Raw genomic sequence first — 120094 nt, 5'->3', positions numbered from 1 at the left:
CTCTTATAATATTTGTTGTGATTTATTTATTTTTAATCTGTATGGAATCTGTCTGGTGTTTTGGTACGGTCGAGGTAGGGGATCTAACTTTTTTCCCTTGCATAAAGATCCAGTTACTTTAAAATCTTTTATTGAATGGTTCATTCTTTCTTCATGGATCCAAAATACTATTTTTATCTGGACTCTATTCTATCAACCTGGTTTTCTTTTCCTGTATCAGTATCACGCTACATACTTAACTGCAGTTGCTCTGTAAGAACGTATTTTAACGTCTGCTCTGTGATCTTCTTTTTCATCCATTTTGTAGCTATGCTTGCACATTTTCTCTACCAAATGTCAGCTGGCCAGTTTTTGTTTAAAAAACTGTCTTGGGATTTGAATGGGATTGCCTCGAATTTGTAGGTTAATTTGAAGGGAACTGACATCTTTACACTATTCCAGGAAAATAGTGTCTCAGATCACGTATTTGTTTCTTCTTAATGTCCTTCAGAAGAGCTTTAGTGTTTTCATCTCATAGGTCTTACCCATTCTTTGCTAAGTTTATTCCTAGGTACTTTATGCCTTTTTATTGATAATTGTAAATGGGATAATTCTTCCGTTTTTTGATTAATTGTTTATGGAACATAGGAAAGTCATTGAGGTTTACATGTTGATCTCTTGATTTTATATATATCTAGCCATCTTGCTGAATTCTCATGTTTCTTCCAATAAAATTTTAGTTGATTCTCTTGGGCCTTTTAGTTTGTCTGTAATTTCGTATGCAAATACGTCTTAGTTCTTCCTTTCCACGACTCCATTTTTTCCCAGTGCATCAGTTAGGACCCCCTCAACACCAATGAATAGCAGCAGTGATAACAGACATCCTACTCTTGTCCTTGATTTTAAAACAGTGCTGCTGTTTAGGTTTCTGGTAGACACTTTTCTTTTCCTCCTCCCAAGAATTTTTATTAGGAATTACCTGTTGAATGTTATCTGAGGCAGTCAGTAAAATGTATTACCAGCTGCACGCGAGTTAGGTGTTATTGAAGAGTCAAAGGACTATTCAACAAATTCCTGTCCTAGGAAAAGTTATCATCTCACTGGGTAGATAAGACCTAAAATGCAAAGGAATGAATAAAGATGTGGAGGGAGTGGTTATTGTGATGGGTAACTGTGATCATGTTTTCTTCCAAAACAGATTTATTCTCATAGAACAGCAGCCAAGGAAGGTAAAGAAGGAAGCTCAAGGTAAATATTAGTCTGGCAATCGTTAAAGTAGAATTTTAGAACTAGATTTTCAAACTCATCTATTTCAATCCCCTTGTCTTACAGCCAGGAAATCACCAAAGGCAGAAAGAATACATATTTGGCCTAATGCTTTGCCTGGATCCAGCAAAGTTAGCTGCCCAGCCAAACCCGAGTTAGAATGGGACTGGCACAGAGCACCTGCTCACTAGACCTTTAAAGAAAGATCGTGGGGGGATGGGGGTGGAAATGTTCAGACCCGTTCCCGCTGGCGGTGGGCATCAGGCCTGGCCACAGACCTTCTCAGAGGCTCTGGAGAAGGGATAGGGAGGGCCAAAAGTCGTGGGGTGAAGGCGCTAGTCTTCAAGCATGATGGAGGGTAGAATACATGAGTCCCCCCCGTAAAGTAGGGGGAAAACTTCCTTCTTCCTCCTTCTGGTTTTCGAGGCCCCGCTCTCCATTCCCTTTATCCAGACCCAATAGAATTTGAACTGGGAGAGACCTTAGATAATCATTTATCTCTTCCTTTTATAATAATGAGATGGAGAAGGAGAAAAGGAAGATGTCTTGCCGGACGGTTGTATCACTAGTACCACTAGAACCAGAAAGAAGATGGTTCCTTTCCAGTTGGGCACGTCTCTGACTACACTGTTCTTGGGCTGTGAACTGCATTTTATGTCACAACTCAGTGCACACATACCGTATAGACATAAGTACCTTCTAAAACAAACTTACCATACACTCTGATTCTTTCTGTTCTGTTTTTTTTAAGTTTATTATTTATTTGGGGGGGAGGGTGGAGCAGAGAGAGAGACAGAGAGAGAGAGAGAGAGAGAGAGAGAATCCCAAGCAGGTTCTACACTACCAGCACAGAGCCAGACACAGGGCTCAATGTCACAATCTGTGAGATCATCACTTGAGGCAAAATCGAGACTTGGGCTGCTCACCTGACTGAGCCACCCAGGTACCCCCTATTCCGTTTGTATTCAAAAAGAGTATTTTGTGTTTTAGCGCTAGCCGTGTGTTTTCAGGTGATTTCACGACTCACTCACTCATCTGCCTGCAGTGTGAAAGTCAGTGAGCTAGATAACTGCTGGTTGGACTCAGGCATTCACTCGGTGCGATTCATCTTGTAAGGTAAAGCAGCTAGGAAAATAGAAACACCTCCCCACCCGCCAGCAAATGATGCCTGTGAGGCTAAGCCTGGCGGGGACTGATGTAAAATGCTTCTGGAGAGAGTTAGGTGCTTCTGCCGTGTGGTCACCCAGTTTGTTGACTGCACAAGGGCACTTGGCCAAGGGCCAGAAGGTGAGCAGGGTGAAAATCCTGCCTATACTTCATGTCAAGTTACATACAAAGGTCTCCCAGGGACACTGTGGGGCCATTATGGACAGACACAGGAAAATTCTGAAAGCCCAGCATGTATGGAATTATTTCTGAGATCCCAGGTCTGTGTTGATTTTGCTTGCTAATAAGACTGGAGAAATACATTGTGAGAGGCATGGAAAATGGTACGAATCACTAATTGTCTGTGTGTGTGTTTCCTTCCAGGGGCTTCTTTGGATCTCTGCTGCGTAAGAGATGCTCAGAGGAAAGTGACAATCAGGTAAATCTGAGGAGGATAAAGTACCGTGGCTGGAGAAGGCAGGGGAAACAGACCTAACGTTGTCCTTTCTGGTTTCTAGAAGGGCTTTTTCTGGAGAAGGAGGCCACTTTGGCTTAGGGACATGTACAGACCTCTCAATGCCACACGCAAGAAAAACATGGCACAGAAGCTACACGACAAGGATTCTTCTGATGAAGATGAGATTTTCAACATGGAACTAGGGTACGTGATTGGGGACGATTTTCTCTAAAATGAGGAAATTATGAAGAGTTGAATTGTTCCTTTCGAGAGTCAAAGCCTTGGCATTCTCCTCCTTTTCCCAGGGAGGCTGGCAAAGCCACAGCAGAGAAGACTCGGACCACAGATTCCACTACTGAAGAGCTGGGTGACGAGAGTGAGACAGCATGTGAGATTGTCACAGAGTGAACGCCGTCCTGCCTCAGGCCACCTACAAAGTTTACTTTCCGATACTGGCTTCTCAGCATTGCTTGTCAAATACTTGTTTTTCTCATATTAAAATGTATAAATCCATAACCAATTCTAGCCACGTGGTAAGGAATTAAAACGTAAACGGTTAAATATTTATCTACAGACAACAGGGGCCACAGGCGAGAGAAGCAGGACTGAAGCCAGAGTCCCTCGTGATAGCCAGTATTTCCACAAGACACAGTATGGGCAAAGTAGGGTGAACGGGGCGTCTTTCCGTCATTTCCCTGATACGGTCAGTCTCTGGAAACTGGAAAACGTATCTTCAAGGGGCTTAGACTATTAAGTTAATTAACAGCCTATTCTGGTGCTCTCTCCCCTGGCTCACCAAATACCAGTTATTCACAACGCGCTTGACCCCCTGCCCATAGAGGATCATCTCTCTCTGGCCCCTCTGTGAGGTCTTTGGGGTTGCCAGAATATTTGGATCGCTGAGCCGACCTCCACTGTAGGGCTGAGGCCTGTCTTTCTTCCCAAGAGCTCAAACTCAGACACAAAATGTGTAGTTGGAAGTAGGGTGTTCCTCAACCTTACAAGCTAGTAGATAATTCCCATTGGGTTTTTTTGTTTGTTTTCTTTAAAAAAAAAAAAAAAAAAAAAGTCCCCACCCTCAGAGAGCTAGCAGGGAGATGCTGGAGGGTTAGAGTAAAGAATGTGTGAGAGCAGTAATTACCCAGGACTGCCCTGCTCAGGCCTTTATTTCAGAAAACTTATTGGTGGGGGCACTTACTGTTCACCTGTACCCCACTAGCCTCTGCTGACCCCACTGAGGGTCGGATGCGTGCGGCTGGGCTCTCTCCAGTTCAGCCCAGCACCACACCTACCACTGCTTTCCTACCCAGCTCAGATCAGGGCTGCACGATTCCAAGAGATAATGCAGCACAACGTGCAGAAGACGCAAACATCCCTCCACTTCTGCAGAGGAGGGCGTTAACCAGTCACATTTAGGATGTTGGGAGGAGTCGGGGTGCCTGGGTGGCTCAGTCCAGTGAGCATCCGACTTTGGCTCAGGTCATGACCTCATGGTGTGGGAGTTTGAGCCCTGCATTGGGCTCTCTGCTGTCAGCACAGAGCCCACTTCAGATCCTCTGTCTCCCTTTCTCTCTGTCCCTCCCCCCAGCTCACACACTGTCTCTCAAAAATAGATAAACATTAAAAATAATGAAGTCATCTATGCTTTCTGAGTACATGAATGACAGGTTTTAGAAAAAGGACGTCAGAGTCAAAATACAGTAGTGAATAAAAGAAATCCTGAATTAACAAGGTTTGATAATCTCTTTTCTTAATGTCTGTTTATTTTGAAAGAGAGCAAGGGGGGAGGGGCAGAGAGAGAGGGAGAGAAAGAGTCCCAAGCGGGCTCCGTGCTCAGTGTGGAACCCGATGCGAGGGACTCGATCTTACGACCGTGAGATCACAGCCTGAGCTGAAGTCAAGAGTCGGATGCTTAACCGACTGAGCCGCCCAGGTGCCCCTGACAGTCTCTTTAAATGCCCCCAAATAAATGCTGGTGGCTTAGCGATAGGTGATGGAATATGGCACCAACCGCTGGCCACCAACAGAGTCCCCCGAGGGGACAGTAGGACTGGGGCACAGCCCAGCAGGTTTGGCAGGGTTGGTAGGAACGGTTCCAAGCGGGGTGATTGGCCCATCAGTGCCTCTTCGGCTTTATTAGTTTGCTGCTGCTGGGCAAGGACACCTGTTCTCCTGGTGCCTGCTCCCGTGCCCCCAGCGTTTTAGTGAGAATGGCCACCGAGTGTCTGTCTCTGTGTGGTGACTTCAGTGAGCCAACAAATAAGTGTGTTGAAAGCACAAGACTAGAGAGTAACAGTAATCGGAAGCGGCAGCAGCACCTAGTTTACTATTTGCTTACTTGGTGTCAAGGCCTGGGTTGGGCGTTTTGCAGTCTTAATTTAGCCCAACAGTCCGTGAAAACATACTTTATTATCCCCATCTGGCAGATAAGGGGACAGGGCTTAAAGGATGTAGGTACCCTGTTCAGGTGCCCAAGGCTGCAAATCCAAAACTGCCAGGTAGGGGTTTAATCCAGGCCTGTTAACTCCAAACCCTGCTGACAGTTATACTGCCCTGCTGCAGGGTGCAGGGGTACAGAGACGTCTAAGCCATGGTTACCATCAAAGAATCAATAATTATAACGATGAGGATGGTGGCAGCTACTGTTTGTTGAGCACCTGCTTTGAGCCAGGCGCAGTACTAGGCCCTTTAGTCACTCTTAGGTCACAAGGGCAGAAACTCCTCATGCCAGCTCAAACTCCTTAATGAGCTGGGTGGAGCGGGGGCCGGTGGTGACTTTTTGAAGAAGAGAGGTGGACACAGAGACAGAGCTGACGAGAAACCAAGAAGACCCATCTGTGCATAGTTGGGCTTCCCGAAGTGTGGGCCGGGATTCCAGGCAACTCCATTCTCCTATTTTGGAATATTTCCATTAGCTCAAATGTGGTTCATAAAGTGAAGCTTAGAAAATGTTGTTTCTATAACACGACCTCAAATTTGCACAATACTTATCAGTCTCGAATGCTACCTTGCCGTATTTCTTTTAATTTTTTTAATGTTTATTTTTGAGAGAAAGGGAGAGAGAGAGACAGAGCATGCGGGCAGAGAGAGAGGGAGACACAGAATATGAAGCAGGCTCCAGGCTCTGAGCTGTCAGCACAGAGCCCAATGCGGGGCCCGAAGCCATGAATGGTGAGACCATGACCTGAGCCAAAGTCAGACGCTCAACCAACTGAGCCACCCAGGCGCCCCATTCCTCAAAAGTTTTGAGGCAAAATTTCGGGAATAGCTTGGGCACTTCTGCCCCTGGGTCTTTTGTGAGATTCTCAAGATACCAGAGGGCTGCAGTCATCTGAAGGCTCGACTGAGTCGGAAGGGTCCACTTCCAAGGTGGTTCACTCACTTAACATGGCTGTCAAAGGGGTTGGAGGGAGGCCTCAGATCCCTGCCATATGAGCCTGCCCACATGCTGTTTGACTGAATGTCCTCACAGCATGATGGCTGGGTACCTCCAGAGTGAGTGATCTGAGACAGAAATGACAGAAGGTATCCTTCCTATGACCTCACCTCAGACGGCACAGAGCAGCATTTAGCAGGGACTTAGTCACTAAATCCAGTTCACATTCAAGGGGTGGGAATTTAGACCCCACCTTTTAAAGAGAGAGGAGTCGGGGTGCCTGGGTGGCTCAGTCGGTTAAGCGCCTGGCTTCAACTCAGGTCACGATCTCGCGGTCCATGAGTTCAAGCCCTGCATCGGGCTCTGGGCTGATGGCTCAGAGCCTGGAGCCTGCTTCGGATTCTGTGTTTCCCTCTCTCTGCCCCTCCCCCGTTCATGCTCTCTGTCTCAAAAATAAATAAACGTTAAAAAAAAATAGAGAAGAGTCAAAGAATTTGTGAACATATTTTATTCTATTTTTTTATTTTTTCCAGCACTCATTCAGTAGATCTTTATTTCTTTTCAATATATGAAATTTATTGTCAAATTGGTTTCCATACAACACCCAGTGCTCATCCCAAAGGTGCCCTCCTCGATACCCATCCCCCACCCTCCCCTCCCTCCCACCCCCCATCAACCCTCAGTTTTGTGAACATATTTTAAAACTACCATAGCCAGGAAAACAAACCATTCTAGATATTGCAAACACACACACACACACAAAGGTCATACAAGCAATTGGTGCTCACCACTGGTGGGGCTCGCGGTGGTGAAGGTCAGGGCCAGGGGGGAATCGCACCACTAGCTCTCAGGTTACTTTACCACAGTTGCTCTCCATAGATTCAAAGCTGCTGCTGCCACTCAGTCAGGAAACTTCGGGAAGCCACTGCCGGGGTCACTACAGCCCCATGGCCCCAAGCCTGACTGGTGGGGAGTATGGACTCCAACATTCGGCCCGCATGTCTGCTGCTACAGAGGAGAAAAGCATGGCTTCCACCTCCTTCCACCTCCGCCTTCCAAATTTCACACAGGTACGCTTTATTGGCACAATTCTGCTGTCGAGGGAATCTGTGAACGATGGTTCGTGGGTTTCCAGGACCTGCAAAGAAGGGGCTAGAAATGAGTGTCAAGAGCCAACCAACATCATCCAGCAAACCCCTCCTGATGGGTGGGTGTTCAAAGGCTTTGTGAAAGGGGGGTGGTGTCCACGTGGAGTAACCTGGTGGTCGCGTTTCTAAGTCGGAAACCCTGAAAGGTGTCATTCTAGCTGGGCAGCAGGTGAGGCGCTGGATGCTGACGACATACACTCATCCCCAGAGGTGACTGGAGAAGCGCCTGGAGTTGATTCTTAGTTTCATCTCTGGAACGTTCTCACTGGAATTAAAGCTGGATGGACTATTGGCAATGCAGTATCTGAGAAAACATAGCCCCCATTCAAAAGGGCTGCCAGAGAAAAGATCTCCACAGGGAAACATGATTTCTCAAAATACAGCCTTTGGACCTCTATACGCAAACATCCCTGGGATGCTTACTTAAAAAGCTGATCCTGAAAATAATTTAATTTCAAAGGCTGTTGGGGCACCTGGGTGGTTCAGTCCAGCGTTGGCTGGACTCAGCAGCCAATCCTTTAGACAGCCGGGAGTTTTGCAGGCAGGCACTTTAAGGGAGGCTAGGGTCCTACTAGGGATGCGGCCACGAGCTGCCAGCAACCACGTCCGTGTTTGTTCAAGTCTTCACAGGCCAAGCAAGGTCGAATCAAGAAGAGGGCTCGGAGGAGCCTGGCGAGCATTTGGAGAAAGAATCTGTCACCCTCCGAACCCACATGCCCACCCCTCCTGAGCCCATCCCCCAAACAGAGGGACCACTTTGACAGGCCTTTTTATGCTCACCAAACGACTGAAGTAGGACAAGGCGGACGGGGAGGTGGGGGAAGCAGAGGTTCTCCGGCTTCTTCAGGGCTGGAGGTCGGCAGGGATTTGGGGGTGGGAGACGAAGGGCAGAGCAGATTGAGGATGACCAGGAGGCTCAACTGGATTCTTAACCTGGGAGTCCCGGCTGGTCATGCTGGCCGGCTCCTGCCCCCACGGAGGTCAGGGCCTCTCAGTCCTGAGGACCACCAGGCACGACCAGCTCTGGCTCCTGTGGTCCTGGTGGGGGTATGTTGTTGAGACCTGGGGGATGGCGTGGAGCACCAGCTGGGGGGCGGGAGCACACTCATTCAAGAAGAAGAAAAGTCCCGAGGCCCAGAGCAGAGGCAGGAATGGTGCTTAGGCTGCGTGTGTTTCCAGGGCAGCGGCAGAGAGCGGTCTGGCGCCACACTGTGGAGGAAATGAAGATTTCAACGGTACAAAGGCCTCGTCTGGATGAGGGCTACACCCCAGGGTGGTAGAGCAGGAAAACAGAAGGAGCCTGGCTCCCTGACATAAGAGCCACCGAACCAGCCCCAGATCCAGTACTTAACCGGATTATCATATGAGAGATCAAGAAGCTGCTTCTTAAAAAAATTTCTTTTCAATGTTTACTTATTTTTGAGAGACAGAGACAGAGCATGAGCAGGGGAGGGGCAGAGAGAGAGGGAGACACAGAACGTGAAGCAGGCTCCAGGCTCTGAGCCGTCCGCACACATCCCGACGTGGGGCTCGAACCCATGAACGGCAAGATCGTGACCTGAGCCAAAGTCAGACACCTGACCGACTGAGCCACCCGGGTGCCCCCAAGAAGCTGTTTTTTAATTTAACCCACTGTTGGGGCGCCTGGATGGCTCAGTCGGTTAGGTGTTCGACTTCGGCTCAGGTCAGGATCTCACCGTTCGTGGGTTCAAGCCCCACATCGGGCTCTGTGCGGACGGCTCGGAGCCTGGAGCCCGCTTCAGACTCTGTGTCTCCCTCTGCCCTTCCCCCACTCAATCTCTGTCTCTGTCTCAAAAATAAATAAACATTTAAAAACAAAAAGAATTAAAGGGCGCCTGGGTGGCTCAGTCGGTTAAGCATCCAACTTCAGCTCAGGTCACGATCTCGGGGGTTCGTGAGTTTGAGTCCCACATCGGGTTCTGTGCTGTCAGCCTGTCAGCGCAGAGCCCGCTTTGGATCCTCTGCCCCACTCTCTCTGCCCCTCCCCCGCTTGCACTCTCCCCCCCGCCCCCCGAAAAAAAGGATTAAAAAAAAAGAATTAAAAAAAATCACTTAACCACTGTTGTGTTGGGTCTCTACTGCAGCAGCTGAACCTGTACGTAACCTGATAACGGAGGGAATCCATGTATCTGTTATCTTTTGCCACAACAGTGCTAACTAATAGACCATCCTCAAAACTCAGAGGAGGCTGGGAAACCGATTCTCACAGGTTGGCCGTTACCGCTGTACTTTAATGCCCTGCTGGCTGGATCGGCGCTGCTTCTCACGGCTGGTCTTTTCTCCCTGTGTTGCTGCCGGGACCCAGGCTGAAGAGGCAGCGGCTACCCAAGAGAAGCGTAAGAGAGCAAGCAAAAGAGCCATCGGGCCTCTTCGAGCCTAAGCACGGAACCAGCCCCAAGCCCCAAGCCAGGGGATGGGAAAGTACACTGTGGCCACGAGGAGACACAGCAGGAGCGGGGATGCGGGGAGGGCCCATAATTCTCTCTCCCAGAATGTGACAGAGTCCTGGGTCAGAGGCTACAACACGGTGGCCCTGCTCTTCTAGGCGTCACCTACGAATGGCGCAGAGTGAAAGACAGCGTCCGTCCATGTGAAGACTCAACCGCAGTTCTCTATCAGGTCAGGAGCCCTGACAAGACAAGAATCACATCTCCTTCCTCTTCCCAACGCCTAGGGCCAGGCCCTGCCCTCAGGGCTGACTCAGGGAGATTACTGGGTGAATCTGAGACCATTTCTTCACTCTCTGCGTCGGATTCCTTATGTGATACAGACTGACCTCCTAAAGGTCAGCACACAGTGCTAGGGGTTTGCCCGCAAAGCTGCAAAGGGACTGTGCCATTGGGAACTGAGATGTGTACCTAGGTCTGTCTACACCGCATCCTGGATCCACTGCCTGCCAGAGGGACCTCCAGAAGAAAGGACTTCTACAAGTTAAATATCGCAGACTTCACACTCCAAAGGAGAACCGTTTGAAGAGAGCCATGGTTAACCCTGACGAATGCCACCATCACCACAGAATTCCAGGCACCGGGCATGTGGGTAGAAAGCATATTTTAGGGCAGTGACTCATGGTAAGTCGTTTCCTCCAGTCCCTAAAACGGGCTATTCAATGTCAAGCTGTCTCAGGCTCAGGCTGATAACAGGGCAGCCATAGGGGACCCAGTGGGAGCTGCGTTGTCACGGTCCAAGTCTGTACGCACCGCTTGTATAACCTGCCCAAGTTCACAAAGACAGGATATCAGTCGCCGCTCTTTATGCTCCCAGTGAAAGAAATCCAACTAAAATATGCTTAAGCCAAAAATGTCATACGGTGTATCGGCTCACATAACCGGGAAGCCTAAGATCTTCAAGCTGGCCGCATCTAGCGCTCAAACGTCATTCTCTCCCCAACTATCCCTCAGTTGTGCTTTCCTCCATGACGGCTTCAGGCCACAGGATGGATGCCCCAAGACTGCAAAGATAGTCCTTAGTAACTCCAACTCTCCACTGAGGTTGAGCAAGCCTCATAAAGGAAAGCCAGTCTTCAAAAAGCCTCTGATTGGTCTGCTTGGACCCTGTATCTGGCAGGAGGAGACCCTGATTGGCCAGCCATGGTCACGTGCACCTGCAAGGTGGGCCTTAAACCAGTACTTAAGTCTCTGCTAGGGCACAGGAACTGAATAGAAAGTCAAGAGAGGGGGTTGTCTCACGGCAAGTTGAGGGGGCGAGGTGACAAATGGAAGACCAGACATTGAAGCTAGATTGAACTAACCCTAAGCCTAAACTTTGAACAGGCTTTCACACGTTCATAGATGCTATTGTGAGTAAAACACAAATTCACTTAAGAGCAGGAGTGCCTTCATAGTAACTTTTGGTCTTTCTGTATTTTTTGTCCCAATTAATAGATATCGAAAGGATCCCTACGATCACGAGCAGGTCCGAAGGCCATTCTATTTTTTAATATTAGAAAGGGATTCTTAACTGCAGATTAAGAGAGAGAGTAAAGAAAGCAAGAAGAGAAGGGAGCCAGGAAAACCCCAGCCCAGGAAGCAGCGAAGGAAGCTTCCAGGACAGCAGCGTATGACAGGTCAAGGAGGTAGCCGAGGGAAACGGCACTAACTGTCATGCCAGAGCACTGGAGCGGAGTGGAGGAGTGATCGTGGCGGGCAGCACAGGAAGAGAAGGAGAAGAAATTAAACCCCGGGGGGTCAGGGGACAGAAACGAGTGCCATCGGACTACATGAGCAAGCTCTGCGGTGAACAATGCTTACCTAGTCACAATTCTGCAACCACTATCAATCATGGGGCAAGAGTGACAAAAGTAAACCCCAAGAATGGAATGGGTGGGGGTGTTAAAGACCTAACTCCTTGCCTGTGTTGCTAGGAAGTCCACAGATAGTGTCTAAAATGGATGAATCAGAGCACCTGGGTGGCTCAGTCGGTTGAGCGTCTGACGTCAGCTCAGGTCACGATTTCACGGTTCGTGGGTTCGAGCCCCGCATCGGACTTTGTGTTGACAGCGCAGAGCCTGCTTGGGATTCTCTCTCTCCTTCTCTCTCTTTCAAAAAAAAAAAAAAAAAAATTAAAAAAATCTTTTAAATGGAAGAATTAAGAGCTAGAAACACAAGATAGGTGGAGATAAGCACCAGAAGATCCAGCGAGAGGTAAGGAGGACCGAGGACTGGCGAGCTGGCCCAGGAGGGTGGGGATGGTCGAGGCAAGAAGCTGCTGCGGGTCATTCTGTTTCCTCACCATTTCATTTCGTACTATTTGAACTGTAAACTATGTGTGATAACATTTGGGAGGCTTAAAGAGTCCATTCTTTTGTCAACGGCACCTCAAAGCTGTATTTGTGTCCAACTTTATTGAGATAGAATTGACACATAATATTTACGAACCCTTTAAATCCGTTTTTTCAAAGAGAGTGGGAAGAACCAGCTTCCTGCAACAGAAGCCATGAGAACATTACCTATTCCGGTTTCAAAAGAAATGGTGGCATTAGTTCTGCTTAGATGATTTCGGTCAGAGACCAAATAAGGATACATCTGGGGTTCAAACAAGAGAGGCTCTCACTCCAGTGCTCAAAGACCAGTTAGAAAACGGAGATCTGACTGGACTGGGTAGGTACGAATTAGCCAAAACTGTAACAATAATAATAATAATAATAATAATACTATAGCTAGTTATCCTCAAGTGCTTACTTCAGACCAGAAACCGTCCTGAGGATATTATCTTATTTAATCCTCATGGCAACTGATATTTTCCCCAATTTACAGATGAGGAACTGAGGCTCAGATAGTTTGGGGAACTTCCCGGAAGTCACACACTCTGGCCCCTCTGCCTGAGGCGGAGGGGCCTCAGCGTGTTGTGATTTACTTCTCTTTTCTAACCACCAATCAAACTTAGAAGTTTCTATCTCTGGTGCCATCTCGAGGGGCCTATGAAAACCACTGACTGTGGCAGTGGTCTCAGGCCCACACTTGCTGGGTTGTGCTGGGCCCTGCGCTGTCTTAGGGAAGGCCTAGAAAACAGTATGGGGTAGAGCCGGTATTCAAACCTAAGCATTCCCGGCTCCAAAGCCCACTTGCTCGGCCACTGAATTATGCTAGTTCTCCAGCTAGAATCAGAGCTGGGTGAGGATCCCACCTGTAGTAATTATGAGTTGTATGGCCTTGGGCCCCCAAGTTCCTTAACCTCTCTTAAGCCTGTTTTATCATCTATGCCCTGGGGATAACAATGGTGCTTACCTTCAGGGTGGTTGCTAAGGATAAATCAAAATTCCTATCTGGCAAATAGGAGCCTCTATTTTCCACACCTGTTAAATGCCTTGCCCTTCAGCTCCTAGGTTAAGGAGAGATTCTCACATTTTCTCACCCTTTAGATCCACGGGTGGTAGGGCAAGAGACAGAAAAGGTTTGGGTCAAGGCTAAATTCTTGGACCTCATCCCAGAGTGACTCTCCAGGGCAGGGGCAGGGTTCAGGAATCTACACCTTAGACCCCCGAGAAATTCAGATGCCTGCAGTCCTCCTGCCTGGCTTTGAATGACTATGCGTAGTGCTTGAAATCTGACAGACCAGTGCCTTTGTGAGCGTCTGAGCCCTTCCTGCACTGGCCTCCAGCTGTGTCTGTGCCTCCTCCCTTTCCCCATTGCCCAATCTGTCTTTATCTCCCCCTTCCATTCTAAGCCCCCTCCCCTTACTCTGGCCTTACTTCCTAGCTTCCTCTCCACCTCTCCGTGCACCCTCCCCTGAGCTCAGTCTGCATTCCTACCCACCAGCCGTTTCTCTACCAGTCTCTTCGCCGGCATTGCCCTTTCCTGTGTCCACCCGGAAGGCTCAGATAAAAGTTGCTTCCGCCAGGATAACCTTCAAGGCCTCTTCTCTGTGGGCACCATGGCACTTTGCACGTACCTTTATTATTGCTCAAATAACAAGGTAATGGGAGATTTTTTTTTCCGGCCTCAGATTACCTGGTGGACTCGTGGCCCATGAATGGTGGAAATGTGCGCCAGAGTAAGATGGAGAGAGGAAGACAAGCCCGTAGACTTTGCAGAGGGGCCGAGAGGCCTGAGAAGTAAGAGAAGACCAGGAGACAGGGGCTCCTGAAAAGATAGATAAGAGATTACCATGCGGGGTTCCCACAGCTTTTGCAGACAGCGGCTGCGCAAAAATTCATTGGAAGAACTGAGGAATGTTGCTGGCTCCATCTGGGGGAGGGCATGCTTGTATCAAGACACTGATGCTCTTGATGTGCTATAATTATAACCAGAAACACTATCCTTTTGCCCAGGAAACTGGATTTCCCAGTAAATTCCTTACTTTCCAAGTTGTTTAACGCTAAGATAATGCTTTGCTTCTGTGTCCTTATTTATTTATCTTTAACGTTTATTTACTTTGGAGAGGGAGAGCACAAGCGAGGGAGGGGCAGAGAGAGAGAGAGAGAGAGAGAGAGAGAGAGAGAGAATCCCAAGCAGGCTCTGCACGGTCAGCGCAGAGCCCAATGCAGGGCTGGAACTCACAACTGTGAGATTGTGACCTGAGCCGAAGTCAGACACTTAACCGACCGAGCCACCCAGGCATCCCTCCGTGTCCTTATTTCTAACTTTCTGTTCAACTGTTAACCATACTAAATGTACTCAGATTCATCTAGTCTAAAATCGAGGAGAGGTGGTTCTCGCTCCTAGAGACAGAATTATTGAAGAGGCAGCCCGCACACACTCAGGTGCCACATCTCCAACAGCTGGTTTTATAAATGGAAACAGGCACTGGGACCCCTTCTTCTCCCCTTCCCAGAAAGGCTGATGGAGAGCCTGGCCCAGATCAGTGGAGCTTTCTTCCAAGAACTGTCCCGTTCCCAGACCAGCCCTGTAGACACCCCCAAAGTCCCCCTGGACCTGCAGGTAGCAGTACCTCTCCACCCCAGTACTCACCCCACACTCAGGCCCTAAGATCCCATTTGACCTGAGCCTGCAGGTATGAAGTGTCCAAAGCACAAGACATCTGTCCCCACCCCCACCAACACACACTCTTGACCTTTTGTTCTGAGTCCATGTGAAAGAGAAATGTCAACTCTACCAAGTAAAGGAAACAAACAACTTGCTGGCTAGATGAGAATAACCAGAACCTTAAGCTTCATGCCTGGGGGCTGACGGGTACCTAAAGGTGCTCCCTTGGTGATAGGGGTGATCAAAACCTGTATGCTTTTCCTGAGAACCACCAGGCGGGAAGCACCACCTGCACTGATGCCCTCAGGGAGGCAAAACTAGGGTAGACGTTATTGTTCCGATTTTACAAGTGGGAACCTTCCGGGCAGGAGGCCAACAGACAGCCTCGGTAGACAGCACGGTAGATAGTGCTGTGCCCAGGCAAGGTCGTGAACCCAGAAGGCGGCCGGGATCTAGTGAGACGCAGACACTGCTGGGGGCGGGCAGTAGGACACGTTCCGCCCGACACTGGTGGGCTAGCCTGGTGGCCTCGCCTCTTCGTGCGCATCTCGGGTCGCAGAGTCCCCAGCCTCCCAGATCACTCACCTGCTCTGGGGCTGGTAACTTGGGCTTTCCTGAGCGCTGGCCCCGCCCCGAGGCTCCGCCGGCCCTGCGATTGGCTCCGCGGTCCGGGGGCGGGGCCGGACGCCGAACCAACGTGATGGCGTCAGGCGCCGCGAGCGCCCTTTCCTGTTGTCCCTGGCCGGGAGGCCGCAGCGCCTGGTCGGAGGCTTAGGGGCTGCAGTGGCCAGGAGTGCCCCGCGCCCCCTCCCCGCTCCCTCTGGTGAGTTAGGGGTCAGAGGGCGAGGAGGGTGAGAAGGGGACGGCGGGGCCGAGACGAGAACGGGCGATGGGTCACCAGCCCTGTCCGTGATCGCAAACCCTTGGTTGCTTTGAAACTGTCCTGCTTCAGAGCCTTTTCCCTTCCCGGCCTGAGCCCCGCACCCTACCCCACTCGGACCCGAGCCTTCAGCCCAAACAGCCAGTGCTGACCGACCCGTCCCCTTCCTCTTCTCCACCCGTGACCCGAGCCCAGCCCTTACCCTCACCCCTTCACCACTGGTCTTGCGTAAGTGCAGCCACACTCGACCCCACGGTAGCCCACTTCCAACCCCTAGGACAGCCACTTCCCTCCGCCTCCCTCTAACGCATCTCCTTCTCACCCCTCAACCCCTTTGGCAATCCCAGTGCTCCACGCAAACCTCCTCGAGCCCCCCCTCCCCCTCCCCGTCTTTCTGGCTTACCCCCTTTCAGGCTCAGCTTTCTTATCCCAGCCCCCCTGCTCAGCCCCCCAAGGTCTGCTCAGCCAAAACACCCACCTCCCCCCACTCATTTAATACCTACCACTACAGTAGATGCCCTATTGCGCTTACCGCCCTCTTCTTGATAACTCTGATCTCAGCCCTATCTCAAGTCTTGTATGTATCTTCTTGTCCTCACCCACTCAACCCCTAACTTCCAAGCCCACCGCATACTTTCTTTCCATCCCCAGCCAGCCTGAGGACACTTCATTCCTGAGTCTTTGCTAAACCACCCCCCAACTCTTGCTGCCCTAGTTCCCACCACCCCTACCCAATCTTGTTAGATTGACGTCTTCCTATCCCCATTTCAACTCTTCATCCCAGCTCTGTGCCCACTCTTCCCTTGATGTGGTCCCCATTTGATCTGAGAACCTAGTGCAGTCCCCTGCCAACCCCACCTGCTTTCTCAGAGCCAGGCACTTGCCGAACACCTCAATTGAGGCAGGGCCTCAGATGGTAAGTAAGTGTGGAGGAGTAGAGATCCTTCTCCCGTGGGTCAAGTGCTTTTCCTGGATGTCAGGCCCCCTGTACCTGTCCTTAAGGATTGTATTCCTGGCATCCATATTATATTACTCGCGTTGGCTGCTGGAATGATAGGTATCATCCAAATACCTGGAAGGTGAGGGAGCTACTCATTCAGCTGGGGCAGTGGAAGCTTATCACTTCCTTTTGGGTGACGATCTGGAGAAACTCAAGCGGTTCCACTGTGTGGGGTTGGCTGTGGTCACAGAATCATGTCCATGTGCATTGCCCTGCCGCTCAGAAAGGACCCTCACCCAGTGCTCCTCCTGGCCAGAACTGGTTGTAGATTAGTCCCGCTACCGAATGTGCCAGAGGTGACGTTACATGTTGTGAAGAGTAGAGATGAGTGGATCCTGGGGACGCCGAGGCCTCCGTGGAGGCTGTTGAATTGCTTCCTCTTTTTGCAGGTGCTGGGTCATTGAGTTTTGACCATTTTGATTACCCATGAACACAGAGAGTCAAGTTATCTCAGAGTAGCTAGACATTCTTGAGGCACCCAGGCTCCATGGTTAACATTTATAATCTCCTGGGATTTGGGGGTGCACATCCCCTCTAAGTTCTGGTGACCAAACTCCAAAGGATTGGCCATTTGACAGCCATTGTAAAGGACCCCAAAGAAGACCCCTTGTCTTTGCTTGCATTTATAGTCTCACGCCTTTGAGAATCGGATGTCCTTTTACCTTCAATATCCCCTTCCGTTAAGGTGTGATCTCTGAAGGGTTTCAGCCTGTTGGCAGCTTGGTGTAATGGAAGGAGTTCCGCAGTGACCCCACCACTGAGAAGTTGTATACCTCAACTTCTTACAGTCTGAAACGGTCTGAGCCTTTTTATTTTACTCATCTGTTCATTCAGCAAGTATTTTGTGAGCACCACTGTGTGCCGTGCACTGTTTGAAGCATTAGAAAGACAATGGTGAATGAGTCAGGCAAAGGTCCTGCTTTCATTCACTCAGAGTTTGGTCCTTGCCAGAATCTTAAGGGATCTGGGACAAGAATATGGGAGAGATGGGTGTTGTTGGATGGAAGGAGGGAGGGAGGAAAGAAAGATACCCAGTGTTCCTAGACCTCACATTTCTGGCCTCACCCACTAGCCTTTGGACTGGGAATCACGAGCTAGAAGTTGCTTGCCCTCCAGCTGATATTCAGTTGCTTTGTCGCCCTACCCACCCCCCCCCACACCCATCCCACCCCCCACAGGGCTCTTGTCTAGAAATCCAACTTTCTTCAGGTAGAAGGAGGTGCTGTTTACTCAGCACTCACATGTCTGAAGTATCAGCTGTCTTTCTGAATCAGAAGATAACTTTGTCATTTGTTTCCAGCTGAAAACCCTGACTCATCACCTGGTACAGCAGCTGGAGGGCTTAAACACCGGCCTGTTGTCGTGCATAGCCAGGTGCAGGATCGGAGTCAGGCCGTAGAGACGAGGCTGTCGCGGATGGCGGGGAAGTCTCTAAGAAGAAGAGGTTGCTGTTTACTGATGAACGGAGTGTTTCGAAAGTGGTGAAGCCAGGTTATCCATTTCTTCTTTTAATGTAAGTCTCATCTGAGTCCTTCTCCTCTTTTCGTTCTTCCTTAGTCTCTGGAGGAAGTGAAATTGGATGTTTATAGAAGGCCAGGCAGTATCACGAAGAGAATCAACCCCAACGATTCCTTCCTGTGTGTTGGAACATTTGAGGAGGGACAGCTCGGAAACCTGGCTGCCATGGAAAGGACCTGTGGTCAGCTAGTTGGGGCCACAGATCTGATGGGCAAGATTGTTTCTTGTCAGTGTTAGGCCTTCTTTGATAAGGTGGAGCTTCTGAAGAGTCTGTGAATAATAAGTTTGCCTGAAACTCTTTGAACCAAGGACCTGGGACAGTATGAACTGACGAAAGGCACAGAGCTTGGAGTGAGAAAATTCTGTCCCTCACCTGAGGCATGTTTCTACTGAGCCTCAGTTTTCTCTTCTGTGAATGAGGGATACTCATCCTTCTCTCACAGGATTGTTTTAAGAATTAAATGAGGATAGAGAATGAGATCCTGTGCCAGAGTGAACCAATACAGAGGGGCAGAGGTAGACGAAGGGTGACTTAAGAGTTTCCTAAAGGCACACGGCACTCACCTTTTCTGCTCCACTGTATCAGGGATGTTTGAACTCTCTACTTGCTCTCTTTCTTCTGGGTCTCCTGAAGACCCACCCCTCTTTCGTTTGCTTCTTGGTGTCAGTGAAGACAGCTCTGAAGATAGAAAGTGAAACCAGTCCCATAGCATGGTAGATGGGGGTCTGGCTCACCCAAGGAGCCTGCTGGAGTGCTGACCTAGCAGTCAGGAGACCCAGAGCCCAGAGATCTCACATCGTAGATGGTCGTGGTCCTGCCTCTGAGCCATTTCCTGCCTTCCTGAGGCGTTCTAGAACCGACAGGCCTATGTAGGGAGCTTTGGCTTCCTGCAAGGAAAGATGTGCCCGGAACTTTGGCCTGACCCCCACGTCTCAGTTCTGTTTTGTGAATTGTCAAGTGGCAATTCTTCTAGGTTTCTCTGCACTGTTGTCCTTTTGTGACGTTCCTGACACTGTTTTAGGTCACAGTTGTCTCTTGTCTGGCCCTGCTCTGACCTCAGTGTCAGTTTACTTTGTTTTTTCAGCAGACCCTGACTTGGCCAGAGCACCCACTTAATGATAAGCCTCCCTCCCTCCAGTGAATATTATATTCAGTGAATTAGTTGATGAGGCCTCAATGGTCTTCCTCTTCAGATTGCTGAGGCCCAAGCCTTGAGGCCGGCTGAGGGAAGGGCAGTTTTAGGGCTTGAGGCTCTGTCTAGAAGGGCAGGCCCCCGGAATTGCCAGAGGGGATTGGATGCCAGGGTCTCAAAGCCAGCGAGCCTGAACGTGGCCTGCAGGGCTGCGTAGGGTAGCCTTGAAGAAACCCAGCCTCTAGGATCAGGCACGGTTTCAGGACCGACTCTATAGTATGTCCCCTTCTCCCGGTGCCCTGGTGGCCAGAGCATGGAGCTGGTCTCCAGCGAAGGGTCCTGAGGATTCCCAGTGGGTAGGAGCTGGGAAAGTGGTGGAGGGAGAGACAGTCTGATGGGCTGTGGCCAGGGGCTAGTGTTCCTCCTGTCAGTCTGTTGTGCGCTGACCAGAGCTGGTTTCGTGGGGGCCGTCCTCCACACACCTATCTGCCTTTGCATGTCCTTACTTAGGAAGGTCGGCGCTGGGTCCTGTTCACCCTCTGCCGGATCCAGAGGCCAGGGCTTGAATCAGAGCGTCTTTCATCATTTAGGGCCACCCTGCCGTTCTCCATGCCTCACTGTTCGCCTGTAAACCTTTCCTGCCAGACTCAACCCTGATGCTCCCTTGCATCCCGCCACCTGGGCCCCCAGCTGGAGAGCCCTCCTCCCAAGACTTCCCTGCCCCCTCCCCAGCCACCCCTTAGCCCTAGCTCACACCCGCCTCTTCCAGAAGGGTGGATGTCATCCTGGCCGAAGGTGGTAGAGCCCGCCACTGATCAGCCCTGGGATCTTGGGAAGTTCCCTGACCTGGGTCAGCTTTGATTTATCTGGATAATAAAAGAGCTCGCCTAGGGTGGTTACAAGGAATGAATGAAGCAATGTGTGTAAACAGTACAAAATCCATTCATCATGCCTCCATTTGATAACTTCTTTGGGCCATAGGTTTTTGAGAACAGAGACAGCGATGACCTATTTTTTGGTGTCCCTCCATGCTCGGCAGCGTGGTCACTAGAGATCTGTTTAGATGGGAATGTGCCTGCCCAATCCTGGTCCGTCCAAGTGGCTGGGGCGGTCCAGGCGAGCCAACAGCCACCCCCCGAGGCTCAGGTTGAGGCCCCCCCCCCCCACCTAAGCCACCCCCGGGGGGGTGGGGGGGAAGCCAGTGCCCTGAGGGATTTACCTGTGTACTGACTTCAGGTAGTTGAGCGGACTCATTCAGACAGTGGCCTTTGCCTATAAGGCTTGGCCACATCCAACCGGGGTAATAGATACCATTTATCCTTAGTACCGTCAGGCCCTGTGCTGGGCGTTTTCCACATTCATAACCTCCATTTGAGACGTCTGCCGTGGTGCCCCACCTAGCATGCCTAAGTGGTTAGTGGCAAATCGAGATTCGAACCCGTGTTGTTTCCCTTTAGGCGTGTCCCTGTGCTGCTCCAGCTGGACCCTCGTGCCTGGAGGGGAAGCAGCTATGTAGCAAGAGGCCCTCCCTTTGGAAACTTCCTTCAGTTGTGCTTGTCCCTGCCGAGCTGGCAGACATCGGGCTGGCACAGGAGTCAGAGGCTCCAAATGTGAATTGTGAGCCCCTGCTTCCTGGTCCACGTGGGCTCTTGGCACCTCCAGCGGCAGCATCCCCCTCGCACCCTTAGTTCTGTATCCAAATCAGCCCCTCATTCCCTGCTTTTTTGTGCCAGCGTTTGGTGTGGCATACAGAGGCCTCTCCATGCCCTGATTAGGGTGGACCCACCCGTGGCACATAGGATTCCCCACCTCCTGAGATCCGAGCCCTCAGATTTCTTCTCTTCCCTTGTTTCCTTCCTTAAAATCCACTCTTGGCTTTTACTTTTGAATTCAGAGGCCTTTGCATTGCAGTTTGAGGAAGATGGGCTGACCCTCTGCCTGCTGGGGGGAGGGGGAGAATTGGCTGGGGGTGGTGAGCTGGAACCTGCTCATCTGGCCGCCGCCGTCTGTCTCTGCAGGTGTCATGTGATTCTCCGAGGGAGCTGCAGTGTGAGCGGAAATGCTCTCGGTGGTGGAGAATGGACTGGATCCCCGGGCTGCCATCCCGGTAGGCAGTCGGAGAGGCTCAAGGGTGGGGAAGGGGGCACGGGACAGCCATGTCATTGGTTTTCCTCACTTTGAAATGAATGAGTACTGTTTGGAAAGCGAGGCTTCGGGCTGAGAAAGAGTTATAGCAGAAGCAGGCTCTGAGGAGATCCTGCCCTTTCTAGAACATCTTATTGGTGATAGAATGGGAATTGATAAAAAACAACGGATTTTAATAGGGGCTGCCTGAAGACCAAGGATTTCTCAAAGGAAGTCATACATATGGGGCGCCTGGGTGGCTTACACGGTTAAGCGTCATGATCGTAAGCGGCTCATGGTCTTGCAGTTTGTGAGGTCAAGCCCTGCATTGGGCTCTCTGCTGTCAGAGCAGAGCCTGCTTTGGATCCTCGGTCCGCTCTGTCTCTGCCCCCTCCCCCACAGGCACATACATGTATGCACATTCTCTCTCTCTCTCTCTCTCAAAAATAAGTAAACATTAAAAGAAGGGGCAGCTGGGTGGCTCAGTCGGTTGAGCATCCGACTTCGGCTCAGGTCATGATCTCACGGCTCATGGGCTGGAGCCCCGCATCGGGCTCTGTGCTGCCAGCTCAGTGCCTGGAGGCTGCTTCATATTCTGGGTCTCCCTCTCTCTCTCTGCCCTCTCCCTCCCATGCTGTCTCTCTCTGTCTCTCAAAAATAAATAAACATTAAAAAAAAAAGAAAAAAAAAAGAAGGCATTAGGGTGGCCTGGGTGCCTCAGACGGTTGAGCGTCCATTTGGCTCAGATCATGATCTCACGATTTGGGAGTTTGCTGCTGTCACTCCCTAGCCCACTTTGAATCCTCTGTCCTCCTCTCTCTCTCTCTCTCTCTCTCTCTCTCTCTCCAGTCAAATAAGCAAACAATAAAAGAAGTATATGACCCATAAGTCATATGAAAAGATGTCTAACATCAAAAGACTGCATACTGTATGACTTCATTTACACAAAATGTCCAGAATTGGCAAATCCATAAAGACAGAAAGTAGATTAGTAGTTGCTAGGGGTTGAGGGAGAGGGGACTAGAGAGGAGTGACTGCTCATGGGCACAGTGTTCCTTTTTGAGACAATGAAAATGTCCTAAAATTAGGTAGTGGCTGTAGTTTCACTATTCTGTGAACATACCAAAAATCACTGAACTGTATAGTTTAAATGAGTGAATTTTAGGCAATGTAAATTGTGTCTCATTAAAGCTGTTATAAAGAAAAAAAAAAAAAAAAACAGGGGCTCCTGGGTGGCTCAGTTGATGGAGCGTCCGACTTCGGCTCAGGTCATGATCTCACGGTCCGTGAGTTCGAGCCCCGCGTCGGGCCCTGTGCTGACCGCTCAGAGCCTGGAGCCTGTTTCAGATTCTGTGTCTCCCTCTCTCTCTGACCCTCCCCCGTTCATGCTCTGTCTCTCTCTGTCTCAAAAATACATAAACATTAAAAAAAAAAAATTTTTTTTTTTAAAAAAAAAAGAACATTCGACTTTTCAAAGAACATTAACATGAACTGTTTGGGCTAAGATAAAAATAAAACAGTAAAATATTTATCCATAATCCTATCAGCTAACAGTTCAAACCAGGTTTTCTGTATTCCCTCCCAATCCTTTTCCAAAACACATAGGTAATTTTGACATGCTTATACTATGACAGAACTGTCTTTATCTTTCCAAAGGATTTTACATATATGTATTTTATAATTGATTTATGTAACAGACCTTAACGGAATACTTACATGTGTCAGGAACCAAGCCAAGTGTTGAGGATGCAAGAATGAAAAAAAAAAGCAAGTCCTGCCCTCAGAGTAATCCCCCCGCCCCCCAACTCCTGTGCTGTAGGTCAGGAAGTATTCGTTCCGTTTAACAGATGAGGAAATTAAGCTCAGTGAGGTTAAGTGAAATGTCTGTAGTGACCCAGCTGTTGACCAACAGAGCTGAGACTAACATCTGCCTCTGACTGCCAGGTCAAGGATCTTTCCTTTTTTCTTTCTTTCTTTTTAAAGTTTATTTATTTATTTTAGGGGCGCCTGGGTGGCTCAGTCAGTTAAGCGTCCTATTTCAGCTCAGGTCATGATCTCACGGCTCGTGGGTTTGAGCCCTGCATCAGGCTCTGTGCTGACAGCTCAGAGCCTGGAGCCTGCTTCGGATTCTGTGTCTTCCTCTCTCTCTGCCCCTCCCCCCTCCTCATACTTTGTCTGTCTGTCTCTCTCTCTCTCTCTCTCTCTCTCTCTCAAAAATAAACATTAAAAAGATATTTTTAAATAAATAACGTTTATTTTATTTATTTTGAAAGGGAGAGTGAGCATGAGCAGAGGAGGGGCAGAGAGAGGGAGAGAGAGAGAGAGAGAGAGAGAGAGAGAGAGAATCTCAAGCAGGCTCCACACTGTCAGCACAGAGCCAGATACGGAGCTCAAACTCAAAAACCGTGAGATCATGACCTGAGCTGAAATCAAGAGTCAGATGCTTAACTGACTGAGCCGCCCAGGTGCCCCTAGGATCTTTTTTTTTTTTTGAATTTTTTTTTTTCAACGTTTTTTATTTATTTTTGGGACAGAGAGAGACAGAGCATGAACGGGGGAGGGGCAGAGAGAGAGACACAGAATCGGAAACAGGCTCCAGGCTCCGAGGCATCAGCCCAGAGCCCGACGCGGGGCTCGAACTCACAGACCGCGAGATCGTGACCTGGCTGAAGTCGGATGCTTAACCGACTGCGCCACCCAGGCGCCCCCCTACGATCTTTCTTAATGTGGACCATGCTCCTGTTTTCTTGGTGTTTTTATGGTTCTAAAGTGGCACTTGTTGCCTCTTCATGGAATCGTAGACCCCTAAACAAGGTGGAAAGCTTCACCCCTGCCCTAGATGGATCACCCAGGCTCCCACACCTGTAACTATGATGGAGCCGGTATTTAAACACAAGATTTCTATGGCTATCAAATCACTGAAGTTCGGTTTAAAAAGCAAAACAAAAGAAAAATATACAAATATCTTTGCAAAAAAATAACTATCTCTGGGTGGTATAAGTACGTAATTTTCCTTTTCTCCTCTATGCTTTGTCTCTGTTTTCTTTCTTTTTTTAAAATTTTTTCCAACGTTTATTTATTTTTGAGAGAAAGAGAGAGCGTGCGTGCGTGTGCAAGTGGGAGAGGGGCAGAGAGAGAGGGAGGCACAGAATCCAAAGCAGGCTCCAGGCTCTGAGCTGGCAGCACAGAGCCCGACGTGGGGCTCGAACCCATGAACCGTGAGATCACGACCTGAGCCGAAGTCGGACGCTCAACCGACTGAGCCACCCAGGCGCCCATCTTTGTTTTCTATGATTAGCTTGTGCTAGTTTTGCTGTATACACACCCACAGGTAGACGTGAGCACGTGTGTGGGTGTGCGTGTATTTGGTGATAAGCACTTACCTTCCAGGGGTCACCGCAGGATCTTCTAAAGGCCTGTGTTATGTCTGACACCGACTAGGTCATCAAGAAGAAGCTAGTGGGATCTGTGAAGGCGTTGCAGAAGCAGTACGTGTCCTCGGACACAGTGGTCACTAGCGAAGACGGAGATGCCAACACCATGTGCAGTGCCCTGGAGGCCGTATTTATCCACGGCCTGCATGCCAAGCACATCCGAGCCGAGGCCGGAGGGAAAAGGAAGAAGAGCGCCCACCAGAAGCCTCTGCCTCAGCCTGTCTTCTGGCCCCTCCTGAAAGCTGTCACCCACAAGTGAGATCAGCAGGGGAGGCTTTGCTTTGGGGAGGAGCTTCAGTGTGGGTGACCCTGGGCTCTCCCTCTACAGCTATATGGGAAAGCAGCAGAGATGCTCTGTGTTCTAGAATGGAGATGGGTGAGATAGGGGTTATTGTTAGACCAAGCCTCAAGAGCCCCTCAGCGCACAGGCAATGGCCTGGGGCTGCTCAGGCCCCTGGCTGGTCGCCTTTAGCAGGAGCCGCCTTTTTGCCACACCGTGGCAAAGTTGGGTAGTTGGAACAGAGAATGTGTGGCCTGCAAAGCCTAAAATCTTTACTAAGTGGCCCTTAACAGAAGAGGTTTGCTGACCCTGCCTTGGAATGTTTGAACATCTCTATGCTAAGTATTATATCCTAACAGGCTATGGCATTTTTTAAAGACGTGGAATCCAGATCATCTGAATATCCACCCTGGGACGTTTGCCTCTGCGTCCCTGGCCCTAACTGCCTGGGCTTTGGAGCAAGCAGCTGCTGGCACGTTGCCTCTAAGGGCTATTAAATGCCACCTTCAGCCTGAAGGTGCCTTGTCAGTCTGTATCTTCCTTTTCATGCTGACTGCCACCGCCCTATCTCAGGTTCTTACCTCACTCCTAGGTGGCAGTGGCTTTCTGATTGTCCCCCTTATCTCATTGTGTCTGTCCTTAGGTCAGGCAGCTGGTCAACATTTATTGAGCTTAAGCTAACCCGAGCTCATTCCCTGAGCCCTGTGGAGCACGCACTCCTATGGGCGAGACGTGCTCAGGGCACTGTGATGGTCAGAGGAAGGGCATTTACATCAGACCAAGGGTTCGGGAACTGAGTTGGGTACATGATCTTATCCCGAGCAGCCCACCCAGAAGTCTGCGCGACTGCGGTCAAGTCATTTCCCGGTGTAAAAACTCTCAGGCTCCCCAGTGCTAGCCTGGAGTCCCATTCACTTCGTTGGGGCCCCGGAATCTGTATCCTGACCAGGTTCCCAGGTGATTCTGACGCACAGCCAGGTGTGGGGACCCTTGCCCCACCTTGCCTCACCGGTTGGATGCTCAAGACCCTGCATCACCTGACTTTGCAACCCAATCAGCCACTCCTCCTCCTCCCCGTGCTGTAACGGGAGTGCTCACCACTCCTGTTACACAGCTGCTGCTTCCCTACCCTTGGTGCCTTTTCTCTGTCAGTCCTTGGTGCCTGAGGTTCCCCTTCCATCTTTGCGGCTTGAAATCGCTCAAGGCCCAGCTCAATGCCTTGCCTGTGCCTAATCCCTATGCCTAATCCCGCAATGCCTTGCCTAAGGCATTGTCCTTACTGCAACCTGGAAGTGATTGCCTTCCCCCCACCCCAGCTCTACTGACAACAGGGTTCACTTCCGTGTGCCCTTGAAAGGTAGTAACCTGGACTGAGGGCAGGACCATGTCTGTATCCTGTATCTTCACAGCTCCAAAGACCTGGCACTTAGGGGCTCATCACATGTATGCCGGATGAGCAGGTGATGTCAAGGGCGCCTGGGGAGTTGAAACTAAAATGGCAATTATCCTGCATGACAGTAACCTTGAAAAAGTGGGGAGTTGTAGCTAAATATTTCTCAATTCCCTGTAGAACACTGCTATCTGAGATATTTTCCCAAGCCTGTATATACTTGCAGTCGTTATTACTGGCTCCTGCTCACCAGTGGATAAAATGATCCTCTGTGATCTGAACTCACTTCTTGAAACAAGCCTGTCCTCTCCACCCCCAGGCACATCGTCTCGGAATTGGAGCACCTGATCTTTGTCAGCACGGACGTGGGCCGCTGCCGGGCCTGGCTGAGGCTGGCCCTCAATGACGGCCTGATGGAGTGCTACCTGAAGCTGCTCCTCCAGGAGCCCGCCCGCCTGTGCGAGTACTATCAGCCCACAGCCCTGCTTCGAGACGCCGAGGAGGGCGAGTTCCTCCTCAGCTTCCTGCAGGGACTGACGTCCTTATCCTTCGAGCTCTCCTACAAGTCCGCCATCTTAAACGAGTGGACGCTCACCCCGCTGGCTCTCTCTGGGCTTTGCCCGCTCTCTGAGCTCGACCCCCTCACCACCTCTGGGACAGAACTACAGCGGAAAGAGTCTCTGGATTCAATTTCCCATTCCTCAGGCTCGGAGGACATCGAAGTCCAGCACTCAGGCCATAAGATCCGACGGAACCGGAAGCTCACGGCCTCCTCCCTCAGCCTGGACACCGCCGGTTCATCCCAGCTGTCTTGCAGCCTAAACTCTGATAGCTGCCTACTCCAAGAGAATGGCTCCAAGAGTCCAGACCGTTCCGAGGAGCCCATGTCCTACGACTCCGACCTGGGGACAGCAAATGCCGATGATTCAGACCCGTCTCTGCAAGAGTGAGTGTCCTTCCCCCACTCCTCTCCTCCCCCTGCCTTCCTTCCTTCTCCTCTTCCTCTTTCTCTCCCTCCCTATAGCATGTGATTGCCTGTCACTGAGCATTGACCTCTCTAAGGGCATAAAGGAAAAGGGGATCGTGGCTCTTCCTCAGGGACTGGAGTTGCCGGGACTTGTAACTGGAGGCAACATGGGGCAGCGAGGAGAATGGATTCAGGGAGGGCTCAGAGCTGAATCAGGCTCCAGCTCTGCCCCTGGCTGATCTTCGACCAGTTACCTAATTTCTCTGAGGCTTCGTGTAAAATATTATTGCCTCTAGGGCGGAAACCAACGGTTCGGAGTTAGATATACAACTTCCAAAAGACGCAGTGAAGCCCAGCGCGTCTGGGTGCTCCGCTGCGACCTCCCAGAAGGCCTCTGAAGGACACAGACCCTGAATGAGGCCTGGAGGAGGTGGTGCACAAAAGGGGCCAAGCGAGTGAGTGGAGGAAGAGCACAGGGAGCAATGAACTTGACTAGAGAAGGGACGCTGGGCAGAGCTGTCTCTTTAAAAGAACTTTTTTCTATTTGAGTATTGTTGACACACGGTGTTATATTAGTCTCAGGTGTACAAGGTAGTGAGTCACCATCTCTCTATGTTGTACCATGCTCACCCCAGCAGAGCCTTCTTCGTTCAGGCCCTTTTTAAACACTCATTTTTTAATAGATTTATTTTTATGGTAAGAAAAAAAAGTCTACCTACAGTGAAACGTCTTCTCCACCTTTGTAACCATAATTATTAATTCCTTACATCTTTCTTTTTCTTTTCTTTAAAGTTTATTTATTTATTTTTGAGAGAGAGAATGAGCAGGGGAGGGGCAGTGAGAAAGGGGGACAGAGGATCTGAAGCAGATTCTGTGCTGACAGCAGAGAGCCCAACGTGGGGCTCGAACTCACGAACCGTGAGATCATGAGCTAGGCTGAAGTCAGACATTTAACTGACCGAGCCACCCAGGCACCCCCTTTACATGTCTTTTTCTGATGTTTCTAAATGCATCTAACAGATAGGAATAGATAGACTTTTTAAATGTCTATTTCTTATCTCTGCCCCATCCCCACAAAGCTATTATAAATATACTGTTTGATACCTTGTCTTAGAAGAGATCAGAATTTTTGTTTTGGAGCTTCGTATCAGTTTCTTCAGTTTTTTTTTTCCCCCCTGTGGCATGTGTTTCCATTGTATGAATGTACCTTAGTTTATTTGACCAGCCCTGTATTTACTGGACACTGGAGTTCACTCTTTCTATAAATAACCGTGTGTATGTGATCTTTGAATTCTATGCAACTATCTCTGTTCAGTAAAGTCCCAGAAACAGAATTGCTGAGGCAAAGGATAAATGAATCTACAATTTTCATAGATAATCGCCTGTTTACACTCTGTCAGGAATGTACCTGTGCCCCCTCGGCCTTGTAGGCAGAAGGTATTATCAAACTTTTGGATATTTGCTCATCTAATAGGTAGAACGTGATCAACTTTTTTTTCAAGTTTATTTACTTGTTTTGAGAGAGAGAGAGAGAGAGACAGCAAGTGAGCATGAGTGGGGGAAGGGCAGAGAGAGAGGCGTGGGGAGAGAGAAAGAATCCCAAGCAGGCCCCTCGCTGTCAGTGCAGAGCGTGATGCAGAGCTTGATCCCAGGAACTGTGAGATCATGACCCGAGCTAAAATCAAGAGTCGGACGCTTAACTGACTGAGCCACCCAGGCGCCCCGAAAATGGTAAATTTTTGTTAAGTGCTTCCTTCAACCAGACCCATGTTCCCTCAGCCAGTGTCTAGGATCTTCTTTTCTACTCCTGTGTGCCCCTACCTTCTTGGTTCATTCAAGGCTTTACAGGTTTCCCAGCTGCTGTGGGAAGAACACCAGATTGGGTGCCGGTACGGACTGGCTTGTAGCAGGATCCAGCCTCAAGCCCTGTTCTACCAGTCACAAGTCCAGTAACGGCAGGCCAAGCGTTGGCTCTGTGAGGTTGTTTCTTCATCTGTAAAGTGGAGGCTCCCTCATAGAGCTGGCTGAGAATCAGATCAGATGCCTGGGGGCGAATTACGGCTGAAGCAGCTTCTGAGCAACAGAGCACATTAGCTAGAACTTTCAAACATCAAACAAGAATTTAGGTAGAACATCCTGGAAGGGAGCAATCCCCGCTCTATCGGCTGGGCCGATGGCGTGACTTAAGTTCATTCACCTGTCTGAACCCTTCCTTGTGTCTCCTCCTCCCACAGGCCAGCCCGCCGGCCCTCTGTTTGTCATGTGCCCTGCTTTTATCTTTCGCGAGTCTTGTGATTGGAAAATTCCAGCTTAAGGCCGTTGAATCAGTGACCGTCCACCCTCTGTGGGAAGCGTCATCCTGGGCATTGTGGGAGAAGTCAAGGGAAGAGGGTCAGGATGTACAGACCAGTGCGGGGCAGTGGTGTGCGGAGCCAGCAAACACAGAGCGCACAGATGCACAAACACACATCCAGCACCATCACTCTGAGTGCCGGGCTTGAAGTTATCTTCGCACATCCACACACACCAGCTCTTAGAGGGTGTGTCTGAGGGTGAAGAGTCACATCAGCAGTTAAGAGTTCACTTATTTTTGTCATATTACGTAAATAGTTGTTTTCGTGGATTTTTTAAAGTTTATTTATTTTGAGAGAGAGAGAGAGAACAGGCGTTCTATCAAAATAAATGTTAAAAAAAGTTTTTTAAAATCATCTACAAGTTAAACATAAAGTACAAAAGATGTAACATTCCAATGAAATGTATTAACTTAATGTTTTCTGGAAACCAAACTGCAGTTTGCTTTGTGAATAGAGGATTGATGGCCTGAATAGCTTCTTTTGTGTCGGTTGGGTCTGAATTACACTGATCGCTGAGAAGCGCAGCTAGGGGCCGGTGGTTAGGAGTGTGGGCTCAGGAGCCAGACTGCTGGAGTCTTCCATTAACCAGCTTTGCGACCCCGGGCAAGTTACGCAACCTTTCTGATCTTGATGTCCTCGTCTGCAAAATGGGGATAAGAATGCTAGGACGTGAGTTAAGGTATGCAAAGCGCTTAGAGCAGTGCCAATCACAGGGTGAGTGCTCCATAGGTGGTGTCATTATCATTTTATTACTGGGGGTCCCCGTGATGTCAGTTCTCGCGCTACTTGTCTGTGTATACACAGCTGCAGATCTGTGCTTGATGATATTTGTCAGAGGTCGTTATCATGAGGCCTTCTCTTGGGGGAAATGATTCTTTGCACATGCAGCCCCCTCCTGTACTTTCATGAGCACCCCTGACCGCCAGGTGGTGCCGTGGACCCCAACACGCTAGTCCACGTGCTCAGGAAAAGCGCAGGCTCAGAATCGCTTGGCGGGGGGCACTTTATGGGGTGGTCATGCCGATTCTCCAGCCCATGCTTTTATTCCACACCTACGCCTCTGTGTACGCACAATATACGTATGTATATAATACGTATATGTTTTCAGACTGTCTTCTAAATGAAAGCACAAACTGCTAGAATTTTTGAACAGGCAGTTTTTGAAAAACGCTGCCCTGAGCTGGACAGAAGTGGAAGGACCGGAGCGTTTCAGCCCTATGTTGCGTTTTCTTCAAAAGTTTTGAAAATTCTCTTTCTTTCACTTTTCCTTCAAAACCTCATCTCTCGCACTTTTTCCCACTTGATGTGCATGTCTCTTATTCTCTCTGGGTCCTGCCGACCAGCTCTGATCCTGGTGAGACTCTTGTGAACTTGATTTCATCTTGACCGTGGTGTTGATTTGGTGGAAACTCTAATTTATCACACAAGCTTCTTGCTGTCGGGTGGTGTTTCTTTATTCCCACACCCAGTCCACTCCATCATTAAAATGTGTCTTACAGATGAGGGTTCATTTATAATTGGTAACCATTTCGGTAATGCTGGTGAATATTTCCGTAATTCTCTTTCCTTACATTTTTATAGCCATGTGTGTAGAGGCTAAGCAGTCTTACCAGTGACGATAAGAACAACCAGTGACAAACTGAGGTTAATGTTTATTGAGTACTTACTTTGTGCCAGACACTCTATAAGCATTTTACCTATATGATCTCATTCAGCCTTGAACACAGTCATAGGCGGGTGCTGTTACCATGCCGGTTATACGGGTAAAGGAATGAAGTCCGTGAACTTTAGGAACCTATTGTGGGGCCACAGCAGTGTGCCAACCAAAGCCAACCAAGAGCCCGGCTCTTAGTCACTGTACCACCTCTTGGGACTCCATGAAGAGCTGGAACCTCACAGGGGACATTTGTCAAAAGTCTGCCTCCCTAGTTCATTTCAGAAAGGGGCTCCGTTCTGTCACAGCGGTTTGGACACATGCAGTTGGTTTTTGGTTTTTGACTTTTTAAATGTTTTTTATTGTTTATTTCTTTTTGAGAGAGAGACAGAGCGCGGACAGGGGAGGGGCAGAGAGAGAGGGAGACACAGAACCCGAAGCAGGCTCCAGGCTCTGAGCTGTCAGCACGGAGCCCGACGCAGGGTTTGAACTCACGAACCATGAGTTCATGGCCTGAGCTGAAGTCGGACGCTTGACTGACTGAGCCACCCAGGCGCCCCTGCAGTCGCTTTTTAAATGTCCCTCCTTCTCTAGCTGCGGAAACTACCCCTCTGTTTCCAGAACCTATTAGCGCCTCAGTGCCTGACACTGCAAACCACACTCTTGGGTTCTCATCGGTCTGTTTTTAGAGTGGGGCCGAGAGCAAGAATCAGCACCCGCCTGCCCCCCACCCCCCGTGACTGTTCGGACAACACAGTGACACCTTCCACCTACTTGTTTGTTGAGATAGAATTCACATACCATAAAAGTCACCATTTTGAAGTGTCCAATTCAGTGGCCTTTAGGTATATTCACAAGGTTGTACCATATCACTATGATGTCATTCGAGAACACTTCCATCACCCTTTAAGGAAACCCCTTACCCACTAGCTATGGATTTACCTATTCTGGACATTTAATACCAATGGAATCATACACTATGTGGCTTTTTGTGACCTCCTTCCTTCACTTAGTAGGTTTTCAAGGTTCATCCGTGTTGTAGCATGGGTCATGGCTGAATAATATTCCATTGTGTGAATACACCACAATTTGTTTTATCTTTTCAGTTAGTGGACATTCGTTCTATTCCTACTTTTTGGCTACTATGAATAATATTGCTGTGAACACTCATGTACAGGTTTTTGTGCAGACATTGTCTTTTAATTCTCTTGGGTATATACCCATGAGTTGGATTGCTGACTCATATGGTAACTCTATGTTTAACTTTTAAGGAACTACCAAACTGTTCTCCACAGAGGCTGCACCATTTCACATTTCCGCCAGCAGCATGTAGGAGTTCCATTTTCTCTACACCTTTGCCAACACTTGTTATTCTCTGTCTTTTTAATTTTTTTAAATTTTTTAATGTTTATTATTTTAGAGAGAGACAGAGAGAGAGAGACAGAGCATGAGTTGGGGAGAGGCAGAAAGAGAGGGAGACACAGAATCTGAAGCAGTCTCCAGGCTCCGAGCTGTCGGCACAGAGCCCGACACGGGGCTCGAACCCACAAACCGTGAGATCATGACCTGAGCCGAAGTCGGATGCTTAACTGATTGAACCACCCAGGTGCCCCTCTGTCTTTTTTGTTATAGGCATCTTGGTAGGCATAAAGTAGTATCTTATTATGGTTTTGATTTGTATTTCACTACCGTCTAATGATATTGAGCATCTTTTCATGTACTTTTCCTTTGTATACCTTTAGAGAAATGTCTCTGTAAACCTTTGCCCATTTTTCAGTCAGGTTATTTGTTCTAATATTATTGAATTGTAAGAGCTCTCTATATTCTGGATACTAGACCCTTATCAGATATATGATAATACTTGGATATAAGATATGCAGATTTTTTTCCTGTTCTATGGGTTGTCTTTTTACTTTCTTGATAGTATCCTTTTGAAGCACAAAAGCTTTTAGTGTTGATAAAGTCCAGCGTACCTATTTTTTATTGTTTACTTATTTGTTGGCTGTCATATAAGAAACCATTGCCTGATCCGAAGATTTATACCTGTTTCCTTCTAAGAGTTTTATAGTTTTAGCTCTTACTTTTAGGTCTTTGATCCATTTTGAGTTCATTTTTTATATGGTGTGAGGTAGGGGTCCAACTTTCTTCTTTTGCATGGGACTGTTCGCTTATCCCAGCACCATTTGTTGAACAGACTATTCTTTCCCCACTGAAATGTCTTGGGCTGTAAATCAGTTGCCCATAAATGTATGGGTTGTTCGCCAATGTTTGACTAGCATGTCTTGAAATGTTGTTTGGGGTTATGATGTAGATAAGAGCACACAGCTCAGCCAGAAGACATTAAGGTAAAAACTTGAGTTCTAAAATCCTTATGGAAATGAGCCCACATTAAGGGGAGTTTGGCATGTCTTCTGACTCAGTCTAAACCATTAGGGCAGATATGGGCAATCTCTTGGGCCCCGGATAGCTTTGTTGTTGTATGAATCTGTATTCGCCCGTGACATACTCTATTGGTTCATAAACAAAGGAGGAGACAGCCAATAGTTCTAGTTCAGAAACAGAATGTGGATTCTCAGAAGCCTCAGGAGAAGGGGAGCAGCCACTAGCCAGTGCACGTTTTAGAAGGCCCAGAGTAGTTTTCATGTGCGTGCGTGTGCGTGTGTACATAAAGACAGTAACACTGGCTCCCCGTAGTCCCTGAAGCACCACTGAAGGGCAAGAAGAGCCAGTACCATTGGAAGAGTGAGCAGGTGCACACCCCATGTATACTTGCGTGCACACTCCTGCACCCCGTGTACACTGATCTCCGGCAGCAGGTCCTGGGAACAGGAGGCATCTGGGACCCCACATACGGCCCAGCTCTGGTGGACCAGCGCTTGCACCGGAGATCCCGGGCCCCGCAATTCCCTTGGCCGCCCACTCTACCTCAGTCCCAGCTGGGGAGAAACTTTGTGAGGAGTGTCAGAGGAAGGCTTGTGTGTAAGCAGAGGAGCACGGTGGGTGGATGACGAGGATGTTTTGTTTTTGAAATCCCCAGACAGCAGTTTTGCCTTCTTACCGCTGTCCCAATAGCCTTGGGCATTCTAGCTGACAGCTTGTCACACAGGTTTCTCTGTTTAAAAACTTCTAGGGTATTGTCGGAATTCAGCAAAGCCCAGGTAAACTCTGTGCCAACCAACGGACTGAGCGGACTGAGTGGAGAAATGGAGATTCCCACAGGGCGGGCCTCACTCCCCCTCCCCGGCCTGGAGGCCAGCGTCCCTTTTGATGTGCCCGCAGAGCCCCTCCCGCCCCAAGCATCCTCTGGGACTCAAGATGGGGACCGCAAGCAGGAGCCGCCTCCCCAGGCACCTGGCACCCTGGGCTTGCTGCAGTTGGGCACTGCCAAAGCTGTCCCCTCGGTGAGCATTTTAGACCAGAGGCCTTCCAGTCCCGTGAGAGAGGCGGCGGCCAGAGCAGTCAGCCCGGGGAGTGGCCAGCAGAAGTCTCTGGAGGATGACGGAGCTGCACGGAGCCTTGGGGTGTCCTCACCCACCAGCCCGGTGAGTGATACAAGCTTTTCGGGGAGAGGTCTTGGGGAAATGTCTCAGCTGGTGCAGGGTCTCCCCAGCTAGCCACCCCGAGTGGTCTCTGCCTTGTCTCCATTAGCCCCTCATATCTGTCACGGTGGACGTGAGCCAGGCACAGTGCCAGTCCCTTCCCATGGGTCTCTCTTGTCCTCTCACATTGACCCCGTAGAGAAGATAATTCTCATCTGATCATAGACCCTGCGCATAACCACTGCCACTTATCAGCTCAAGGCCTCGGGCAAGGCACTTTGCCTCACTGAGCCTTGGTTTCCTCCTCAGCTCTTGTTATTATTAAATTCAGATTTTCTCAAATACCAGACTTTGAGAATACTCATCTTGCAGTATGAGCCAGATTCGAACTGCACCATCCAATATGGTAACCACTAGCCACACGTGGCTGTTGAATGAGCGTGTAAAATGTGGTTAGTCCAAACTGAGATGAGCTATGTAAAATAAACACTGGATCTTGAAGGCTTAGTCTGAAAAAAAAAAGAAGGTGAAATATCTCAATCATTTCTCGATTACGTGTTACAATGAAAATATTGTTGATATTGGGTTAAATATAAAAGTTAATTACACATGTTTCTTTTTACATTTTAAAAACGTGGCTAGTAGAACATTGAAAATGATACATGTGGCTGGAATTCTATTTCTGTTGGGCAGTGCAGCTCTAGAATGGGCCAGTCTCCTTTGTTGATAACCCCGAGGGAAGCCAGCCCTGGGAATCTCCTGCACAGAGCCATGGGTCAGAGGCTTGAGAACTATCGGCCCAGTGAAGCGGTTGTCAAAGCTGTAGACCTGAGCTCTTTGCCATTTCACATTTGTTCTTGAGTCATGAATAGCCAGGGTAGGAAGTTGTATGCACGTGTGCACGTGGACATACAGAACCCCAGGTTTATCCCAGCTGCTGTCTGGGGTCACGTTAGGATATAGTCTGGCTTTTTCAGCTCCATCCGTGCGTATCTCTCATCCGGTAGCTTCCAGATCCTGTAACTCAGGATGGGGCCAAGGCCGTGAAATAGACTAGGACACGCGCGCATGCGCTTGCACACACACACACACACACACACACACACACACACACACACGCTTTTAAATAGCTTTATTGAGATATAACTCATATACCATACAATTCACCTAATTAAAGTGTATAATTCCATTTTTTTTTTCGTATATTCACAAGGTTGTGCAGCCATCACTACAATCGAATTTGAAAATATTTTCATCCCCCATAAAAGAAATCCCTTGGGACGCCTGGGTGGCTCAGTCGTTTGAGTGTCTGACTTCAGCTCAGGTCATGATCTGTGGTTCACAAGTTCGAGCCCCATGTCAGGCTCTGTGCTGACAGCTCAGAGCCTGGAGCATGCTTCAGACTCCCTCTCTCTCTGCTCCTCCCCTGCTGATGCTTTGTCTCTATCTCTCTCTCAAAAAATAAATAAAAACATTTAAAAAAGAAAAGAAAAGAAATCCCTTACCATTAGCAGTGACGCCCCATCCTCCTCCTCCGGCCTCACTCCTCTCATCCCCTGGCAACCACTTATTTCCTTTGTCTATAGATTTGCTATTCTGGACATTTCACATAAATGGAATCATGTAATATGCAGCCTTTGGTGACTGGCTTCTTCCAATTAACATACTGTTTTCGGGATTCGTCGTTTTCGGAGCCTGATCTGTGCTTCAGGGAGTAATAATTCATTGTAGATTCCTTTGTATGAATCCGTCACATTTTATTTTGTCCTTCATCCGTTGATAGACTTTTGTTTTATTCCCCCATTTTTTTGGCTAATATAAATAACACAGCAGTGAACATTCATGTACAAGTTTTTGTGTGGGTATATTTTTGATTGCCTTGGATGTATACCCAGCAGCAAGATCTCTGGGTCACATGGTAACTCTATATTTAACCTTCTGAGGAACTACCAAACTGTTTTCCAAAGCAGCGGCCCCATTTTATATTCCCACCAGCAATGTATTCCATCCTCACCAACAGTCCTTACTGTCTTTTTAAAAATTGTCATTATAGCTAGCCAAGGGCACGAGCAGTATCTACTTATGGTTTTGATTTGCGTTTCTTTAATGACTAATGATGTCAAGCATCATCTTTTTTGTGTGACTTTTGGCCACTTGTAGATCTACTTTGGAGAAATGTCTTTTCAGAACCTTGGCCCATTTTCATTTTATTTTGTTTATTTTTCACTTATTTATTTTGTGGGAGTGCGTGCCTGAGTAGGGGAGGGGCAGAGAGAGAAGGAGAGAGAGTCCCAAGCAGGCTCCTTGCCGCTAGCACAGAGCCCGATGCAGGGCTTGAACTCACAAAACGTGAGGTCACAACCTGAGCCAAAACCAAAAGTCAGATGCTTAACCCACTGAGCTACCCAGGCACCCCTTGGCCCATTTTAAAATGGGATTATTTGTCTTTTTATTATTGAATTATAATAGTTCTTTATATATTCTGGATTGTATACCCTTATTAAATACATAATTAGCAACTATTTCCTCCCATCCTGTGAGTTGTCGTTTCACTTTCTTGGTGGTAACATTTACAGCATAAATGTTTTCAATGTTGATAGAGTCCAATCCTATTTTTTTCTTTTGCCATTTGTGCTTTTGGTGTCCTGTCTATACCCATTTCCTAGCCCAAGGTCACAAAGATTTATGTGTCCTTCTAAAAATTTTATAGTTTTAGCTCTTACATTGAGATCTATGATCCATTTTGAGTTGACTTTTGTATATGGTATGAGGATGAGGTCCAGCTCGATTCTTTTGCATATTGATGTACAGTGGTACCAGCACCATTTGTTCAAAAGACTATTATTTCCGGGCACCTGGGTGGCTCAGTCGGTTAAGCGTCCGACTTCAGCTCAGGTCGTGATCTGTGGTTCATGAGTTCGAGCCCCGCGTCGGGCTCTGTGCTGACAGCTCGGAGCCTGGAGCCTGCTTCCGATTCTTGTGTCTCCCTTTCTGTCTGCCCCTCCCCTGCGCGCACTCTCTCTCTCTCTCTCTCTCAAAAATAAAGATTTTTAAAAATTTACCAGAAAAAAACACTATTATTTCCCCCTTTAGAACGTTTTCGAGGAATGCTGTAAAGTGATCGTTAGTACACATCTCAGTGAGTAATTATATACGATGTACCTTCTATGACCACCCTCCAGATGGAAACATAGAACATTTCCAGCCCACCAGAAGGCTCTCTCATGCCTTGTCCCATTGTTCCCCTCTAAAGGAAGCCTCTATTCTGACTTCTAGCACCGTAGATTAATTTTTCCTATTGTTCAACTTCATTCGTATGAAAGGAACTGTACAACGTATACCCTTTTGCTTCTTTCACTGAGCATTATGTCTGTGTGGTTCACTTGTGCATATAGCATGAGGCTATAGTTTGTTCTTTTCCATTGTTCTGTAGCATTCCATTGTAAGAATATATCACAGTGCATCTATCCATTCTCCTGCTAACAGACATTTGGGTTGTTTCCAGGTTTGGGCTATTATGATGAAAGCTGATGTGAACATTCTTACATTTGTATTTCGGTGAACCCCTCTGCACTCTTTTCTGGGGGTATATATCTAGGAGCGGAATTGCCCAGTCATTGGGAAGGCATATGTTTACCTTTAGTGCCTACTGCCAAGCAGTTTTCTAACAGTGTTTGCACTGACTTGTACTCACATTAGCAATATGTGAGCATTTTCATTGCTCTTTATCCTAGCCAGTGGGGTCATAAGTCTTTTTCATTTCAGCCACTCTAATAGGTGTGTAGTGGGACCTCACTGTGGTTTTAATTTGCATTTCCCTGATGACTAACGGTCTTGATACCTTTTCGTTTGCTTATTGGCTTTTGGAAGTCTCTAAGTCATTGCTTCATTCTTAAATTGAGTTGTGTGTATTTCCTGATTCATTGGTAGAGGCTCTTTACATATTATGGATATGTCTTTTATTAGAGAAAAAAATATGTCGCATATACATATAGCAAACGTTTCTTCAAGTCTATGGCTTGCCTGTTTTTTTAACGTTTATTTATTTATTTTGAGAGAGAGTGTGTATGCTCATGCGCGTGCAGAAAAAGAGGGAGAGAGGAATGCCTGGGTGGCTCAGTCGGCTAAGCTCAGGTCATGATCTCGCGGTTCACGAGTTCGAGCCCTGCGTCGGGCTCTGTGCTGACAGCTTGGAGCCTGGAGCCTGCTTTGGATTCTGTGTCTCCATCTCTCTCTCTCTGCCCCTTGCCCACTTGCACTCTGTCTCTCTCTCTCTCTCTCTCTCTCAAAAATAAATAAACATTAAAAAACAAAAAGAGAGGGAAAAAGAGAGAATCCCAAGCAGTCTCCACACTGTCAGTGCAAAGCCTGACTTGGGGCTTGAACTCACAAACTGTGAGATCATGACCTGAGCCAAAATCAAGAGTTGGATGCTTAACTGATTGAGCCACCCAGGTGCCCCTATGGCTTGTGTTTTAAATCTCTTAATGGTATTTTTCGTGGAGCGGAAATTCTTGGTTTTAATGCTCTTCAATTTATTGGCCTCTCTGTTTGTGGTTTATGTATTTTGTGTCTATTTTTAAGATCTCTACCCAAAGCTGTGAAGACCCCTGTATTTTCATCTAGAAGCTTTGTTGTTTTACCTTTTGCAATTAGATTTATGATCCACTTGGGATTGAGTTTTGTGTATGGTGTGAGGTAAGAGTCAAAAGTCACGTTTTGTCCATACAGATAGCGGACTGACTAGCACCACTGACTGAATGTGACTGTATAAGCCATGTAGCTGTATAAGTGAGGGTCACAGTCTCCATTTTTTACTATCCTGAAGAGTCTTCAGGGCCCAGAATGTCAGAGGACTCTGAAGGTTTTGAGCCGACAGCTGTCAACACCCTGAAGGGTAAAGAAGAACGACTCCACAGCCCCCGGCTTGAGCTGGAAGCAGGGGGCTACCCCTAGGGTCTGGGGCTGCACGCCCTAGCAGGATGCCACAGAGTGGCGTTGACCAAGCTGAGTTCACTCCCGTCCAAGACCTGACTCATGTTGTGTCTCAGCTCCGACATCCTGTCTTGCCAGGGTCCCAGAGCTGATGGGACAGGGCAGCTTAACTTGTCACCCAAGCTCCTCGGCTCACCGGGCGTTGCTCCTCTGGCCTCCGGCAGCTTCTGCCACCGCAGGCTCCTTTCAGCCCCAGGCTTTTCCATTTGCCATTCCATCTGCCCGGACCCTTTCCCAGCTCGCCCCTTTTCCTCACCCTTGTCTCCGCCTTCCCCCAGCACCCTGTCCCAAAAGCATAGTCCCCAGTGACTCCCTTTCCCATTTGCCTGCTTCACTTGAATTCCTGCCTCTGGACTCGAATATCGGCTCCGTGATACGGAAGAGCATGTCTGTTCCCTTCTGTAACAGCTGGGTGAGTGCAGGCGTACCTGGGTGAGTGCAGGCGTAATTAATGGTTCTCGAACTCTCAGAGACTCTCGAGATGCCAGCGTGGGAGTTTACGCTGAGAAGTAGGCCGCCAAGTGCATGGGCTGGGCTGGTGGGTCTGACCGGGGCAGGCTCTGCCTCCCCGCAGGCCTCAGGGGACTCAGGTTGCTGAGAGCCCACAGGACCCACTCATCCCTCCACTAAGTAGATAGTCGCTGGGCACTCCAGTGCAGCCCACCTGGTGGACCCCCGGCTCCACCCCGTGTGTCACCCCTGTGAGTCTCATTTTCCTGTGCTTCTGTCACTTAGTCACTGCCATTTATTTGACACTTTGTTGGCGTGGGGTGGGGGGGGTGGGGTGGGTAGAGGGTTCTGACTGTCAAGTCGTATAACCATGAGAGCCATTCGGTCTTTCTTTAAAAAAGAAACAAAAAACATTATTTTAAATTCATTCACCGCAGAGGCCCTGCTCTGGGCCAAGCACCATACTGGGTACGGTGATGGAACAGGACGGACAAGGGCCCTGCTCCTTGGGGACAGACACTGGATCAGGCAAGTCATTACCCACATCATAATTACACTGGTGACAAATGCCAGGAAGGAAAGGGGCCGGGAGTGGGGGAGCTAAGGGGACTTCTATTTGTGGACTCCGGGAGGCTGTGAACGGATTTCTCAGTTGCACTCCAGAGGACAGTCTGGATTCTAAGACTTCATCCAGTGAAAGTGGCATTCCTCTGTCTCGGGCCCCTCGTGGCAGGTGCTGCCATGGCTTAGACCCGTGGTCTGTGGCGGTTTCCTCCACTGTTAAAGCGGCAGGGAACTGGCCAGTTGTGGGGGCTTGAATGAGCAGAAGGTAGGAAGGTAGGTGGTAGGAAGGGGGAGGGGGAACAGTGGGGTTCTCCCCCCCCTCACACCCCGCTTTGTGACCGGGGGCCCTGGCTGGGGCACAGCTACAGAGCTCCATCCAGGCCTGTGTGCAGAAGCTGCACGGACCCAGTGTTCCCACTGGTTTTGTCTGTTGTCTAAGAGAACAAAAGATTTTTCCTGGAGTGTCATTTCCTGGGGGCTGACCTGTGGCCGCTGGACCGTGTCTGAACATTTCCCGGTAGTCTCCCTCGCCTCCTCGGAGAGAGAAGCCCTCACCAGTGAACATATATCACCTCACAATTCACATTTGTCTCCTTCCTTCCAGTCCCCTTGCCCCAGCCTTGTTATTTTATGCCAAAGACGTTTGATACTTGAGAATTATTCCCTCATCTGTGATAACTCTGTGCCAGGCAGAAAGAAGAGCGGCCATTGCATACAGCTTGGTAGGTGCCGGGTGGGGTGGGCAAAGAATGCCGTGGGAGCCCCGAGGAGTCCCTGACCCAGCTAGGCAGCGGGAGGAGTGTAGGCTGGGGAATAGTCAGGAAAGCTTCCCAGAGGAGGTGATGGACGGCCCCTGAGCTGAGTCTTAAGGAATAGTGAGCTGGGAGGCCGCAGGACTTCCCAGGTGTGTGCGCCAGGCTCTGTGGGTCTCCTGCCCATTTTCCTGGGGGAGCTCCCCTGGGTCTCTATGGCCCAGGCAGGCTTTGTTCAGAATCTTGTGTTGCAAATGCTTCCCAAGTAGCCACCCTGATTGACACATTGTCCTGTCACTGACTGAAGGAAGCACCTGCTAATTCTGAGGGTTTTCAGAGGGAGCCCTGGAGCCCAGCTCTGAGGCCCCGATACTCCTGACTCAGAGTTCTCCACTCTTGGCTTAAGGTGCCATAAAGCATCTGAATAGATTAAACTGTCCAAACCAATCCCTCTAGGGCAGCCTCAGCCTTACTCCCCTTCCGCGTCTACGGGAGCAGAGAGGGCAGTCTCATTTAGGGGGTGGAAATAGCAACTTCAGGGTGAGGTTGGTGACACTTAACAAAATAGCTGGGCTGGACCCACCTCTCGTGTGAGTCACTTCCTCTGTGTAGACAGCCACTTAGGGCAGTCCAGCCAGCTTTCTTCTTGCCTCTGCTCATCCATGCTTAGGCACAGAAAGGCAGGGAGCGCTTGAAATGGGGGAGGCGGGAAGCTAAAATCCCTTCCCACAATTCTCTGACCCCAAACCCACCCCACTTGTCCCACTGGTGAGCAGCTTCAGTCTCAGCAACAGAAGGGGTCCTGGGTCCTGCTCACCCATGCCTCCCTCATCTCAAACCCTATAAGCAGGGCTGACAAACTGTAGTCCTTCAATAACTGGTGCTGGGATGATGGGATGTCCACCTGCGACAAAATAAAGGTAGACCCCTTCCTCACACCATACACAAGAATTAACTCAAAATCATTGGGAGACTTAGGGGAGCCTGGGTGGGGTGGCTCAGTCGGTGAAGCCTCCGACTTCGGTTCAGATCATGGTTCGTGAATTCAAGCCCCACGTCGGGCTCTGTGCTGACGGCTCAGAGCCCGGAGCCTGCTTCGGATTCTGTGTCTCCCTCTCTCTCTCTCTCTGCCCCCCCCACTCGCTCGCTGTCTCTCTCAAAAATAAATAAACATTAAAAAAATTTTTTTAATAGGCAAAGAATTCGAATAGACATTTCTCCAAAGAAGATCTACTGATGTCCACTGAGCACATGAAAAGATGCTTGGTGTCATTGTCCTTAGACACTGGGGAAATTGCACACCTAAACCACAAGACGGTACTTCACACACGTGAGGATGGCTATAATCAAACAGATAATAAAAACGTCGGAAAGGATGTGGAGAAATTGGAATCCCCATATGTGGTGGGAAAGTAAAATGGTGTAGTCACTTAGGGAAAGAGTTTGGAAATTCCTCAGAAAGTTAGGCATAGTTACCGAATGGCCCATCAGTTGCACTCATAGACGTGTACCCAAGGGAACGGAAAACATACATCCACACAGAAATGGTTACGTGAATGTTCATGGCAGCATTATTCATAATTGCCCCAAAGCAGAAACAACCCAGATGCCCATCAGCTGATGAGCGGACAGACCAAATATGCTACATCCATACCTTGGAATACTAGTTAGTAATAAATACTGATGCCTGCTACAACATGGATGGACCTAGAAAACCTGATGTTCAGAGAGAAGGCAGACACAAAGACCACATTTATAAGATTCCTTTTATATTGGGGCACCTTGGTGGCTCAGTTTAGCGTTCAACTCTTGATTTTGGCTCCGGTCGTGATCCCAGGTTCGTGAGATTGAGCCCCACGTCAGGCTCCACACTGAGTGTCGAGCCTGCTTAGGATTCTGTCTCTCTCTTTCTCTGCCTGTCTGTCCCCCTCCCCTGCTCATGCTGTCTCCCCCACACACACCCCGAAATAAATAAATATACATACAAATGAATAAAAAGACAAACCATAAATGAAGATTCTGTTTATGTAAACAGAATGGACAGATCTCTAGAAACAGAAAGTACATTAGTGGTGGCCTAGAACTGGAGCGGTTGAGGGGAAATGGGAACTGACCGCTCCCGAGCACGGGGTTTCTTTCTGGAGGAATGAAAATGTCCTGAACTTCGTGGTGCTGGTTGCACAACTCCGTGAATACACTGAAACTATTCAGTCGTGTGCTCTAAATGGGTTCCTTTGATGATCGGTGAATTGTGTCTCCATCAAGATGTCTGTAAAACAAAACAAACACACAAAAACCTTCAAACACCACCTATGTCTTCCCTCCCTTCCCACTAGAAGAGCAGGAGCTGGATTTCAGAGGATGACTTCTACCGGCCTCCCCAGGAGCCGCCCGCAGAGAGCCCTTCAGAACCCTCCGTGGCTTCTTCCGGAGGGACTCCGGAGTCCCAGTCTGGGGTCCTCCGGCATTTTTCTCAGGGGCCAAGGAAAAGCCACTCCACGGGGGCCTTAGACCAAGCCTGCGTGCCTTCCCCAGGAGGCCGGCCAAGCAGGGCAGCGGCGGCCCAGGAGCACCAGAACTTCAGGGTGGTGCACCGCAGGCAGATGGGTAGGTGACCGCAGGGTTCCAGTGACCTTGCCGCGGGGACAGTGCCTTTCGGAGAGCAGTGCCAGAGCCCTCTTTTCCATTACCGGTTGGGTAGTGTGTTCTCACGAGCAAAACCTCTTCCCAAAATGTAATCAGGAACACCCTTGCTGACTAATTCAGGGAAGCATTTCAGGAAAAGTGCTATATTTTCTCATAAGAGCTCCACAGTATCATGCCCCCAAACCTGTTTCATATATTGAAATACTGAAACTTTCCCCCCGAAGTCATGTGATTATGCACGACTCTGGGTTCTGCCTGTAGCTCAGAGCAAACCCTGCCTCCGGAAGGCATTTCAGTGCCCCTTCCCGAGACCTCTGTCTTCGATGGTTTGTTTAACAGCTCTGGTGGGGGTGTATCAGCTCTGCCATCTGTTAGCTGTCCTCTGTACACTGTTTACAATGAGGCCAGCTCGAGTTCCACACCCTGTGCAATTCTAAAAAGCATTCGGTAACCATAACCGAATTTCTCTACAACCCCCACAAACAGAAAAGTCTGCCCTGGAGCCGGTCTCTTTCTCACTTCATTTTCTGTTTGCCGTGACCCAGCAGACGATTCCGGCCAGGTGCCTAGCTTAGGAGAGCCCTGGTCTCCACACTGGCTTCTTTTAGATTTTTCTTGTAGTCCATATAACCATGCCAGAGAAAGTGTGCCTCATGCCTAGGCCGTCAGGTTCCCTGAAGGGTAGGCAGACCCTATACAATTATTTGAAATCTCCAAGGCTAGTTCAGGCTGCGGGAGAGAGAACTGTGTGTCCTTTGGACCCCCCAGTTGCTGACAGAGCCCTAGGAAACAGGGAGCATAGAGGGGTGTGTGGTGTCCAGGCACACGCTCATTCAGCGGGTATTTATTAAGTATCTGTGCTGTGCCAGGCTGTTCTGGGTGCTGGGGACACAGCAGGAAGCAAAGCAACGTCCCTGTCTTCACAGACTTCTTATATCCTAGTGCAAGAGGCAGGGAAGAAGGGAATTAACAAGTAAATGTATTGTATGGACTGGTGATAATAATTGCTATGGAGAACTTGGGGAGTGCCACGGGGGGGGAGCATACTATTTCATATGGGTGGCCAAGGAAGCCCTCACAGATAAGGTGACATTTGAGGAGATGTGCAGGGAGAGAGGCAGGAAGGCAAGGGCCGACCTGTGTGGCTCAAGCAGGGGAACAGATGCAAAGATCCTGCCATGGGCACGTGCCCAGGAAACCAAGGAGATGGGAAGGGGGTGGTTAGAGATGAGGGCGGAGTGACGGAGGGCCTCGCGGGCCACAGAAGGGACGTTAGCTTTCCCTCCGAGGGAGATGGCAGTCATTACAGGGTTTGGGGCAAAGGGACGTGATCTGACTTCCTTTAAATGGGGAGTCATCCTGTCTCGTATGTTGAAGGACCTCAGGGGAGAGAGACCAGTCAGGCTCTTGCCATAAGCCAGGCCAGGGGTGACAGCCGTCGGAGCCCGTGTGGTAGTGGTCGAGGTGGTGAGAAGCAGAGGGTTCTGGATGTGCCAGCAGGATTCGCTGATGGGCTGCGTGTGTATGTGTGTGACAGAAAGGAAAGGTTTTTAGCCCAAGCAGCTCGAAGGATGCAGTTTGCCATTTATGAGATGAGGGATGTTGGGAGGAAAGCTGGTTTGCAGTGGGAGGGGCAGGAATTGATTTTCGGGCATGTCAATTTTGAGATGCCTATTAGATATCAGCCGTACATGGCGCAGGCGGAGATCTGAACCTGAAGTTCAAGGGCGAGGTTCAGGCTGGAGATAAACGCTGGGGAGTTGTTGGCATAAAGCCCTGAGCGTAGGCACGATCAGGTAGGAGGCGGGTGTCAATGGAGAAGGGGACCCAGGACTGAGCTCTGGGGTGCTCCAATGTTGACATGTCAGGGAGAGGCGGAGGAGTGAGCCCGGGGGACAGAAGAGTGGCCCGTCGTGGCAGAGGAGTACCCAGAGTGGCACCTCAGCAGCCGTGTGAGGGAAGTGTCTCATGAGGGAAGGAGGGTCTCAGCTGTGTCCTGAGATACTGATGGGTCAGGCCAGATGGGCACCAAGGATTAGCCTTGGGATTTGGTGACAAGGAGGGCATGGGGCTTCCCAAGTGCCGTTTCAGTGGAAGGAGGGGACAAAAACCTGACTGGAGCAGATTCAAGATGGAACGGGAGCAGGGGAACCAGAGACAGTTGTGACACCTCCTCGAGGTTTTCTGTAAAGGGGACAGAGGAACAGGGTGGTAATTAGAGATGTGAGTGCCATCAAGAAAGCTATTTTTAAAGATGGCAGAAATAACAGTGTGTTTGTGTGCTGGTGGGAACGAGCCAGGAGGGAAGGGAGAAAGCAGTGACACGGTGGGGGGGGCGGGGGGGGGGGCTGCTGGAGAGACGTCCCTGTCCTTGAGTGGGCGGTGGGGAGGGGTCCCCTGTGCAGACGGGGGAGTTGGCCTCAGACTGAGCCGGAAGTTCATCCCCGGTGACAAGGGGGAAGTCTGAGTGTGGGTACAGATGCTATAGTGAGGGCTCTGTGGAGGTAATTTTTTTTAGTCCTTTTTTTTTTTTCTCAGTAAAATTCAGGAACAAGGTCAACAGCTGAGGGTGCGGATGGGATGAAGGCACTCCTAAAGCGTTCTTGCGGCAGCCCCTGTCCCCACCCGCTGCAGGGCCTCGGGAGGTAGAGGCTTGGCCCCGCCGTCTAAAGTGCCTCTTTCTGCCCCCAGGGCTGTCCAACCCATTCCGGGGTCTCATGAAGCTGGGCACCGTGGAGCGGCGGGGGGCAATGGGCATCTGGAAGGAACTCTTCTGCGAGCTCTCCCCTCTGGAGTTCCGCCTCTACCTGAACACCGAGGAACGCACCTGCGTGGAGAACTGCTCCCTGCTGCGCTGCGAGGCCGTGGGGCCAGCCCACGGCGACGGCCGCTTCGAGCTGGTCTTCTCTGGCAGGAAGCTGGCCCTGCGGGCCTCCTCCCAGGACGAAGCCGAGGACTGGCTGGACCGGGTGCGGGAGGCCCTACAGAAGTGCCGGCCCCAGCAGGAGGATGAGTGGGTGACCATCCAGTACCCGGAGCAGCCCGAGGACCCCCCAGACGCCCCCCAGGGTGGCCTCCCCTCCCACCCGGACCCACCCACTGAGCCCGAGACTCTCCAGGGCACGCAGTTCTGTTGGTCCTCTGCCCAAGTTCCCGAGCCAGACGCTATTAAAGAATCCCTTCTGTACCTGTACACGGACAGGACCTGGATGCCCTATATTTTTTCCCTATCCTTGGAGTCTCTGAAATGCTTCCGAGTGAGAAACAACGAGAAAATGTTAAGTGACAGCCACGGAGTTGAGACCATCCGAGATATCCTGCCAGACACGAGCCTCGGGGGCCCATCCTTCTTCAAAATCATCACGGCCAAGGCCGTCCTGAAGCTGCAGGCCGGGAATGCTGAGGAGGCCGCCCTGTGGAGGGATCTGGTACGCAAGGTCCTGGCGTCCTACTTGGAGACGGCCGAGGAGGCGGTGACACTGGGCGGGAGTCTGGACGAAAACTGTCAGGAGGTGCTGAAGTTCGCCACGCGGGAGAACGGCTTCCTGCTGCGGTACCTCGTGGCCATCCCCACGGAGAAAGGCCTCGACTCCCAGGGCTGCTTCTGTGCAGGTGCCCCCTTGCTGTCCCGCCACCCCCAGCCTGCCCGCCTCACTCTGCCTCGGGTGGGGCTCCCGATTTAGGCTCTCTGCCCTTTCCTGGCTCTCCACGAGCGCCCCCATGCCACCCCGGGGATGTTGCAGCAGACGTAGCCTCTGCTCCTCCCCAGCACCCACCGAGGCCAGCAGCCCTGCCGAGGGTTGGGACCTGTGGGTGCACAGCTCTGCCGGGTGCTGCTCTCTCTGCTCAGGGAGCTCCATCCAGGGAGCTGTGCTCTCCGCCCCCTTCATTATTATATCACCCTATCATTGGATTCTTTTGGAGCAGGGGCACGGCACCCTTCCAGATACTTCTGCATGCTTTCGCAAGTGCACACAGTCTTTTTCACTTAACAAAAATGGGCCCATCCTACTGAATGCTGTGCAATAGAACATTCTCCGGTGGTGAAAATATCCTAGATCTGTGCTGTCTAATATGGTAACTACAAGCCACCTGTGGCCCCTGAGTACTTCAAATGTGGCTAGTGTGACTAAGGAACCAAATTTTCAGTTTAACTTAAAGGTATTTAAATTGAAATGGGCGCCTGTGGCTTGTGGCCACCGTACGGGCCAGCACAGCTGTATATATTGTTCTGCAACTTGGTTTTGTTCTACCGAGGAGTGTATTGTGGATATTATTCTACGTCAGTCCATCTGCCGTATCATTACTGTCCTCAAGTCCGATTCTTCTGTGTGGGACCACCGGGCCAGCTGCTTTATTTGGATTATTTAATTTAGTCCTAACAATAACCTGTCCTGTGGTGGAGCCAGATGAGGACCTTGACGGTCCTAGAGCCTCGCTCTGGCCGTGTCCCCGCAGGGCCTCTCCACCCCATTGCTTTTCAAGGCTGTGAGATATTCCATGGCTCCCGTTCCATTTTTAGCTCTTCTCCCGGACCCAGACCCCTGTTTCCATCACCTTCGGTTCTCCAGGGGGCTGTGAGGATCTTGCCCTGCCGCAGGGTGCCCTAGCAGGAGACGCGGTGCAGGTGGTTTGAGGACCATCCTGTTGGCTGGAGCCTGTGGGACCGGAGGGGAGAGTCTGCTTCGGGCATCCGGAAGGAAGTGGTCTGCGGTTTTCTTCCTGCAGAAGACATTTTCAAGTCCCTGCTCGCTCCCTCCTCACACCCGCCAACCCCTAACACTCACGCTCTGCACTTTCCGCCTGTGGGTGTTGGGCTCGGGGAGGAGGCCAGGCCCCCCAGGGCTGGTGAGGAGGGTCCCCCAGTGGGTGTGAATGCTGGCAGGGGGCGGCTCTCACTGTGCCTCTCACCTGCCAGCCCTCAGGCCAAGACTGAATCTGGGGGCTTGGGCTTCCTTCCTGCTGCAGGCGTGGCTTTGTGGCCGGGTGGATGCCCACCGCCGGCATCTGGCTGTATTGCATGGTTCACGGGGCACTTTCAAAGCCTCATCTCATTTAAACTTGGTCATCACCCCCACAGGAGAGCAAGGAGCAGCTGAATTTTATAGATACTGAAATGGAACCTCGTAAAACCTCGGCGAAGGTTAGGATGAGGCAGCTATTAGGCAGAAGAGCCAGCCCTTCTAGTCCCAAGGCCAGAGGGCCTCTTTCCCCTGGCCCTGTGGGAGGCAGGCATGTGCTCAGGATCTGAGCCCCACTCTGACTCTCACTGCCCGCCGCTGTGGAGGGACCTCCAGCAGAGGAGCTGAAGCCGGACCCTGCACCACTGTCTTGAGATGTCCGGCCTCTCTGACTCCAAGCTGGCCCAGGCAGCGTCCAGACGGTCCTGCCTCCGGTTGGCCTCCCCACCTACTCTCTGCCTGTCGGCCGGCCCCATGTCCCCAGCTCCTACCCTGCTTGCTGAGGCGCTGACTTGGTTGCTTCCGTTTCTGGGCCCCAGTGGAGGGGTGGGCCTACGGGAGGTTGGCATTGGTGAGCAAGCAGTGGGAACATTGAACACAGGCAGCTAGGTAGAAGAGGATGTGGGCTCTAACACCAACCCAACCCAAATCCGATTACCGGCTCTGCCACTTAATCGTCCTGTGACTGGGCAGGTCTCCTGACCTCTCTGTGCACCGACTGCTTCGGCTGCAAAATGACAGCAATAATTGTTAACAGTGTTTTGTCGTAAAGACTAAGTAATGGGGTTGTTTCTCAGCGGTGGGCATGTGAGTGACGGTTGTTTGATCTTTGTGTCCTCCTTTTATGTCTGCCCCTTCCTTAAATAGCAGGTCCTTCTGCCTAGGAGCTTCTGCGTTGTCCCCAGACTCTGGCCCCGCCACTGCTCACTCTCCTGCCGTCCCTCTCCCCAGGCTGCTCCCGGCAGATTGGCTTCTCGTTTGTACGACCCAAGCTTTGTGCCTTCTCTGGCCTCTATTACTGCGACATCTGCCACCAAGACGATGCCTCGGTGATTCCGGCCAGGATCATCCACAACTGGGACCTCACCAAGCGCCCGGTAAGCCTTGGGCCCAACCAGTCGTGGCCACACAGGGCTGAGGAGTGACAAAGGAATGGTCGCTCCCCTTTGTTGCTGCTCTTTGTGTGGAGGAGTTTGGCTCTAGGGAATTTAGGGTCACTGGTTCAGGCCCCATGATGGTGGGAGGGCCAACCAAGAAAAAACTGTGCTGCTGGTCTGTAGCCCGTGTGCAGAACTCTGTCAGTGCCTGCCTCGTTCCTCAGGTGGAGGCCTGAGGGTGGTTCTCTGCAGCTCCCATGGCCACGGACAAAAGTGTTTAAGGCACCAGCAACTAGAGAGAGAGAAAGAGAGGGAGAGGAAGAATAGATAAGGAAAGATAGTTAGGATAGATTATATTTCTAGATGGATGGGGGATGGGTGGGTAGATAGTTGTGAATAGATAGATGGGTGGATGGGTTGGTGGGCTGGCCAACTGGCTGTACTTCCCCTTGGGGCAGTCAGCCTTTTCTGTATATTTGTTTACATACATTTGTAAAGTCGGGATCATTCTGGACTCATACTGATTTATAGCAGGCTCTGTCCACTTGGTACCATTTAGTATGATTTAGTCTTGAGTACTTTTTTATGTTCACCAAATGCTTTTGAATAAGATGTATTCTAAGATCTTTCTTTTCCTCTTCTCCACCTGAGCTTACCCACTTACCTAGCTATGTTACCATTAGCAAATTATTTAACTTCAGTTTCCTCATCTATAAAGAAGGATTAATAAGTATCTGCCTCAGAGGACATTACAGGAGATGGCACCCGCCAGTCTCTTAGAGCCTCACATCAGTGCCCTTTCTTTCTCCTGAGGCCTGCCACACCTTCAGCCCCTCATTCACTTGGTCAGAGCTTGCCTGGAGGAGCACAAACTTGGCTTTCTCCCAAAGGCACAGATTTCTGCTTAAGACAGACACAGAAGCACAAAGAAGAAGCTATTTGTTTCTCAAGACCCAGGCCTATTGGCCATGCAGTCTTGACGTGTGGATGTGTCGTCAGAGCACAGGGAACATGACTCAGATTCCGTGCCACCCCAGCCTCCACCTTGCTGGGGACCGGAACCCCAAGGACATTAGCTTCACTTTGGCTTTTTGTTGGTTACCTTGTCCTCACTCCTGCCCTCAGTGGTAAGTATTTAACTAACTGCATATAGAATATTAAACCTCAGAACCGCCACAGATGCAAATAATTCTTTGGCCATAAAACACACTTGCTATTTACAACATCCGGACAACTTTTTTTTTTTATTTTTTATTTTTTGCATTTATTTATTTTTGAGAGAAAGAGAGAGAGAGAGAGAGAGAGAGAGAGAGAGCACGAGTTGGGGAGAAGCAGAGAGAGGGGAAGACACAGAATCCGAAGCAGGCTCTAGACTCTGAGCTGTCAGCACAGAGCCCGACATGGGGCTCAAACCCGTGAACCGTAAGATCATGACCTGAGCCGAAGTCAGACGCTTAACCCACTGAGCCACCCAGGCGCCCCAACATCCGGACACTTGTTAAGCCATCTTCCCATTCATTGCTGTAATCCTTGTGCCACTTCCTTTTCCCAGCTAGAAAATTACGGTACTTTTCTCGGCATAGCTGAGATCAGGAAATACCCAGCGCTCATTCTTGCTCTCTCAAAGATCCCTGGCCTACGCAAGAATGGGAAAATTCGAAATACAAAGTGGCTGGCTCACGGGTTAAGGGCCTTATTGTTCGCTGTTACCACCGGCTGACCCACTTGTGCGAGGCCTGGCTGGCACTTGGCAGGACGTCAGCCCGGGACTGGGGCTGCTCTCTTGACTGTCTCCGGCAAGCCCACAGGACAAGAGCAGTCCCTGGGGAGCAGGAAGCTCCTGCCCGTCCGTCCGTCCGCAGCACTTGGCAGCTTTCAGCACACATTCCTGTGTATTATTTCATCTGAGCCTCGCCCAAGGCCTAAAGCTGTCGTGGGAAGGGCTGGGCCAGGACAGAGAAGAGCAGTCTGAGCAGCCACCAGGGCTTTGCTGCTGGGCTGCTTGTTGGCTCGGGGGCTGTCACCTCAGGGCCCTAGGAAGTGGGAAGAGGAGTTGTCTATTGCTGCGGGAGGCAAGAGATAGCAGTGGGGCTGGGTGACGGGGCCAGAGGCTCCCAAGCCCCCAGTGTGACAGTCTCCTGAGGGCCCTGGTACATTCCTAACGCTTCGGGGGACAGCTGGGCTGCGCAGGCACTCAGGGTCTGAAGGCAGCTCCCATTACTGAGGATATGCTAGGTGCCAGGAGCTTACATTATTATTGTTTTAATTTTTTAACATTTTTTAAGTTTATCTCTTTATTTTTGAGAGAGAGAGAGAGAGAACACACACAAAGGGGGGAGGGACTGGGAGAGAGGGAGACACAGAATCTGAAACAGACTCCAGGCTCCGAGCTGTCAGCACAAAGCCCAACGCAGGGCTCGAACTCACGAACCTGGAGAGCATGACCTGAGCCGAAGTCGGACGCTTAACCGACTGAGCCACCCAGGCGCCCCTGCATTATTATTATTATTATTTTAACCTAAACTCAAAATAATTCCGTAAGAGATGCTTTTCTTTTCCCCACTTTATAGACAAGGAAACTGAGTCACAGAGGTCCTGAATAAGTGTCACAAGGTCCTACTGGTAGGCAGTGGTAGAGCCAGGATTCGAATTCGATTCTGACTTGAAAGCCCGACTCCTAACCACTGCATGGTAGTTGATGGTGGAGACCATCTCAGGTCCTCCGGCCTTCTTATTACACCAAGGAGGAGACTGAAGGGGAGAGAAGCTTCTTGTTAATGAGGCAGCCAAGTGGTGCAGAGACAACACCTCAGTTTAGACCTGGGCTCTGCTTTCTGCAGGTAGATTGGATAAGCCACTTTAGCTTCTCTGAGCCTCCATTTACTCATCTGTAAAATGGGGGTGGTGACACCTCCCCCATTGAATTGTCATCAGCCTGAAGAAAGGATATGGTTGAGATCCGCAGCCCACCATCGGGCAAATAGTAGGCGCTCAGTAACCGGCTTTGGCATTAGGGTCAGGGCCGAGGGTAGAACCTGTAACACCCTGTCAGTGGGAGAGGCTGGGATTGATCGCTCCCCTCCACACGGGGACTTGGGGGAGCCCTGGCTGGTGCTGCTGGCCAGAGCTTGGGGCGGGGGCGCTCGGGAAACCTTGTTAAGCTGTGTCTGATCTGTAGTTTCCTGTGGCTGGAGCCTGACTCAGACAGTCACCTGGTTCCTGAGTCGGCGCTGGGGCAGTGCCTGTTTCTGTTAGGCAGGAAAATGGGGGCTGGGAAGACAGGAAATAGTGGGAAGGATCTGTAGGCCCAGGGGGAGAGGGGCATTGACCCAACGTGGCCGGGGAGGGACCGCAGCTGGTGCCTGGGAGGGAGAGTAGGTTTGGGAGTTAGGGCAACTGGGTTCAGATCTTGACTTTTATGAGCTGTGGACCTAGGCCCGGTCACTTCATCTCTGGTCCTCCGTTTCCTCATCTCTATAATGAAGATGGCACCGCTTCCCTTGGACGGTGGTGGCAGGGTGGGTGAGTGGGTGGGCAATACTGTGCCTGTCGCAGAGATGCTCACCGAACGGCCATTCTGTCCCCCCCCCCCCCCACACCCGCCGCCATCTGCCGTCTGGTGGTGTCCCAGATCTGCCGGCAGGCTCTGAAGTTCCTGACGCAGATCCGGGCCCAGCCCCTCATCAACCTGCAGCTGGTGAATGCGTCGCTGTACGAGCATGTTGAGCAGATGCGCCTCGTCCGGAGGAGACGGGAGCAGCTGAAACTTCTGGGGGATTACCTGGGCCTGTGCCGAAGTGGGGCCCTGAAGGAGCTGAGCAAGAGGTGAGCGTCCCCGACACACACACACACACACACACACACACACACACACACACACGCATGCAGCTAGTGCCCGCCCAAGACGCCCCCTTAGGAAAAATGCCAGGGCCGAGCAGAAATCACCTTCCCACTAGGTTGGGGAAATTGCCGCAAGCTTTGGGAGTGGTTTTTATTTGTTCATGTATTCATTCATTTACTCATTCATCTAACAGTTATTTACTGAGAACATACCAAGTGCTCAGCACTGAGCCAGCTTTGTGAGCTCCACACTGAGCAAGGTAGACCCGGGTCCTACCCTCTCACAGGGAAGGCAGATGAGTAAGCCTAGAGCTACAACAGCCTAGAGGGAGCTAGAAGGGAGGCAGGACGCCTGGAAGTACAGAGGTGAGCCCTCTAATCCGGAGTGGAGGAGGGCAGAGCCGGGAAGACATCCTGGAGGAATGTACATATAAGATGAGCCTTGGGGGCGCCTGGGTGGCGCAGTCGGTTAAGCGTCCGACTTCAGCCAGGTCGCGATCTCGCGGTCCGTGAGTTCGAGCCCCGCGTCAGGCTCTGGGCTGATGGCTCGGAGCCTGGAGGCTGTTTCCGATTCTGTGTCTCCCTCTCTCTCTGCCCCTCCCCCGTTCATGCTCTGTCTCTCTCTGTCCCAAAAATAAAAAAAACGTTGAAAAAAAAAAAAGATGAGCCTTGGAGAATGAGTCAGAGTTAGAAAGGGGAAGACTCAGGAAAGAGTGTTACAGATGGAAGGAACGGTGCGCTCAGGCCCTGAATGAAGGCCCCATACGAGGGAAGAACAGAGAAAGCTCCGGGGCATGCAAGGAGGGAAGGGGGCATGTTGTGAGAAGGCTAGGCAGTGTTGTCCTGGCCCCCCCCCCCCCAGTCTCCCATTCGTGGCTGTTCTGCTGCCGTCCGGCATGGCATCCCTCCCAGAATCCTCAGAAGAGGGCAAGGTTAGGGTGGGACCCTCAGGATGCCCTTGAAGAAGCTTCTGGGCCCCCAGCGCTCGGGGGCCTGCTTAGGATTGAGAGGTGATGCTGTGCTTGAGTATGAGCTTAGGGCCTTCCTGTGCCCATCGTGAACGCCTCCTAGCCCAGGCTGCGGCCTTCTTGGGGCTGTGCTGGTGAGGGAGCTGGTGCCTACTGTCCAGTTGGGCTTTGTTACTAGGTTTCTGGGGACTTGGAGTCACAAGTTTCTGGGCTCACAGTCCCCCTCCTCCCCGCCCCCAACCACAGTTCCGCACTGGGCTGGCCCAGAGACCACCTCTCTGATAGGTTGCAGCCCCTTGGTCCTGGCTACTGATCTCCCAGGGCCAATCCTGCCTGGCTGCTTGGAGCCCGGGCAGTGCCAGTACAGACCTCTGGGGATCTCAAGGAGCGAGCTGCTGCAGGGGAGAGGCTGGCTCCTCATAGGCTCCCAGAGCAGCCAGCTGAGCCCTGGTCTCCACAGGACCAGAAAGCCCCCTGGGTGCCACCATGAGGGACCCTAGCAGGCTGCCTCCCCGGGAGGCCTTGCCTGTCTCAATCATCAGCTGGGTGCCTGGGTCTTCACTCACTGCCCTCCTTTCTGAGATTCTAGGCCTCAGGGCTCCAGAGAACCTGCCCTCCAGACCCCCTGACCAGGGTGGTGAAATCTCCCTGTCGTCACCCTCCCCAGTCAAGGGGATCTTCCACAGACCTGAGCAGACCAGGTGCCTGCAGGGTGCGTCCCAGTCACTGGCCTCGCCTGTCCGCACCCTGCTCAGATTGTTTGGTCATCGGCCTTACTGACCTGTCTGGGCTGACCTGCTGGGCGGCCTGCCTCTTTCTCTCTGGCCTTGTTGTTCCCATCCTTGGGTAGCAGCACCGCATACCTACTGTGCAGCCTACCAGCCTTCAAGAGAGCAAGGCCACGCCAATAGAAGCAACGTGGGGCAGGGGAAAGAGCTCAGGAGCAAACTCTGCCCGGCCTCAGACTTGCTGTATGACTCAGAGAGGTTGCTTCACTTCTCTGAGCCTCATCCTTCTTGTTTATAAAATGGGCCAGTAATCCCTGTGCTCATGCGACCTTCTGGAGTTGTGGTGAGGGCCCCGTGAGGGACTCAGAGTCTGGGGAAGGGCACAGGCAGACAGACGGCCCGGGGTCAGCATGGCTTGTGCTGTGAGGGAAAGCGCCTGGCCCCAGCCTTGTGAAAGCCAAAGGGCCAAGAAAGTTCCCAGAGAGGGGATGGCATCTGAGCTGAGGATTTGTAGCGTTCTGCTCTTTAAAAAAAATATATATATATACATATATATATATATATATGTGTGTGTGTGTGTGTGTGTGTGTGTGTATTATATATATTTTATATATATATATATATAATATATACATATATGTATATATTTCTTTACAAAGTTGGTCAGTACTCAAACAGTATAAAAGAATTAAGCAGGAAGTTGGGATCACTCCTCCAATCCCACCGCAGTCAGTACCGTTAGGCTCTGCTTCCAGAGCTCTGTCCTTACACGCAGGAAAAGAGTTGCCTCAACGCAAACAGCATGTACATAGTGAACTGGGATTTTGCAAAAGAACCAAGGAGAAGAAAGGGGGAGGGATGGCCTAGGTTTCCTGGCTTAAGGGGGCCTGTGATGTGGAGAAGGGCGGGAGTGTGGCTCACTGGGACCCGTGAGGGGCTCCGTGCAGCTGGATTGCAGGTGCAGGGGCCAGACCTCGAAGGTCCTGGGCACCACACCAGATTTGGATTTATCTGCTCTGGGGTTTAGAAAAGGCCAGCTTGGCAGCAGTGGGGCGCAGGGGCTGGCGCAGTAATTAGCCCAGGGAGGTGTGGAGGCCTGGCCTGGGTCCGCCAGAGTGGAGGCTGAGGACCCGAATGGTTGAGAAGGAAGGGCAGGTCTCGAGTGTGAGTAAAGTCAGGGAAGAGTTCCCCTTCGCTAGCGGCAGCCCTCCGGCTGGGCTGGGCGCTCTGAGAGAAAGGCATCCTCCGATGGGGGATGGGCCTGGACGCATCTCCAGGGGCCAGAGAAGCCCCAGGGCACCTTCCCCGCCCTTGGGAAGGAGCCATCACAGAAACGCCCTGGAGGGGTGGGGAGAGGAGGTTCCTGAGTTCAGAGGAGTCCCCCAGCCTGGGCCTGGAACCCAGCTGTGCCAGCCTTCCCCGCGCCCTTTCCTACCCCATCACTGCTTGCAGGAGTGAAGGGGCAACCTTGCCTCTGTCTTCCAGTGTCCTCCGGAGAACCCTGTGGATCTCTCTGACCCCTTCCCAGGCAGTCCTCCTCACACCAGAAGAGGACAGAGAGGGGTCTCCTGATTGTGGCGTGGAAAACAGAGGCCCAGAGTGGCCCTGGGGTGTGGATTTCTCTCCTGACGGCCAGGATGAGCAGTGGCGTCTCACCCCCGGGCCAGCGCTTTGTCCCCTCTGGCTCGGACTGAGCGTTGTGGAGAAATCACTTACAAGCCTCACGGAGAGTGTGACGGGCCCAGGGCACAGTGGCTTGCAAGGAAGGCCTTGGGCCTGGCTGGTCCCTGGGGCTTCCAAGATGGTGGACAGAGGGCAGATAACAGAGATGACTCTCCATCCAGATCAGCCCCACCCTTCCTGCCAGCTGAGGGACAGTCTGCACGCCCCCTGTCCCCACCCCCTGCATTTTCCTGGTGATGAATGGCAGCTTGCTGTTCCCAGAAAACTGGAAGTTTACTAGAGAAACCAGCTTGGTGAACGGAGCAGGTGGCCGGCAGTGTCCCCACCCCTGTGGCTGCTTGATGGGACTTGTCATCTCTGCCCCACATGGGGTTCCCCCAGACCACACCTGAGGCCATAGTGTGGAACATGGCCAAGCCCCCACTCCAGACGCCCCGGGGCCTGGCACCCTCCCGCCCCCAGATGTCCTGGGCATCCTGGGGCAAGTTTGCAAGCTTTCCTTAGGCTTGGAGCATTTTCCCCAACCCCAGTACCCACGCAGGCGCACACGGCAAAGCCAGGCTGGCGTCGTCCAGGGGGGTTTCTGCAGGTGTTTCCTGTCCTTCCCTCAGGATGTAACCCCTAGGATCTCTGCCATTGGTAGGTGGAAAGTAGAGCTGTCCTTGTCCTCTGTCTCCCCCACACCCCACCCCACCGTGAAATGCGACCCTGCTGTACTTAGGCCACGTCTCAGTGCCTCTCACGCAGCACTGAAACCGGATGCTTGACTGCCTGTCCCTCAGCTAGACCAGGGGCCACAGGAGGGCACGGACCACGTCCTATGCATTTCTGTCCTCAGCACTGTCCCTGCTTTGTAATGGTGGCAATCATGACCACAGCTGACACCCACAGGCCTTCGCCGGGTGGGTAAGGATGTGAGCTCGGGAGCCAGGCTGCTGCGTTCAAGCTCCAGCTTTGCCACAAACAAGCTGCGTGACCACAGGCATGTTGTTTAACCTCTCTGTGCCTCCATTTCGTCGTCTTCTCAAAGTGGGGATTCGGGTAGTAGCAACCTCACAGGATTACTGTGAGGCTAAAACAGGTTAATGGACATAAGACGTGGTAGCTTTCCTCCTCCTCCTCCTCCTCCTCATTAGTGACATTTTTTAATCCCTTCAAATTGTTTTGAAAAACATTTCTGCTTTATTGAAGTGTAAGTGACAAAATTATAAGATGTTTATTTTTTTTTAATTTTTTTTTTTAACGTTTATTTATTTTGGAGACAGAGAGAGACAGAGCATGAACGGGGGAGGGGCAGAGAGAGAGGGAGACACAGAATCTGAAGCTCCAGGCTCTGAGCTGTCCGCACAGAGCCCGACACGGGGCTCGCACCCACGGACCCCGAGATCATGACCTGAGCCGAAGTCGGGCGCTCAACCGACTGAGCCACCCAGGCGCCCCTATAAGATGTTTAAAGCGTACGTCACGATGCTGTGATACATGTATACGTTGCGACAGGACTCCTCCCCTCCGGGGAGGGATCCATCAGCTCATCCATCGGCTCGCTACATGTATACACGTGCACGTTTGGCGAGAGCATTTAAGTTGTACCGTCTTCGCAAATTTCAGTTACACAACACAGTGTTATCAACTGTGGCTGAGAATTACTCAGCGTTCACTGTGCCAAATGCTTTACATAAAGGAATCCTCAGAACAGCTCCACTGCTCAGGTGAGGAAACTTGAGGCTCGGCGAGGTTAAGTGATCTGCCCAAGGTCACCTGGAAGACCAAGTCCCCAACCCAGGCGGCCGACTGTGCTCTTAGGCACCGCCCTGGCCAGGTGTTCACACCCGGTGAGCAGCTGAAGGAATGAAAACAAACACGGGTTGGCCCGGATCATGGAAACCCTTATAAGGAACCTCTTATGTTTTCTTTGAAGGCTCGGCCACAGGAATTACCTCTTGGAGTCTCCCCACAAGTACAGTGTCGCTGACCTCCAGCAGGTGAGAACGCCCTTCCCGGCCCCCAGACCCCTCTAGAGAGCCCTCATTCATGGGAAATCAGCAAGGAGGACGGGGGAGGGAGGCTGCAGCTTTTCGGTACCTCAGGCTCCGCGTCTTGCTTGTCCCACGCTCCCGGGGCGATGACTGAGTGCCAGCCCCCCGCTGTAAGCAGGCACTCCAGCAAAGCCCAGGTCACAGGGGTGACAGCTGGGGACATTCCTTTCCTCGAGGGAGGGTACTGCGGATTGGGGTCTCGTCTGTCAAGCCCGTTATCCCCAGCGACCTCTGCGTACGGGGCTGCTGGACACCTGCGTTGCTCGGCCTGATTCAGGGAGGCTCTTCGGGCCAAGTGCGAAGAAACCTCCCTTGGGGTCGGAAATCTTCAGGCAGGGGGCCAGGAGCAGCAGCGGGCCACCTTTTACACATGGCCTCAGTCTCAGCACAGCTGCCCGAAAGGCCTGGCGGCCTGACCTTGCCCTCCACAGATCGCGGACGGGGCGTACGAAGGGTTCCTCGATGCCCTGATCGGATTCGCCTCCCAGCACGTCTACCACTGCGACCTGTGCACCCAGCGTGGCTTCATCTGCCAGATCTGCCACCACCACGACATCATCTTCCCCTTCGAGTTTGACACCACCGTCAGGTATGCGGGACACCCAGCCGCCCCCCCCCCCAGTCCCCCAGCTGGCCCCAGTGTGCCAGGGAGGCAGGCCCGGCACCATTGTGCAGCAGCACACTGAACGCCCCCCGGCTGTGCCAGTGCCACGGGGCGATGAGGTTGTCTAGAACAGCCGACGCCCTGGGCAGTCACGGCCAGCCCCAGTCCAGCTCCGGGGACAAGAGAGCCCTCACGGGGCCCTACCCTAGACCAGGGAAGCTGTCTTCCTAGAGAAGAGGTGACTTGCTGCCTCTTTGAGTGAGGGTCTCGGTGTTGTCATCTACAGACGGACCGAGGAGGGACTGAATGAGTCACTGCCCTGGAGTGGTGGCACAGGCCGGGCACAAAGTGGGCGCCTGGCGGCTGGTGCCTGCCTGGCTCTCTGCTGCGGTAATCATCGTTCCTATCCCGTTACCGCTCCTGATCAGAGGCCTCTAAGTGGAAAGAGTCACCCACCAAACCTCCATTCCGGCCCACACGGGAGTGGAAAACTGAACGGGTGGGAGCATCCATTTTCAGTAGGCGTCTCCTGGCCCAGATTCAACCCCTGGGCTCAGCTTTTTAAACCGCAGAGTGTTTTCGACGTGGGCAAGAAATCATCCCCTAAGTCTCTAGCGGCCTCTCTGGAACGTGAATTAGAATCGAGAGCGTCCGCGCCTGTGGTGTGACGCGGGGGTGAGCACTGTCTCCAGGCAGCGATCTGGCAGGGGGGACTCGGCGCGGCGCGTCTTGGGGTCCCGAGCGGAACCGCACCCCGCCACGGGTGCTGGTCGGGATGCCGGCCGCCCCCCGGCCCCCTGGCACCAGCAGCGCTCGCGGCTCTCCCCAGGTGCGGCGAGTGCAAGACCGTCTTCCACCAGAGCTGCCAGGCCGTGGTGAAGGGGGGCTGTCCCCGCTGTGCCCGCCGGCGCAAGTACCAAGAACGGAGCGCTCTCCTCTAAGCCGCTGTGCTGTCCCTGGCCGGAGACTGCGGGGCAGCGGCTCGCGGCCAGCCCGGCCGCCTGTGGCATCAGCCTGCATACTCTCGAGGTGTCACAGCCGTGTCCCCTGTCGGGAGGACCCAGATGCGACCGGAGCACGAGCCTACCAGACGAAGCCCTCGAGGATGTCCCCCAGTCCCTCTACCACCCGTCTGCTCCACAAGGTGGGGACGCCATCAGATGCCCCCCCGTCCCAGGGGAAGCGGGGAGGGGAGCTTTGCACTAACCAGGCCCCAGCTCACCTCACAGACACGGCACCTCCATCAGGGCTCTTCAAACACTGTGGAAACCACACTTGGGCACGTGCTCAATTCCACATTCCGGATTCAAAAAAGGTCTAGTTTTTTAAGGCGGGTTTTTTTCCCTTCATATTTCAATAGAAAATATTTTTTTATTCTTGACCCTACACAAGTCACCCGAGAAATCCAGACATTCTCATGCGGAGCAAACACGTGGGAACATTTGGCCTGCGGGCCAAAGGCGGGTGGCTGGGAGGGCAGGCCGCCGCTGGGCCAGAGCCTGTCAGCTCTACGGGTGCCTTTCCTTCACCCGCGCCCGACACTGCTGCCCACGGCTCGAATACGACGTGCCAAACCGCCCAGGGGCTGTCGGGGTCGGTCCCGATGACCACCCTCTTCCTCTCCCTCGCCTCTTTTCGCCCTGCCCTGCCCTCCTCACCTGAAAAGCCCGTCACCTCTCTCTGCGCCAGAGCCCCCTGGCCCCGCCGTAGCCCGGGCTCTCGGTCCCCGCGGGAGAAGGGAGTGACTCGGAACCAGCACTGTGAGCACTTTGAGCCCTCGCTTGGTCCAGGGCCAGGTCATCATCTTGCCCACCCCTCAGCCCCGTGCCCTCCTCACCTACTGCGGACCCAAAGCCAGACGGGCGGGCTGATGCAGACACACTCTCAGGGGGACACCCCCCGCCCCCCACCGCCTGACTGACCCCTGCTGGGACAGAGGAAGGCGGGGCCCACAGAGAGGACAGTGAGCCCAGGCCAGCCTTGGGCACCGTGGAGCGGTGACCACTGTCCTCCCAGGAAGAGTGCCAGCCGTGCTGCGGCGATGTGTGGGGGCGGCCGCCTCGTGGGAGGGATGCCTAGCCTCAGTTTACAAAGCCATGAATTCACAAAGCTTTGCTGGACTGGCCCGGAGGGGGCGCCGCCAGAGACTAGAGAATTTCCCCGGAGCACGATTGCCTTTTGAAGGGGTGTGGGGCAGAGTGCGAGCCTGGAATGGTTTTCAAAGTGATGTTTAGACCCTGTGGTTTGGGAGCGATTCCCCTGCTGCCTTCCCCCATCTCTCCTGGACCCATCGTCCCCCTGGCCCCCAGGCCTGGGCCCTCTGGCCGTCCTGTCAGCTCTCGGCTTGGATTGGGGGCCTCAGGTGGAGACTGCCTTTCACTGTCAAGAGATGAATCTACTCCCACCTCTCCCCTGGGGTGATTCGGCTGCTGAGTCACCTGCCCAGCCCTGTGGAGCTGGATAAGTTGTGCAATAGGAGAGAGGAGGTGGTAGGCAGGTGGGGGAGGGGGCTGCCACACAGCCTGTCTGTCCCCTGTCACGGAAACAGTACGCACCTATGCCCGGCACACCAAAGCCTCCTAAATGGGGAAGCGGATCCCTATCCTCAGCCCGCACCCCCACAGCCAGCATTAATGCCCCACCGCAGACCCAGCGCGGCCGGCCAGAGCCGCAGATGCCCCAGATCCCCCAAGTGGCCCAGAGCCGGCCTGGGACAGCAGGTGGTGCCGCCCAGGCCGGGCCTCATCTCAGGCCCGTGAGAACAGTGTGCGCACCAGAAGGTGCCCTAGGAGGCAACAGGAGTGAGGCCCCAGAGTAGCTCGCTTAGGCTGTGTGGGGCCTGTGCCCCACCCCCCACCTCCTCCCCCTCCACCCCCACCGGGGACTAGCAGCATTAACTACAACTCACCCTCTCCCCAGTACCAGAAAGCTGCTGATGCTTCCGGATGAGTTGACTCTTACCCTCTCACCTCCAATGGAAAGCTGATGTGAACCTCAGTGGTGCCCACACTATTTTTAAAACGCCATTTTATGCAATAAACTGTTTTCTAGTGAGGCGCGCTGGCCCCGAACGGCGCTTTGCAATGTACTGAAGGAACTGCTGCTGTGTGATTTTTGAATGATTTTGCAGTAAAGACCTGATCTTTCTCACCTCTGGTCTCGCTTCTGAATCCCGACGCTGCCAGTGGTTGGGAGGAAACCACCAGCCATCCTGCCGTCTGATGCCCCCGCCCCCACCGACTCTCATTAGTCCCTGGGCACACAGGAGGCCTGGAGAGGGGTGGCCGGCGGTAAACATTGTGCACCAGAAGTGGGCATGCAGGGGAGAAGGGGTGACCGTGTTCAGTCTGTCCCCCTCCCACTAGGAGTCAGAGTCTGTGGCAGGGAGAGGGGGGTAGCATCTCAGGGCCTTTGGGTAGATTTACCCACCTACACCGATGGCTGAAATGCCACCACAACGGCTTCTTCCCTGTGCCTGTCCACCGATCCCCGACACTGGAACGTGAGAAATCTCGGGACCGTGTCCCACTGGGTTATCCAAAGCCAGAGAAGGGGCTCAGGGAGGGAAGGCTGAGGAGGGCCAGAATCAGGGCTCATGGCTTTTAGGGCTCCAAGGGGACTTTACTTGGCTGCTCCCTTCCTCTGAAGTTCCAGGAAAAGCCCACCACTGCCCATCGTAAGGACAGAAGAAGGAAACACGCGTTCCAGGGAAATCAGGTTGCAGGAAAGTGGGACTGAAACACATTTGGCCCTAAGGTTTCTGGTCCTTGAAGACACCTTTCAGCCCGTGAGAGAGCATCTTCTGTGTATCCTCTGAGCCCCAGCTTCCCTCCAGGGCCTCAAGCCCCTCCAGGGTTGTAGGGGGCAGGCTCTGAAAACACAAAAGGAACTGGGTTCGAGCGCTGGGGACCAAGGCCAGGGGCATGTGGCCTGGGTGCTACCCTGCCTTTGGTCTCAGTGCCTCCACCCTCAGCAAGGTGCCTCTGAGGACGTTTGTGTCTCCCTTCCCCCTCTGCCTAAAGAAGAATGGGGGCTTTGGAGACCTCAATCACACCCCAAAGAGGAGGACAGCTCATCTGATAATAAAAATAACGTCAATAGCTCTGTGCATCCTTCCGATACTACTGTGAGACTACTACTGAATTGTATGTACTTCGTACGTCTCATTCAATCTTCCTAAAGATCCTGTGAAGTAGGTGTTGTCCCAAGTTCATGGGAAAGAAAAGATGCTGAGGTGAGCGAGTCCACTTCCAGGACACCCTAATGGACAGCTTGGAGGGTGGCCCTCTTCCAGTGGAGGATCCAGGAGGCAGGGGGATGGAACCACGCAGCGGGAGGGAAATCTGGCCCCTCCAGAAGGAGTTGAGGAAGCTCCCTCCCTCCCCCCGTCATGCCACCCTCCTGGCCCTGCAGCTTCCACGTCGTTGGAGATAGCCAGGTGTGGCCCGGGATCCCAGGGGGTGCAGGGGGGAGGGTGGCGTCTGAGCTCCTAGGGCGCTGGCCCGGCCCAGAGGGGACAGGAAGCCGGGACACCGGGGATTGTCTCTAGCAGCCGCAGCCCAACCTCAGCCCGGGAGGAAGTTCTGCCCGGCGCTCTCGGCTGGTGCCTCCCTCGCTGTATTGTTGAACAGGAAACCGGGCTGCGCGGGAGCTGGGCGGTGGAGGAGGGAGCGCCGGCTGCCGAAAGCACGCGTGCCTGCCGGGACAAGTGGAGGCGAAGCCGGTGATCGGACGCCCCAAGGTGCCAGGGCCGGGCCGGGCGGGGGTTGCTGAGCCGGGGTTGGGGGAGCGCGGTGCGGCAGGTGGCGGGTCCTCACCCGGGAGCGCCGCGCGCGCCTGCTCCCCTTTCACCGGGCGCTGGGGAGGGAGCCGCGCGGGCCCGGGAGCAGGGCCGCGCGGGGCGGATGTCCCCCGCGCAGAGCGGAGATCCGAAGGGCTGCCCTCCGTCCGGGGACAGGCGGGGCCCGAGTCCAGGCCCCGGCGCCGCTGTGGCTCGCGTCGCCCGGGCAGTGCACGAAAAGCACCTCCTGGCGACGGGTCAGTCCTGAAGTTCCAGGGATCCTACCGGCTCCTCTGGCTCCCCCAGAGTTGGGGAAGGAGAGGAGACTCGGGTCCCCTCCCCACCCAGCCCGAGCCCCTGCGCTCCGGTGGGGATCTCTGCGGTGGGAACTCCAGGCCCGGCCGAGCTGCGCCCGGAAAGGGCCCGGGGAGGGCGGAGGTGGGTCCGAAGCGAGTGGTGCGTGCAGTCGGGCTGGAAAGGGCTTGTAGTGGTGATTCGGGGTGCATACGGCTTCGGTTGTAACCCTGGGCGAGACAACGAACCGGGGTCGAGCTGTCCCAGAGCAGCGCGCCCGCGGGACGCAGAGGCTGGAGGACAACAAATCCCACTCCCACGGCGGGAGGCTCAGGGGTGGGACCCTACCCACCTTGGGCTCCGCTGACGACCCCGCAGGGCCCCTTCAGTCGCAGCCCCTACAGCGCCCTCCCTCCCTTCGCCTTCTCTTGCTGTGCGTCCCACTCCCGGTGTCCCCCACCCGCCCAGACACACTCATTCAGGCTCCTCCTGGCCCCTCCGAGATACGGCTGCGGCTGCGTTGGGGATTGGGGGCAGCCCTCCTGAGCATCCCTCTCCTTCTTTGCTCCCCCTGCCAGCTCCTGATCCCGGAGGTCGCTCCTGCTTAGCCCTTGGAAGCCCCGCCCTTGGAAAGAGATGGCAGGGGCCTGATCTGCATCCATCCGCGGACTCCGCGGGTCCTGCCCATGGGCCCGCAGAGACCTGCCCTGCCAACGTGAGTGAGAGGCGGGGGTCCAGGGGAAGGTGACGGGAAGGGGTGTCCTCCCTGGGGGTTGTTGGCTTAGCTACAGGCAGTTCACTGTAACTTCAGGGCCCAAGAGTGCAACCCTTTCCCCAACACGGGGAGCTGGAGAAAGTAGTGAAGACCGCTCTGTGCCCCTGGCCAGACCCTGCACCCCCACCCCCCCACCCCCGTCAGACCCTGTTCCTTGGGTTCCTCAGCCTCAGCAAGCCACCGAGCTCCCCAGCTGCTGGTCCCAGGACACCTCTATGGGGCGGGAGATGGGATCAGTGCAAAGGCTTGGAGGGACCAGCCACTTATGGAAGAGGGTACCGACTCATCTCTTTGATGGAGAGACAGGCGGATTTACAGTTAGGCTCGGACTCCCAACACCACATCAAGCGCCAAGCTAAGCTGGCGTGGAGGGCGGTGGGTTGTGGCAATCACTCCGGGAGAGCTTTGGGGAGGACGCCGCAGGGGTAGTCACTGTCACAAAGTGCATTCTCTAGGGGCCACTCTCCTGGGGCAATGTGGAGATCACAGGGCTGGTGGGTAGGCCGCGAGGGCCGAGCCTCACTCGGGAGGTGGAGGTGGGAGCTGGAGAACAGGGGGCGGTGCAGGACGGTCTGGGCGGGCCAGGCGCCGGGTTCACGTCCGCAGCCAAGCCGCTGGGGAAGGAAAGAGAAACCGAGAGAACCGGTTCTCCGGCCTTGGCAGTCCGGTCCCTTAGCCAAGGCCCTTGGACTACGCGAGGCAGGGGCATTCCCCGGGATAGAGCGGTGCCGGGGTGGTTCCCAGAGCCCCGCGCCTCAACCCTGATTCCGCGGGCCGGGGGCGCGGGAGCCTGGAGGGAAGAGGCTCCAGGCACGCGGATTTCCTGAAGGCTGGAGACGTCTGGGGCGGGACAGGCAGGGCAGGGGGCGGGGCGAGGGGAGTGGCGGCGGGGGTGGGTGGGTAGAGAACGGGCTGTTCTTCCCACTTCACAGACCTGTAAACCGAGGCCCAGTCAACTTTTAGGCAAACGTGGTGACTTTATCGCGGTCAATCACCCCAGCTCTTTGGGTCAAGGCTTCCTTGGCTGTAAAGCTGGACCAATATTACCCACAATTTCTCCACCAAGGGATCGAACCGGGATCAAATCTCGTAATCAATGCCACGGGATGAAGGCATTGTCAGAATGAAGGTATTGTCATAATTCCATGAGTGAGTGTAAGAATGAGAACCTTGGAGATTACTTTATCCAAGTCCCCCATTTTTGAGCTAGGAAATTAACGCACACAAGGAATGTAGCACTGGGACTCGAACCCAGGTCTTCTGTCTCTCTGGTGCGGTGCGCTTCCCGGCTCGGTGGCCCTGACCTCCGCGCCCCTCCTCCTTGTCACTCACAGGGAAACGCCAGGGCCGCGATGGCGGCGGACGTCGAGGGGGACGTGTACGTGCTGGTGGAGCATCCCTTCGAGTACACGGGCAAGGACGGGCGCCGCGTGGCCATCCAGCCCAACGAGCGCTACAGGCTGCTGCGCCGAAGCACGGAGCACTGGTGGCACGTGCGGCGCGAGCCCGGCGGCCGCCCCTTCTACCTGCCCGCGCAGTACGTGCGCGAGCTGCCGGCGCTCGGGGACCCGGCCGCCACCCCCACGCCACCCGCGCTCCGCCCGGGGCCCGTCGCCCCGGAACCGCTCGCCTACGACTACCGCTTCGTGAGCGCGCCGGTGTCCGCGGGCCCCGACGGCACGCCCGCCGAGCCCCGGGGCCGCGTGGGCTCCCTGTGCGGCCCCGCGCGGCGCGGCGCCGCCACCCAGCGCAGCAGCCTGGCGCCGGGCCTGCCCACCTGCTTGTACACGCGGCCCGCAGCGCCGGTGCGGCCCGCCCAGTCCCTGGACGACCTGGCGCGCGCCGCCGTCGCGCCCCCTGCCGGCCTCCTCGGGAGCGCGGGCAGCTTCAAGGCCTGCAGCGTGGCGGGCTCCTGGGTGTGCCCGCGACCCCTGGCACGCAGCGACTCCGAGAACGTCTACGAGGTCGTCCAGGACGTGCGCGGCCCGCCACGGGAGGAGCGCCCGCAGCAGGTACGGGGAGCGGGGTGGCGGGCCGGGGTGCTGCGCCGCTCCGGGCCCGGACTCGAGGAGACCCCCTCGGCTTAGCGTCCGGCTCGACGGGGCGGCAGTCACCGCCGAGCCTCACTTTTCAAAACCACGGAAAGAGAAGGGTGCAGGCTCCCGGTCACTTATGGGCAATTCCGAAATGCCAAAGCTCCCTGGAGTCCAAAGGTTTCCCGTAACTCAGTTGGTGGTAAAAAATTTGATTTGAACCGATGTCAAGCTGTGGGTGGTCTTCATTTATTACATTTAGTTTTACTACGCAAGTGCAGATGAACCGGATTACAGTGTACTGCTGCAAGCCTTGCTGGCAGGTGTGTGCGCCGTATTACCTTTCTAAAATCCACAACATTCCGAAACGCGCCCGGATATGGAGTTGTGGACCTGCAGGCCACTCCACCTGCCTCTTCTTCCTCAGAGGAGCTTAGGGGTCAGATGAGATAGTGGATGTGGAAGTCAGGGATCTGCTTCCTTTTTTGGCTTCTTCCGATATTTCAGTTCCCCCTTTAAAAAAAAAAAAAAAAGACAATTTTTGATTTGTTTGTTTCAGGAAGTGGTCCAGTGATAGTGTGTTTTTTTTCGTTTCAGAACCCAGTTGTTAATTTAGGAAATCGAAAATAGAGCACGTTTTAAAAACACTTTTACATCCTCAGAATCCTTCGGATGACCCTGACATTTTCAACTTTAGGAACTTTTTGGGTCGGTGGTTGGGGAGATGTGGAGGGAGGATGCACAGACCCCCTTTTTGACATCTGCCTTTTGACAGCTGGGTAATTATGGGCAGTTCATTTCCTCTCAGAGGGTCTCGATTTGTCCTTTGGCCCAAAGAGGGGTGGAAAGTGGGGATGGATGATCCCTAAACCTTGTAAGTCTCTGATTTCTTTCTTTGTACTTGATGTAATGTATTTGTTGTCAACATTGATGCCTGGCTCATGCCAGGACTGAGTGTGGGATGCCCAGAGGAAGGAAGCACCTTCCCGGGCTGGGAACTCCTGGGTCTCCCCTCCGCCCATCTGGTTACAGTGCAAAGAGCTCAGGATTTGAAGCTTAGAGAGACTGGAATTTGACCCTGCTGGGTCACCTGCCAGCTGCAGAGGAGTCACTTAACTCCCCAGCCCCAGTGTCCTCGTGTGTAAACGCAGGACAAAACCTAAGGATTAGTGTTGTGAGCCTTCAACGTGGTGAAGCATGGAAACGCTTGGCACGTAGTAGGCGCTCCACCGAGGCTGGCCGGGGTCGCATTCGGTATCCTGGTCTGCGCCAGCTTTGCTCCCGTTTCTGCAAGGAGCAGCCCTCCCCCTTGTGGTCATGACGGGGAATAGCAACCGGCGCGTGGGGACGAGGATGGGGACTCCGCCCAGAAGGAACCAGAGGGGTAGGGGGTGGGAAATAATGTGTCCGGCCGTCTCTGCTGGCCAGTTGGCCCCCTTCTCTGGGACAGATGGCTGGATACCAGTGCTCTTTACCCCGGCGTCCCTCCGCTTCCCGGACAGGCTCTCGGAGGTGCATTCCAGGACCTTTCCACATCCCCTGTCCAGCTTGCCCCTCTTTCTTTCCGCACAGTATAGTGGTGTGTCGGCGGCGGGGGACACAGATGATGGAGAGAGGGTTGGTGCTCGCACAGGGAAGAACTGGGGCGTCTGCCAGAGACCCAGGTATTGGTGGAAATGCTCTGCCCCGTCCCACTTCTGGCCCTAATGAATGCACTGTATGGCCTCAACAAGAGGCTTAGTACCTCTGGTCTGGTTTCCTCCCCGTGTAATGGGTATGATCTCACACTTCCTGTGACCCTGCTTTATTCCAGTGTCAGCTGTGGGCCTCCCTGACACCCCAGCCCCTACACACTCCTGGCGTGGGGAGCTGCCTGTCTCCTGGGAAAGAAACCCCATTCTGTGTTTAGTTACTCAAGGGAGCATTTAGAGAAGGAATTTCCTGAATGGTGAGCCTGCCTGTTTCTTCTTGGAGGAGGCAGGAGAGGCAGCTCCTACCTTTCCCCTTCATTCACTCATTAACTAAGCATGAGGTGACCTTGCACTTGCCGGGCATCTGGTGAGGCAGAGTCCCAGGCCTGGAGGGCCACCATCTGGGTCAGGAGCCTGGCAAGAGGGGACAGATGCCTCAGGCCGGCATGGCCCAGGCCATCTGAGATAAAAAGGACACCCAGTGTGCTGCGGTGCACAGGCATGGGTGCAGGTGTGAGATGGGGCACCCCTGGGGCCTTACAGCCCCCACCCTGCGCTGCTGGGGCTCTGGTGGGGAGTGGGTGGTGCCTGGGGGGCGGGGCCTCATGGCCCTCGCCAGGAATTCAGACGTCACCGTGCAGCTACCTACCGGGAGACTCTCAGCAGAGAAGGGAGTGGGGTTCAGAAAGGACCCCCTTGGCTGGAACTTTAAGAGTGGCAGAGGACTTTCATGGTCTCCCAGGCATGCGGTGATGACAGGAGAGGTTCAGGAAGTAGATTTCGAGGGAGCTGGTGGCTGATGGGCTGAGGAGGGCGGGAGAGAAGTCAGGCTGAGTCCCAGCCTCCCAGTGTGCGCAGACAGTGGTCTGTTTATGGCGGGGACACTGGGAAGGCGTGGGAGGAGTCCTGGAGCTGCCCAGCATGTGGTGTGGCGATGTGGGGGGCGAGGGAGCATGTGGACCGGGGTGCCACAGCCCTGGGCCCACCACATTTGGGTGACCAGGGGAGGGAAGAGGAGGAAGTGGAAAACACAGTCAGGGAACAAGGAGGAGAAGCAGGAGAGTGCTGGTCCAGACACCGAGAGGTGTCCAGAAGGAAGGGGAAGTTAGATAAAGGCCATCGAACATTTATCGGAAGTGGTGACCTCAAGGTCAGCAGCCCCTTTATCAGGAGCTGGCCAAGGGGTTACCAAAAGCAGAAGGCAGAGGTCTGAGGGTGCAGGGCCGAGTGGAGACCGCTCAGAAGCATGGCAGGGAAGGGAGAGGTGCCGTGTGGCCAGAGGCATGTGGAGGTCGAGAGGGGGGAGGCTCCCCAAATCTGAGTGAGTGGGCAGCAGCCAGAGGAGCTGGTTGACGAGACAGGATCCCAGGACACAGGTGTGAGGGTGATGCCCAGGGCAGACGGGGAGGGACCCACTCCCTCCGAGGCAAGGGCCAAGGATGTGAGGATGGAGGGGACACAGGGTCAGGCTCATCGGGGACCGGGGAGCCTTGGACAAGGGGAGAGGGTGGCGTGGGTGTGGGACAATTGGCAGAGGCGGGGACCCTCAGAAGAGAGAAGCCTCTACGCCCACCGTGTGGCGTTTCACGGCCTTGTCATCCACCACGCGCCGGTGGATGGTCAAAGTGCGCTGGTCAAAGCGCTGGACACTGGGGACACAAAGCATGGTGGCGCATGACGTGATCCTGCGCCACAGGGGCTAGTGGTCCCGTGGGCTCTCACTCAAAGGCTCCCACTCCCAGCAGCTCTGAAGGCAGGCCTGCATGCAAGGGCGCCCCCCTGTGCCAGAGTGCAGAGGTTCAGAGAAGTTGAGTGGCTGGCTGAAAGTCACCCAGGCGGGAGGTGGCTGAGCCGGAGTCAGTTCCCGTACCTCCTGACGCTGAACCCCACCCTGGTTACCAGGCTCAGTCTCAGGCAGGTGGCCTGCAGGCCGTAGCCAGCCTGTTCCCCTCTACTCTACTCCCTCCCTCGCTGAGGAGGGGCTTTGGAGCCTGGGGAAGCCAGGTGAGGAGGGGCCTCTGAGACTCCTCCCCCGCTGAGTCCATTTCTGGGTGCAGTCACCATCCCCGGTCACCATCCCCGCCCCCCCGGGGCCTCAGGCCAGCCCTCTGGACTGGAGCCCGCCCCTGCTGCCCAGGCATTGGCCACTGGGAGGAAAGAGTTACAGCCGGGGCCTCTGCAGCCGGTGCCCCACCTGAGCAGGCGGCCTGGACTGGAAGGAGCCCCGGGGCCCTGGCTCCCTGTCCTCTTCAGAGAACTGTGAGTGACCATTCATCGTTGCACAGGGGGCGGGCCGTGGCAGTTGCCCACTTTCTCCCCTTCTTCCCTGACCTCCCCCCTCCCCGGTCTTCTGTACCCCTGCTGAAACTCACCTGCCCGATGACTCGCCCGGAGGCGCCCCTGCCTCCTCTCCGGATCCCAGGCCTGGCACCCACTCCGTGGGATAGACTCTGAGGGCAGCCCCGGGGCAGCTGTGACTGAGGCCTCGGACAAACCCACCTGGGTCCCCTTTGGGTGGGGACCAGCCAGGGGCCCTCTAGAAAGGGGGGTGCTGGTAAGAGCAGGGGAGCTGAGGCCAAGGGGAGGGTCTCCGGAGTCCTTCCTCCTCCCAGCCACTGTCTTTCTCACCTCCCCAGGCGGCCCAGCTGGTTTCTTCATCCCTGGGCTGACCTTTCCTCCCCATGACTCACCTTCAGCCCCAGGCGGACCCTGGAACCCCACTGCCCAGCTTCTGACCTGACCCATGAAAGAGCAGCTCCGTGGGTAGCCCCCCTCCCATCCTCACCCCACATTCCTGGCCACCAGGACTCCTCCCCAGCCACCCACCGCTCCCAAGGCAACCTCCCACCCTGCAGGCCCCGTGTCAGCCCCTGGGTGATCTCCCCTGAGCCTGGGCCCCATTCCTCACCTCTCAGTCTCTGGTTCCCCTCAGCACCCCTGGTCTCCTGAGACAGGCCCACCTGCCTCCCCACTTCCTTCCTGAGCCCCAGCAGCCGGCCTCTTTCTCCGTCTATTTTCTCCACCCTTCCTGGAGCTGTGTTCAGTAGTGGGAAGGACCAGGTGGTTGGTTATGAATGCCAACCCCGATGGCTGTTCAGTGCCCCGTTCCCGGCAGGGGAGAGCCCATCAAGCCCGGGCTCAGCTGATCAGAACGTGGTCGGGGTTCCAGACTAGAGTGTCAGGGGACAGTTGATGTTTGTTGGCGTTGAGGGAATTAGGGCTGCCAGGACGGGGTCCGAGGGACATAGGGGTTCTTGCAAGGATTGTCCCTCGCTCTTGCCAAATTGAGGAAGGTCTGTGGTGCGCGGGGATTTCCAGAGCACCTGCTTAGGCACAGTGAGGCCTGCAGGGCCCTTGTGTCCAGGCTCTGGACTCCTATAGGTGCCGCCCTGCGTCCTCTCTTTCCCCTGGGTGGAGATCCACCATGGGGCATCAGGTGAGCAGGGCAGGGGTCTCCGTCCAGGCTTCCGTGTCTGTCCTGGGGGCTGGGCCGGTTTGGCCTGAGAGAGGAAGCCGGAAGAACCAAGAAAGGTGCCAGAAGGGGGCCTGCCTCCAGATCCCCCCCAGCCTCCTTCCTGCCTCATCTCCACAACTGGAGCGCTCCTGGAATTGTCTGAATTTATAAATTACTATCCCCCCCACCACCATAGAAATAGTTTAATATCCCTACAAATATTTGGCTAATGGGGGGGGTGGTGGAATTTCAATCTAATGACTGTTGGCATTTTGGTTTCTTTCCATCCATTCTGCTTTGCTCTGTGTCTGAGAGTTTTACAGACCCAGGGCATCACGGTGCGCTGACAGTGAGACGGTAACTTTTCACTCGCCGTGTCATTGATTCAGTAAATGGCAGGTGCTGGACTGGGCAGTGAGAGGCAAAGAAAAACAAGGCGTGGTCCCTGCCCTCAGGTAGTTTACTGTCTGGGAGGAGACCTTGGCAAGCGAACTGACAGTTACGATGTGGTGTGGATGCCGTGTGGAGCCCTCCTCCCCAGAGCCTCGCTAGCCAGAGGGAAATTTCTCTAGGATTGCCTTCTGGCCAAGGAAGGGAGACGGCAGGTGAATCCTAAAGGTTTCCACAAGTCAGCCTCTCCCGTGAAACCCTCTGCACCCGGCGCTTTGTCAGTGGCAGACTTTTTTTCTCATCAACCGTGATTTGGTCTTTTCAAGTTTTCCACCAGTTCTCGCTAATTTGGGCCATTTTATATTTTACTGGGAAAGCATTCGTTTTTTACTGGGTTTGAAAAATCTCCACTTTTAATTTTATTTAAGGGTTTCTTTGTGACCAAGTCAATGACTTTTCTAAGAGTTTCATAGACCTGGAAAAATCGTATATTTTTTATTTAAGGGACGTAAGGTCCCCTATGTATCAAACCAAGCTGATTGATTATATTAGTCAAACTTGCATTTCCTTTGTATACTTCTTTTTGTTTATTCTTTTACTCCAGTTCCATTAGAGATTTATTAAATCTCCCACTCAAATTTTCTCTATAAAGTTCTTCTTGTATTTTTAGTAGGCTTGGTTTTTTATATTTAACTACAACACTGTTGGGAGCGCCCAGATTTTGACGGTTCTGTCATCACAGATTGTCCCTTTGTGTTGTTACCTGGTGCCCCTCTTTATCCCGCTTAGTGCTTTCAACCTGAAACCCCACCTTTCTTTTATGAATATGGCCACTCTTTCTATTTTATTCTATTTTCTTTTTTGCCCGTGTGATATCTCTCGGTATCCCTTTATTTTCAACATTATCCTTTTTTTTTTTTTTTTAAGGTTTTCTTTTTAAGTAATCTCTACCCCCAACGTGGGGCTCAAACTCACAATCCTGAGATCAAGAGTCACGTGCTCTGGTGACTGAGCCAGCCAGGTGCCCCTCAACATTATCACGTTTTTAAGTGGATTTTTCTATATATCCTGTCACTGTATTTTGAAACCCAAGCTGACTCTGTCTTTTGATGGGATAATGCAACCTTTCCACGTTTTGTCTGACAATGGGTACAAAGTACTTGATGGTTTATTTCAGGGAGAGGGGCAGAGAGAGGAGACACAGAATCCGAAGCAGCGGGCTCCAGGCTCCGAGCTGTCAGCACAGCGCCCGACGCGGGGCTCGAACTCACAAGCCGTGAGATCATGACCTGAGCGGAATTCGTAACAGACTGAGCCACCCAGGCCCCCTTCCCTGGGGTTCCTAACCAAACACTCCTTGGGTGTGCAGAGTGGGGATTCTTTTTCTCAGCACTCCCTTCTGGAACCCTGTCCATTTGCAGATAGCCTTGGGTCTGTTTTCAGCTTAGAGAAATCTATTTGTTGTAGGATTATCGTTTCCTTGACTTTTTCTTTTATTTGCAAGTTAGCTGTCTTGACTGGAACCTCCTGTTTTGTAGCTTTGCCTTCTTCATTTCTGTCTCTGTGTACGTTTGCCGCGAGCAATTTCTCCTGCTTTATCTTCCAGGTCACTACTTTGAGTCTGGAGGGTGACTATCCTCGCCTCCAATGAATAGCCCAGGGATATATTTTAAGTTCTAAAGTAGTCTTTTTTTCCTTTTGGGCTTTACTTGAATCTTCTTAAGAGTTCTATTTTGTTGTTGTCTAATTTGTCACTGTGTTTTCCAGCCCTTCTATCTTGCCGATAGCCTTGTTTTGTTTTGTTTTTTTTTTAAATCCGATAATATACTTTCATGGTTTTTAAAAATCAAAACGTTAAAAAGTATATAGTAAGGGGCACCTGGGTGGCTCAATCTGTTAGGCATCCAACTCTTGATTTCGGCTCAGGTCATATCTCACAGTTGGTGAGTTCGAGCCCCACCTCGGGCTCTGTGCTGACAGCACTGAACCTGTTTGGGGTTCTCTCTCTCCTCTCTCTGCCCCTCCTCTGCTCTCTCCCTCTCTCTCTCTCACCCCTGCTTCCATACCCTGTTCACCATCAGCTCAGAAGTCACCACGCTCATTAATCCTTTCTCTATTCTTTCACTGGTTCTTCAGACAAATACAAACTTGTAAGAATATGCATTTGATTACTTGATTTTCTGCCTCTCTCACATAAAGGTTGCATGCAATACGCACAATCCTATAACTTGCTTATTTTTTGCCTTTTTGATTTGACACTGTATCTTGGAGATTGTGCACAGAGAGGGTCAGTCTCCTTCCTTCCAGCGGGGCAGGTTTTCCACCTTAGGGATGTATCACAATATATTTAACCAGTATACTGTTGACGGGCACTTGCATGGTTTCCCATCTTTTGCAACTGTGTGAACGACGCTAGAAGAAATAATCTTTCACACACATGCTGGTAAATTGAGGCTAAATCCCAGAAGTAGGATTGCTGGGTCGAAGGGTAAACAGGGGGTAGTTGTTACATTTTGCCAAGTTGCCGTCCCCACCTGTGGGGCTCATACATTCCCACCAGCACAAATGCGAGGGTCTGATTCCCCACGGCCTTGCCAACCAAGTCGCATCAAAATTTTGTTTTCTGCCAGTCTGATAGCAAAATGTAGGATCTTAAGATAGCTTAAATTTGCATTTCTCTTTGCAGTGAGGGTGAGCATCTTTACATAGATTTAAGGACTGTTTGTTTTTCTTTCTCTGTGAACCGTCTGTTCGTATCCTGTGCTCCTTTTTCTACTGAGTTGTTGGTCTTTTCCTTATTGGTTTCTAGGAGGTTTTGCTACACTAGGGAACACAGCTCTTTATCTCTTACCTGAGTTGTAATCTCCCTAAGGTTGTCTTTTGACTTTGCTAATGTTGTTTTTTGGCCACACAAATTACTTAAAGTACGTTGATTTATTTTTCTAATTTTTTTAATGTTTATTTATTTTTGAGAGCGACAGAGACAGAATGCGAGTGGGTTGGGGCAGAGAGAGAGAGAGAGCGAGGCACAGAATCCGAAGCAGGCTCCAGGCTCCGAGCTGTCAGCACAGAGCCTGACGCGGGGCTCGAACCCACGAACCGTGAGATCATGACCTGGGCCAAAGTCGGACGCTCAACCGACTGAGCCACCCAGGCGCCCCACTTAAAGTACATGTATGTGGTCAAATGTATAAATCATGTGCTTTATGGCTTTTAGATTTTGAGTCTCTATTACAAAGGTCTTTTTTAAAAAAAAAAAAAAAAAAAAGAGAGGACCGGCGGGGGGAGGGCGGGGGGTGGGGGACAGAGAAAGAATCCCAAGCAGGCTCCGCGCTGTCAGCACAGAGCCTGATGCAAGGCTCAAACCCACTAACCGTGAGATCATGACCTGAGCTGAAACCAAGAGTCAGATGCTTAAGCGACCGAGCCAACCAGACGCCTTTACAAAAGTCTTTTTTAAATATAGAATGTTGCTCGTGTTTTCCTGTTTGAGTATTTTTATGGTTTCACTTTAAAAAAAAATAATTTTTTAATGTTTTATTTTATTTTTGAGAGACAGAGAGAGACAGCGTGAGTGGGGGAGGAGCAGAGAGAGAGGGAGCCACAGAACCCGAAGCAGGCTCCAGGCTCCAAGATGTCCGCACAGAGCCCGTCGCAGGGCTTGAACCCACAAACTGTGAGATCGTGACCTGAGCCGAAGTCCGAATCCTAACCCACTGAGCCACCCAGGCGCCCCAGTGGTTTCACTTGTTACATCTAAATCTTGGATCCTCCGGGGGTGTATTTGAGCGGACAGAGTAAGATGTAGACCCACCTTTAATTATCTCCTTCTGGGTGGCCATCCAGTTGTCCTGTCACTTCTGACTGACAAGTGACAAGTTCCTCTTCCCACCATGACTTGTGATCGGTCTCTAGCACGTCCCGTCCCGTCCGGACCCGCTATATTAAGGCGGTGGGTTGGGTTGTGTTTGCTCTGCCTCTCTCCAGCCTCTGGCTTGTCAGAGGAGTGGGGTTTATGGGTCTTTGCTCGCAGTGCTGGGGTGGAGCCCTTGGAGCTTGGAGCGGAGGAGTGATGGTCTCTGGGGGCTGGGCAGGCCCCTGCTAAGACACCATCAGGAGCTCTCCCTGCTCCCTCCCTGCCTTCCCGGCCTCCCCAACCTTGTGGGCAGAGAGTGCCTAGCTTACCTGTTTGGCTCCCTGTCAGCTCCTGGGGGTCACCTTGCCTTCCCTCTGGGGGCCCATGGTGGGCCTGGTCTGCCCCGGGGTCTCCTGGGTTCCCGGGCCAGCCAGCCCTGCCCACCAGCTGGCACAGCCCCTTCATAGAGCGTAGCAGTCGGGGGAGAAAGGGGAGAAGCAGGACATGTTTAAGCTGCCGTATTTCCAGAATTCCTGGCACCGGAGCTGCATCATAAAGGGAGAGAAATTACAACCGAGGGTAGGGGGAGAGTTGGAAGGGCCAGTCCTTCTGGGTAAGAAACAGGGAACACCTCATAAAGTCGTAACACTAAGAACGCACAATAGCAAAAAAGGTTGAGGGAGATGCTTTTCCCCTTTTCCTTATGAAGATTTTCAAACAGGCAAAGAAGCATAAAGAATATTAAAACGAATGTAATTATACCCATTACTAGATTTGACGATTGCTGCTTGCCAAGTTTGTTCTTTTGTGTGTGTGTGTGCCAAGAAATAATAAATTCCAGACTTTATCGCATCTCATCCCTAAAAAATTCAGCATCTATTTCTTAAAAATGTTTTTCTCCACAATCACAATACCATTACCATTGTTATATCTGACAAAATTAACATTAGTTCCTTACATATCATCTAAGACCCAGGCCATACTCACAGCTCCTTCATTGTCCTAAAACAAATCTCTCACAGCCAGTTTTAAAAAAAAAAATTTTTTTTTTAATGTTTATTTATTTCTGAGACAGAGAGAGACAGAGCATGAGTAGGGGAGGGGCAGAGAGAGGGAGACACAGAATCCGAAGCAGGCTCCAGGCTCCTAGCTGTCAGCACAGAGCCCGATGCGGGGCTCGAACTCACAGACTGCGAGATCATGACCTGAGCCGAAGCTGGATGCTCAACCGACTGAGCCACCCAGGTGCCCCACAGCCAGTTTGTTTGAACCAGGATCGGCTCAAGGGCCATGCGTTCCATTTGACTGTCCCGTCCCTCTCTTCCTGCCCTGACACAGAGACCAGACCAATTCCCCGCAGGACATCTACTCTAGATCTGAATGTTTGCTTCCTCCCGGTGGTGTTCCTCGAATCCCTGTGCTACCTGAGGACTGGTAGGTGTGAAAGGCTTAGGCAGGTCAGGTCACCGGGCTCGGTGACTCCAGGTCTCTGCTTGAGCAACCAAGATGATGCCAAGATGGGAAGAAGGAGGAGGAAGAAGGTGAACTTGGTTTGGGACGTGTGGCTTTTGAGGCATACCGAGGACACCCAGGGGGGCAGTTGGGTCTGCGCTCCTGGAGGCGGGTTGCGGGTTGTTAACTTAACCGAGCTGGTTGGGCTTCCCCAGGGACAGTAGAGTGAGAAGGAAAGGTGAGAGCAGGCATCAGGGAAATGGGCGGAGGAAGAGGAGCCTGGGCCGCAGGCTGAGGAGGCAGACGAGGAGGGAGAGGGTTGTAAGGACTAAGTCCCGGAGGGGAGTCAGGCCCAAGAAGGACCACCTTTGTCATTGGGGAGGTAATAGGAGACCTGAGCAGTGGGCTGGACGTCGGAGTGCGTGGACAGCGGGATGGCAGGTGCACACACGTGGGCAAGAAGCAGGTTCTGGAAACGAGGCAGGGAGAGCTGGGTCCAGGGGCGCGCTGTTTCTTTTTAAGATGGAGAGGCCTTGAGTTTGTTGAAAGGCCAAAGGGCCAAAGGCAGTCAGGTGGGAGGAGTTGGAGATCTGAGGAGAGGCAGCTTCTGAGCAAGTGAGAGACAATGGGGTCCCCTGGGCCTAGGCTGGGGAGGTCGGCGTGGACGGGGAACCCTGGTCCCTCCACTGGGGAAGTGAGGAGGAATCGTGGGTGCAGGTGCAGATCCGTCTGAGGGGACGGGACCCTGGCACATTTTCCTCCCGTGGCTCACGATGACAGCTTTTGCTGGCCGGCAGGTTCCTCGACGGACCGTTTCTGACTCCTCCTGGCCCAGCAGCAGGAGACCTTCTGGGTGTCTGGAGGCCTCACCCAGAGCACAGGGTGTGTGAGCGGCAAAGGGGCTCCACCCCAGGCCCCACCTGCCCTGGAGGAGCGAGCCAAACGCACGGCCCCATGAGGTCGCCAAGAGGCTGCGGGCAGAGTCCAGAGCTCAGGGCACTCAGTCGAAACCCAGAGCCAGAAAAGCAGGGGTTCAGCCCCGCTTTCTCCCCCACGTCCCCACTGGGTGTAGAAACCTCAGGGGACCTGCCTGGCCCTTTCACAGAACCCAACCCTGTGAGCAGGGAAGGGGGGGTTGAGGGGGGTGTGGAGAATGACAGCCCATTCTACGGGTAAAGAAACAGAGGCCCAGAGTTTCAGGGGGCTGCCCAGAGAGAAGCTAAGGCACAACCTATACAAGAAGCCATGTCTCTGGAATCCTGCTCTGTTCTTTTTTCCTTTGAATCAAATGATGCTTCCGGTCCAAACCCCAGAGAAGACCCTCACCTCGGCCTGTTGTGTTTGGACTTTCAGGCTACAGGGCAAGCAATAAGATTACACTACACTGAGCCTCACGTGGGCCTTAGCCCGCGTCCAGGCCCCAGCCCAAGCCAGTTACACCAGACCCTGGGGCGGGGTGGGGGGAGCAGCTCTAGGCATGGTTCCCCACTATTCTGAGGCTTGAGGAGCCTGCGGGGTGACCCCCAGCTTTCCCACTGCACACGGCTGGATGAGTCACTCAGGGCTAGGGGTGGGTACGGTGAGGCCCGGACTCTGTCCTGGAGAGGGCGTGCTCGGGGGAGGGACACCAGGACAGTTCTGTGCACTTGGCTAAGCTCACTGCCTCACTGAGGCAAAGATCACGGTTTATTCCCAACTCTCCCTCCACCCGGGTGGCATGGAGTCAGCAAAGGAGATCCCGTCCCCTCCGCAGCCACCTGAGCCAGACCCCAGGCTCCAGTCACTGGTTTGCAGGCATTTCTTTTGCCTCTGGCCCCAGAGAACGGATAGGATTTTCTGGTTGCACTTGCTTGTGCCCCAACACTGGTGAGGGTTTTGCAGAGAAGGCGGGGGTGAGGACAGAGGGCTGGAGAGATGGGGGCGAGGCGAAGCTGGCTTGTTCTGTCCCCTCCTCCACCATGTGCCTCTGGAGGCCAGGCGAGGTGTGAGGGTGTGGTTGAGGGAGGAGGACCCCACTGGGGAGCTGCTGTGGTCGCATCTCGCCTGGGGAAGCCCATGCCCGAGGCCTGAGGCGCCAACCTCCCTGACCCTGACCGAGAAGAACAGGCCAGAGCCGTGTGGGTTTTGCTCAGTCCCTATGGTGTGAGGCCAGAGCCCTCTGGGAGACGCCAGACATGGCGGCCAGGCTTCTTTCCGGGGAAGGTCAGCAGGTGGGCAGCCTTTCCTATGGTCCCAGTCTCCCACGCTGTCACTCTTGGTTCCCGCCCCAGGGAGACCTTGCCTGCTAACCCTACAGCAGGGCAGCACTGAGGGCCCGGGTTCCCACACCTGCCTCCTCTCTCCCCTTTCCTGCCCCAGCTCCTCCCTGCTGCCGGCTCAGAGTTTCTGGCCGCTCTGGAATGTACACAGGCCGTTCCCATCTCCTGGGCCTGGCTCCGTCCCTCTTGGTGACTTGTCCTGTGTGTGTGTGTGGCCCATGTCCCTCAGGGTGGGGTCAGTGGGATGGGTCATGTGTGTGACAAGTGGGAGGACTCCAGGCCTCTCTGCCTCTGGTGTTCCAGGCTTCTGAGCCCCACAAGGGACGGTAGGGGAGTGATACTAGAGCTTTGAGGGCAGAGTAGGGCCTAGGTCCCTGGCTTGCTGTGGCTGTGGTCCGTCCAAATGTCCCACACCCCAAGCCTACACCACGCCTGGCTCCACTTGGACGTCCCTGTCCTGAGCCCGCGGTAGGTGCAGGGAAGGAGTGGCCTGGGGGACACGGGCAGGGGAGAAAAGAGGGCCAGGGCTGGGGGCAGGAGGGTTACTGAAATGGGAGAGCAGAAGGTGAGGGGTCTGGCGTCCGGGATAGAAGGTGGGGGTCAGAGCCTGATCTGGGAGCTGGGCGGCCACGGGGGAGACCCTCGGGTGTCAGAGCCGCTCTGAGAGTGTCAGGAAGACAAGGAGGTCCTTGGCCTGGAGGGGGTCGGCAGCTTCTCACCAGGGACAGGCTGCGCCCGTGTTGCAGGACTGCGGTTTGGACGCCCAGTGGGAGGGTGAAGAGAGGAGAGACCCGGGGAAGCTGTTGGTGTAGGGCTGTGGGGGGGCTACGTGCGTCTCGGTGGCCCAGGCTGGAGGAGATGGTCAAGGCGAGTAGACTGTGGTGTGGTCAAAATCCCTCCCGTTCCCTGTGTGGCTGGAAGACTCCAGACACTGGCTCTCGCTCTGATACCACATCTGCCCAGACCCCTTCCTCTTTGAGACAGACGTCCCCCGCTCACCCCGCGACACACACACAAGCTTCCTCTTCCCCATCACATCCTCCCCGGGCCTGCGGGGAGCTGATGGCCACTCCGCGTCCTGTCCATGCCAGCCCAGGCGCCAGCACCCAACCGCCCCCTCTGCCTGCTCCCAGCCGCACAGCCTGCCCCTCCCCCACCTGTGGTCCCGGTGCCACCCTGCCCCAGGCTGTGTCTGGCCTGGGACTCAGAACTTGCCAGTCATCAGAGCATAGCGCAGGAAGGCCGGTGTGTCCCTGGACGCATAAAAATACCCCAGACCTGAGTGAGACACCACCCCCTTTCCCCCACCCCACCCTTTCTCAGGCAGCCTCTGTCTCAGGCTAGCACTTCCGCAGCCCTGACAGGAAATGGGCTGGAGGCTCAGCCTCCCGCCATCTCAAAGCAACTTCTTGTTTCCCCCTTGCCCCGTGCCAGCCCTGGGGTTGTGCCCCTTGGCTCCACCCCTGAAGCCTTCCCAGGGCTCTGTCGCAGCAGCTCAGTGGGGACAGGATGGTGGACATGATTGCCAAGCTGACCAGGAGGCAGAGTCGGGCCCTGCGGGGACAGGTAGGGGACCCTGGCATCTGGGGGCAAGCTTGGCCTCTGATGGGGAGGGCTGAGGGCCTCTGGCCTGTTAGGAGCGGGGTGAGCTGGGTTTTGGGGCAGGACATCTCCCAGATTTGGGGGGACTCCTCCCTTCTTGCCTCTTTCCTTTTCCAAGGCCTTGCCGGTCTGAGAGGGGCTGTGGAGGGGCGCTGAGACACGGTGATCGGTCATGGGTGATCGGGTGATCGGTGGAAGAGGGAAGAGGGGCAGGCCTGCCACCTGTTTGCGGGGAGGGGAGGGAACTGGAAACGGGGTGCTGGGGGGCCGGGCAGCTGGGTGTGGTGAGAGCCAGGGCGCCTCTCAGCTCTGTCCTCGGGCCTGAGGTGGGAGATCACTTCCCCTTTCCTACTTGGAAAACGTACGTGTCTCTGTCATGATTGGGGTCTGGGCCTCAAGAGCTGTTGGTGCCCTAGTCAGGGTCTGTTGATGGGCTGCGACGGGGTGTCGTCTGGGCCTCCAGGAGCTGTGGGCAGGGGGGCGCCGGGCCCTGCTCTAACCTGGGCGAGCCTCCCCTTGAAGGCAGAGGGCACGGAGGGACTGGCCCCACCTGGCTTCCAGTCTGATCCTGGCTGTGGCTCTGCCAGGAGAGGAAAACGCCTCTATCTTAGCACTGTGAGGGTTCTGCAGAGAGTTCTAGAGCTTGAAGGGGCCTCAGGGCTGCAGTACCCCTAACTGCTCACCTCCAGTGAAGGCCCCTTACTACCCCCTGAAGCAGCCCCAATCCTTAGAATGTGCTTCCTTCCAAGGAACCCTGCCCTCTGCTCCCACTAGGCCTCTGATCTGCGGTCCGGAGCCCCACAAGGTGATTCTGTATCTTCCCTTCCTTGTGACAGCCCTATCGTGCTGGGGGCCTACACATCTACCCCTGTATCTCCTCTACCTGCTAGGGCTGTTCCTCATGCAAGATCCCCATCAACCTGACCAGCCTGGGACTCCCCGAGGACACACAGCCAAGTCTAGCAGCCTGCCAGTGGAAATCCCCAGTCCAAAGAGCCTGGCTCCTTCCTTAGCTCACCCACCCCCCATATGACCCTCCAGCCTCAGTGGGTCCAGCTGGGGTGGGTAGGAGGTGCGTCTAGTCCTCCCAAGGAGTCTCCTGGCTCCTGTGCCGAACGCTCATTCCCAGAAAGTCCCTGCTCAAAGCTAACTCCCGTCTCTCCTGCAGTGTCGGATACGTGTGTTTGTTGTCTGCTGTGAAATGTAGCATGGAATTGACCCGGGTACTCTAGCAGTAAATATCCTTGGTGGATCGGCTGTGTGCTTCAGGGCAGCAGGCCGCCTGCTAGAGGGTGACTGAGGAGGGTTACATCATCCTGGGTCCTGCTCTCAAAAACCTCCTGCCTTTTGGGGTCAGAGGAGGTAGGCAGATGGGTGGACGATGAACTGGCCAGCAGAGCAGAACGCCACCAGGCCGTAAATGGAGCCCAGCTCTCCAGGATGTTTGGAGCTGGGGACCAGCAGAGGAGCAGGATTTGGGTAGGCAGGGAATGTTCTAGGCTGGGGGACCGACTGGAGCGAAAGTACAGTGATAGGAAGATGCCTTTTGTATGTGGGGGGAGGGCCAGTGGGCGGGTGTGGGTGGAATCCAGGTTGCCCAGGAGGGCTGCAGTGGGCACAGCGAAAGGAGAAGTGGGGTGGAGGGTCCCGTCTCAGCCACACAAGGGCTTCTGGGGTGAGGGAGAGGAGTGAGGAACTGATGTATCCAACACTTCCTCCTCCCTCCGTGCCTGGGACCTGCCACCGGGTGCTCTCAGACGGCAACACTGTCTCCTGTGTTAGCAGTAATCATCCCTGACGTGCTGTGCATTTCACTCAGAACCCTGCTCGGCTCCCTCCCCACTCCCCGGCCATTTACCCGAGCTGCTCAATAGGGATTTGGGTCCATTTGTTCACTGCTGCATTCCCAGTGCCTAGGACAGGGCCGCACGGAACAGGTGAACCTTCGTGGGACAAATGAATGGATTTTTAGGCACCTACCTAAGGCCTGGGGAGAGGCCACCTTGACAGGACTTGCTTCCCCTCTTGGGGAGTTTACAGTTCAGTGAAGGCATCACAGCAACAGAGGAACTTCTGTGATTAGAAAAGGAGCGGGGGGTGGGGGTGGGGGGGGTGGTTATTATACAAAATTTTGAGAAAAGCTTAAAGAAGAAAAGAGAAAAGTTTAAAGAAACAAATAAAAACAAACCCAATCCCTATAATTACACTGCCCAGAGATAACCTCTGTGAGCATTTTGGAGGGTTTCTGAAAACACATAACTGGAACTATCTGCTGTTTACCGTGTTGAAATGTGCATTTCCCTCATAGCATTATATGTTCTTAGAAAACAGTATTAATCTTGTGCTACTCTGCGGCCTGGGGTTTAATAATGTCGCTATCTATCTCTCCGGTGGGCTGAGGGTGCTAGGCTGTGGTGAGCACATGAGAGGAAGCTCAGGAAGGGCCTTGAACCTGACACCTGAGCTGAGTCCTGAGTCCGTCAAGTGAGAAAGGGGCAGGGATGGGCCTGGGCAGGCTGTGATAAAAGACACAGGAGAGAGGGCGGGACCTCCAGCAACTGCATGTTAGGGCTACTGGAGCGTAAAGTTCAAGGCAAAGGGCCAGGAATGGCAGGAAATCAGACGGAAGGCAGGCAGGTGTGACAGACTTTGCCCTGCAGGTGGCAGAGAGCGGTAAGGGTGTTAAGCATGCCCTGACTTACATTCTGTGTGAAGGGAGCTTCCAGCCCACCTCACTTTTCTTTGGAGGGGGAAGAGGGCCTCACCTTTCGTTGCTCCTCCTTCCTCCCTCCCATCTGGCTCTCCCCTCTCTTTCCCTTCTCTGCAACTGGTTCCGAGGACTGCAAAACCCACATTCAGGAAGTTCCAGTCTCAGATCCAGAGGCAGTACTGATTCCAGTCCCGGATCTTTCTGGGCCAGGAAGGAAGAAGGGGTGGGGGCTGTAGAATGCAGCAGGGCCCTGCCCCTGTGTGACCTGAATGGGAGAGGAAAAGGAATGGGTCTGAGGCCATGTCTCTATTCCTGCCCAACCGGTTGATTCGCGCTCCGCCCCCCCCCCCCCCCCCCCCCCCCGTCTAGTGCACACTGAGTGCACAGCCGGTAGAACTCAGTTATCGATATTTTATTATTGTTAATAAATAATGTAACTGCCCTAGGCCTCTGGGACACCTCATACTTTACAATGCATACTTTACAATGCACTTTCAAGAATATTTCCTCATTCTTGGGGCGCCTGGCTGGCTCAGTCGGTTAAGCGTCCGACTTCGGCTCAGGTCATGATCACAGTTCATGAGTTTGAGCCCGGCATCGGACTCTGTGCTGACAGCTTGGAGCCTGGAGCCTGCTTCGGATTCTGTGTCTCCCTCTCTCTCTGTTCCTCCCCCCCACTCATGCTCTCTCTCCTTCAAAAATAAATAAAAACATAAAAAAAAAAAAAGAATATTTCCTCATTCTCTCTTCACTACAATTTCCGGACCGGGCAGCCGGCGGAACAGACGCGGCGGGATGGGGAGGGGGTGTGCTCTGACTTGCCAAAGGTCACCCAGATGGCAAGTGGCCGAATCGGGACTGTCTGACTCCGGAGATGCCCTGAAGGTCACGTCCCCTCCCTCCTCCCACAGGTGGACGACCCCTCGGAGCCCGTGTACGCGAACGTAGAGCGGCAGCCTCCCGCCACTTCGCCCGGCGCTACCGCGGCCCCCCGCCCCCAGGCGTGGGAGACGCACACGGACGCGGGCACCGGGCGCCCCTACTACTACAACCCGGACACGGGCGTGACCACCTGGGAGTCGCCCTTCGAGGCTGCTGAGGGCGCCTCCAGCCCGGCCACCTCCCCGACCTCGGTGGGCAGCCGCGAGAGCCTCGAGACAGACTGGGGCCAGTACTGGGATGAGGAGAGCCGCAGGGTGTTCTTCTACAACCCGCTGACGGGCGAGGCCGTCTGGGAGGACGAGCCCGACGACGAGCCCGAGGACGACCTGGAGATGCAGCCGGGACTGAGCCCGCTCAGCCCCAGGGACCAGAGGGTGAGGGGGCGGAGCCTGGCCCGGGTGGGCGGGGTCTCTTTGGGCCTGTGTCCCCGCCTCTTGCTGCCCGCAGCCCCCGAGAACGAGGGAGGGGGCGGGGCCTGGCCGGTGGTGGGCGGGGTCTCTTTGGGCCTCTGCCCCCCGCCCCTTGCTGCCCACGACCCCCGAGAATGAGGGAGGGGGCGGGGCCTGGCCGGGGTGGGCGGGTGGCTTTAAGGGACCCCTGGATAAGGGAGGGGGCGGGGCCAAGGCGGAGTAGCTCTGAGGGTCTCAGACCCCACCTCCTGCTCCCCGCAGCTCCTAGACTGCTGGTGAGGGGACGTGGCCTGGCCTGAGGGGGCGGGGCCAGGGGTCTGTACTGGCTCTGAGACCCTCTGACTCCGTTTTCTGTACCCTGCAGCCCCCTACGCCTGAGACGGACTACCCCGAGTCGCTGACCAGTTACCCCGAGGAGGACTATTCCCCCGTGGGCTCTTTCAGTGAGCCACGGTCCGCCTCTCCCTTGGCCACGCCCCCCGGCTGGTCATGCCACGTGAGCCCCGAGGGGCAGACGCTCTACACCAACCACTTCACCCAGGAGCAGGTAGGGGCAGCGGGCAGATGGGCGCAGACAGCCCCTGGGTCACTTCTTCAGCTCTTCCTCACCAGGAGCTCCCCTTAACACCATGAACTGCAGCTCCTGAGCAAGCTCCAAGACCTCCACACCCCCCCCCACCCCCGTCTTCTGCACCTGACCCTCCGGACTCCTGGGGGCTATATTGGGAAACTTTTCCTCCCCTCCCATTAGCCGGGCTTGGAGCCCTGACCATCCCTCTCCCCACAGTGGATGAGGCTGGAGGACGAACACGGGAAGCCCTACTTCTACAACCCAGATGACGACTCGGTTCAGTGGGAGCTGCCCCAGGTAACTAACTGGGAAAGCGAGAGTCCTGGGGAGAAGGGAGGGCATTATACCTGACACTGTCTTTCTCCCCAGGTTCCTGTCCCTGCCCCTCGAAGCATCTGCAAATCCAGCCAGGACAGTGAGACCCCAGCCCAGGCCAGCCCCCCTGAGGAGAAGGTAAAGGAAAGAGCATGTAGGCCCCTAGCAGAAGAAATCGGGGCTTCCTGGTGGTCATGGGGCCTGGAACGGGGTTGGGCATGTCACCTCCATAGGCCCCGGCACTAGCCTGAGCTGAATGAACCTGGATCTGGGTCATCCTGGGCCCAGGTTTGGGTGAGGTTGGGAGCCGGGAGGAAATCTCTCCTGCTGGGGTGGGAGCAGGCACCCCACCAGCAGCAGCAGCAGAAAGGGGTCAGTGATGACTCAGGCCCCGCCTGGAAGGAGTTGCCGGCTCTTGGGGAGACTAGCCCCTGCCTGCCCTGTGGCTCAGCCCCTTAACCCCCTCCTCTTTCCCCTTGTCTTTCTAAGATCAAGACCCTGGACAAGGCCGGTGTGCTGCATCGCACCAAGACAGTGGACAAAGGAAAGCGGCTCCGGTGAGAGCCTGTCTGCGTTCAGACTAGGGCAGGGCAGGCCTTAATTAAGATGACATTTACTGAGCACATCCCATATCGAGGCTTTTATTTTTTTTTTTTAAGTTTATTTATATAAGCAATCTCTACAGCAAATGTGGGGCTCGAACTCACAGCCCCGAGATGAAGAGTCAGTTCCATACGGCAGGCTCTTGTTAATCTTCATAGCAACGTTCTAAGAGGTCCCGTGAGGACACACTGAGGCACTGAGAGATAGTGACTTCTCCGGGGTCCCTTGGCCACCACGTGTTAGAACTGGGAGTCCAGCCCTCACAGTTGGGTACCCCAAGCTGAGCTGTGTTCTTAAGCTCTGCGCCCCGCTCCTGTGGGTGGAAGGGGGCCTCAGCCCAGGGCCCAGTGCAAGCTTGGCCACCCCCCACTTCCCCACCCCCACCTAGGAAGAAGCACTGGAGCACCTCCTGGACGGTGCTGGAGGGTGGCATCCTGACGTTCTTCAAGGACTCCAAGGCCTCAGCTGCAGGCGGCCTGGTAAGGCCCAGGCCCCGGGACAGGGACCATCCCATCTGCTTCTGATTCCTGCGGCTCTTTACCTGATCTGGCTTGTCTAAGGCTAGGTCTGAGACGGTGGAATATGAGTGCCAACGGAGCTCGGCCTTGGCAGGGGGTAACAACAGCAGATTCAGCCCACGACAAGTGCTTCCAGCCACCCTGGGCATGGGGAGCAGTCCTTGAGGGTGGCCTCCCCAGCCTGGTGGGCAGGCAGACTGGAGACTGGGCACACCTGCTCCTGGGGATGAGAGCTGTGCTCCTTTCTCCTCTCCTCCTGGGTGAGCAGGCAGCAAAGGACCAGCCAGTCCAGGATCTCTAGGTTCTAGGAACCCCTGGGCCCGCTTTCCCCATCCTGTCCCTGGAGCCAGGAGCCCTGGCAGGCCTGTCTGAGCTGAGGGCTCCTGGTAACTGTGCTCCCCCCAATCCTTCTCCCCTCTCCCACAGAGGCAGCCTCTCAAGCTCTCCACCCCTGAGTACACAGTGGATCTGAGGGGGGCCTCTCTCTCCTGGGCCCCCAAAGACAAATCTAGCAGGAAGAATGTGCTGGAGGTGAGTGATAGGGGTTGGGAGAAGGAGAAGGGACTTACTGATGGCTTGAGACCCTCATTAGGCAAGCCTCAAGAAGGGGGACCTGGGGAGAGTGGGACTGGAATTCTCAGGGCTCAAAGCCAAAGTTGCCCCCACCCCAGGCATCCGCCCACAGCGTTTCTGGCATCACGGATTCTGCAGTTCCCTCTCCAGGAACTGGGTTCAAGTTCTTGGCTCTAGAGGGTGTTGAGAAGCAGGGGTCTCTGCGGAATGAAACTCATGCCTAGAAAGGCGGCCCTCATCCCAGACAGGAGACTCCCTGTCCCCCACTACTCACTTAGGCTGGAAACCTGCTCTGGCTGATCAGAGCCCAGCTTCCAGCTGAACTGGGTCCTCAGTGAATATGCTGGGTCCCCAGTTTCCCAGGCTCCCCTAGCAGGAAGACAGAGGCCACGTGGGGCCCAGGCAAGGACCCTTATGGTACCACACATTCCACTGCCCACATGTGGTCTTGCTTTGAAACTGCCTTTACCCTCACCTCCGTCCCCAAAAGTTCTGAGGCAGCTCACAACAAGAACACGTGTGGTGAGCTGGTAAAATCCACTGAGAAGCCAGCACCAGCCACAACAAGTCAGAGGAAGGGGTCAGTGTGGAGAGGCATCAGGAGGCAGCTGATGTACAGGTGCTAAGTTGTTGCTAAAAAAAAAAAAAAAAATTACATAGTTCTTATTGATGAGGGAGGGGGGCTTTCCCCAACTTTGAGGGAAATCAAAACTCTTTCTTAACCCTTAGCTCTTTTTTTTTTTATATTTTATTTAATTTTCAAGAGAGAGAGTGGGGGAGAGGCGGGGGGCGGGGGCGCGGACAGAAGATCTGAAGTGGGCCCTGAGCTGACAGGGTGATAGCAACAAGCCCGATGCAGGGCTCGAATCATGAACCGCGAGATCATGACCTGAGCTGAAGTTGGACATGCAACTGACTGAGCCACCCAGGCGCCCCAGCTCTTTTTTTTTTTTTAATTTAATTTATTTATTTGGAGAGAGAGAGAGAGAGCGTGCACATGTGTGTGAGTGGGGAAGAGGCAGAGGGAAAGGGAGAGGGAGAGAGAGAATCACAGGCTCCGAGCTGTCAGCACAGAGCTCCGACGCGGGGCTCGAACTCACAAACTGTGAGATCGTGACCTGAGCAGAGATCAAGAGTCAGACACTTAACCAACTGAGCCACCCAGGCGCTCCCCCTAACCCTTAGCTCCCGAAGCAATTTTTAGTGTGCAGCTCCATTCTAGTTTAGCTGCTTCAGGTAACATGAGAAAAGCCACGAGCATAACCTTACCATTCAGCTCAGAAAATGCAGTTCTGCAAGGCACTTGAGCATGTAGTTTTCACCAAGCTTCGCGCAGTTCTAGAACCAGTTTTATCCACAGAGCAGGCTTGGAAAACCAGTTTGATCTCATGAGCTACTCTGCTCAGTCAGTCCGTCTGGAGCCTTCTCCAGGCTTAGCAGCGTCAAGTGCTGTGACCAATTAGCAATGTCTGTCCCGGGTGCCAGACCGGAGAACGTCACTTTGCTGTGCATGTCCCTTCCCTGACCTAAAGGGACGTCCTTCAACCAGTGCTCTATAAATGTCATCCCTCTGACTTGGCTTTTGATGAAAGCTTCTGAATAAATGCTTCTGAGCTGTCTTTTCTGGCAAGAACTGGAAGGCAGATGGTACTTGTGGAAGTTATTCAAGCTGTTGGAAAGGCTGACAGTCTTGAACGGAAGCGGAGGAGCCCCCTGCTTCTGCTTCTTGGCCGCAGGTGGCCATCCTCCCTCCATTCAGGGGTGGCCTGCAGGCTCCTCTAGGATTTTTCTCAAGAGACAGCCCCAGATTCTATATCATGGCCAAGGTAGATGAGCCGGGCAAATTTTCACAGCCAGTCTTCCTTGTCACTCCAGAGCCACAGGAAACTTCAGTAATAGTCCTCCAAAAACAGCTAGTTTGGGGCAGCTCAGCTTGCCTGTGCATTCAACAGGATGAACGTTTTGTGAAATCTGTTGCTACGTATACGTACAATATAGCCTTTCCTTCTGTATGAAACTTTCAGATATGAATGGATGTTGTTTTGAGAGGCCCCTGGTCTGCCCATCTGTAACAGATATGCTGTCACTTACTGCATAAGGCATTCCAAAGTGGAATGCCTCGGCCCCCGGGGTGAGGCCCTTGCTCTATTATGCCTTCAGTTCCTGGGGACAGGGACAGATCATGTCCACCATTTCTCTGCCGCCCCCTCCCCCCGCTAAGGCCTTGCTCCGGGGTAGGCCCAGGGAACCAGAGATGACTGAGTGACTTGTGTCTCTCCAGCTACGGAGCCGAGATGGCTCAGAGTACCTGATCCAGCACGACTCAGAGGCCATTATCAGCACCTGGCACAGGGCCATCGGTGAGGGCATCCAGGAGCTGGTAAGCAGAGCCCGGGGGCCTCTGGGGCTGGTGGGTCGGCCGTTACACAGAGCAGCTGGGCCCACTGTGGGTCGGGCATCTGAGGATAAATGTCCCTCCCTGCAGATGGGCCGCCGAAGAAATAGTCTCTCATAAGTAGGCAAATCCAGCCTGCGGGGTTGCAGGGGTTGGCCCTGCAGGAGGGTTCTCCTAGGGGTGGAGACAGAGCCTAGAGGAATGTCCTGTTTCAAGGGAGGCTGGAAGAAAAGTAAGTACCCAAGAAAGAGCCTCTGTACTAGAACGACAGGCTAAAACCACAAGATAAAATTTTAAGCTATTAAAATTTTAAAGTTAAAGAAGAGTCGACTATTTTTTTAGGTTCAAAAAATTAATTACATAGAGTCAGGACAGACCTCCTCTGACAGCTATTCACCTGGGAACAACCTGGGGCCTTTTGACCCTCGTTTCCCTAGGAGCCAGCAGGGGGTACAGAATTTGGCTGTATTACTAGAGGTAGGAATCCAGATCTAGGGCGGTGATGCTGGTGCAGTTGTGGGCAGTGCTGAGGCCTCAGCTGGAACTGCAAGTTCAGAACCAGGAGCCACATACTGAGGAATGCTAACCTAGTGGAGTGTGCACAGAGGAGCTAGGAAAATACGGGAAAGGGGGGCCAGGATAAGAAAGAGTGGGAGAGAACAGGATAACTGTCTCCAACAGCTGAAGGGCTTCCAAGCAGCCAAGGGAGGTGAAGTTTCTGAGATTCCCCTGGTGGAAGGAGGTCAGGGGAGGTTAACCGGGGAAGGGAACAGTGCACTCTGCCTGGGAGTCACCAGGGCCGCTGGGAGGGGCGTCGGGGTCCCCGCCCCAGCCCAGATGGACCTCCCGCTGGCACCGGGCTCTGCCACTCTGAGGCCCCGTGATTCCAGTCCGCAGACCTGCCCCCGGAGGAGGAAAGCGAGAGCAGCAACGCGGACTTCGGGTCCAGGGAGCGCCTGGGAAGCTGGCTGGAGGGTGAGGCGCGGCCCACTGCAGGTGAGCGCGGGGGGGGGGGGGGGGGGGCGGAGGGCGTCTCCTGGGGGCGGGGGGGGGGGAGGAACAGGGGACGACCCACCCGGCCAGTCCCGGCGCCACCGAGCGACTCGGCCCCGCATGCCCGTGCCCAGGCGCAGCCACCGCGGAGAGCGACCTGAGCAAGGTCCGGCACAAGCTCCGCAAGTTCCTGCTGAGGCGGCCCACGCTGCAGTCGCTGCGGGAGAAGGGCTACATCAAAGGTACGGGAGGGAGCCGGCGAGCGCGGCGCCGGCGGCTGGGGGGCCGGGCAGCGCTGACGGGCCTCTCCCCCAGACCAGGTGTTCGGCTGCGCGCTGGCCGCGCTGTGTGAACGCGAGAGGAGCTCGGTGCCGCGCTTCGTACAGCAGTGCATCCGCACCGTCGAGGCCCGGGGTACGCGCGGCGCCCGGAGGCCTCCCTCCGGGGCCGCTTGGCGGAGAGCCCTGGGCGGGCGCAGGGCGGCGGAGGGAGGACGGGAGCCCCTGGGTAGGAGCCATAGCGGGAGCTTTAGACCCATCCCGCCAAACCCGAGGTCAGCGCCTCCGTCTGCCCCAGGGCTGGACATCGACGGCCTGTACCGCATCAGTGGAAACCTGGCCACCATCCAGAAGCTGCGCTATAAGGTGGACCACGGTGAGGCCCGTCCTCCGTCCCCGACCCCAGGGCCTGAAGGCGCAAAGGGGTGCTAACCGCCTCTTCCTCCCCCCCCCCCCAACCTTCCTTCCCCCATCGCCGTGTGGCAGATGAGCGCCTGGACCTGGAGGACGGGCGCTGGGAGGACGTCCACGTGATCACCGGCGCCCTGAAGCTCTTCTTTCGAGAGCTGCCGGAGCCCCTCTTTCCCTTCTCGCACTTCCGCCAGTTCATCGAGGCCATCAGTGAGCGCCTGGGGGAGGTGGGGGGGACGGGGTTGGGGTGGGGCCGGCCTGCCTCGGGCACCCCCTTGGCTGGACCCCGCCCCCACTCTCCCCACTGGGACTCAGCCCCTCCGTTCCCCTGGCCGAGCCGACCCTCCCTTCCCTAGAGCTGCCGGACCAGGCCCAGCGCAGCCGCCGTGTGCGGGACCTGGTGCGCTCGCTGCCCGCCCCCAACCACGACACGCTGCGGCTGCTCTTTCAGCACCTGTGCCGGTGAGCCGGCCAGCCGCGCGGAAATGGGGAGGCAGGTGCTGGCGGACCCCCCCCCCCCCCGCGCGCCCCCTCCAGCTCTGGGTCCTGATGGCCTCCCTCCCCACCCCACTCCCCCCACTGCAGGGTGATCGAGCACGGCGATCAGAACCGCATGTCCGTGCAGAGCGTGGCCATAGTGTTCGGGCCCACACTGCTGCGGCCCGAGACTGAGGAAACCAGCATGCCCATGACCATGGTGTTCCAGAGTCAGGTGGTGGAGCTCATCCTGCAGCGGTGTTCAGACATCTTCCGGCCGCACTGACAGCCGACCCCACCCTCACCCCCGACGCTGGCGCTGCGGACCTGGGACTGGGGACCGCGACAGTGGTCCCACCACAGAAGCTGGACGGTTGGAGGCCGCTTGGCCAAACTCTTATCTGTGAGACCCTCCGCCTCCCATCGGTCCGCAGGCGGATGTGAAATCTGCGCCACTGGGTGCAGTATGGTGACCCCTGGTGGGCAGTTTGCAAAATGTGATTTCCCCCTCCCCCCCCCCCCCCCCACCGCCCTGGCCTGTCTTGTTTGGGGCTTCTTTGGGTTCGGTTCTTTATTACATAGACACCTACTGTGTGTGTGTGTGTGTGTGTGTGTGTGTGTGTGTAAGAGAGAGAGAGAGAGAATTGTGGGGGTGAGTTTGATTTCCCAGATGGGCCATGCCCTGGGGGAGGACTTGGGGTGAGGGGCTTCTCAGCTTTTTCAGGCCTGCACCTGGTCAGGCCTTCAAGGACGCCCTCCCTGTGGGGCCCCAGCCCTGTGTGGGTCATGAAGCAACAACATACACCTTCCTTCCTTCCCCGCTGCCCTGCCTTGCCTCAGGCGCAGCTCCTGCCTGACGCTCAGTGGCTGACTGTGGGCCATTTTCATCTGCTTTCCTGATCCAGGCCTCTGCCCTCCCTGATCCACTCGTGTTCTGAGCAAGGGTTCTCCATATTCGCTAAGCGCATACCCTGCGCTGGCCACCTGCCATGCACCGTTTCCACACACAGTCCTGTTTTACAAATGAAGAAACCGAGGCAGAGGCAAAGTGACTTGTTCAGGGTCCCGTGGGGGTGATGGGTCGGACTGCCCAGCTCAGGCTCCTCTCGCAGCACAGCACAGCCTCCTAGGAGGCCCTTTCCTCCAAACTATCCCTCTCCTCCAAACCCCATCGTGGGCTTACGGGGAAAGCAAAAGAAATGAAGGTAGGTTGTGTCTGGGCCTTGGGAGACCCTCAGGGCAGAGGGGAAACCCGCCCCAGCTGGGGGAGGGGGAATTAGCACTGGCAAGGGGTCCCCAGCCCCTCTCAGCGCCCTGGCCGCCCGGCACGCCTGCCTGGCGCCCACCTGGTCTTAAAGAGCTGGGAGAGGCCTGCAGGGTTGGGGGAAGGGGGGTACAGCCTCTGGAAAGGGAGCGTGAGCCCCAGGGGCAGCAATGCCCTCTCCCTCCTCATACACAAACCACCTCAGTTTGTGGGTCTCGCCCCACCCTCCACCCCCCTCCCCAGCTATGGTTCATTTCTTCGACAAACAATAGGAACAGATATTTATTGACATTTGCGCCACGCCAAGCATTTCACCCGGATCGTCTCAGTTTCTCACAGCCAATATTTATTGTCTGCTCCTCCGCGCCGGGCACTGTGTGCTGGGGCGGGGGGGTGCCACCCACGCCACCGCTCTGGTGGAGCACCTGGCCCGGTGGCCGACCCAAGCCCACCTCACATGCCAGCAGGGCCGGGACAAGAGTACAAACGGAGGCCTCACCCCATGCATCGAAATATTGTAAAGTTACAAATCAAGATATAACTGTTAAATAAAAATATGTTCTATTCTCCTACTTTGGTAAATACACGTTCATAATGACCTAATGACCAGGTTCCAATGTAAACTTCTGTGACTCTTCTGAGTTCTGTGCCCGGGTGTGTTGGCACGAGAAGAGCTGGCTCCTGCTGTCCTGTGGCCACCCGCATGGTCCACCCTTAAGGGAATGGGCCTGGGGCCACTTGGGCAGGGAATTCTGGGCTCTTGCATATCGGGAGCAGGGTCCAAAGGGAAGGGCCTGGGCTCCAAGGGGTCCCACAGATTCCTCATCCTGTGGGGAGAGAGAAAGGGGGTCAAGAGTAGAACCTTCTAAAGCAGAGGATCCACAGCAGGGCAAGGATTCCTCTCACCCAGGCCTAAGGACAGAACTAAACAGAGGTTAAACAACTGATTACGTGGTTACATTACTGTGTACAAAAGCTAAGAAAAAATGCAGGGTGCCCTAAAGGCGTGTCACTCGGGAGTGGCTGTCCCTCAGGAGCCTGAAATGCTTCTGTAGAAGCCCCATTTGAGCTAAGCACTAAAGAATCAAGAGACGTCTGGGGCGCCTGGGTGGCTCAGTCGGTTAAGCGTCCGACTTCAGCTCAGGTCACGATCTCGCGGTCCATGAGTTCCAGCCCCACGTCGGGCTCTGGGCTGATGGCTCAGAGCCTGGAGCCTGCTTCCGATTCTGTGTCTCCCTCTCTCTCTGCCCCTCCCCCATTCATGCTCTGTCTCTCTCTGTCTCAAAAATAAATAAAATGTTAAAAAAAAAAAAAAAAAAGAATCAAGAGACGTCAACAAGATGAGGACTTAAGGGAAGGGTGTCCAGCCAGAGGAACAGCATGTGCAAAGGCTCTGAGGCAAGAAGGCTTGTGGAGAGAACAAAATCTGAAAAGACGGGGGTGCCTGGGTGGCTCAGTCAGTTAAGCGTCTTGACTTCAGCTCAGGTCAGAATCTCCCAGTTGGAGGGTTTGAGCCCCACGTCAGGCTCTGTGCTGACAGCACGGATCCTACTTGGGATTCTCTCTCTCTCCCTTCCTCTCTGCCCCCCCCCCCAAATAAATAAACTTTTAAAAAATCTGAAAAGACCATTGTGACTAGAGCCCATACAACCAGTGAGCATGTGTGAGAGGTGACGCAGGAAAGGCGGGCAGGAGACAGGGTGTGCCTGTGAAAAGGGCAGGGGCGGGGGGGGGGGAGGGGCTGTGGCAGGAGGACCCTTGGGCAGGGAGGTCTTGGGAAGCATCCGCTCCCCTGACCATCCTCACCCCACCCCAGGCTCCTGACCCTGTCGACGCCTTGGTGAGCAGACAAGGTAGCAGCAGGCAGAGAATTTCCAGAATCAGTCACCGGGAGGAGCTTCAGAAATCACCCACTGCCAGTGAGGAAACTCCTAGAGAGGCGATGTCCTAACTCACCTGAGGTCACATGGCAGCTTGGTGACAGAGCCCTGCCCGGAGCTTCAACACCCGCCATAAATCCTCAACACCCCGCACAGGGCACGGGAGCACGGCAGGTGCTCCCGGAATATATTTGGAACGAATTGGATTGTGTCTGGAGACACAAAGAAAGATACATAAAAATAGTAGCTGCCCTCTTGAAGCACCAGCTGGTTGGGAGACAGACCTAAAAATAAGGGACAGTAGCACCGCTGATAAGAGCTGTCACTGAGGGCTCCCTCCCCAGCCTGCCCCCTCTGAGCAGATGCTCCAGATCCTGCTATAGCCGGGCATCTGCCCCTGAAGCTGCCCCAGAAAAAAACCAGTGCCCGCCTGGTTGCCAAGCCCGGTGGACAATGCCCAGTCCTCATGCAAGTGGACACGTGAAGTGCCTGTTGTCCCCCCACGAAGCACGCTGCTCCTCTGCCTGCCGCCTCGTGGGTCTCTGCCCACTCTGGAAACAGCGATGCCCCCTTGGCGGGGGGGGGGGGGGGGGGGGGGCGTCAGCCCATTGCTCTCTCCGCTCCACCCTCCCTAAGGGCCCTCATCCATTCCTTTCTGGGGACTCAGTCACCAGGCCCGCACGTGGGTCACCCAAAAATCTCTCACCAGCCTGGACCCCTCTCCCCTGAGTTCCAAGTGCAAACGGCCGCCCGCGTGGATGGCTCCCACACACCCTGAGAGCCACCTGCCTGCTGCAAAACTCTGAAAGCAGCCCTTCTCCCTGCTTCTGGGCCTCGCCCTCCACTTACCAGTCCCCTTCCCCTCCCCGCTGGTCCTTGTCTTCTACCTCCTGACTGCCTCCTGTCCCCCTCCCCCTCAGTCTCTCATCCGGGTGACCCAGCCAATTGCCCTGCCTTCCTCCCCTTCACCTGCCTCTTCCTCCTCCTCTTTTCAGCTCCCCCGTCCCCCCAGCTCTCAGCACATGGGCTCCGGGCATTTGCAATTGTGCTTCCCCACTAGGCTGCTGGCCAGCATGTGTTTACCTGTCCCCTCAAGGCCACATAAATACCATTGGATGGACATTCCTTTTTTTTTTTTTTAATATTTTATTTACTTTTGAGAGAGAGAGCGAGAGAGCATGCGAGCGGGGGAAGGGCAGAGAGAGAGGGGGACGGAGGCTCCGAGGCAGGCTCTGCGCTGACAGCAGAGAGCCCGATTTGGGGGCTCGAACTCGAACGGTGAGATCATGACCTGAGCCGAAGTCTGGCGCTTAACCGACTGCGCCGCCCCGGGCGCCCCTACATTTCTTTATGCGTTCACTAATCGGTGAACATCTGGGTGGTTTCCCCTTTGGGGCTATTGTGGATGATGCTGCCGTGAGCCCTCGTGTCCAGGGTTTTACATGGACACGCCGTCTCAGCGTGGGCTGCCGCAACAAAACGCCACAGACTGGGTGGCCCGGACAACAGAAACTGTTTCTCACAGCTCTGGGGCTGGAAGTCTCCGATCAGGCTGCCTTCCTGGCTTGCAAGACGGCTGCCTTCTTGCCGTGTGCTCATGGGCAGAGAGAGAGAGAGATCATCTCTTCCTTACCTTACAGGGACACGAATCCCATCGTGGGGGCCCCCTGTCCTCCTGGGCCCTACCTCCAAGTATCACCACATTGGGAGTTAGGGCTTTGGCCTATGAATTGCAGGGGTGGGGGGTGGGGGTGGTGAACACAATCATTCAGACCAACCACAGACGTCTTAATTCCCTGGGGTACCCACCCAGGCGTGGACTTGCTGGGTCAGACGGTCACTCTACGTTTCACTTTTGGAGGAACCAAAACTACGGTTTTCTACGGTGGCTGAATCATTTTACACTCTCCCCAGCAACGTGTGAGGGTTTCTGTTCTCTCCCACCTTCCGCAACCACTGCTCCACAGACTCCTTCTCCTCAAACCTCTGGCCCTCCCCGCCTCCTCTCACTCTCGCTCTCCCTCTGGCTCTCTCGCTCTCGCTCTCTCTCCCTCTCCAGATGGCCTCACCTCTGCCTCACAGAAATGATGGAAACCCTCAACATCCCACCAGCAAAGCTTACATACAGCTGGCTCACCGCATCCTCCCTCCCTCGCCTCCCGGCTCCCGGGGGAACCTCAGAGCAGACGTCACTCCAGGGCACAGCTAATCTCCTCCCTTTTCCAGAAGGTAGCCACTATCACTGGCCACCTCTCTCTCCCCCTCATTGAACTGCTGTCTCAGGTGGGTCTCCCCAGGAAATGGAAAGAAGGAAGCTCACTGGGGAGCCACACCCGGTGGGGGGAGGGGGTGGGGGATGAAGGCCTCAGGATCAGGCTGAGGGGAAACTGAGCTGGGATACAGGCCCCTCCCAGCCTCCGCCGACCCCGAGGGCAGCCCTGGAGCTGGGACAGCCTCAGTGTTGTCCCACGTCGTGGCAAGGGGGCCAGACCTTTATTAACCACCTCGTCGTCCAGTCCAGTCGCTGGATGAGGCCCGTCTTGGGAGGGGGGATGGGGGAAGGCCCATGAATTTAGGCAGAGACTCTTCAGCCCAAGGCATGTCCTAGAGAGCGGCTCAGACGGGATCTGTCAGCAATCAACCCCACCACCCCTGGGGAACTAGGCCCCCCGGGGCATCCACTGCAACATCCAGCCAGTTCTTTCCTCCCTCCATTTGCTGCCTTTGTTCATGCTTTGACCCCCACACACCATCAGACTCCCGAATTTCCCCCCTAAACTTCCCAACGATCCCACCTCGATAACTGCTGGACGTTGGGGGTCCTCGTATCAGTCGTTCTCTTGGGAGCACCGATCTCTGCTGACCACCCCCTCCTTGGAAACATTCTCTTGCTCTCGGCTTGCACACCGCCACCTCCCCCTGGGCCTTCCCACTCCGGCCACAGCACCTCATTCCCTTCCGCCCAGCTGGAAAGGTCAGCATCCTCGGACCCAGCGCCTCCTCTCCCTCTGTACTCGCTCCCTGAGTGACGCGACCCACACCCACGGCATCGGGGCCTTGCTCATCCATAGCCCCAGGCCTGACTGCTCCCAGAAGCTCCAGACCCCTGTGTCTCCCTAACAACCTGACATCTGCCTGCGCCCGTCCTCAGACTAGATTCATGACCTTCCCCAAACCCAGCCCTCGCCCAGTGAAATGGCTGCATGACCCTCCAAGCTGGGCAAGTCAGAAACCTGGGGGTATGGCCTTCTCGCTCTTTCTCCCCCTCTCTCCACCCTCCACACCTGATCTATGTCCCCGTTTTGTCAGTTGTACCTCTCACATCCACCCACTTCTCTCCAACAAGCGTCCCACCTAGTCTCAGGGGCTCACATCTCCTGCCCGGACCACTGCAGCAGCCTCCCAGCAACGCCCCCCCTTCCCACATCCTCTTTCCCCCGCCCCACCCACGCTCATTTAAAATGACAAACCTGAGGAGCGCCTGGGTGGCTCAGTCAGTTAAGCGTCCGACTTCAGCTCAGGTCATGATCTCAAGGTTCATGGGTTCGAGCCCCGTGTTGGGTTCTGTGCTGACAGCTCGGAGCCTGGAGCCCGCTTCAGATTCTGTGTCTCCCTCCCTCTCTCTCTGCCCCTCCCCTGCTCACACTGTCTCTCTCTCTCTCTCTCTCTCTCAAATATAAGTGAACATTAAAAAAAAATTAAAATTAGGGGCGCCTGGGTGGCTCAATTGGTTAAGCGTCCGACTTCGACTCAAGTCACGATCTCGCGGTCCGTGAGTTCGAGCCCCGCGTCGGGCTCTGGGCTGATGGCTCGGAGCCTGGAGCCTGCTTCCGATTCTGTGTCTCCCTCTCTCTCTGCCCCTCCCCTGTTCATGCTCTGTCTCTCTCTGTCACAAAAATAAATAAATGTTAAAAAAAATTTAAAATTACAAACCTAATAGGGGCGCCTGGATGGCTCAGTTGGTTAAGCACCTACTCTTGACCGCGGCTCAGGTCATGATCTCATGATTCATGGGATCGAGCCCTGCGTGGGGCCTCTTCACCGAAAGTGCGGAGCCTGCTTGGGATACTCTCTCTCCCTCTCTCTCTCTGCACCTTCCCTGCTTGCTCTCTCTCAAAATAAATAAACTTAAAAAAAATAACAACCTGATTAACCTGATGATATCATCATCCTTCTTAAAAACGTTTCTGCTCATTTTAGGAAAAGACCACAAACTTTAACATGGCCTCCAGGGCTCTGCCTGGTTTGTCCCCTGCGGGTTCCTTAGCTTCTCCTCGTGGGGCAGTATAGCTCAATGGTTCAGAGCACGGGCTCTGGATTTGTCTGGAATCCCCTTTATCTGGATTCAAACCTAAGCTCCACAATATCCCTGCTAGATGCTTCTGAGAAATTGACTCAGCCCTCTGTATCTTCTCATCTAGAAAGTGGGAATGCTGATAGCAGTACCAATCTCCTAGGGTAATTGTGAAGATTACATGAGATACTACTTTTGAGGTTCTGAGAACAGAGTCTGGCCGGAGTAAACACTCAGTAAAAAACTTGCTGGGCCTGTGCCTTACTTGCTTTCCTGCTTTCTGCACTACAACTACACCTTTCCCAAAGGTTTTATGATCTTTCCTGCCCCAGGGCCTTTGCATGTGCTGTACCCTCTCTTCAGTTCTCTTTTTCCCTTTGCCTTCGTCATCTTTTTGCATTCTACTCAGGTAACCTTTCCTTGGGCATCTCCTCCTAATACCCAGCTAGGTCAGCTTTCTTTGTTATACGTCGAGACCCACGTGTTTCTCTTATCTCAGCTTGTCATTTTATGATACATACCATGATTATTTATTGCTGTCTGCCCTCTGTGGTCCTATAAACCTCGGTATCGTCTTTGTAAGCTCACCTTTGTAAGCCTAGCCCCAGCAGAGTGCCTGGGACGTGACAAGTGTTCAATAAATACTTGTTGATGAGGCAATACATAAAAAAGCAGACAGCCAGAGTTCAAATCCCAGCTCTGTCACTTTCTACCAAGTAATCTGAGGCCAGTGGTTCACCTCAGTGTGCTTATCTGTAAGGTTAGGACATGCTCACCTCGGAGACTTCTTATGATTATAAAGTGAGAGGGGTGCAATGTACATGGCCCAGAAGCTGGTACAGGAACATTTGGGAGGCCTTGCTATCTTCTTCATTCCTCAGGCCTGAGAATAGTCCTGGGTCCTGGGGTAAGAGAGCCTCAGCAGCAGGCCCAGGGGCAGCCAGAGGCAGAAGTGGCCTGAGGTCCCTCCACGTGCAGCCAGAATACCAGGCGGGCAGGACGGCACAAGGGACTGTGACCCTTTTGTTTCCGAGAGCTCCAGAGCAGTGTTTTTTCATGACTTGAGCCTGAGTCCCAGCAGTGCTACGGGAAGGCTCCATCTGGGAGCCAGAGCATCAGAAGAAGAGCGCCCCCTTCAGGCTGGTACAGGAGGGGACCCATTGACGGAATCCGGTAGAATCAGGGCTGGGAGGTCCCGTCCCCGGCACCTTCCGGGAGGGGATATTCTTTCGCTGTCGCCAGCCTCCGAGGAGGGGTTGATTTATTCAAAGAGTTGAAAGACTTTCCTTCATGGACTCCATCCCCCACAGGCCACTGGGTTGCGCCCTGAGTAAATGGGCAGGTGGATGATAAGGCCAGGTGGGCTTTTTCTTCTTCTCATAAACTTTTTCGTTTCAAAGAATGATGACTCACCAGAAGTTACACAAATAGTACAGAGAGGTCCTGTGTGCCCATCACTTTGCTTCCCCCCCCCCCCCCCCCGGTGGTAGTGGCAACTTTGGTAACTGCAATGTGCTCTGAAAACCAGGAACGTGATCAGCACCATGGGACGAACTAGACTCACTCCATTTCCTCCTTTCTTATGTGCACTCCTTTTTCGTCCGTCTTTGTGTATAATCCCATGACATTTCTTATCACATGTATAGATTCGTATAACCGCCACCACAGTCAAAAAACCGAATTGTTCCGGGGCGCCTGGGTAGCTCAGTCGGTTAAGCGTCCGACTTCAGTTCAGGTCATGATCTCGCCGTTTGTGGGTTCGAGCCCTGCATCAGGGTCTGCGTTGACGGGGTGGAGCCTGCTTGGGATTCTCTCTCTGCCCTTCCCCTGCTTGCACTCTCTCTCTTTCTCAAAAATAAATTAATTAAAAAAAAAAAAGATATCAGGGGCCCCTGGGTGGCTCAGTCGGTTGGGCGTCTGACTTCGGCTCAGGTCATGATCTCAGGGTTTGTGGGTTCGAGCCCCATGTCGGGCTCTGTGCTGACAGCTCAGAACCTGGAGCCTGCTTTGGACTCTGTGTCTCCCTCTCTCTCTCTCTGCCCCTTCCCCACTCACACTGTCTCTCTCTCTCTCTCTCCCTCTCTCAAAAATAAACATTAAATTAATTAATTAATTAAAAGATACCGAATTGTTCCATCACCTTAAAAGAAATCCCTCATGCTGCCTCTTTACAGCCACACCCTGCCTCCCCTTCCCTCATGCCTGGCAACCTTGTCAGCTGTCCATCTCTCTAATTATGTCATTTCGAGAAAGTTCTATAGATGGAATCATAAATTATGCACCTTTCGAGATTGGCTTTTTGCGCTCCGTGTAATGCCTTTAAGAGCCATTCAAGTCCTCCTGAGTATCAGTTCACTGCTTGTACTCCACAAATACACTTCTAAAGAGGTTCTCCCAGCTGTGGGCGGATGATGGAGGGAAGAAGGCCAGTTAGGAAGCTGCTGGGGTCCAGGTAAATCTCGCAAGTCAGACTTCCATCCCTGCAAGGGCTCCCCGCCTCTGGAACCAGCCCTAGATGGCTCCAGGCCCCCTGCCTCAGGGTCGGCCACAGGGACGACGTGATGCGGCTTGTGGGAGCGCGGCTGACAATAGGGGGCGCCCGAGGTCTTCTGTCCAAAGGGTGATTCTCCACATTGAGCGCTAGGCCGGGATCCAGGGCACTTTGGGCGGCTGTACGCGCCAACCAAGAGAACTTTAGGGTCTTATCCCCCTCCAGACCCCAGCCCCAAGTTTCAGGGCAGCCTTGAGCCTTAAGACCGGGGAATGAGGCTGATAAAGTATGCGGAGGAGCTGCTGAGGAGAGGCCTGAACCGGAGGAAGTAGGCAGGTGTGGTGCAGGGGGAAGAGGTTCCGGCCCTCCACCTGCCCAGGGCTCCCTCTCAGAGGGGGGCTCTGAGCTCAGACCACCGGGCTGGGCCTTGGCACCTCTGTCGCATCCACCCTGTCCCGCCCAGGACAATTGCTCTCTTGTCCCAGGGAACTCTCCCAGGACCCTGGAACATGTGTAAGCCCTCCCTCCCCATACTCTGTCCCCCTCTTGCACGCCTCCCTGCAAGCCGCCTTCCGCCTTTCGCTGGCCCCCAAAACCCCGGGCTGATTAAGCGCGATGGGCTGTATAGAGCCTGTCTTTGTGAAACGCAAAGCGGGCACTTACTGCGTGAGGCACCTGCCAACCCTGAGGGCCAGGAAGAGAAGCAGCATTCCCAGAGATCTGGCCCCTGTCTGATGGTGGAACAGCGCTGAGTCGCTGGATTATCCTCAAAACCTACGCTGACCCATCACCTTCTGAATTCAAGCCACTTTTCATGATCTTAACCCAGTCCCAGGCTCCCCGTCCTCTGGCTTGCTCCAGCCCTCTCCACACCCCTGCCTAAGCCATTCCCTCTCTGTCATCAGCCCTGCGCCCATTCTCTAGCTCCATGCCCCCTCCTCCAGGAAGTCTTTCCCAGTGCCTAGTGCAGAGTAGGTTCCAAAAGTTATTTCTTTTCTAATTCTTTCCCGCCTTGGCGTCTTTTTCACTTGCTAGTCACTTAACAGGGATCAGGACCCTAGCCTTGCTGCCAGCAGATTTTGAGCTAGAATGTAATGACATTGTCTTATTTTTATTTCACGTATTTTCCAGTCACCTACTACCTATGACATAGGATATGGATTTTTCAGTTATTAGCATAACTGAAAATATTCATATTCATTTATTACAAGCCATATATCCATCAAAGGACTAATATCCAGAATATATAAAGAACTCTTATCAAAAAGAAAAATCAGGGGCACCTGAGTGGCTCAGTGGGTTAAGCACCCGACTTCAGCTCAGGTCATGATCTCACGGTCCATGAGTTCGAGCCCCACATCAGGCTCTATGCTAGCCCCACATCAGGCTCTATGCTGACAGCTCAGAGCCTGGAGCCTGCTTTGGATTCCGTGTCTCCCTCTCTCTCTGTTCCTCTCTTGCTTACACTGTCTCTTTCTCTCTCTCTCTCTCTCAAAAATAAATAAGGATTAAAAAATTAAAAAAAAAAAAAAGAAAAGAAAAATCAATAAGGCGCCTGGGTGGCTCAGCTGGTTGAGCATCCAGCTCTTGATTTCAGCTGGGGTCATGATCCAGGGTTGTGGGATCGAGCCCTGAGTCGGACTCCACACAGAGCATGAAGCCTGCTTGGGATTCTCTCTCTCTCTCTCTCTCTCTCTCTCTCTCTCTCCCCCTTTCCCTCTGCCTCTCCCCTGCTTATGCACACTCTTGCTCTCTCTCTCTCTCAATAAAAATGTATATATAATAAAGTAAAAAAACAATTTTAAGGAAAAAAAGAAAAATGAATAGAAATTAAAAATCAAACAGAAAAATGAGCAAAAGACTTAAATACTTCGTAAAAAGAGGCTATATGTGGCCAATCAACATTTGGAAACACTCAAGCGCCTTAATCATGAGAGAAACGTGAATGAAAAGTCCACTTTGAGATCCCCGGATGGCCACTAGGACCAAAATGAAAAAGACTTCCAGTATCAAATGTCGGCGAGGATGTGGAAAGATTGGAACTCTGATTCACTGATACTAGGCTGTAAACTGTGACAGCTGCTTTGGGACGTTGGCCATATCTACTGAAGCAGGACGTACCCAAAGTACTCTCTGACCCAGGAGCTCAGCCGCCAGGTATAACTCCAACAGAAACGAGTGCATGAGTGCACGGGGAGTCGTGCACAAGAATGTTCACAGCAGCTCTATTCATAATGGCCCCAAATTAATACATTCTGGTTAATACATTCTGGTTCATGCATATAATGTAATACTGTATAAAAGCGAGAATGAATACATTGAACTATACAAATGTTGAGCCAAACACACAAGAAGTCTTTTTTTTTAATTTAAAAATATTTTTTAAACATTTTTATTTATTTTTGAGAGACAAAGTGTGAGCGGAGGAGGGGCAGACACACACACACACAACCCAAAGCAGGCTCCAGGCTCTGAGCTGTCAGCACACAGCCTGATGCAGGGCTCGAACCCATCAACTGCGAGATCATGACCTGAGCCAAAGTCGTACGCTTAACCGACTGAGCCACCCAGGTGCCCTGAAAAGAATGGTCTTTACGGTTCCACTTATATGGAGCTCAAAAGCAAACAAAACTAATCTGCTGTTACAACTGGAAGAGTGGTTGCCTGGCGGCAGGCGGGCGGGGGGGTGGTGGTTCCGGGGAGGGGTGGGTCGTGCCTGGCTGGAGGCCTGAGGCTGGCTACTGAGAGGCTCGTAACATTCTGGTTTTGACCTAGATGAAAAATTGTCATTTTTCACATGAGTGAAAATTAATTGATCTGTGTCCTTTTCATAGGTACGTTATACACCGAGAAAAAGTACTCAAAATTTTTTAAAGTAAAACATTTAAAGACAGCATTAAGGAAATGAAAGTCTGAGACGTGACGGTTCTCTTGAAGGTGGAATGCGAGTGGCAGGCGTTCAGGGGACTCAGCCTTCTAGAATCAAGTCCAAATGGCCACCTCTGGCTCCTCGGGTCCTGCGTCCTGTTATGGGGCAATTCAGCACGGCGGATGGAAGCACAGATTTGGGAATCTGATGAACCTGAATTTGAACCTGAGCTCTGCCACTGGCTGTGGGACTTGAGACCAGTTACCTAACCTCTCTGAGCACCAGTTCCTTCGTCTACAAAAATCACTTTGGAGGGTGACGGGTTTGATCAGTGGAATGAAGTGGTCCAGCACGGGGCACACACAGTGGACAGGAGCCACATCCAGCTGCCTGCGGCTCCCCATGCAAGCCCTGCTGTCTCACACCAAGTGTCTGTGCCTGCTGTTCCCTCCCCTGGAATGCCCTTCCGCCTGGAGATCACGCTGCCCATCCTTCAATGCCCAGCTCAGACACCTCCTCCTGTGGGATGCTACCCCCCACATGAGATTAACCCTGCCCCCATCCCAGCCACAAGCATGTAGAGTTTATACAGTCTGCTGCATGGAAAAATGAACAGGTCTTGGAATGATTCTGGTTTCTCTGCTGGTTCCTTCTGCGTGCGCAGAAGAGTATTAGCCACACAGCCCTGCGTTGGGGACCTCATCTACCTCTCTGGCACCACGAGATGTGTTGTGGGTGAGTGGTTATCAGAATGACGTCAGCCTCAAAGGTTAGGGATGTCCCCAAGTCATCCCAGTTCCCGTTACCACCCTATATGGATAGGTCACCCATGACAGTGCCTCCCGCTCCCGCTTAACCTCTTGCTGGCCTAACAGGTTCCCCAAGCCAGGCACTCTCTGTGTGAGGCAGTGACACTTAGTTTCAAACTATTAGGAGTTTTCAGCAGGGCACTGGGGACAGTGGGACAACTTGGTCAGGCGTGACTGCACATGTGACCACGTCCGCGGCTTCCTTGGTGGTTTAGTAAATCGGGACATATCTCTCGGCAAGACAAGCGCTACAGAACCCCATTTGAAACCCGCACAGCCGTCCAAGATGCGGCTCACGTGCGGCTTCACCCCACCGCCCTGCACCCCACGCTCTTCCCAAACCTGCGGGCACTCACGCGGTGACGCGGCTCTGCCCATTAGGGCCCTCAGCCGGGAACGCTGCGCCTCACCTTTCCAGCCCGTGGAGTGCGACCCAAAGGTACAGTTCCCACCAAGACCCATGCCGGTCAGGATAAGAGATGGAAAAGACGAGAATCCAGGTTCCCCTGGCTTCGAAGTGGAGACAGATCCCCACGGAAATTCACAGTACACGGTGGGGAGTGCCGTGGGGGCGGGGCACAGGGACCCGAGGGTGGTCAGAGGCACCGGTTCGGGGAGGAGAAACTGGGGAAGGCTTCCTGGAGGGAGGTTAATGTTTCCATTGCTGATCAGTCCACAGAATGTAAGTGCCACGAAGGCAGGGACCTCAGGCTCGTTCTCAGCTCTTCCCAATGCCTGAGTGTCTGTGAAAGAATCCGGCAAGGGCGGAACAACGTTGTGGGGGGTCGAGCAAGTCGGCCCCTCTGGAGGCATCCTGGGAGGGAGGTACTTTGTGACCCGAGGGCTGGAGGCAGGAACGGCAGGGCCTGGGAGGGAATGTGATACAGGTGGGGTTGGGCCCGGTGAGGGGTGAGGCGGGCAGGGTGATCTCACACCCAGTATCCCCCCTCTTCTTCACAGCAGCCCTAGAGGAAAGACCCCCTCCGTCCACGCTCGGATGCATCCACCCCCCCATTGCTTCCTTCCTTCCGTCACTGATACGTTTAACACGTACCTATTGAGCGCCTGGCGTGTGCCAGGTGCCAGGGACGTAAGGCAAGCTGGACCGGCCAGGCGCCTCTCGCCAGCGGGTGTGAAAGAATGAACTCCAACACACGCACGAGGTGGCCTTGGATTAGGACAAATTCTGAAAGAGATGATAAACACGGTGACGCCACAGGGGGTGACGCGGCGTGACTGGGGGGGCTGCGCCGGACGTGTGCTCAAGGAAGGGCCCTCTGAGAAGGTGGCATCTGGGAAGTCACCAGCCACGGAAAGAGCAGGGCAGACCGCACGCACAGCACACGTCCAGGTGCCGGCGGCGGGGACGATGCCTGGGGCATCAGAGAAGCCGAGGAAGGCACTCAGAACCGGAATGTTCCATGGGGGTAAAACGGAGGCGTGGAAGGGATGAGGTAGAAGAGGAAGCCAGCAGCCAGATCGTGTAGATACCTGGATTCATTCTACAGTGAGATGTGGATGCATTAAAGGGGTTCGAGGAGGGGCGCCTCGGTGGCTCAGTTGTTAAGCATCTGACTTTGGCTCAGGTCATGATCTCACGGTTCGTGAGCCCAATTCCCACATCAGGTGAGCCCAAGCCCTGCTTCGGGTGAGCCCTGCTTCTCTCTCTCTCTCTCTCTCTCTCTCTCTCCCCCCCCCTTTCTCTCTGCCCCTCCTGGGATTCTCTATCTCTCTTTGCTCCCCCCTCAAAAAATAAACAAATAAAAATAAAAGGGTTTAAGGAGGAGATATTCTCATTGATTTATTTTAACAAGACCACAGGCTCAAGCTGGAGGCGGCAAAAGTGGGAGACTTTCATCGGCTTAAGATCCACATGGGAGGCAAAACTGTCAGAACCAAGGGCTAGGAGCCTCGGTTTCTCTTCCCAGCCTGTTTCTCCCCATCTTTCCCGTCTCAGAAAACGGGCATCACCACACACCCTACTGCTCCAGCCAGAAATGTCTAAGTCCTCTCTGTATCCTTTCTCTCCCTCTGCCTACGCCCAGCCAGTTCTGTCCATGTCCACACCAGGGAAAGGGAGCAGTTTCCAGGCAAGGCCAAGGTTAAGGCGCGCCCAGGGAAGCGGGCCTGTGGGATGGCCTCAGCAACTTCCCGCTTCTCTGGTGCAGGTGGGGAGAAAGCGGAGAGCTGGCTTCGGCCACCGTGAGGCTCCGCCACGCACACGTGACAAAGGGGGCAGGGAACAAGAGTCCGGATTGTTGCAAAAGAATAACCAAAATGGTAGACCGTGGACTCCAAGGTGTCAGGGAGAGGGGTGACAGCCAGTGAGGGAGCGGGAGGGCTCCTGGGGGTGGGGGTGGGGGGGGTGGTTATAGAAGGGGCCTGGAAGGATAAGAGGTGTGGCCGGGGTGGAAATCCAGGAATGGCACTGTTAGCAACGAGGCAAGGTGTAGGGTATGACCTTGGGAGTGGGCAGCTGGGCAGAGCGGAGAAAGTGATGTCTGGGGGCGAGGAGGTCAGGGTGTGGACAGGGAGTCGTGTGAGTGCTGGAGTCACTGAGAAGGAGGCTGGGGTGGAAGGCCGGCGGTGAGCACCCCCAGAATGCAGGGGAGTGGCCGGGAGGTGGTGGACCCGGTGCTGGCAGGCAGGGGCAGGGGAGATCTAGCCGGTTGGGGTGTATTCAAATGAGCCCAGGGGTTGAAGGAGGAAGGGGGAGAAGGAATGGTTTGTAAGAGGCACAGGGGAAACCAGAAGGATGCCCTTCCCTGCCTCCCAGCCCCAAGGTGCCTCCTCTTGGAGGCTGCTGGGAAGTCTCCACCAGGGCCAGGAGGTGAGGGGACACCCTAGAACCCCAAGGTCCCCAGAAAGGGCTGCAAAGGGGTTACAGAGAGGCCTGAAGAGGGAGGTGAGCCTTGCCGACATGTGGCAGGCTTGCCCGCTGGCAGAGGTAGAAGACGAGCCAGCTGGGCAGCGAGGAGAGGGGAAGAAGAGGATGTGGAGACCGTGGGTTGTCATAGCAGAGGGCACTGTGGAGGGAGGAACGGTCCCAAGGAGGGTCAGAAGTTAACTAGCTGTTAGCAGCGGTTAAAACTAGCTTTTCGGGAACTGCAGAACAATCTTACCCTGCCCCATCTCTCCTTCCGTCCCCTCCCAGCCAAGCCCGAGGCTGCACAGACCCAGGTGCGGGTACCTGAAGGCCCGAGGGAGGGCAGGCCCCCTGTCTCCTCACCCCTGCTGCTTTGCAGATAATCTCTGTGGGCACCAGAGAGGTCCTGCCTAACGGATGTCTTCAACCACGAGGAGGGCGGTGGGGAGCTTGGGGAACCAGATTAGCCACCAAGCCCCTCCGCGGTCTCCCTGCTGTGTTTGCTGTGCAGAAAGCAGGTGCCTCCCAGAGGGCCATGCCACCTTATCCGTGTGTGCAGCGTCGACCTGGTTAACACTGCTTCCGCCTTCCTCTCGACAGGCTCCCATGGCACTCCCGCCTGGGGAGGAAACTGAGAAGAAACTGGCCCTGTGTGATCCACCTTCTTGGTTATAATCCTTACAGTGTCATGGAGGGAAGCTCTGGGGTTTCGGGTCAGAATCTGACGAATGGGAAGGTATCGGGCAATCTCAGAGGAAGCTCTGACCAACTCATTCTCCTCGCTGTCCTTTCCCCAGCACTCACCGGGCAGGAGTGGGGCTAGGCCCTGGGATACGGGGGGTGAGGCCCCATCCCCAGCCCCTGGGATTCCACAGACCAACAGGTGATCTGTGTGCCAGAGCTGGGGTTGGGGAACACAGGGTGTGGGGGCCTACGGGAGCCCCAAGGAGGTACCCCATCTGCTTGGAGGGTCAGAAGCCCCAGTATGTTCATGGGTTGGGCATCTCCATGAAGCCTGGGCCAAGGGCCTTTAAAAACCCCCGATTTGTCTTTCTGGTCACAAGGAGACTCAACCTGTGACGACCAGTAATGCTAACGATCCCCATAATCCCCTCCTGAACTTTAGCAATGCTCTAGGCAGGGGCACCGGCCCATTCTCTCAAGTCACCACCAACACTCCTGATGGATAGGCCCCATCATGGCACCCATTTCACAGAGGAGCGAGTGGTGCAGCCGGTCTGGCCTCACAGTAATAGACACACCATCCATCCATCCATCCATCCATCCATTTACTTACTCAGTGAATGTTCACTGAACACCTACTGTCACTGTTGGAAGCACTGGAGATGTAGCAAACTACAACATAGATAAACTCCGGTGAGCTCCTGTCTTTGTGGAGTTCATACTCTACTGGGTAGAGCATAAAGGAAACACAGATTAGAGAGTGAGCGTGTTTCAAGAGGCCAGATCGTTGGTCCCTTCTAACCCAGTGACCGTGGGAGCACTCTGCCCAGAAGAAGGGTGGGAGCAGCCTCCAGAGCCAAGCTCTCTCACTATTGTGAGCTCAGATGTGGGGGGGGGGGGGGGGCTCTGACCCTCTGAGCCCGTGGGGCCCTGATGGAGAAGCTCCCAGCACCCTGGCAGGTCCCCCTGGCTCATCCATTCCTAAGTGCAGCCCCCCTCGCTGTCTGTAGTTGACATTGGCTGGCCACACGGACCTTGGCTGGGACTGCTGGCCAGACACCTCCACAAATATGGCGGAGTTTGTACCGTTTACATGGCAGCTCCTAGCGCCAAAGGTCACTGTCCCTGGAGAACTCGAAGGAAGCTGAAGTGTCCTTAAGACCTAGCCTTGGAAGTCCTATCACAATAACTTCTGCCATCCCCTATTGTCACCGGCCTCTCTAAGGTTGGCTCAGCTTCGAGGAGAGAAGACGTAGGTCCCATTTCTTGACGGGCACGGTGCCAAAGAATTTGCGGGTACGTTTTCAAACTGCCACACAAAGCCGGGAGTGGTGGCCCCAGATGCACTTGGGAGGTCTGAAGGCAGAGTCTACACATTAGGCCATAGGACTTCACGGGATGCCAGGCTGCCAAGAAAGAGAGGGCAGGGTCTTCACCAAGGCAGTGGATCTGGGCATGGAGAGGGGACAGAGAAGACAGTCATGAGGGGAAAGTTCTATCCTGTCCCTCACGGGCATCCCAGCCTGGATCCACACAGAGGATCGGGGACCGCTGGGCTGGATGGGTGGTTCTGAGAGGTGGGGGGTGTGTATGCTCAGGGAACCCCTTCTGGATGTGTGTGGGGGGGTGCTGAATCAGGACGTAGCACTGGGGACCAGGGAGGAGGAGCCCTCAGTGGGTAGGTCACAAGTCAAACTCCTCAGGGTTTTCAAAAGAAGCCGGTGAGGGAGCATGAGGGATGTCAGATCCCACTGCCCGGAGTGTAGCCACCACAGTGAAATCTGGGAAGTGAAACTTTTTCAGATTTCTCATTTGTTGTTTGAGGTCAGCTTTCAGCGCCCCCCCCCCCCAACCCCCGTTCGGAGCTGCAGACCGAGGCCAGGGGCCCAAACCACCCAGAAACTTGCCTGGGGGCTGTGGGAGAGGGCGGGCTGCTGGCTCCCAGGTGACCCCTCCTTGGGGATTCCCAGTGAGAAGGTGGTGATCTCATGCGGCCTTCTCCTTTAACACCATGGGGCCTGCGGCCGGGAGGGGGCAGGGCAGGGACTCTGGCCCAGGAGTCAGTCTGGGTTTTGGTGGCAGCTCCTCCGGGAGAGATCTGTGTGACCTTCAGAAGTCACTTCCCTCTCGAGTGCTCCGTTTCCTCATCCATCAAATGTCAAGTCAGTTGATCTTTAAAGGCGCTCCCCTCCACTGACATCACCAGCTGACCGCCCTCTCGAGAGAAATCATTCACCCCAAACCCCTTCTCTTAGCACCCACCCAGAGCCCGCCGGCTAGACAAACACACAAAGTGTTCCTAAAGATTAAGGCTCCGATTCAGCCCAGATCCCCCTTGGTCTCAGGTGGAGCCTCTCGGTGGCCGCACCTGATCCCTCCCACCTCACCCCATTCCCAGGGAGGCTGGGGACAGTGTGGATGGCTCGGGGCTGTCAGCCCCACCGTGGGAACCACCACGTACAACGACCCTCCTTCCCAGGGATCAAGAGCATCTCTCCGAGCCCTTGTCCCCCAACACCCCATCCAGGCACCCACCAGGCGGGACACTGAGGGCGAGAGTGAGAGGGAAGAGATGGAAAAGTCTGAGGCTCAGGTGCCCACCCAGCCTGTCCTTGGCCAGGAGGTCTGCTTGGGGCTTGTCGCAAAGCTTATTCATCATCCAGGGTCATTCACGCTTAATATTCGTCTTCTTGGCCAGCCTGGAAGCTCCATGAGGGTAGGGGCTAGTTCTGGTTCACTGCTTTATCCTCAAGGCTTGGAACCGTGACTCGCATATAAAAGTTGTCCAATAAATAATTGTTAAGTGAATGAATGCATGAATGAATGAATGAATGAATGAATGAATGCTTTTAAAGTGCCTTTAGGGGCGCCTGGGTGGCTCAGTCAGTTGAGCGTCCGACTCCGGCTCGGGTCATGATCTCCTGGTTTGTGAGTTCAAGCCCCGCGTCGGGTTCTGTGCCCACAGTTCGGAGCCTGGAGCCCGCTTCGGATTCTGTGACTCCCTCTCTCTCTGTCCCTGCCCCGCTGACACTCTGTCTCTCTCTCTCTCTCAAAAAGTAAATAAACGTTTTAAAAAAAATTTTAAGTGCCTTCAAACTACTGGGGAAAGATCAGGCAGATACAAATACTGTGATAAAAAGCTTTTCACATCACTCAACATTTATTATTAATACACCAGCTAACGTACACCGGGAACTATCTCTGTGCCAGGCTAGAGCTGTCAGATTAGCAAGTAAAGACACAAGATACCCCGTTAAATTGCAGGTAAACAACGAACAGTTTTTTTAGTGTAAGTATGTCCCACGCAATATGGGTGTTTTGCATTTTATTCTCTAATTGTCACGCCAACGCTCTGGGAGGAGTATTATTATTCTGCCCTTTTACAGATGAGGGAACTGAGGCACAAGAGAGCTAGGTAACCTGTCTGACGTCACACCACTGCGGTGTGGCCAAATCAAGGCTAGATCCTGAGGGGTTGGAGCCTCCGGTCAGCCCGCTCGCTCACCACCATGGTCTCCAGTCTCCCAGCAAGTATCCATAAGTGGTAGGCACTGGCCCGGGCTCTGGGACCCAACGGGGAAAGAAAGGTCCGCTTTGGCTGGGGTGGACAAGAAAAGCTTCCCAGAGGAGGGACAGGCGAGGAGGTGGGACACAGGGGAGGCAGAGTCTTGTGGGAGGCAGGTCAGGGAGAGAGAGCAACTCAGACATATACCCACCAGCCCATTGGCAGCTGTGACCCCCCCCCCCCCACTCTGAGCCTTGACTCTGCTGGGAAAAAGAGGCACAACACAGACCCACAGTCTCTTACCTAGACTCCTGGGAGCCAGATGGGTTTTCAAATTCAGAATTTTTCAGACTTTAGAAAGGAGATTCTAAAATATGCATCAATTGTATATGATACAGCACCTCCCGGGGAACCTAGGACAGACTCTCGTGTACTCAAGATAGGTACATTTCTGCAGCAAAATGTATAAGCGTCCACATTTCAGCAGGATAAAGACTGCAACTCCGTCTCTTTGCAGTTCAAGTCAGGTTTTGCCGTCCTGTAAATTTGGCTGCCGGGCATTTGGAGATTCTTGAAATTGGGGACAAGGAAGCATACACCCGTCCTCTCTAAGGCCGGTCGTGGGTCCCCCTCCGCAGAAAAGGCGCTTGTCCCCAGGCTTCCCTGCCCTCCTTCCCAGCCGCCTACGGGGGACCTGGGAGGAGACCGGGTGGCTGGCGCGGAGGCGGCTAAGGAGTTTCCAAATAGGAAAACCAGCGGCTGCGAGCCCAGGACGAGGCCGGGCGTTCCCGGGCTGCCTGGGCCGTGAGTCACCAGGTCGGCAGCAGGCAGCGCGCAGGAATGCGGCGGGGCGATCGCCCGGCCGGGGGTGGGCGGCGGGCAGGCGAGGCGAGGGCACCGCCGTGCGCCAGAGTCGCGGGTGACTAAGCAAGACCCACCCCGCCGACCCCCAGCATCTGGCGCTGCCTTGCGCGCCCCCTTGTCCCGGCCCCGCGCCTCCGCGGCCAACGCTCCCCCTGGGAGCCCCCCCACCCCCACCCCGCCCCTGCTCAGGGGCCTCCGAAGAGGATGTGGGAAGAAACAGTCCTTCCATGTCTATTTGTAGACCATCCTTTTCGTTTTTAATTATTTTTTTCAAATGTGTAGTGTCTTCATACACCTCAAAAAGGTAGACACAAGGGTCTCGAAGAGGTATTTGTACACCCGTCTTCACAGTATCCAAAAGGTGAAGGCACAGGTGTCCACGGAGGGCTGAATGGACAAACCAAATGCATATATGCACGCGATGGAATATCATTCAGCCTTAAAAAGGAAGCGAATTCTGACACGTGCTGCAGGATGGATGGGCCTTAGGACGTTATGCTACGTGAAAGCAGTCAGCGACAAAGAGGCAAGCCCTGCGTGATTCCACTTGTAGAAAGTGGCAAGAGTGGGGGCACCTGGGTGGCTGCGCTGGTGGAGCATCTGACTTGGGCCCAGGCCATGATCTTGCGGTTCATGGGTTCGAGCCCCGCATGGGGCTTTCTGCTGTCAGCACAGAGCCGGCTTCGGATCCTCTGTCCTCCCCTCACTGCCTCTCTCTCTCTCTCTCTCTCTGTCTCTCTCTTTCTCAAAACTAAATAAAACCTTAAAAAAGAATTTAGAAAAAAAAGAAGTGGCAAGAAGGGGTGGGGAATGGAGAGTGGGTGTTTAACGGGCACAGAGTTTCTATTTGGAAAGACGGACAGTGGGGATGGCCGTACAGCCGTGGGAATGGACCGAATGCCTCTGAGCTGGGCGCTTCCAAATTGGTAAGGTGGTAAAGCCTAGGTTATGTGCATTTTACCACGGTGTGTTCAGAAAAGAAGAAAAATGTAAAGGTACAAACGTCAGTCTTCCACTCCCGTCCAACAGCCCTGCGGCTCTGTCACCCAACACTCCAATGTCACCGCCAGCCCTTCCGTCTCCTCCCCGACAGAGGCTATGAGACGCGGGCAATTCCATGCGGCGTGTCTGTGTGGAAATGTGGAAATACAAATGTGAATACAACCTCTTCTATGCACCCCTTTTCTTTTTCAAAAGGCGTTGACAGCAGCATACTTGCACCTTGCTTTTTCCACTTACCGACCGACACATCTTGGAGACCTTTCTCTACGGATGCTTAAAGAGCTTCCTCGTTTTGTGCTTTTAAAAATAGCTTCACTGTGCTCGCTTTGGGAGCGCACATACGAAAAACAGCTTTCCTGATAGATTTTGCACGAAATTCATCCGTTGTTAGGGCACGGTGCGATGATTTTCAGAAAACTTACAGGCTTGTGCAGCCTTGAGCACAATGGGTTTTAGAACACTTCCATCATCCGTAGAGCTCCTGGGGTCTTTTGGAGTTTAATCCCCCACCCCCACCCCCACCCCACCCCGCTAACGACCGAGCTGCTTCCTGTCTCTAGGGCTGGCCTTCCCTGGAAATTTCTCCTGAATGGATCATACAACATGTGGTCGTTTGTGTCTGGTTTCTTTCACTGGGCCTCGGGTCTTTGAGGTTTGTCCGTGTTGCAGCGGGTTTCATGCGCTTGCTCCTGAGTAGTATTCCATTGCGTGGGCATTTCACATTGTGTTTGTCCATTCACAAATTGATGGCTCGTCAGACGTTCACAGGGGTTTCTAGTGTGCATAATGCTGCTATGAGCATTCGCGGACAGGCCTTTGGGGTGCCCACGTTTTTAATCCTCTCGGGCAGACCCCTGGGAGAATGGTTGGCTCATGTGGTTGGGATGGGTTTAGCTTTTTAAGAAACTGTGAAGCTTGGGGCGCCTGGGTGGCGTAGTCGGTTAAGCGTCCGACTTCAGCCAGGTCACGATCTCGCGGTCCGTGAGTTCGAGCCCCGCGTCAGGCTCTGGGCTGATGGCTCGGAGCCTGGAGCCTGTTTCCGATTCTGTGTCTCCCTCTCTCTCTGCCCCTCCCCTGTTCATGCTCTGTCTCTCTCTGTCCCAAAAATAAAAAACGTTGAAAAAAAAATTTAAAAAAAAGAAACTGTGAAGCTTTTTTTCCGAAGCAGGGGCACTATTTTACATTCTCCCCAGCAATGTGTGAGCATGCCTGAACACTTGTTACGATCTTTTTTAATTCCAGCCCTGCCAGAGGGTGTGAAGGGGTATCTTGTGTGGCTTTAATTTGCATTTCCCTAATGGTAAACGACATGGAGCATTTCCATGTGCTTATGGACCATTCATATACCTTCTCTGATAAAATGTCTATTCAAAATTGTATCCGTTTTTAAATTTAGTTCTCCTCTTATCATGGGCTTACAAGACTTCATTCTTTTTTGTAGCTCTGTAGCAATCCGTTGTGTGGGTGGGCCATGATGTGTTTGTGTCTTATTGAAATCTCTTTAAAATTTTTCATTTTGGGGCGCCTGGGTGGCTCAGTCAGTTAAGCGTCTAACTTCAGCTCAGGTCATGATCTCACAGTTCGCGGGTTCGAGCCCCACTTCGGGCTCTGTTCTGACAGCTCCGAGCCTGGAGCCTGCTTCCGATTCTGCGTCTCCCTCTCTCTCTGCCCCTCCCCTGCTTGTGCTCTGTTGCTCTCTGTCTCTCAAAAATAAATAAACATTAAAATTTTAAAAAATCTTCTATTTATATATAATTCTATAGTGGGCATAATATATTAGTGTAATAGTATGTGTTCCTCAGTAAATAAACACATGTGGGGGGAAATTTTCTCAAATTATTTTCCTGAGAGGGGATCAGAAAAGCTTGGTGACCACTGGTTCGAGCCTTTATCCTCCTCCTGGCCAGCCTCACCCCATCCTTCAGGCCTGTTCCAGCCATCCTGAGCTTTGTAGAAACCCTGTTGAAAGCCTGATCTTCTGGCAGCTGGGGGGCCCCAAAGAACCTGATCATTGTCCCCTAATTGATGGGGGAGTCTGAGGCTCAGAGGCATTTTGTTCCCCCCACTCCCGCCCCCCGGGGCATTTTGGCACAGTGTGACTTTCCAGGGCCCTATGGCAGGACGCCTCCCTTAATCTGGGGAGCTCCAGGCTGGATGATTTGATGTTTCCTTGGGCATTCCCTGAGCCCAGCAGGGCCAGAAGAGCTCAAAGTCCAGGAGGTTGGTTTGGGGTTCGTGTTGCCCTCGGCCCCCGCACTCTGTCCATGGCGTCATGCTAAGCTCAGAGCTCCAAGGGACAAGACTCTGCTGGTCCTTTCCTCTCTCCTTGGTTGGTTCTTTCCTCTTCCTCGTCTCCACTATCGTCATTGTCACCATTTACTGTAGATGTACCGTGTGCCTGGATAAAACATGCAGGGCCCCATTTAATCCTCCCATAATACTTGTGAGGCTGAGCTTAGTCGTTCCATTTTGCCCAAGAGGAAACAGAAGCTTGGGAAGGTTATGCATCTGGTACTTAAGGGATAGAGGCAAAATTCAAACACAGGTTGACTAACTCCAAAGCTCACACCTTTGACTGGTCCTTGGCCCTACTGGAGGGGCTTCGGCTAATCTTCCTCTGGTTCTTGGCAGACATCTCGGAGATATCTCTGAGTGATAAAATGGGGGCAGTGTCAGGGGAGGAAATGGGGGGTGAGAATTGAGGGTAACCCCCTTGCCCTGAGCCAGGGCAACTCCAGAACAAGTACTATTGCGGGCAGGACAGGGGTAAGGCAGGAAATGGATGCTGGAGAGCCGGAGGGACCCAGAGAGTGGACACCTCTGCCCTTTACCTACCCCACCTCGGGCTCAGCCCCCAGGGTGGGAGAGAGGAAATTAAGCCCAGAGTAAGGGAAGATGTCAAAGGTACTCAGGCTTTCGGTACTTCGGAAGGACAAAGCTAAGCTCTGTCATCACATTTGGTGCTTTCACTCTCCCTGTTTCTCAGTGAGCATGTCTTTTTTTAAATGTTTATTTATTTTTGAGGGAGAGAGTGAGAGCGAGCAGGGTAGGGGCAGAGAGAAAGGGAGACAGAGGATCCAAAGCGGGCTCTGCACTGACAGTGGAGAGCCTGATGCGGGGCTTGAACTCATGAACCGTGAGATCGTGACCTGAGCTGAAGTCAGACACTTAACTGACTGAGTTATCCAGGCACCCCTCTCGGTGAACATTTCTTTTTTTTCTTTTTAAGTTTATTTATTTATTTATTTTGAGAGAGAGAGATAGAGTATGAGCAGGGGAGGGGTAGGCAGAGAGGGAGAGAGAGAATCCCAAGCAGATTCTGCACTGTCAACACAGAGCCCGGTGTGGGACTTGAACCCTCAAACCGTGAG

At 53.7% G+C, this 120094-nt stretch overlaps 2 protein-coding genes and 4 long non-coding RNA genes across 13 annotated transcripts; 3 read left to right on the top strand and 3 right to left on the bottom strand.

Moving 5' to 3' along the window:
- The first annotated feature begins 2913 nt into the window (after positions 1–2913).
- LOC145713132 (uncharacterized) lies at positions 2914–4579 on the top strand. The gene is made up of 2 exons (XR_014136095.1): positions 2914–3052; positions 3154–4579. It is a non-coding gene; the product is annotated as an uncharacterized LOC145713132 (long non-coding RNA).
- A 1614-nt stretch (positions 4580–6193) lies between these two features.
- LOC144614278 (uncharacterized) lies at positions 6194–18104 on the bottom strand. The gene is made up of 6 exons (XR_014136096.1): positions 18019–18104; positions 9451–11930; positions 8153–8581; positions 7483–8041; positions 7013–7362; positions 6194–6352 (listed from the first exon to the last, which is right to left on the bottom strand). It is a non-coding gene; the product is annotated as an uncharacterized LOC144614278 (long non-coding RNA).
- Positions 15262–63564, top strand: PLEKHM1 (pleckstrin homology and RUN domain containing M1). 5 transcript variants are annotated; one of them, XM_078437043.2, is made up of 12 exons: positions 18096–18210; positions 21367–21455; positions 24914–25161; positions 26896–27522; positions 34682–35093; positions 44188–44458; positions 47189–48109; positions 50410–50555; positions 54187–54380; positions 59693–59756; positions 60242–60399; positions 61244–63564. In XM_078437043.2, exons 2-12 carry the CDS (start codon positions 21408–21410, stop codon positions 61353–61355), a joined length of 3201 nt encoding a protein of 1066 aa, XP_078293169.1. In that variant the 5' UTR covers positions 18096–18210; positions 21367–21407; the 3' UTR covers positions 61356–63564. The 5 variants fall into 5 exon arrangements, with proteins under 5 accessions (XP_078293168.1, XP_078293169.1, XP_078293170.1 ...); XM_078437044.2 differs by lacking the exon at positions 61244–63564 and having other exon boundaries at positions 60213–60392; XM_078437042.2 differs by lacking the exons at positions 18096–18210; positions 59693–59756; positions 60242–60399; positions 61244–63564 and adding exons at positions 15262–15640; positions 57577–58900.
- LOC145713133 (uncharacterized) lies at positions 44010–50061 on the bottom strand. The gene is made up of 3 exons (XR_014136098.1): positions 49950–50061; positions 49055–49219; positions 44010–44120 (listed from the first exon to the last, which is right to left on the bottom strand). It is a non-coding gene; the product is annotated as an uncharacterized LOC145713133 (long non-coding RNA).
- Positions 63565–63669: 105 nt separating the features above from the next.
- ARHGAP27 (Rho GTPase activating protein 27) lies at positions 63670–96031 on the top strand. Of its 4 annotated transcripts, none has more exons than XM_078437046.1 (18): positions 63670–65155; positions 66067–66203; positions 67598–68275; positions 86621–87025; positions 87426–87608; positions 87849–87929; positions 88002–88085; positions 88437–88504; positions 88939–89029; positions 89495–89599; positions 91923–92021; positions 92927–93011; positions 93164–93271; positions 93345–93443; positions 93606–93683; positions 93794–93928; positions 94075–94180; positions 94304–96031. In XM_078437046.1, the coding sequence occupies exons 3-18, from the start codon at positions 67616–67618 to the stop codon at positions 94479–94481; spliced, it is 2565 nt and encodes an 854-aa protein (XP_078293172.1). In that variant the 5' UTR covers positions 63670–65155; positions 66067–66203; positions 67598–67615; the 3' UTR covers positions 94482–96031. The 4 variants fall into 4 exon arrangements, with proteins under 4 accessions (XP_078293172.1, XP_078293171.1, XP_078293174.1 ...); XM_078437045.1 differs by having other exon boundaries at positions 92927–93032; XM_078437048.2 differs by lacking the exons at positions 63670–65155; positions 66067–66203; positions 67598–68275 and adding an exon at positions 72073–72246 and having other exon boundaries at positions 92927–93032.
- Positions 96032–106852: 10821 nt separating this feature from the next.
- On the bottom strand, positions 106853–115811 carry LOC132687511 (uncharacterized). Its single transcript, XR_013551920.1, has 4 exons — positions 115161–115811; positions 111966–112801; positions 108857–108988; positions 106853–108668 (listed from the first exon to the last, which is right to left on the bottom strand). It is a non-coding gene; the product is annotated as an uncharacterized LOC132687511 (long non-coding RNA).
- Between the last annotated feature and the right edge of the window lie 4283 nt (positions 115812–120094).

The sequence above is a fragment of the Panthera onca genome, chromosome E1 (genome assembly GCF_046562875.1).
Source record: "Panthera onca isolate mPanOnc1 chromosome E1, mPanOnc1 haplotype 2, whole genome shotgun sequence".
NCBI classification, from domain to species: Eukaryota; Metazoa; Chordata; class Mammalia; order Carnivora; family Felidae; genus Panthera; species Panthera onca.
This window is presented reverse-complemented; position numbering and strand designations above follow the sequence as displayed.

Excerpts from the sequence above, each read along its gene's own strand:
- PLEKHM1 (XM_078437042.2), top strand. The coding sequence starts at position 21,408 with ATGCTCTCGGTGGTGGAGAATGGACTGGATCCCCGGGCTGCCATCCCG. Across the intron at positions 48,110-50,409 it reads CCAGGGCTGCTTCTGTGCAG|GCTGCTCCCGGCAGATTGGC; the intron begins GTGCCCCCTTGC and ends CCCTCTCCCCAG. Across the intron at positions 54,381-57,576 it reads CTGAAGGAGCTGAGCAAGAG|TGTCCTCCGGAGAACCCTGT; the intron begins GTGAGCGTCCCC and ends TCTGTCTTCCAG.
- ARHGAP27 (XM_078437045.1), top strand. The coding sequence starts at position 67,616 with ATGGCGGCGGACGTCGAGGGGGACGTGTACGTGCTGGTGGAGCATCCC. Across the intron at positions 92,022-92,926 it reads GTGAGGGCATCCAGGAGCTG|TCCGCAGACCTGCCCCCGGA; the intron begins GTAAGCAGAGCC and ends CCGTGATTCCAG. Across the intron at positions 93,272-93,344 it reads GGAGAAGGGCTACATCAAAG|ACCAGGTGTTCGGCTGCGCG; the intron begins GTACGGGAGGGA and ends CCTCTCCCCCAG.